The sequence below is a fragment of the Pyrus communis genome, chromosome 2, assembly GCF_963583255.1.
Source record: "Pyrus communis chromosome 2, drPyrComm1.1, whole genome shotgun sequence".
NCBI lineage: Eukaryota > Viridiplantae > Streptophyta > Magnoliopsida > Rosales > Rosaceae > Pyrus > Pyrus communis.
In genome coordinates, this window is record NC_084804.1 from 34,566,232 (window position 1) to 34,697,452 (window position 131,221).

The 131,221-nt window shown below is 36.9% G+C and overlaps 11 protein-coding genes, 1 long non-coding RNA gene, 2 other non-coding genes and 2 pseudogenes across 14 annotated transcripts; 13 read left to right on the plus strand and 3 right to left on the minus strand.

The window, feature by feature from the left end:
- Positions 1 to 317, plus strand: part of LOC137726167 (pentatricopeptide repeat-containing protein At3g09040, mitochondrial-like) — a 3,520-nt pseudogene extending 3,203 nt beyond the window's left edge.
- A 13,167-nt stretch (positions 318 to 13,484) lies between these two features.
- Positions 13,485 to 16,635, plus strand: LOC137725274 (serine carboxypeptidase-like 42). Its single transcript, XM_068463907.1, has 10 exons — positions 13,485 to 13,842; positions 14,285 to 14,392; positions 14,500 to 14,592; positions 14,730 to 14,822; positions 15,016 to 15,101; positions 15,199 to 15,477; positions 15,602 to 15,735; positions 15,843 to 15,935; positions 16,032 to 16,149; positions 16,248 to 16,635. Exons 1-10 carry the CDS (start codon positions 13,590 to 13,592, stop codon positions 16,413 to 16,415), a joined length of 1,425 nt encoding a protein of 474 aa, XP_068320008.1. The 5' UTR covers positions 13,485 to 13,589; the 3' UTR covers positions 16,416 to 16,635.
- Positions 16,636 to 17,318: 683 nt separating this feature from the next.
- LOC137727198 (small nucleolar RNA U3) lies at positions 17,319 to 17,424 on the plus strand. The gene has a single exon (XR_011067768.1). It is a non-coding gene; the product is annotated as a small nucleolar RNA U3 (small nucleolar RNA).
- Positions 17,425 to 24,971: 7,547 nt separating this feature from the next.
- Positions 24,972 to 28,553, plus strand: LOC137726168 (serine carboxypeptidase-like 42). Its single transcript, XM_068465048.1, has 10 exons — positions 24,972 to 25,527; positions 25,961 to 26,068; positions 26,176 to 26,268; positions 26,407 to 26,499; positions 26,688 to 26,773; positions 26,888 to 27,166; positions 27,265 to 27,398; positions 27,506 to 27,598; positions 27,715 to 27,832; positions 27,928 to 28,553. Exons 2-10 carry the CDS (start codon positions 26,053 to 26,055, stop codon positions 28,093 to 28,095), a joined length of 1,080 nt encoding a protein of 359 aa, XP_068321149.1. The 5' UTR covers positions 24,972 to 25,527; positions 25,961 to 26,052; the 3' UTR covers positions 28,096 to 28,553.
- Positions 28,554 to 28,992: 439 nt separating this feature from the next.
- Positions 28,993 to 29,204, plus strand: LOC137727197 (small nucleolar RNA U3). The gene has a single exon (XR_011067767.1). It is a non-coding gene; the product is annotated as a small nucleolar RNA U3 (small nucleolar RNA).
- Positions 29,205 to 34,940: 5,736 nt separating this feature from the next.
- On the plus strand, positions 34,941 to 38,041 carry LOC137726169 (serine carboxypeptidase-like 42). Its single transcript, XM_068465049.1, has 10 exons — positions 34,941 to 35,190; positions 35,597 to 35,704; positions 35,822 to 35,914; positions 36,043 to 36,135; positions 36,331 to 36,416; positions 36,512 to 36,790; positions 36,911 to 37,044; positions 37,152 to 37,244; positions 37,341 to 37,458; positions 37,553 to 38,041. The coding sequence occupies exons 1-10, from the start codon at positions 34,941 to 34,943 to the stop codon at positions 37,718 to 37,720; spliced, it is 1,422 nt and encodes a 473-aa protein (XP_068321150.1). The 3' UTR covers positions 37,721 to 38,041.
- Positions 38,042 to 41,031: 2,990 nt separating this feature from the next.
- On the plus strand, positions 41,032 to 45,284 carry LOC137725971 (protein trichome berefringence-like 7). Its single transcript, XM_068464816.1, has 3 exons — positions 41,032 to 42,374; positions 43,387 to 43,545; positions 44,228 to 45,284. The coding sequence occupies exons 1-3, from the start codon at positions 41,554 to 41,556 to the stop codon at positions 44,520 to 44,522; spliced, it is 1,275 nt and encodes a 424-aa protein (XP_068320917.1). The 5' UTR covers positions 41,032 to 41,553; the 3' UTR covers positions 44,523 to 45,284.
- An 8,958-nt stretch (positions 45,285 to 54,242) lies between these two features.
- On the plus strand, positions 54,243 to 55,196 carry LOC137725105 (protein TRACHEARY ELEMENT DIFFERENTIATION-RELATED 7-like). The gene has a single exon (XM_068463700.1). The coding sequence runs from the start codon at positions 54,243 to 54,245 to the stop codon at positions 55,194 to 55,196; it is 954 nt and encodes a 317-aa protein (XP_068319801.1).
- Positions 55,197 to 58,662: 3,466 nt separating this feature from the next.
- On the plus strand, positions 58,663 to 59,651 carry LOC137721462 (uncharacterized). The gene is made up of 2 exons (XR_011066643.1): positions 58,663 to 58,967; positions 59,062 to 59,651. It is a non-coding gene; the product is annotated as an uncharacterized lncRNA (long non-coding RNA).
- A 1,209-nt stretch (positions 59,652 to 60,860) lies between these two features.
- Positions 60,861 to 64,086, minus strand: LOC137726125 (alcohol dehydrogenase 3-like). The gene is made up of 10 exons (XM_068464999.1): positions 63,937 to 64,086; positions 62,972 to 63,108; positions 62,786 to 62,832; positions 62,340 to 62,665; positions 62,144 to 62,226; positions 61,977 to 62,052; positions 61,804 to 61,865; positions 61,545 to 61,640; positions 61,283 to 61,444; positions 60,861 to 61,096 (listed from the first exon to the last, which is right to left on the minus strand). The coding sequence occupies exons 1-10, from the start codon at positions 63,968 to 63,970 to the stop codon at positions 60,980 to 60,982; spliced, it is 1,140 nt and encodes a 379-aa protein (XP_068321100.1). The 5' UTR covers positions 63,971 to 64,086; the 3' UTR covers positions 60,861 to 60,979.
- Positions 64,087 to 68,363: 4,277 nt separating this feature from the next.
- LOC137727016 (uncharacterized) lies at positions 68,364 to 75,439 on the plus strand. The gene is made up of 10 exons (XM_068465968.1): positions 68,364 to 68,710; positions 69,042 to 69,193; positions 70,671 to 70,760; positions 72,441 to 72,522; positions 72,684 to 72,810; positions 73,783 to 73,896; positions 74,107 to 74,305; positions 74,419 to 74,464; positions 74,604 to 74,679; positions 74,848 to 75,439. The coding sequence occupies exons 4-10, from the start codon at positions 72,466 to 72,468 to the stop codon at positions 75,078 to 75,080; spliced, it is 852 nt and encodes a 283-aa protein (XP_068322069.1). The 5' UTR covers positions 68,364 to 68,710; positions 69,042 to 69,193; positions 70,671 to 70,760; positions 72,441 to 72,465; the 3' UTR covers positions 75,081 to 75,439.
- A 9,837-nt stretch (positions 75,440 to 85,276) lies between these two features.
- Positions 85,277 to 87,814, plus strand: LOC137726484 (alcohol dehydrogenase). Its single transcript, XM_068465421.1, has 9 exons — positions 85,277 to 85,523; positions 85,623 to 85,759; positions 86,014 to 86,060; positions 86,177 to 86,502; positions 86,602 to 86,684; positions 86,772 to 86,847; positions 86,980 to 87,137; positions 87,243 to 87,404; positions 87,502 to 87,814. The coding sequence occupies exons 1-9, from the start codon at positions 85,487 to 85,489 to the stop codon at positions 87,616 to 87,618; spliced, it is 1,143 nt and encodes a 380-aa protein (XP_068321522.1). The 5' UTR covers positions 85,277 to 85,486; the 3' UTR covers positions 87,619 to 87,814.
- A 1,034-nt stretch (positions 87,815 to 88,848) lies between these two features.
- Positions 88,849 to 98,488, minus strand: LOC137725390 (putative transcription elongation factor SPT5 homolog 1). Its single transcript, XM_068464054.1, has 22 exons — positions 98,030 to 98,488; positions 96,261 to 96,499; positions 96,033 to 96,176; positions 95,743 to 95,901; positions 95,591 to 95,674; positions 95,297 to 95,367; positions 94,848 to 95,205; positions 94,575 to 94,730; positions 94,369 to 94,466; positions 94,237 to 94,285; positions 93,975 to 94,127; positions 93,742 to 93,885; positions 93,550 to 93,643; positions 93,255 to 93,413; positions 93,130 to 93,178; positions 92,950 to 93,044; positions 92,709 to 92,787; positions 91,284 to 91,338; positions 91,077 to 91,194; positions 90,814 to 90,957; positions 89,631 to 89,728; positions 88,849 to 89,185 (listed from the first exon to the last, which is right to left on the minus strand). Exons 1-22 carry the CDS (start codon positions 98,376 to 98,378, stop codon positions 88,940 to 88,942), a joined length of 3,141 nt encoding a protein of 1,046 aa, XP_068320155.1. The 5' UTR covers positions 98,379 to 98,488; the 3' UTR covers positions 88,849 to 88,939.
- Positions 98,489 to 112,421: 13,933 nt separating this feature from the next.
- LOC137725106 (probable beta-1,4-xylosyltransferase IRX10) lies at positions 112,422 to 116,779 on the plus strand (annotated as a pseudogene).
- A 297-nt stretch (positions 116,780 to 117,076) lies between these two features.
- LOC137726103 (psbP domain-containing protein 4, chloroplastic-like) lies at positions 117,077 to 119,570 on the plus strand. Its single transcript, XM_068464974.1, has 5 exons — positions 117,077 to 117,863; positions 118,401 to 118,504; positions 118,689 to 118,800; positions 118,932 to 119,159; positions 119,267 to 119,570. The coding sequence occupies exons 1-5, from the start codon at positions 117,539 to 117,541 to the stop codon at positions 119,329 to 119,331; spliced, it is 834 nt and encodes a 277-aa protein (XP_068321075.1). The 5' UTR covers positions 117,077 to 117,538; the 3' UTR covers positions 119,332 to 119,570.
- Positions 119,571 to 119,797: 227 nt separating this feature from the next.
- On the minus strand, positions 119,798 to 121,668 carry LOC137726102 (pentatricopeptide repeat-containing protein At3g21470). Its single transcript, XM_068464973.1, has one exon. The coding sequence runs from the start codon at positions 121,630 to 121,632 to the stop codon at positions 119,854 to 119,856; it is 1,779 nt and encodes a 592-aa protein (XP_068321074.1). The 5' UTR covers positions 121,633 to 121,668; the 3' UTR covers positions 119,798 to 119,853.
- Positions 121,669 to 131,221: the final 9,553 nt, after the last annotated feature.

The window sequence follows — 131,221 nt, forward strand, 5'->3', positions numbered from 1 at the left end:
CACTATGCATGAACATCCCAAGGCCTCTCCCCCTGCAAGACTATGAAACCCGAATTAATATCTCAGTAGTATTCTTCAACTTCACGAGAGAGATGTTAACCAGGGTCAGACGTCATGCAGGGTATGTTGATGCCAATGTCAGTGCCTGGAGGAACTTTGGTTTACTATTTTGTTGAAGCCGAAACAGACACTGACAAGGAAGCCCCTTGCACTTTGTCTCGAACATATACTGAAAAGGAAGCCCCTCACTTTGTCTCTTTGGTCGTTGGTTCCTCTTGGTCCTCTGCAATGGAATCCAGTGAACATATCTTGTAATAGTGAGCCTCTTCATGTTTCTTAAAAAAAATTTGAGGTTTAAATTTATAGGTTCCTTATTTTTTTTGTTTAATATTTTATGAAGCTGCTGCTTTGTATTTGTTTTGGTGTTTCTTCTTTGTCTTCTTTGCCATATTGATGATTCACTTTATCATTTTTTACTTTTGATAATTTTGTTGCTCAATGCTTCAGGGATGTAGTGACCTTGTGGCTTTAAAATTTTGCCGTGAAATTTGAATAGTAATGTCTTTGGGCATGAAATATGTTCTTGCTAAGTGCCATGAATGTAGGGAAATAAATTCATCTATAGCATGTTAAAAGGGAAAACTGGTTTTAGATGAGCAAATTCTCATTCATAGTAGTGTCAGATTGTACAATTTAGACGTGCACCAAAGCTTGCTTGTCTTAATGATGACTTCTGCTCAGTATTGGCAATAGTTATATGCTGCCAACTTTTTTTCCAGTATTTTGTTGTCTTCTGTTGCAATCGGTTTCATGTAATCCTATATCATCATGCTAAACCAGTAAAACAATTTATATTAGAACTGTTTTAAGTGAAAGCAGGTCACTCTCAAAATGTCATCCACTTTGAATTTATAGTTTGTAGATAGGGTACTTTATATAAATGCTTTTACATCCAGAATGAAATTATCCTTGAGGCTGTTAGTTTTAAGAAATTGCAGCATTTGTATTATTCACAGAGAGGCTCATTAGCAGCAAATAGTATTTTATTGTTACTTTTGTGCTCAGGTCCAAATTGCTGCTGTATTTATGGAGATGACTTTTAAAGATATGAGATCAGCTGTCTTGTTTCTTTTTGTAAAGATGACAGCTTCCTTGGATTGAAATGGATTACTCATTTGATATGCATGAAGTGTGTACAAATAACTAGTGAAACTAAGTCACTGTGAAATGTGTCTTTGTAATGCTGTTTTGGTGTGTGTAAAGTCATTAAGAATAATGCTTGACCATTATGCTTTGATGGATGTTGGATAGTTATAAATCTAAGCAATGAGAATGATTATCACGTTTCACTCATATTTTATTATCGACAGTTTGGCCACAAAAGTTTCATGCTTGCGAGTGATCGTTGTTATGAAGATGAGTCTGTGTCAGATGATGCAGATCTCTATGTAAGTTATGTGCATGTAAGTTTAGGGTGCATGAATTTTTGGCGGCATGGTGTAATCATAGAGATGTACCCTAACAACCTTTTGCTTGTGTTGTAAGGCTGGATGTGGAGTTGGAGGATGTGGGATTTCTCTTGCCAAGGCATGGTGGGACAACAAAGGTTATAAAAACTGAAGAAATTATTCTGTCCTTTGATGACGAGTTGAAAAGGTAAGCATTTGAAACGTTGCCAAATTTCACCATTTAACTGCATATTGAGAAGTTATTTGATAGGTAAGCATCTAACCAAAACTAAATGTGAGTAAGAATGGTCACGGCTTGTTGATTTTCAATGTTTTCCATGTGTAAGACTGTGTCTCAAAAATTTTCAAAGAGCAATCAATGAGCTGATTGATGTACTTGCTGGTTCTGTCAAAGTTATGTTTCATGGGTTGAAGGTTTTATGGAAATGTTGTTACTGTTTAACAGACATCTATGGTTTGCATGCAAAGATGTCTACAGAGTTCTGCCTTCTCAATGGGGATGGTTTTCGTGTATATTGTAATAACTTTTCATGACTAATCTTCTATATGTAGCTATTAGATGATCTGAAAATTCTTAGAGGGGGTAGTTTCTGAAATTTTTAGAGGGGGCAGTACATCCAAAAAGGTTAAGCTATTAGGAGAAATGATGCATATGAAGCACAACTTAACTGCTCACACTAACACTTCCTCTCAGGTATGGAATCTCCACAGAAACTTAACAAAACTGAGCTGTACACGTGCAATTGATCTGAAAATTTTCAAGCTTGTTAACGTTGGTTTTATTTTGGTTTTGTAGCCTCAGTTTTGACAGTATGGTGATGCATTGTGTTTTCTGAGAGAAACTATGGTTAGAAAGGATGGCTCCACACTTGGTGAGATCAAAATACCTAAGGGTCCCATGCTTTTGTGAGAGTGCTCTAATCAGGCGCGTGGTTAGGTTGCATGAGTTTTCTCCTGTATTTCATGCTCCCCAGTGGTAGCCATACAAACTCCACAAACTGCTCATTGATACTGATCTTTACCTACTTGAGCTCTTATTTTCCAAATTTCATGATTAATGCAGGGTTGTTATTAATTTATTAGGAGAAAGTGATGTAGATTGGTTACATATAGTCCAATATTTATGTTATTTTTCTTTTAATTCTTTGTTTGAGATCCAGTTGGTCCTGCTTTCCAGTTTTATGCCCGTTTGTGTTTGAAATGGCAAATAGAGAGGAATGAGATATCTCAATGATTTGATCCTAAACCCCAATTAAACAAAGGCAGTTACTATTTCAAATTCAAGTAAAATGCTTTCCTTATTTTGGCAAAAAAGCACTCCCGAAGGCTCATGGAGGGATGGGTTTTAGAAGCTTTATGGATTTTAATGATGCCCTATTAGTAAACAATGTTGGCATTTGATTTAGGAACTAGAGTCCCTCTGGGCGAGGGTGTTGTAGGCTCGTTACTTCCCTCATTGTTCATTTTTGAATGCAAATGGGGGAGGTCGGGCTTATTGGGCATGATCGAGTTTGTTAAGGGGGTAGAGATATTCTGCTTAAAGCGTCCCACTAGCAGGTGATGTGTAAGGTCCTGTATTTTTAGTTGTATTTGTGGCTATAAATTTTCTTTTTTATATATTTAGAATGAAGCTTAGATAAGTTTTTACATAGCGCATCACGTGTGATGCATCTAGCTATGCATATTTACACCTCACCATTACCATGACTAGGTTTTGAGTTGGAAGGATTAAGGTAGAGGTGTCATTAGTTTGCATTAATAGGACAAGTGTCTTGTAATTCATGTTTTTATTAGTATGAGCTATCATTTAAAAATCATGCAAGCAGGAGGTGGAACCTTAATGTTAGAATGAAGGCAAAAGATGTTCTTTTCATTAGTCTAGCTAGATTGCTTACTGTTGGAAGCTATATTCAAACGTGGCACACCACAGTTTATGGCAATCTCCTTGTATATTTGCTTAGTGAGCACTCTACATAGTGACTATGTGAAGCTACTTAGTTGGACGTGTCTTATCTTCTATTTCCACTTGTTATTGGCCAACCACTTGTCTAAGTCTACTGCCTATTTAGATTACCATGCAGCAACTTGTAAGAGAAGGTCAATTGATTTATTATATCTCTAGCCACTAAGCCAACCAATAAGAAGTTAGCTTGACCTCCTCATTTCTAGTATAAATAGGAGGCCATGCTCCATTGTTTTCGCATATCAAGGAAACATGCAGAACATGCATCGAAGGTTCAACATAGAGAAAGGGACTGAGGGTAAAGAGAGAAAGAAATAGGATTTAGGGTTTGTTGTGTGGAGGTTCTTTGTGTACTTGTCTTGCCAAGGTTCTAGCTATCGATCAATGTGAGTGGTTTATGTAATGTGTTTCAAAGTATTCTTATTTTCTGATAAATGAAAACCACGAACTATTGTGGGTTTTTATCTATTTATAAATCTCTATCTATTTTAAGTCAAGCATGTTGGATTTGTTGAAATGCTTTTGGAATTATTAATATGGTGATAAGTGGATTATTTGGATATGTTCATGGAGCATGAGAACTTTAGTGTTGCATAAATCCGAGGGATAAATGTAAAATGCACACGGGGACATTAGGGCAAATGACCATTAGGGGTCATGTGGTGAGTTACAATTCATGAAGGATATAATGAACATGTGAATGGATGATGTGATATGACATTATGTGTATAATGATTTGATATTATTATCCTATTTTATAGTGTGATTAAAATGGCAAGCTTGACTGGCATATTATATATTCTACTCACTGAGCGACGATGGTTGTTGCTTACCCTTCACCTGTTATTTTACAGATGAGTTATTTGGCAAGATAGGTGTTATTTGGCAAGACAAGTATTGGAAGAGCTGAGGTTGTGATTGAGGAGAAGTTTAAGGATTTTTAATTTATTATTTTTGTACACCCTATAAGGATTTTGGAGTTATTTTAATAAGAGAAGTTTATTTTCCAATCTGTTCCAATTTCCTTTTAATTATGTAGCTTTTCACTCATGTTTCAAATTCGGGTTTGAGTTTTTATTACCGATCCCGGGTCTGGGTGTGACCTAATGAGTGGCCATCGAATTTGGATGGTTGCCCTCACTTCCGAATGGTCTCCTTATTCCTTCCGGGGAGGTGCAAGTTAGCCGTAATACCACAGTGGATTCCTTTATTAATCCAGCCATTGGGGATGGGAATATTGACTTTGTTCGACCGTTTATCTCATTTGAGAAGGTTGATGCTATTTTGGCAACTCCACTTGGTGATTCCATGATGAGGGACATATTGGTGTGGCCTTTTGTTCAGAATGAGGTTTATTCTGTCAAGTCCAAATATCATTGGCAGCGCTCTCAGGTCACTCATACGCTCCCCTGGAGCTCTTCTTCGGCTGTATCTATCCCAGCGTTATCATGGAAGTGGGTGTGGCAGCTTAATACTCCTCCCAAACTAAGGTGTTTTATGTGGAAGACTTTGCATCGTACCCTGCTCACAATGGAAGCTCTTTATAACCGGAAATCAGAGCCTTCATCGATTTTCCCTTTATGTCATGCTCATGAGGAGTTGATTGAATACTTGTTTCTCCTCTGCCCGTGGTTGGAAGCTATTTGGTTTGGGGGTGCTTTAACATATCGGGTTAACAGGCAGGATATTACATCGTGGGGAAATTGGCTTATGGTAGTAAGGCAAGCTAATGCTCCCTCGAAGGCTGATTTGAAGCGGGTTCTGTCTCTCATTGCCTTCTCCTGTTGGCATAGTTGGAAAGTAAGGTGTAGTTTTCTCTTCCAACATAAATCTATCAATCCAATCCAGGTATTATCTGTTATTTCCACACATGTTGCTGCTTTCATTAATGCCATGCATGCTTCCTCCATCCGCACGGTGCAGTCGCAATCCTGTAGTGCGGGTTAGGTTTGTTGGATGCCACCAAATATTCCCTTTGTCAAAATAAATGTTGATGCAAGTTGGGATGTTGCCATGGGTGGTGGTTATGCAGGAGTAGTGTTTTTGGGTCATTTTGGCAATTTCTTGGCTGCTCGCAGAAAGAGGATAGGTGCGACTTCTATTGCTAGTGCTGAAGCGTTGGCCTTGAAGTATGGTTGTGAGTTGGGTCTCTTGATGGGTCTGACCCATGTTGTTGTTGAATCTGATTCTCAAGCAATCATTTCATGTTTGCGGGGAACAATCTCTGATAGCAGATGGGAGGCTTTTCCTATTTTAGCAAAGTGTTTGAAGCTTGGGGAAGCCTTTCAGGACTGTCGTTGGTCTTGGATTTCAAGATCATCCAATTTGGCAGTTGACCATTTGGCGTCGCGTCGTTGTATGGAGATGTGTAATGTGTCTTGGGTTGATCGACCCCCATCCTCGCTAGTGCATGTACTAAATCATGATGGTTTACCTTGCCTGCCTAATTTTATGTTGGGGGTGCAAAGGGGGACACTTAGAGCTTGGCTTCGAGTGCCGGGTTTTCTACCCTCTTGTACTTCCTGTCTGTTTTTTGGTTGTTTGCTTGTTGTTTGGCTTTTGTTGTCCTCTTTGGCATCTCTTGCCCTGGTTAATACATTTCCAGTTTCCCAAAAAAAAAAAAAAAAAAACAAAAAAGAAAAATCCATTGCCTACTTTTCTTTTGATGTCCTTTTTCTTGGAAAGGGATCCTCTCCGGATCTCTTCCACCTAATCCACCAAGCCCAGTAATCTAAGCTGTTGAAATTTGATCAAACGACTTAAGTTATTATAACTTTGGGTAAAGTACAAAAAAACTACCTCAATTATTGGTGTCAGAACACTTTCATACCTCAGCTTTTAAAATTAACAATGTTATACCTCATCTTATGAATTTGTGCCAATGTCAGACCTCCGTCAGTTTTTCTGTTACTTTTTCTGTTAAATCTTGACGTGACCAGAAACGGAACCCATTTTTATTAAAAAAAAAAATTAAATATTTAAAAATTAAAAAAAAAAACAATAAACAATAAACCAAAAGAACCCATCAACCTGTGTCCGCTCTCCCTAAAAACCCAGATCCCTTTCTTTGAGTTCTCCCCCACCCAACCCTCTATCTCCTCTCTCTCTCTTTCTCTCTCTCTCTCTCTCTCTCTCTCTCTCTCTCTCTCTCGCCTCTCTCGCTTATATCTCCCTGCAACCTGTATCCCTAAAATCCTAAAACCCAGAAACCATTACCACTCGAGTCATCACCACCGGCAAGCTCTCAATCCTCTGAGCCGATGATCGCCGATTAACCCCAAACTTTTCCCTGCCACTACTGCTGGCTTTGAAGCTTTCTTTCTAGCACCACAGGTGTTTCTGGTTCCCCCACTTCAAATACCACAGCAAGTTGAAATTGTGCAGAGGCTTCACCCTCTCAGAACCCATCAACATGGACTTTACCTTCACTCTCTCCTCCTCATCTGACCCGCCTATATACACCATTTATCGGAAACTCAGACCAAATAAAGCCACTCTCAGATCACAACTCTCTCTCTGTTTCTCGCACCTCTTCTGATTTTCTCGGAAAATCTAGGAATTTTCTGGGAAAAACGGAGAGTTTTTCTATTGGGATTGTTGTTGTTGTTGTTGTTATTGTTTTGTTTTTCTCTTGCAAATTGACGGAGGGGCAGGCTCCGGGGGCGAGGAGGAGAAAGGAATGTTGTTATGGAGGTTGTGGCTAGAGTGTTTGGGGGTGATTGGGGGTCGTGGCTGTCATCGCTGGAGTCAATGACAGAGGTAGGGTTGTCGTCGGTGGGATTGGAGAGGAAGGTTGGGGGGGACGGATGGGAAGGATTTTTGGGTTTCGGGATTTTAGGGATGCATGTTGCAAGGGGAGAGGCAAGAGAGAAGCGAGAGAGAGAGGGTTGGGTAGGAAAAAACTCAGATAAGGGGATTTGGGTTTTTTGGGGAGGAGGGACATGGGTTGATGGGTTTTTTTTGGTTTTTTGTTTTTGTTTTTTTTTTTTTTTAAATTTTAAATTTTAATTAATTTTTTTTAATATTTAATTAATGTTTTAATAAAAAATGGGTCATGTCTCTGGCCACGTCAGCATTTAACAGAAAAAGTAACAGAAAAACTGACAAAGGTTTGACATTGGCACAAATTCGTAAGATAAGGTATGATATTGTTAATTTTAAAAGAGGAGGTATGAAAGTGTCGTGACACCAATAGTTGAGCTAGTTTTTTGTACTTTATCCTATAACTTTTAAAGGAACCCCCTGTTTGTAGCCGTTGGATTTAACGGCCCTGATTACTAGGTTTGGTGGATTAGGTGGAAGGGATCCGGAGAGGATCCCTTTCCCTTTTTCTTTTGGTTGACTTTCCTTTCCATTTGACTTTCTACAAGACATGTGGTAGCATTGAAGTATTCCTACAACTACAACGGAGAATGGAGTACAACTACTCCGGATATTTTAACGGTTAAAATTCATAAAAATCAAGATCTAACAATTATAACACTTAATATCACGTGTAATCTGGAGCACCCGAGAATTTTTGGTAATAGCAATTGCCATCTTGCATAGTAGAAAACACTCCGAGTTTCTGATAGGGTTCCTTTCCCTTTCAGTGGACCACTTCATTGTTGCAACTTTTCCTAGTACAGAGTCTTTCTTCCTGGCTCATGTGTTTATCATGTAGTGGCATTTTTGGAAGATGCTAGCGCCACTCTCCCTTTTTAACTTTTGTTCCCAATTTTCTCATGTAGGGTAGGGTTGGGGTTAGGTCTCTTCTCATTTGCTATGATGGTTGGTCAAATCCCCTATCCTTCATTTGAATGCGAACGTCTTTTTTCTCTCACGCTCACTAGGGATTAGATTTTATGTTCTTTATTTTGTCTTTTTCTTATTCTAACAAATGAGTTGTAATTTCATTTTTCAATTTAATAAAATTTCTTTTCGTACCATCGATGTTTCTTTAAAAAAATAATAAATAAATAAATAGATAGGAAAATACAACTCATTGCACTTCATTCCAAGTATATGTTTTAACTAGCTAGTAATGCCCGCACGTTGCTGCGTGATTACAAATTCCAAGAATAACAAATTTGTAAGTGGAAGTACCTCGTTGAAAGCCTTCTGAAAGCAGTACAACACCTTTTGGAACCTTTGCCTCATTCTAGTCTGGAGTGCATAATGCGCAAGCAATTTAAGCATTTCCCAGCACCACAGAGCATCATATTTCCTAGGATTAATCAACAATGCCTCTTCCAGCTTTGAAATAGTAGCTGGGCAAACAAACACAAATCCGCATTTACAAATTTTCACTTCACTCCCAAATAAATAATTAATAAAAATAACATGGAGAATTTCTACGTCTAAATAATTAATAAAAAAAGGGATATTTCGGGGAAATTCAAAGTTAACACCTTGAGTTAGCTTCTTTGATTCCAATACATTCCAAAACTGAGATAGATTGCTCTCCATTTCCTCTCATAATACAGACATGCAATTTCTAATTTTTGATCAACATAGTCGACATCTTTTACAGTCGGTTAGATTGCATCTCCTTACATGATTGAAAAAACAATTGAATCACAATTAACATTTGTTAACAAAATTTTTAAATCATATATTCAATCTCACAGAGAGATCACAATCAAACAGTTGTTATCTGGCGGTGAAACTTAAAAACCAAAAATGCACCTTAATGTCCTAGAGAGAACAGATTTGCAAGCAAAAGTAGGATATTGAAACAATATTGTGATAATCACCAAATAAGTTCATGGGTTTGCTAATATTCATTTATTAGGTAATTTAGGTTCCAACTTTGTCTCAATTTATCATTTTCTATTAAACTGAAAGGGTAAACATTTAGGCACTTACCAAGAAAAAAGCAATTAATTATTTGATGCTACTTACAAAACCAATTGGCATAAATAGGCTTTGATTAAAAGGTTAAGTATTTACCAAAAGATTCCAGCTGTAAAAATGCATGGAATGTCTACAAAGTGTTTGATAAATCCAAAATTTAATTCTTTCTCTTCCTTCATTTTCCTTGTACCCAAGAAAAGAAAAGCAATTAAGTGCCAAACTTTAAAAAGAATCTGTAAAATCTAGAGCAAACATTAAAGAAAGTTAACAGTGTAGGAAATAAATGTTTGCCCAAATAAGATAAGGAAAGATGTATCCTAGCTATATTTCAAAGTATTCTAAAAAATGGAAAGATGTTTCCTAGCTATATTTCAAGCAAGCTCATATACATAGAACATGTCAATCGTATCATACACATAAGTCAAACAAAAGCATTAGAGCTAATAATAAAATGGAAATGAAAACCTATTAACAAATTTTTTGTGTAGATCGCTAACTCGCTATTCTTAATTTATCAAATTGATTAAAATTACTAATTCTCTTATATCTGTCAATACCCCTCCCACCCTAGAACAATAAACAAAAAAAAATCTCAATTTCTTATATCTCACAAAGAAAAGCACATGCATGTCCATTTCAAATCTTACAACCAAAAGAACATATCAGGGTTTCTTAGTTTCTTACATGAATCCACCAATTTGAATCAAATCTCTATACCCCAGCTTGAAATCTGTGTAAAATCACTTGCACGAACACAAATCTTATACATGCAGAACAGTTTAGATGAAGTTGAGAGAATAGGTAGTAATGAAATTAACAAACAACCAAATTCCAAACGAATAATTAATTGTTAGATGTACAACGGCAACAAAAAAACTAAATTTTTAGATGTACAACCAGAAATTAACACTAATAAAAAATCGCACTTGAATAAAATGCATAAACAAAAGCTGTGCTAACATGAGAAAACATGCAAAACAAAACAATGTTAAATATCCTAGGTGTTCCATTTATAATTATTCTCCATTTCTATATATTTAAACTACCAATTATCTGCATAAATATTTCATTCCCTTACAACTACCACAACTGTATATTAAACATACTTAATAGAGCATGTAATTGCTTTAATTACATCATTCTTTAAAAAACCCTTGGGTGGGAGCTGAAAGGCTGCCATATTTCATTAGTGCATATAAGCCAATAATTTTATCCACTGTGATTATTTTTTATGATTTGCATTTATTTAGAATTCACAAAATCTTGTCTTCCAACTAGATCCTGCTATCTAATCCACACCTTGTCCTGTACATGAAAATACACTCCAAATGTAAATTTCAAAGTTGTTGTAATTTAAAACGATCATGCTAAGATAGGCAATCCAAGATAATGTCTGGATTTTAAGTCTTCAAATTCAGAAACATTTCTGGAACGTTTGTATAGTGAGAAATCAAAATGAATAGAAAAATGAAAAAGGCTGTGATTTTTGCATACCCTTAACTACTTTTCCCACATCCCTCTCTGTTTTTTAATACTTAATTGGTATCCTACTATTTAATCTTCCATATATACCCTTTCTACTTTTTGATGGTAATTAATGAAAGATTAAATAGGGAGTTGTATATATGGAAAATTAAATAGTAGGATATCAACTAAGTATTAAAAAATATGGAAGGATGTAGGAAAAGTAGTTAAAGGTGTGTGAAAATCACAACCCAAATGAAAAAGGTCCAATGAGTTCCTCCAATTACGGAATTTTTCACGTACATGCACCTAACTACATCTTTACTATAAAATGTTGTACTACTAAACAATACACTAGTAGTCAAAATTCACTTTAAACCGCATTATTTTAATATGACTAATATGATTAGTTTTGTTTGTTTTTGTTTTCTTTTCAAACCCCAATAAAACTATTCATTTAGAATTGAGAATGATAGTATTTCTAATGTTTTTTTTTTCAAGAATAAAGACACATTAATATGTGATTATAAAATAAATATGTCATATACGTAGATAAATACAATTAGAAGAGATAGGTTGATTACAAATATTAAAATAAAATCTATAAATGAACTGTTTAGAGGAGGAAGAAGAACAATAAATAACCAAAAAAAAAAAAAAAAGAAATAAGAAGAAATAATTAAGTATAAATTTAATTTTCATAGTAAATCTTATCATTAAAGAAATAATTATTAATTTGCAAATAATCGAGAATTAAGTAATGCAAATTTGGCCAAAAATATTCAATGAAAGGTTAAATAAGATGTCGATGTGTTTGACAGTGTTGGTGTGATGTGTATTACTGTTTAGTTATTATCTTATCAACATTCGAAATGCCAATGTGATTGTTAATATATACGTCAATAATTTCCACTTGCCTTCCCAACATCTCTCGCTCTCCCTAAAAACTCTTATAAGAGCAACTCCACCGTTGCAAAGCCCCCCTGGGCTATTTACTATTTAATCCACCGAGTGAATAGTAATTGCTCTTAATGAACAATAATTATCTTTTGTATCTCCACCCCTACACTAAATAACCCTGGCCTCCGTCACTGCCATTTCAGCACCTGCTCGGAGGCCTCCATCGTTGCCAATGAGCTCTTGACTGGACAGGGTCGAAAAGGCTATAAAGACGTAGGCCTCCGTCGCTGCCAATGAGCTCTTGACTAGACAGGGTCGAAAAGGCTATAAAGACGTCAGCCTTCGTCACGTGGCCTTCGGGCTCTCGGGCTGGCAACTCCTGCCGAGTCTCTCCCTCGAGCTCTATCGCCAGCACACACTGGGCTTCATCACTCGGGCTCTTTGGCCCTGAACCTGCGCCTGTCCCTCGGGCTGGAGCACATGGTGAAAGTGCTTTAAGCATGACTTTAACTCTTACAAAGCACAGTAAGAAACCCAACTCTGCTTTCTCTGCACCTTCCTTAACGTCTCTTTCTTTCCATTCGGTTCTTGAGAGGCTGCATTTATGCATTTATTCTTACCCGGCGAGCCATTCACGATACTCTATGATTTCCATTTAAGGTTGACGATTGGAACGATCTGGATGAATTTTGGTTTCGGGATTGTAGGGTTGATTTAGATGAACGCAGGTTTTTGGTTCAATTTCAGGGTCTAGGGACAAATGAAAAAGCTTTGTTCTGGAAACAAACGAAAAAGCCACGATGACCAACACGGGTACATCAAGGGCAAATTAGTCAAATCACTGTTAATGAACAATGTTGGGAAACTGAGTTTTAGTATATAAAATATAATTTCTTTGTGGGTCACCTTTTTTTTCTCCTTTTCTAAAAAAAAACTTGCTTTGAGTGAGTGAGGCTGTTTTAATGTATGTGTATGCAGGTGTCATCATACACATTATAATATATTAACCTTCACGCGCGTGTATAAGACATTTTTTGACTCACAGCATGTCATTCGCGACTTACACGTTATAAATGTATTTATATATGTAAATTGACAAAAAGAAAATTAAATATTTGAAGTAAATGAATAATTTTCGATCATGCTAGAACAAACCCCTTATAAACCAATTACAGTCGCTGAATTAACATAATAAAATCGGTTTGTATAAAATTTACATTAGGAATAGAGAAAATGATATTTGATAAACAATTGATTGAATTACATTATTGTTAGCCCATTGTGAGACTAAGCGCACTCCCTCCCCCTTAGACTAAGCGCACTCCCTCTCCCTTAGTATAGATAATATTATTTGTTAAAAAAAATTTATTTGACAATTAATTTAATCACATTACTATCCGCTTGCGAAAGACATTTTATAAAAAAAAAATGATCATTTGACAACTAATTGAATCATATTATTATACGCGTGCGGGAAACTTTTTTATAACTGGCACAATGCACGTCTTAATTAAAAATTGAGAAATAATATTTAATAAACAATCGCGTGCAAAATACATTTTTTGAATCACAGTGCGTTATCGGTGATTTATACATTTTAAATATTTTTGTCATTTGTTTATCCTTTTCTTTATTCCTTTTCATTTTTTTTTCTTTTCTCTCTTTCCAAATTTACCAAATTACCCTTGGATTATTTTATGCATTCATATTTCATGTTTGAAATTTTTTTGGCCGAGGGGTATTTTCGTTCAATTACTTTTTGTCCAAGCCTGTGACACGAAAGTTTTGGCCCGCATGTGCACTGTTTTGCACTGTGCACTTTTCCATTGGCATTCTCTGCATAAATATATATATATATAGATACACACACACACACATGCCATTACATGGTGTAAGAGTGAATTGCCTAGGAATTGAAAAAGGGGTGGAATTTCTTAGATATTTTGGGACTTCTGGAGATGGGTAGGTGTTGTTTTAGTGGGATTTTGACTGTGTTGTTGGGGTGTGTGTGGTTGGTGCTGCTGGGTGCAGTGGAGGGATACCCAGCAGAGGATCTGGTAGTGAGTCTGCCTGGTCAGCCAAGTGTTGGGTTCAAACAGTATGCTGGGTATGTTGATGTGGATGTGAAAGCTGGGAGGAGTTTGTTTTACTACTTTGTTGAAGCAGATAAGCAGCCTGACAGGAAGCCGCTCACTCTTTGGCTCAATGGAGGTAAACTCTCATCCTTTTCTGGGTTTCTTGAAAGCAAATTACAAATATTGGTTCAACTCTGTTGTGTAATTCATAGGTGTATTTAACTGACATTTTTCATGTTATTTATGATGAATTCTTCAAATTATGTATATTTATATATATATATATATATATATATTTATGTAGGGTGTGCATAAAAGCTTTCGATAATCCTTTATATTCAGCTGGATTTTTTTTTTTTTTTGAAATCTGCTGCAGTTTTTTATTTTTAGGATATTTTGCATTTGTTGTAACCAACTTGAATTTCGTTGCTTGTTAAAAGAACTTGTTATATATACCATATTACTATACCCTTTTCTGCAATGTTATCTCAATGTTTGTGGTTTTTACAATTGTTCTTGAAAGTGAGGATCTTAAACACCGAATAGTTGATAACATCGGCTGATTAACTTTGTGTCAGGTCCGGGGTGTTCTTCCATCGGCGGAGGTGCCTTTACGGAGTTGGGTCCATTTTATCCAACGGGTGATGGTAGAGGCCTCCGGAGAAATAAAATGTCATGGAACAGAGGTATTGCCGTATAGAACATGTGAATTTTCCTTTTTTCCGGAGTGTCTCTTTTCAGCTGTTAATCGGAATCATAACAAAATAGTGTACCATTTGTTAATTTCTTGTAGCATCAAATCTTCTTTTTGTTGAGTCTCCTGCTGGAGTAGGATGGTCATACTCGAATACTAGTTCAGATTATAACTCTGGGGATGCCTCAACTGGTATAGTGAACAGCTAATTCTGCTTTCCTTTCTTTACACTGATTCAAGGGTGTGCTTATTCTACATGTTTTCTTTTGGTTGATGAAACCTGTCAACCAAGCTTAACAACTTTTTTCTCCGTCATTTGATTTTGGCAGCAAGAGATATGCACACATTCTTGCTGAAATGGTATGAGAAGTTTCCAACATTCAGATCCCGAGAGTTGTTTCTTACCGGAGAAAGCTATGCAGGTCTGCAAAGTCTGATATACTTTCAATTCTATAATCTGTTACTAGTAAACGGAACTCTTACAATTAATTCAAACCTTTTCTAAATATAATCATTGCAGTTACGATTTTAGTTTTTACTCTTTCTTTCCCACATCTCCTGCCTACGAATTATCATTTGGAAACAGTTCTTACCATCTGAACTGTTTATGTACAGGGCACTACATACCACAATTGGCCATTGCCATATTAGACCATAATAAACAATCAACTGGTTTCAAGTTCAATCTTAAAGGGGTTGCTGTAAGAAGACTTCACATATTTTTGAATTCCTCGCTTTCATCTATCTCTATAGTTGTCAGTTCACTTTTTTGAACTTTTCTTATCCGTTACCTTGCAGATTGGGAATCCACTGCTGAGACCTGATCATGATGCTCGGGCAACATATGAATACTTTTGGTCTCATGGAATGATTTCTGATGAAATTGGCCTTACTATCATGAACGAATGCGATTTTGACGATTATGTCTCTGCAAATACTCACAATGTAAGTCTTGAATGCAACAAAGCAGTATCTCAAGCAAAACAAATAGTTGGTGATTACATAAACGATTACGATGTGATTCTTGATGTTTGCTATCCATCTATAGTGGAGCAAGAGTTACGACTGCGGAAAATGGTATTTTCTATTCTACTTTATTTTGTTCAATATCTGTTTTCTTTTTCATCTTTCATTCTCATTTCATGGAACTTTGTCGTTTCATTGTTTCAACGAGTTTTTCCTTTACTCCTGTTTTCTGCAGGCTACTAAGATAAGTGTTGGAGTTGATGTATGTATGACATATGAAAGACGGTTTTATTTGAACCTTCCTGAAGTTCAGGAAGCCCTTCATGCAAATCGTACAAACTTGCCTTATACTTGGAGTATGTGCAGTGGGTAAGTGAATATAAACTTTCTTATGCATTGGTAGAATTTAATGACTTATCTTCAGTCTACGCTCGCGTATCTCATATGACTGGTCTTCTCTTCTTTGTGTTATACAGCGTTCTTAATTACAGCGATACTGATTGGAACATCAACATCCTTCCCTTGCTCACAAGGATAGTTCAAAATCATATTCCCATTTGGGTTTTCAGGTAATTCGTTATGCTAATGTGTACAGGAGCTAAGTTGAACAGTACCTACTCTAATTTTTAGTGTTGCTACATTACATGATTTTCAACCGAATGCAGTGGGGATCAAGATTCTGTGGTACCATTATTGGGCTCCCGGACACTGATACGTGAACTAGCACATGACCTAAAGTTCCCGATAACAGTCCCATACGGAGCTTGGTTTCACAAGGGCCAGGTGCTTATGCTCTCTTCCTTTGGTAATTCTATTCAAATTCGGCAGTCTGTCTCTCTTCAACATTGCTTGTGAATATCTGTACATGTTTTAATGAATAGGTGGGCGGTTGGGCTACAGAGTACGGAAATCTGTTGACATTTGCCACAGTAAGGGGCGCTGCTCATATGGTCCCCTATGCTCAACCTTCAAGAGCATTGCGCCTCTTCAGTTCATTTGTTCATGGTCGAAGATTGCCCAACACAACGCTTCCTTCCATTTACGAGTAAACAAGTTATGGGAATTGGTACAATGTAGCGGTAGAAGCTACTAGGATCAGAAATTCATTTCTTTACCGCAAGGGCAATAAAGAAAGTTGATTTGTTTTTGGCAAGAGTACGGAAAAAAAAGAGGGATGGGCGATAAGTGTAGAAAAGAAGATTTCAACGGCATCTGCAAAAGCATTCATTTGAGGCCAATCAAGAACTCTGCAAAAACATTTCATCGATAGCTCGTGTTTTTCATACATTTTTTAATGGAAAGATCTGGAGTGAGTTGACAATCACTTAACTTTTGTGTTTGAATCATACAAAATGAAACTGGGAATCCCATTCAAGTAGCAGTCTTACGGTAGAAATTGATCGGCCGGATGAGTTTGTAACAATGGTCAGATGTATCAACCTAAGAAATGGACAAACATGAGGTTTCTAAAAGAAATAAATGTTCATGATTATAATCAAATGATCCCAGACAATTTTGAATACAATGACGCTTTGCAAGGATTATTCTTAGATGGAGATCTAAAAACTAGATGGTTTCGATCATTCAAATTCAACGCCAAGTGTGTAATAACTAGGTTGCAAGTTGTTGGAGCAATTTGACTCCAGGGGTCGTGAAACTCCATCAGAAACCACCAAGAAGGCTCAGTTTTCAGAGAAACTTGATACAAACATACAAGCAATCTACCAACACAATTAATCATGTTTTAACTTTAAACAATCATTCAAAGCAGTGACACAACTTTTCTGTTGTTTAAATATGCAGATACCAGTTTCATGCTTGGAAAGTAATTGATCAAAAAAGGGAGAAAGCGAGCTCTTTAGCTGTTAGGCGGAACACCGCACGTAAGTCCCACATCGACCGCGTCCAAAATAGTATAGCTGTTCATATACCCGAACAAAGGATAGAAGTTCACGACCTTGCTTGAACAGGATCTGTTCTATAGGATTGTTCTTCTGTCTCCTTGATTTCTAAGGAGACAGGAATCCCAACCTGGTCTGTGCGAGCGGGAGACAGGAATCCCCGAGACAGGAATCCCCAACCTACCTGGTCTGTGCGAGGAGACAGGAATCCTGGTCTGTGCGAGCTGGAGACAGGAATCCCCAACCTACCTGGAGACAGGAATCCCCGAGACAGGAATCCCCAACCTACCTGGTCTGTGCGAGGAGACAGGAATCCTGGTCTGTGCGAGCTGGAGACAGGAATCCTGGTCTGTGCGAGCTGGAGACAGGAATCCTGGTCTGTGCGAGCTGGAGACAGGAATCCCCAACCTACCTGGTCTGTGCGAGGAGACAGGAATCCTGGTCTGTGCGAAGAGACAGGAATCCCCGAGGAGACAGGAATCCCCAACCTGTGCGAGCGGGAGACAGGAATCCTGGTCTGTGCGAAGAGACAGGAATCCCCGAGGAGACAGGAATCCCCAACCTGTGCGAGCGGGAGATAGGAATCCTGGTCTATGCGAGCGGGAGACAGGAATCCCCAACCTACCTGAGACAGGAATCCCCAACCTACCTGGTCTGTGCGAGGAGACAGGAATCCTGGTTTGTGCGAGGTGGAGACAGGAATCCCCAACCTACCTGGTCTGTGCGAGGAGACAGGAATCCCCAACCTGTGCGAGCGGGAGAAGGGAATCCTGGTCTGTGCGAGCTGGAGACAGGAATCCCCAACCTACCTGGTCTGTGCGAGGAGACAGGAATCCCCAACCTGTGCGAGCGGGAGACAGGAATCCTGGTCTGTGCGAAGAGACAGGAATCCCCGAGGAGACAGGAGCTGGAGACAGGAATCCCCAACCTACCTGGTCTGTGCGAGGAGACAGGAATCCCCAACCTGTGCGAGCGGGAAACAGGAATCCTGGTCTGTGCGAAGAGACAGGAATCCCCGAGGAGACAGGAATCCCCAACCTGTGCGAGCGGGAGACAGGAATCCTGGTCTGTGCGAGCGGGAGACAGGAATCCCCAACCTACCTGAGACAGGAATCCCCAACCTACCTGGTCTGTGCGAGGAGACAGGAATTCTGGTTTGTGCGAGCTGGAGACAGGAATCCCCGAGACAGGAATCCCCAACCTACCTGATCTGTGCGAGGAGACAGGAATCCTGGTCTGTGCGAGCTGGAGACAGGAATCCCCAACCTACCTGGAGACAGGAATCCCCGAGACAGGAATCCCCAACCTACCTGGTCTGTGCGAGGAGCCAGCTGGAGACAGGAATCCCCAACCTACCTGGAGACAGGAATCCCCGAGACAGGAATCCCCAACCTACCTGGTCTGTGCGAGGAGACAGGAATCCCCAACCTGTGCGAGCGGGAGACAGGAATCCTGGTCTGTGCGAGGAGACAGGAATCCCCAACCTGTGCGAGGAGACAGGAATCCCCAACCTGTGCGAGCAGGAGACAAGAATCCTGGTCTCTGTGCGAGGAGACAGGAATCCCCAACCTGTGCGAGCGGGAGACAGGAATCCTGGTCTGTGCGAGCTGGAGACAGGAGACAGGAATCCCCAACCTGTGCGAGCGGGAGACAGGAATCCTGGTCTGTGCGAGCGGGAGACAGGAATCCCCAACCTACCTGGTCTGTGCGAGGAGACAGGAATCCCCAACCTGTGCGAGCGGGAGACAGGAATCCTGGTCTGTGCGAGCTGGAGACAGGAATCCCCAACCTACCTGGTCTGCAGGAATCCTGGTCTGTGCGAGCGGGAATCCCCGAGACAGACAGGAATCCCCAACCTGGTCTGTGCAAGCGGGAGACAGGAATCCCCAACCTGGTCTGTGCGAGGGAATCCCAAACTGGTATCTGTCTGGGGTGGTCGCACGGTAGTCTGACAGGTTCCCATATATGTTTTTTTGTCTCCTCAAAGACGTTCGTTTTTTGTTTACTTCACACCACCTCACCCACGGAAATAATTCTTTCGTTTTTAATATTGATTTTTCATTTCTGCTGACTAAATATAGATGGAATCCCCAACCTACCTGGTCTGTGCGAGGAGACAGCGGGAGACAGGAATCCTGGTCTGTGCGAGCGGGAGACAGGAATTCCCAACCTACCTGGTCTGTGCGAGGAGACAGGAATCCCCAACCTGTGCGAGCGGGAGACAGGAATCCCCGAGACAGACAGGAATCCCCAACCTGGTCTGTGCAAGCGGGAGACAGGAATCCCCAACCTGGTCTGTGCGAGGGAATCCCAAACTGGTATCTGTCTGGGGTGGTCGCACGGTAGTCTGACAGGTTCCCATATATGTTTTTTTGTCTCCTCAAAGACGTTCGTTTTTTGTTTACTTCACACCACCTCACCCACGGAAATAATTCTTTCGTTTTTAATATTGATTTTTCATTTCTGCTGACTAAATATAGATGGAATCCCCAACCTACCTGGTCTGTGCGAGGAGACAGCGGGAGACAGGAATCCTGGTCTGTGCGAGCGGGAGACAGGAATCCTGGTCTGTGCGAGCGGGAGACAGGAATTCCCAACCTACCTGGTCTGTGCGAGGAGACAGGAATCCCCAACCTGTGCGAGCGGGAGACAGGAATCCCCGAGACAGACAGGAATCCCCAACCTGGTCTGTGCAAGCGGGAGACAGGAATCCCCAACCTGGTCTGTGCGAGGGAATCCCAAACTGGTATCTGTCTGGGGTGGTCGCACGGTAGTCTGACAAGTTCCTATATATGTTTTTTTGTCTCCTCAAAGACGTTCGTTTTTGGTTTACTTCACACCACCTCACCCACGGAAATAATTCTTTCGTTTTTAATATTGATTTTTCATTTCTGCTGACTAAATATAGATGGAAAGAAAATCGCAGGATTGATAGATAAAAAAATGTAGGACTGTGTTCAGGAGCGGATTCACATAGGAACCGGTGGGCTTGGGACCCTTCGAATGCTGGGAGAAGCACCTATTGATCGACCACACAGAGGGCTTTAAGTGCCTGACCATTTCGTGTTTTTTTTTTTTTTTTTTTTACTACATCGATATTTTTACACTAAGGGTAGGAAAAGTTCGGCAAAATCGCATAATGAGGAGACTATTTCTTTTTTAATTTCATGTTTTCATTTTTTTTTCTTACTAGATCATGTTCCTTGAACACTGTAAATTTTAATTGTACTCATAATTTAACCTGGTTCCTCCTCTTTTTTTGTTATTTCATTTGAAGCTGCTGCATTGTAGTTGTTTTCTGGTACTTTTGCTCCCTTTCCTTTTCCTAGAAAATGAAAGACTCTGCCTGACTGCCTCATTCATTTTCATCTTTGAAGCAACAAAAAGGGGTTTGAAATAATGATTGGTTGCATTCGGAAAGAAAAAGGTACGCCTGAAATTTGGACTGCTGGAAACCTTAGGAATTGGTGTGCTTCGATTTGACCTCTATATGTGTTCCGACACTTCCACCACTGCTTGGCTTTATTCCTGGGGTTGAGGGGAGTCTATTGGTGGTGGTGATCAACAGTAATCATTGTCGTAGTCATCGGAAAATGAGAAAACTCGCCGGAAACCCTCGGCACTTTGTGGCTTCGACTTGGAAAAATGAGTGAGAAAATGGAAAATCTAACAACACCAAGATGTTGGTCTCGTCATGAGCTTTCCACGGACACTAAGATCACCTAAAACGGAAGTCGGATGAGGGAGATATGGCTAGGTCAAAAATGGTGGTTTGCGGATCCACAAACGGATCAAAATGACCCAACTCGGTCTCTCCTTTCCCCTTCTTGCTCTCCCTTCCCATTAGCTCTCCCCCTCCTTTCTTTTATCTCCCGCATCTCTCATTTTTCCCCTCTCGCTTGCTGCCACCTGGCAGCTTCTAATCATTTTATTTTTTTATTATTTTATTTCCTTTCAAACAACTAAAACGTCTCTAATTTCTTCGTTGCAACTTCGATTCGCGAACGATTTTAGCCTACGCGCTCGTATGATCGAACTCTATCCAATTGTACTTAGTGTGACCTTGCAAAGTCCACGAATTTTTAATGATTACTGACCAAAATTCAAACTTCGTAATTAGTTTAATTAAAATCTAAAGTTAATATAAATTCTCAAAAATAATATAAAATCCCTTAATACAAATACGTAGTTTGAAATAGTGAAATCCAGGAATGAGATTTCACATAGGTACCTGCCCATACCCGTCTAAGTTGCAACTCACTTTGACAAAAAATAGATAACTTTTATTTTGCATTTATTTTTTACAATAAATTATAAGAGACTTGTTACATACTTAAATGGATACAGACACTTATATACACAACATATAATAGATTTACTTAAATCATCATAGTCCGCCTAGGCATCCTCCTAGACATTAAGCTCCAGCCCGGCGCTCGACTAGTTCCTAACGTCTTTTAAAACCTTATTTGAAATACACTACTAATGACTTAGTTTTTCAATTTTTCAACAAAATAATCACATGAAGGGCACGAGTTTTGTGTTTTAATATCATTTCCAAAAATCCAATTTATCCTTACATATGCCACTTGTGAGCTAATTATGTCGAAAAACTAGATAATAATAAGTTCTTATTCTTGAATTGCAACAAAAGTTTAATTGTAACATCTCACATCAACCAACAGAGAGGGAGTGATGTGCTTTATATGTACATGCTCCCCTCCATATAGCACGAGGCATTTTGGGAGCTCACTGGCTTCGGAGTTCATCGGAACCCTAAAGTTAAGCAAGTTCGCGCGAGAGCAATCCTAGGATGGGTGATCCATTGGAAAATTCTCGTGTGAGTTCCTAGAAACAAAACTGTGAGGGCGTGGTTGAGACCCAAAGCAGATAATATCGTGCTACGACAGAGTCAAACTTGGAATGTGGTGGAGCCCTAATTGGGATGTGAAATTAACCGCAAATGCTAAAAACTTCACTAAGAATTTCACTAAAAATATATTGAGGGGGAAAGAAATCAAGCACAAACTCTCAAAGGAGCGAAAAATTGAAATGAGATAGTACTGGCACTAAAAAAATGTCATCTTGTGTTTCAAAATTCAAAAAGTATAATAACATAAAATGAATATGTACTTGAAGGAGTGCAAAATGATCAGCTTAGAGCTTTCATCCTACTTTTGAGGTTTTGATTCGAGCCCTCATTCTCTCGACAACGTCTGTATAGTGGGAAATAAAAAAGAATAGAAAGATGAAGAAGGTCTCAAAGAATTCCTCCAATTAGGGAACTTTTTTTTTCACGTACATGCACATAACTGCATGTTACTACTAAACAATATACTAGAGTAGTCAAACTTCACTTTAAAATGCGTTATCTTAATATTGACTAATATGATTGGTTTTGTTTGTTTTTGTTTTGTTTTTCAAACCCCAATAAAAGGTGTTAATTTAGAATTGAGAATGACAACCTTGGCTCTTTCAATTGAGCCCCACGAGTATGGACTATATAAAACGATAATAATTCTAATGGTTTTTTAGGAAGAGGATGTTCTTCGGATCCACTTTGTGAGGATCTTAAGAATTTCTATATCTTAACTGTTTATTGCATATCGTGCGGTTATTTTTCGTTAGATACTATTTGTATTTAATTTTAAATAAGACAAAAATCAAATAATTTCTGATCACATGATACACGATAAATGATTAAGATGTAAGGATACGTAGAATCCTACAAAATAGAACCGGATGGGATCAAGTCTGTTTTTCAATGAATAAAGATATTCGTGTGGCCTGCAGAGTGACCTTGAGGGAGAGTAAACTGTTTGACAATCGAGGGCGGCTATGTTGTCTTCTTCCCATGCTTATTTAAACAAAAAAAAAAAAAACACTCAACATGTTGTCTTCTTCCATCAAAATCATCGAATTAAATGATCTGAACCTTTAAAATTTTATCCAACGGTCAAATATTAATTTAGTTTTTAAGAGATGAAAACAGGTCGACCGTTGGATAAAATTTCAAAAGTCCAAATCACTTAATCTGGTGGTCTTGGTGGAAGAGATCCAAAGATAATCTCATTCCAGTTCCCTTTTTGTCCATTGAAATCTTGTTTTCTACTTCCTCCTCATGATTAACAAGATTACTAAGAGCATCTCCACCCGTTACTGGAAAGTAATTGTTGCTTTTGTTTTTACTTTCTTTTACCAACAGATGGAGATTATCTAAAGATGCTGTCTAAAAGAAAACTTTCATGGGCTGCCACCTTATTTTTTTGTCGCATTGTTTTATAATGTTACCTCTATGATAGGATGGGAAGTTAATACCTACTTTAACTGTCTCGGGTCAAGATATACCTTCATTCGAGAAAACCATAAATGGGGTTCATGACAGATTGGATACAATGTAATATTACAAATTTCATATAACCAGATACAACCAATCATTCGAAATCCATGGTATTTTTTCACATATAATTAAATTTTTGTACATTCATTGCACTCCCAATTTCATCCTTCTTAAGAAATTTGGAAATTTACTAATTGAGTTGTAATTAGTGAATTGTCCTAATGGTTAGAGATTTCTTCTCCAACCTTCTGCATTTTGGGTCTAGATCCTCATCCCTCTTCATTATATTAGTGTAAAGTATCGATTGTACCCAAAAAAATGATGCAAAAGTTTTTTCATAACTGCATATGAAAAATACTTGACTCTTATACATAATATGAATCATTCTTCTCTAAGATAAATTATAATTGCAAGAAGTGGATGCTCTCGTGTTTTGAGTATTCTTCTTCACTCTATTGTGTTTCAAGTTCAAACTCTCTCTCCTATTCCTTAGTGATTATTAGCTTAAATCCACTATTGTCACATCCCAGCCCGGAGCGGATCACTTCCCGGGCCCGCTCCACCACCGTAGCACGATATTGTGGCTTACCATTCCCTCAAGGTTTTGTTTTTGGGAACTCACGAGCAACTTCCCAGTGGGTCACCCATCATGGGATTGCTCTAGCCCCCTTCTCGCTTAACTTTAGAGTTCCTACGGAACCCAAAGCTAATGAGCTCCCAAAAGGCCTCGTGCTAGGTAAGGATGGGAATATACATTTAAGGATCACTCCCCTGGGCGATGTGGGATGTCACAACTATTACATTTTCTCCACTTTTATTTTTTTATACTCATTTTACATTTTTTTTTAATTCAGAGATAAATTAAAATCATGTAATTTCATGCATCTTCTAATTCCAATAAATCTACCTAATTTCTTTTAACAAAAATTAATATACCAAGATAAATTCATTTGCAAAACATACGACCTGAACTAAAAGATAGTAAAACATAATATACCAACAAACAAGACATATTAATCTGTGATACAAGTTGATTATAAAATTAATCTATCATATATAGTTGATTATAAAATTTAAAATAAAATCTATAAATGGTGTTTAGAACAAGAAGAAAAACACTAAATAACAAAAGAAAAAAAAGAAAAGAAAAAGAAATGCCAATGCGACTATTACTATGTATGCCAATAATTTCCACTTCCATCCCCAATGTCTCTCCCTCTCTCTCTCTCTGTAAAAAACTCTTGTAAGTATGACTGCAACTCCAGCAAAGCACAGTAAAAAACCCAACTCTGCTTTCTCTGCACCTTCCTTAACGTCTCCTTCTTTCCATTCGATTCTTGAGAGGCTGCATTTATGCATTTATTCTTACCTGTCATACCAAATCCTAGATCTGGCATTTACCATTAATTATATTTATCCACACAAACGCCTTTCACGTATTACATTTCTATTTGGGTCCCCTTTTTTGTCTCCTTTTCAGAAAAAAGAAAAAAAAGAGAAACATGCTTTGAGTGAGTGAGGCTGTATAAATGCATATGTGTATACAAGTGTCATCATACAGATTATAACACACACACACACACACACACACACACATTGTGTAAGAGTGAATTGCCTAGGAATTGAAAAAGGGGTGGAATTTCTGAGGTATTTTGGGATTTCGGGAGATGGGTAGGTGTTGGTTTAGTGGGGTTTTGACTGTGTTGTTGGGGTGTGAGTGGTTGTTGCTTCTGGGTGCAGTGGAGGGATACCCAGCATAGGATCTGGTAGTGAGTCTGCCTGGTCAGCCAAGTGTTGGGTTCAAACAGTATGCTGGGTATGTTGATGTGGATGTGAAAGCTGGGAGGAGTTTGTTTTACTACTTTGCTGAAGCAGATAAGCAGCCTGACAAGAAGCCCCTCACTCTTTGGCTCAATGGAGGTAAGCTCTCACCCTTTTCTGGGTTTCTTGAAAGCAAATTGCAAACATTGGTTAAACTCTGCTGTGTAATTCATAGGTGCATTTAACTGATATTTTCATGTTATTTATGATGAATTCTTCAAATCATGTATATGTATACATATTTGTATAGGGTGTGCATAAAAGCTTTCGGTAATCCTTTATATTCAGTTGGATTTTTTTATCAAATCTGCTGCAGTTTCTTATTTTTAGGATATTTTTGCATTTGTTGTAACCAACTTGAAATTGGTTGCTTGTTAAAAGAACTTGTTATGTATGCCATATTACTATACCATACCCTTGTCTGCAGAATGAAATGTTATCTCAATGTTTGTGGTCTTTACAATTGTCCTTGAAAGTGAGGATCTTAAACACCGAATAGTTTATAACATCGGATCAGTAACTTTGTGTTCAGGTCCGGGGTGTTCTTCCATCGGCGGAGGTGCCTTTACGGAGTTGGGTCCATTTTATCCAACAGGTGACGGTAGAGGCCTCAGGACAAATAAAATGTCATGGAACAGAGGTGTGTCCGTATAGAACATGTGAATTTTCCTTTTTTCCGGAGTGTCTCTGTTCAGCTGTTAATTGGAATCATAACTAAATAGTGTACCAGTTGTTTTTTTCTTGTAGCATCAAATCTCCTTTTTGTTGAGTCTCCTGCTGGAGTAGGATGGTCCTACTCGAATACAAGTTCAGATTATAACTCTGGGGATGCCTCAACTGGTATAGTGAATAGCTAATTCCGCTTTCGTTTCTTTACACTGATTCAAGGGTGTGCTTATTCTACATGTTTGCTTTTGGTTGATGAAACCTGTCAACCAAGCTTAACAACTTTTTTTCACTGTCATTTGATTTTGGCAGCAAGAGATATGCACACATTCTTGCTGAAATGGTATGAGAAGTTTCCAACTTTCAGATCCCAAGAATTGTTTCTTACCGGAGAAAGCTATGCAGGTCTGCAAAGTCTGATTCATTTCTATAAACTAGTAATAGTAAACGGAACTCTTAGAATATGTTCAAACCTTTTCCTAAATATAATCGTTGCAGTTACAATTTTAGTTTTTACTCTTTCTTTCCCACATTTCTTGTGTACGAATTATCATTTGGAAACAGTTCTTACCGTCTGAACTGTTTATGTACAGGGCACTACATACCGCAATTGGCCGTTGCTATATTAGACCATAATAAACAATCAACAGGTTTCAAGTTCAATCTTAAAGGGGTTGCTGTAAGAAGACTTCACATATTTTTGAATTCCTCGCTTTCATCTATCTCTATAGTTGTCAGTTCCCTTTTTTTTTTTCCTTTTTTTTCTTAACTTTTCTTATTTGTTATCTTGCAGATTGGGAATCCACTGCTGAGACTTGATCGTGATGCTCTGGCAACATATGAATACTTTTGGTCTCATGGAATGATTTCTGATGAAATTGGCCTTACTATCACGAAGGAATGCGATTTTGACGATTATGTCTCTGCAAATACTCACAATTTAAGCCTTGAATGCAACAAAGCAATATCTCAAGCAAATCAAATAGTTGGTGATTACATAAACAATTACGATGTGATTCTTGATGTTTGTTATCCATCTATAGTGGAGCAAGAGTTGAGACTGCGGAAAATGGTATTCTCTACACTTCTTTTTCATCTTTCATTCGCATTTCATGCAACTTGTCGTTTCATTGTTTCAACGAGTTTTTCCTCCACTCCTGTTTTCTGCAGGCTACTAAGATAAGTGTTGGAGTTGATGTATGTATGACATATGAAAGACGTTTTTATTTGAACCTTCCTGAAGTTCAGAAAGCCCTTCATGCAAATCGTACAAACTTGCCTTATACTTGGAGTATGTGTAGTGGGTAAGTGAATAAAACCTTTCTTATGCATCGGTAGAATTTGATAACTTATCTTTAGTCTATTCTCGCATATGTCATATGACTGATCTTCTCGTCTTTGTATTGTACAGCGTTCTTAATTACAGCAATACTGATGAAAACATCAACATCCTTCCCTTGCTCACAAGGATAGTTCAAAATCATATTCCTGTTTGGGTTTTCAGGTAATTTGTTATGCTAATGTGTACAGGAGCTAAGTTGAATAGTACATAGCTAAGTTGAATAGTACATACTCTAATTTTTAGTGATGCTACATAACATGATTATCAACCAAATGCAGTGGGGATCAAGATTCTGTTGTACCATTCCTTGGCTCCCGGACACTGATACGTGAACTAGCACATGACCTAAAGTTCCCGATAACAGTCCCATACGGAGCTTGGTTTCACAAAGGCCAGGTGCTTATGCACTTCCTTTTGTAATTCTATTCAAATTTGAATGTCCGTCTCTGTTCAACATTGCTTATGAAAATCTGTACATGTTTTATGAATAGGTGGGCGGTTGGGCTACAGAGTACGGAAATCTGTTGACCTTTGCCACAGTAAGGGGTGCTGCTCATATGGTCCCCTATGCTCAACCTTCAAGAGCATTGCACCTCTTCAGTTCATTTGTTCATGGTCGAAGACTGCCCAACACAACGCTTCCTTCCATTTATGAGTAAACAAGTTATGGGAATTGGTACAATGTAGTGGTAGAAGCTACCAGTTTCAGAAGTTCATTTCTTTACCGCAAGGGCAATAAAGAAAGTTGATTTGTTTTTGGAAAGAGCATGGAAAAAAAAGAGGGAGGGGCAATTAAGAATATTTCTACGGCATCTGCAAAAGCATTCATTTGAGGCCAATCAAGAACTCTGCAAAAACATTTCATCGATAGCTCGTGTTTTTCATACATTTTTTAAATGGAAAGATCTGGAGTGAGTTGACAATCACTTAACTTTTGTGTTTGAATCATACAAAATGAAACTGGGAATCCCATTCAAGTGGCAGTCTTACGGTAGAAATTGATCGGCCGGATGAGTTTGTAACACCGGTCAGATGTATCAACCCAAGAAATGGACAAACACGAGGTTTCTAAAACAAATAAATGTTCATGATTATAATCAAATGATCCCAAACAATTTTGAATACAATGACGCTTTGCAAGGATTATTCTTAGACGGAGATCTAAAAACTAGACGGTTTTGATCATTCAAATTCAACGCGAAGTGTGTAATAACTAGGTTGCAAGTTGTTGGAGCAATTTGACTTCAGGAATTGTGAAACCCCATCAGAAACCACCAAGAAGGCTCAGTTTTCAGAGAAACTTGATAAAACATACAAGCAATCTACCAACACAATTCATCATGTTTTAACTTTAAACAATCATCCAAAGCAATGACACAACTTTTCTGTTGTTTAAATATCCAGATAGCAGTTTATTCAAGCTTGAAAAGTAATTGAACAAAAAAGAGAGAAAGCGAGCTCTTCAGCTGTTAGGCGGAATACCGCACTTAAGTCCCACATCGACCGCGTCCAAAATAGTATAGCTGTTCATATACCCGAACAAAGGATAACAGTTCACGACCTTACTTGAACAGGATCTGTTCTATAGGATCGTACTTCTGTATCCTTGATCTCTAAAGAGACAGGAACCCCAACCTGGTCGATGATTAACGACCGTGCGGTCAGAGCGTGATTAACGGTTTCTGGTTCCTCGGTTCCATCAAGCAGTAGATGATCGTTCTCAGCCAGTTTCTCTGTCTGGGGTGGTCGCACGGTAGTCTGACAGGTTCCCATCATTTTTTTTCTTTCTCTTAACGTTCGCTTTTGGTTTACTTCACCAGCTCACCCACAGAAATCAATTAACTTCTCCTTTTTGGTTATTTCATTTGAAGCTGCTGTGTTTTCTGGTGCTTTTGCTTCCCTTTCCTTTTCCTATATAGTGAAATGAGAAATTTTTGATTGTGACTGGAACACGATGATACACCACGTGTTTCTGTATAAATGGTGAAAAAGGATTTTATTTTTTAAGTTATTAACATTTTAACACACATATCTCACTATTTATATAATTACACGTAATATATCATCTCATATACCAATCACACAAAAAAATCTCTCAAATGAATGACTCCGCGTGACCGCCTCATTCATTTTCATCTTTTGAAGCAACAAAAAGGGGTTTGATATAATGATTGGTTGCATTCAGAAAGAAAAAGGTCCACTCTTTCTTTTATCTACATCCTGATGGTGATGGGGAGCGACAACTTGTTAGTCAAAACGACATGAACCATTTTTTAACTAATTGATGAAAAAGAAATCTATTTATGATTGCAATTTTGGAAATATTATGCAGTATGTCCAACAATCTAATTGTCAAACCGATTATCACAATGATTTAGTGGCATTATTTTGGAGTTTAAGAGTAAAAAAATCTTATATTCAAATCTCGTAATTTGTTATTATTAATTCATTGTGTGACTTACACCAAATTTCTCATATTTTAGTATTAATATATTTATGTGCTTCCAATTGGTTCTTAAATAAGGGAAAAGGATTCTTTTCCACGGGATCCTAGGAATCCTGCAATCTTATCCGTTCATCGTACATCATCTGGTCAGTTTTCGTTAGTTACTATTTATATTTAAATTTTAAATTTTAAATTTTAAATAATTTATGATCGCACGATGTACGATGAACAAACATAAAGCATCCAGTGTTAGCAGCAATCATGATAGTACGAGCAGGCCACGGGTTGATAAATAAATAAATCGATAAAAAAAAAAAATCATTGCACTCCATTTCGATTATGTGATTAATTAGCTAGTGGTCCAATATTATTTCTCTTTATAGCCATAACTTAAATGTCTTTTAGATTTTGAATACGCTACTAATTACAAGTGCAACTCGGGCGGATTAGAAGATCAACCAAATTCTAACCCAACATTCACAATTCGGGTTTGGGTTTGGGTTGAGTTTCATCGGGTTCATTCGGGTCCGGATTTAATTAGGTTCAGGTTACTTGGGTTGGGTTCGGGTTACCCAACTTTTTTTAGTTTAATTATATAACAACTTATTTTGCAATAATTTTTTTTTAAAAAAAAAAAAAAAAAAGTCAAATAGCATCAAAGCTAGTTAACTTAAATATCACAAATCAATCAAACTTCAATTCAGCTCCAAAAATGGATATTCACTTAAAAGTTAAACCAAATACGCAAGTTTTAATCACGCTAAGTTTAGATTAAAAATACAAGAAAATACCATAGCTTGTAAATATAAACAAACACCAAACTCAAGTCTTGTTGTCCAAATTCAATTTGCAATATTCCTTTTAAATAAGAAAAATAGTTAGTTGTATATCATATATTCACAACAGTCATTATTATCTTTTAAAACAAAGTACATGAGGACCTATAATTTACCAAATAGAATCAAGTTTAGTGCTACATGAAACCCCAATGTCAAAAGCTTCAACACTATCAACTATACCTATAAATGAAATTGTACCAAATATTATAAAGGTTGTTGGCTGTTAGACTTGGGTGTAATATGTGCATTAGTTCATTTGGAAATTGGGTTGGACATGGACGAGTTCAGGTTGGCCCAATCCAAATTGCACCCCTACTACTAATGACTTTATTTTTTATTTTTTTTATTTTTTATTGGAACAAACGATATTATCTACAATAAGGAAGAGGGGATCGACTTAGCCTCACTATGTGCTAATAATAATATGGTTTAAATTCACCTTTGTCGAGAATCGAACCTAAGACCTCTCATTTACAAGTGAAGAGGAATTTTTTCAACAAAATAATCACATGAAAGGCACGAGTAGTGTTTTATTATGTTTTATGTTTTATTTTCTTTTTTTTTAAGAGAAACAATAGCGATTTTATTCATAAGATTAAGTATGCATACAATTGTCAGGAGAGCATCTAGGATAAATTCTGATGGCTTCTCGAACCAACAACTTGATGAATTAGACACTATGGCCTATTTGGCCATTCTATGTGCCGCAACATTAGCCGAACGGTGAAAATGACAGATTTTGGAGTCATCGAATTAAGGCTCGCAGGCGGGTCTTGATATCTTCAATAAATAAATCAGAGGCAGAAAAACCATTAGAGAGGTTGCCAATAGCTGAACAACCCTGAGCGCGTCTGATTCCAAGATTACAAGCTGCCAATTTTTTTGTACAACCAGTTCAAGTCCTTCCCGAACAGCAAGAATCTCCACCATATTGGGGCAAGTCAAGTGAGATATTTTATAGACAAAACTTCCAGCATAGCTATCGACTTCTTCGCGAAATACCACACCAAACACCCCCAAAATTTTTAGACGAACAAAAGGAGCCACCCACATCAATCTTTGATCCAATGCGCTGGGGGAGGGAGCCAATGTGAAGAGGCTGAACGGTGCGAGAGAGCGGCAGGCTGAGCACTAGGATAATCAGAGAGGTACAGCCCTGCAAGGTGGCTGACCACAGCAGGATCCGCAACCTTACCGTCCCAGAGAAAAGCATTTCATGCACACCATATGGAGTTGATAATAACCAATAAGAAATCAAACTATGTCCAGAGGGTAGGGTGATAGCACGATGGGAGAGCCAATCCATGAAGGAGGAAGAGGCGGAGCTACTAGGCCCTGGGTCGATGTTGGGTGCAAAAAGGGTGGCTTGAGCAAACGGACAACGATTAAACACATGTAGCAGCGACTTCGGAGAGGAACTATCTCCTAAAAGTCCAATTTATCCTCGCATATGCCACTTATGGGCTAATATGTTAAAAACCTAGATAATAATAATAAGTTATTATTCCTGAATTGCAACGAAAGTTTAATTGCGAATGCTGAAAACTTCACTCAAAATATATTGAGGGGGAAAATAAATCAAGCACAAAATCTGAAGGAGCGAAGAATTGAGGGGAGATGATACTGGTAATAAATATACCATTTTTTGTTTTGAAATTCTAAACGGTAGGATTATAAAAAGAACAGTACTTAGAGTAGTGCTGACGCAGCACAAGCAAAGAGGAATACCCACGTAAAAACCTTGAAGAACAAGTTTTTTAGAATCCACCAAAGTCTAAGAAAAACCCCAAAAGTTATTTTGAGTTACTTTGAATTGATGAATTACATTGGGAGCCAAACGGCTTAAAAAGATATAAACACACCCCTGGGGAAGCTAAGGGGCTTAGGAAATTAAACGACATGAATTCGGAAAGAAATTGAAAAGTCTGAAATTTGTTACATACTTTATTTTGTGGTTTTGGAAGCCTAAACAACCTTAGATTGCTAAAATCCATCACAACAAAGCTGTGAGTTTGAACAGGATGCCACGCTTTTTCGGCCCAAAATGGAGCTTGGACGTCAAATCTATAAATTCTCACTACATCATTTTGTCTTCCTTCGGTCTATTTCTTCTTCTATTCACCCGGTCATCTATTCTACATCAAGTGTAAAATCATCATTTTTGGGCATCTTAATAACTCTCAAAGTTGAAAAAAAAATTAACATTATTCAAGAACTTTCGTCTTACTTTCAAGGTTTTGCATTTGATCCCTCCTCTCGATAACGTTTGTATAGTGAGAAATCAAAATGCACATAAACATGAAAAAGGTCCAATGAGTTCCTCCAATTAGGAAATTTTTCGCGTACATGCACATAACTATATCTTTACTATAATGTTGTACTACTAAACAATACACCACTAGACAAAATTCACTTTAAACTGCATTATTTTAAGGGGTTTTTGAACATTAGTCCTTGCAAAAGATTAGAATTTAAACCAAAAAAAAAAAAAAAAAAAAAAAAAAAAAAAAAAACCTAGTACTAGAATATTACATATTCAATTTAATCTCTTAAAGTGTACTTTTATTAAACTTTATATTCTATTTTTTTTATTTAATGTGTATTTTTATTTAATGTCTCCATATTAAAATTTTAATTTTATTAATACGCACATATTAGTTTTTTTCAATTATAATTGAACATAAATGGGAAAATATTAAAAGAAATTAGTGACACATAAATATGTAAATACATAAATGTACTGTACCAAAATGTTTATACCGACATATATTATAAAGAATCTAAATGTATGTTCCGAAACATATTATATTGAATTAATATACCTAAATGTCAATACCAAAATGTATGTACCGAAATGTATTATATTGAATTAATGTACCTATATATTCAATGGATATAGCGAAATATATCAAATGAATTATTGTACCTAAATGAAGATTATACAAATTATATTCCTATATTATATAAAAAGTTAGTTTCCGTAAATGTTGACATCAAAATATAATATGATGAATGAAATGAAAATGAAAATAAAATGTAATTAATACATTAAAAATAGGAAAAAAGAAAGCAATAAAACATCAAAATATAATTAACAAATGAGATGATTAAATGTATAATATGATGAATGAAATGAAAATGAAAATAAAATGTAATTAATACATTAAAAATAGGAAAAAAGAAAGCAATAAAACATCAAAATATAATTAACAAATGAGATGATTAAATGTATCGGGGACTAAAATTAGATTTTAATTTTACACATGGTTATAGTCTAAAACTCATCTTTTTTAAAGATTAAAATGAAGTCTATATTTATTTTAATACGACTAATATGATTAGTTTTGTTTGTTTTTGTTTTCTTTTCAAACCCAATAAAAGTGTTAATTTAGAATTGAGAATATGATAATATTTCTCATGTTTTTTTTAAGGAATAAAAGCACATGTCATATAGATAGATAAAACAATTAACTTGTGTTATAGATTGATTATAAAAATGTAAAATAAAATCTATGATGATATTTAGAGCAGGAAGAAGAATAATAAATAACCAAAATAAATAAATAAATAAATAATTAACATTCGAAATGCCAGTGCGATTATTACTATGTACTTGCTTAGTTATTATCTTATCAACATTCGAAATGCCAATGCGATTATTACTATGTATGCCAGTATTCCAGTTATCAACATCTCTCTCCCTAAAAAAACTCTTATAAGCATGACTGCAAGTCCTGCAAAGCACACTAAACCCAACTCTGCTTTCTCTGCACCTTCCTTAACGTCTCTTTCTTTCCATTCGTTCTTGAGAGGCTGCATTTATATATTTATCCTTCCCCATTATACCAAATCCTACAAATTCAGGTATAGCATTTAACATTAATTATATTTACAGACACACACACGCCTTTCTGTTAAAGCAATCCAGATTTCACGTTTCCAGCCCTACTTCGAATTTGTTTCTTTAAAGATAAGATATTGCATACACCCTTTGTATTATCTTTCTTTTTGGGTCACCTTTTTTTTCTCCCTTCCTAAACAAGAAATATGCTTTGAGTGAGTGAGGCTGTATAAAATGTATATGTGTATGCAAGTGTCATCATACAGATTATAATACATACACACACACACACACACACACACACACATTGTGTAAGAGTGAATTGCCTAGGAACTGAAATAAGGGTAGAATTTCTGAGGTATTTTGGGATCTCAGGAGATGGGTAGGTGTTGGTTTAGTGGGGTTTTGATTGTGTTGGGGTGTGTGTGGTTGGTGCTGCTGGGTACCGTGGAGGGATACCCAGCAGAGGATCTGGTAGTGAGTCTGCCTGGTCAGCCAAGTGTTGGGTTCAAACAGTATGCTGGGTATGTTGATGTGGATGTGAAAGCTGGGAGGAGTTTGTTTTACTACTTTGTTGAAGCAGATAAGCAGCCTGACAAGAAGTCCCTCACTCTTTGGCTCAATGGAGGTAAACTCTCACCCTTTTCTGGGTTTCTTGAAACCAAATTGTAAATATTAGTCAGATTCTGTTGTGTAATTCATGGGTGTATTCAACTGATATTTTTCATGTTATTTGTAATGATGCATTCTTCAAATTATATATATACATATATATATATATATATATATATTTGTGTGCAATCGACAATCCCTCATATTTAGCTGGACTTTTATTCAATCTGCTGCCGTTTTTTATTTTTAGGATAGTTTGCATATGTTGTAACCAACTTGAATTTGGTTGCTTGTTATGTATACCATATTACCATGTAGTTTTTGGCAGAATGAAATGTTATCTCAATGTGTGATTGTTCTTGAAAGTAAGGATCTTAAACACCAAATAGTTGATAACATTGGATGGTTAACTTTGTGTTCAGGTCCGGGGTGTTCTTCCATTGGCGGAGGTGCCTTTACGGAGTTGGGTCCATTTTATCCAACAGGTGATGGTAGAGGCGTCCGGAGAAATAAAATGTCATGGAACAGAGGTATATCTGTATAGAACATGTACTGAACACGTCAATTTTCCTTCTTTTTGGAGTGTCACTGTTCAGCTTTAAATCGGAACCTAACTAAATAGTGTACCTTTTCTTTATTTCGTGTAGCATCAAATCTCCTTTTTGTTGAGTCTCCTGCCGGAGTAGGATGGTCATACTCGAATACAAGTTCGGATTATAACTCTGGGGATGCCTCAACTGGTACAGTGAATAGCTGATTCCGCTTTCTTTTCTTTACACTGATTCAAGGGTTTTCCTATTCTAGATGTTTGCTTTTGGTTCATAAAACTCGTCAACCAACTTTTTTCACTGTCATTTGTTTTTGGCAGCAAGGGATATGCACACATTCTTGCTCAAATGGTATGAGAAGTTTCCAACTTTCAGATCCCGAGAGCTGTTTCTTACCGGAGAAAGCTATGCAGGTCTGCAAAGTCTGATATAATTTCAATTCTTTAATGGAGTACTAGCAAATGGAACTCTTACAATATATTCAAACCTTCTCTAAATATAATCATTGCAGTTACGCATTTAGTTTTTAGTCTTTCTTCCCCACATCTCCCGTCTACATGACTTGTCATCTGGAATCGGTACTGACCATCTGCACTTTGTATGTACAGGGCACTACATACCGCAATTGGCTATTGCCATATTAGACCATAATAAACAATCAACTGGTTTCAAGTTCAATCTCAAAGGGGTTGCTGTAAGAAGACTTCACATATTTTTGAATTCCTCGCTTTCATCTATCTCTATAGTTGTCACTTCCCTTTTTTAACTTTCTTAGTTGTTATCTTGCAGATTGGGAATCCACTGCTGAGACTTGATCGTGATGCTGCAGCAACATATGAATACTTCTGGTCTCATGGAATGATTTCTGATGAAATTGGCCTTACTATCATGAACGAATGCGATTTTGACGATTATGTCTTTGCAAATCCGCACAATGTAAGCCTTGAATGCAACAAAGCAATATCTAAAGCAAATCAGATAGTTGGTGATTACATAAACAATTATGATGTGATCCTTGATGTTTGTTATCCATCTATAGTGGAGCAAGAGTTGAGACTGCGGAAAATGGTATTCTCTGTACTTCTGTTTGTTTAATATCTGTTTTCTTTTTCATCTTTCATTCACATTTCATGCAACTTGTCGTTTCATTGTTTCAACGAGTTTTTCCTCCACTCCCGTTTTCTGCAGGCTACTAAGATAAGCGTTGGAGTTGATGTATGTATGACATATGAAAGAAGTTTTTATTTGAACCTCCCTGAAGTTCAGAAAGCCCTTCATGCAAATCGTACAAACTTGCCTTATAATTGGAGTATGTGCAGTGGGTAAGTGAATAAAACCTTTCTTATGAATCGGTAGAATTTGATGACTTATCTTTAGTCTATCCTCGCGTATGTCATATGACTGATCTTCTTGTCTTCGTATTGTACAGCGTTCTTAATTACAGCGATACTGATGAAAACATCAACATCCTTCCCTTGCTCACAAGGATAGTTCAAAATCATATTCCCGTTTGGGTTTTCAGGTAATTTGTTATGCTAATGTGTACGGGAGCTAAGTTGAATAGTACATACTCTAATTTTAAGTGCTGTAACATAACATGATTATCAACCGAATGCAGTGGGGATCAAGATTCTGTTGTACCATTCCTTGGCTCCCGGACTCTGATACGTGAACTAGCACATGACCTAAAGTTCCCGATAACTGTCCCATACGGAGCTTGGTTTCACAAAGGCCAGGTGCTTATGCACTTCCTTAGTAATTCTATTCAAATTTGAATGTCCGTCTCTCTTCAACATTGCTTATGAATATCTGTACGTGTTTTATGAATAGGTGGGTGGTTGGGCTACAGAGTACGGAAATCTGTTGACGTTTGCCACAGTAAGGGGCGCTGCTCATATGATCCCCTATGCTCAACCTTCAAGAGCATTGCACCTCTTCAGTTCATTTGTTCTTGGTCAAAGACTGCCCAACACAACGCATCCTCCCATTGACGAGTAAACAAGTTATATGAATTGGTACAATGTAGTTTTAGAACTACTAATTTCAGAAGTTCATTTCTTTACCGCAAAAGCAATAAAGAAAGTTGATTTGTTTTTGGCAAGAGCACGAAGAAAAAGAGGGAGGGGCGATAAGTGTAGAAAAGATTATTTCAGCAGCATCTGCAAAAACTGTCATTTGAGGCCAATGAAGAACTCTGCATTCTTTGTTTCTTGTTCAATTAACATTTCATCGATAGCTCGTATGTTTTATATGTTTTCATTTGTACACGTTTTATACATTTTTGCGTTTGATTCATATAAAATGAAACTGGGAATCCCATTCAAGTGGCAGTCTTATGGAGAAATTGATCAGCTGGATGAGTTTGTAACACCGGTCAGATGTATCAACACAAGAAATGGACGAACACGATGTTTCTTAAAAAATAAATGTTCATCATTATAATTAAATGAAGCCAAACAATTCTGAATAAGATGATGCTTAGATGGAGATCTCAAAACTAGACGGTTTCGGTCATTGAAATTCAATGCGAAGTGTGTAATAGCTAGGTTGCAAGTGGTTGGAGTGGTTCGAATCCAAGGATCGTGAAACCCCATTAGCGACCACCAAGAAGGCTCAGTTTTCAGAGAAACTTGAAACAAAAGTACAAGCAATCTACCAACACAATTAATCATGTTTTAACCTGTTAAAATCTTCCAAAACAATGACACGGCTTTTCTGTATTGTTTAAATATACAGATGGCATTTTCAGGCTTGGAAAGTAATCGAACAAAAAAAGAGAAAGCGAGCTCTTTAGCTGTTAGGCGGAACACCGCACTTTAAATCCCACATCGACCGCGTCCAAAATAGTATAGCTCTTCAAAACAAAGTACAGCAGTTCACGGGCTTACTTGAACACCATCTGTTTTATAGGATCTTGTTTTTGTATCCTTGATTTCTAAGGAAACAGGAATCCCATATTGGTAGATGACTATTTCATTTTTAGTATTTTAGCCAAAATGATTTCTGAAAGACATAATTTTTTGTTTTGATTCCCCAAATTTAAAATTGATATAAGTAGTTTTTTAATTTGTCAACAATAAATTATTTTAGTCATTCTTTGAATAATCTCCTTTAAATAAGACCAAAATAATTTTAGGGACTAAAGTGATAAGTTATGATAATCTCAGGGACTTTTTTGGCTAAAAACCCTTTCTTTTTTAATTTTGAGTTTTCATTTTTCCGAACTTGATATAGACAGAAAGAAGATCGGATTGTAAATTGTGAGTTTATCATGTTCCTTGAACACACTGTGAATTTTAATTGGACTTATAATTTAACTTTTTTTTCTTTTTTTTGGTTAAGGGAAAGATTTTATTAAAACACCAAACACATTTACAAACAAACAAAGACCCAACTTACACATACAAACAAACAAAAAAAGGCCTAAAAATAAAGAAAAAATAGAAAGTGAGCCCAACAACAGTAAAGCCCAAAAACAACAGAACTTCTGAGAAACATCCACTACTTTCTCCACTGCAGATCCAAGAAGCATCCAACCATCCGATTCTTCGTCCACAATCGATCATCACCTCCTCATACACCACATGCGCATAGCCATAAGCAAGAGATAGTTGACAACCAAGAGAGAGAAGCTAACCACCAGGGAAATCCTCGAGCGACACTATCGAAAACGGCAGACAACAAGGAGAACGTGGTGGTGTTGGAACACCTGAGCTGGTGAATGCGCCAGAACTCTACACACAAACTCAATAGAAAACATGGTTGAAGATCAAAGCAAGGAAGAGCCAAGAAGAGGTATACCCGCAAGGGTTGAGGAATTGGATAGTCCGGATTGAAAATTTGGGAGAACCACCAATAGATGCAAGGAGAAAAGAAAGAAAAAAAGAAAAAGAAAAGAGGACACAACAACCGACTCCAACCGAAGCTATGACTAGTGCCACTAAAGATGCTTAGATCTGTAAGTCTCACAAAAACAGTGAGAATGACTCTCACTTCGAAGAAAACAGCTCTCACAATGGAGAGAAAGATCCTCCTTTTTGTTTTCTTATAATTTAACTTTGGTTCCTCCTTTTTGGTTATTTCACTTGAAGCTGTTGCATTGAAGTTATTCTTTTTTGTGTGCTTTTGCTTCCTTCTCCTTGTCCTAGAAAATGAAAGACAGAATTAATTTTTGCCTCATTATTTTTCCTTTTCCTATTCCTTTGCTTTTCCTTTTCCTTTTTCTTTTCGAAGCAACAAAAACGGGTTTGATGACAATAACAGGTTGTATACCAAAAGGTTCCTTCTTCTGTCCACATCTGAATCTGATGGTGATGGGAAGTGACAACATACCAGATGACCAATTTTTTAACAAATTCACGAAAATGAAATATATTATGATTGCAAATTTGGAACTATTCTGTAAAACAATCTAATGGTAACAAAAATTTACTGGCATTACTTTTGGACTCAAAAGTAAAAAGTATTATATTCGAATTTCGTAATTTATTATTATTGACTCATTGTAAGACTTAGACCAAATTCCCTATGTTTTCATGTAAATATATTATTGGCTAAATAATAAAAGACAAACTAATGGTAAGAATTTATTTCATACCTTAAAAAAAAATTAATTTATTTTAATATATATTTTCTCTGGTTTTGGAAGAGGTAGATAATCGTGACTTGCCACCAGTTGTCTTCCTTTTTTTTTAAAAAAAATTCTCATCTTTTGATTGGTTTGTACCTTTTTTAAAAATTAAAAAAAAAATTAACAAAAACATTCCATTATTAAAAAAAGGAAAAATATCAACATGCAAAATATAATTTCACGATTGCAAACCTAATAGAAAGACAATATAAAATTTTAATCAAAAGAAAAGATACATTAACGAGGATAAAACATTACATCACTTTTTCATAGACTTGCATATGACGAAGTTCATTCCACAAAGAAACACTGTTATATGTACATACAAGAAGATTAGACAATTTAAGAGCAATTCCAATTACTTTGTTTTAAGGAATATTCGAACTTGAAAGTAAATGATGTTGTATTTTTATATTCTTCTACTTGTTAAACGTGAAAACTGCGAATATATGTGCACTATATGTTTGAGTTTGATAAAAATGTGTATTATATGTTTGAGTTTGATAAAAACGTAAAATTTAATGAATCATTAAGACATAAAAAAACGAATACACAAATTTACTACATAAAAAAATAAAAAATAAAAAGACAATCTATCCGTCAACTACAGTCCAAAAGAACAGCTTGGGGATGAAGAAGCAACAGCCAACAACCAATCCACCCTTTGTTCCGAGTTGAACTTGTCTCCAATTCCAAGCAATAGAGTTATTCTACGCGTTGAAGGCCAACGAACGTTGTCCTTGGTCTTTGCTTAAAAACCCACCGACAAGAGTCACTTTGCAAATCCCAGTCCCTACATTTCAGTTGAGAGGTCTTTGTATTGTCAAGTCACCCAGAAGGACCACGTTCTAAGTTAACCAAAAATGTCATCGCACTTCACCTTCTGACTTTCATATCCCATTTTCCTCCACTCCACCAGCCAACTTCTCTTCATAGGTGCTTCTAGCAGAAGCTGCCAACACCACCACCAGAAAGTGCTTCTCTGCAAGACCCCAGTTGGTGAATCTGTAAGATTGCTGTTTACTTTGCTCATTTGCTTGATGGGTCTTCTCCAAGAGCCCAAATTTTGCTAATTCTTGGCTCAAGTTTCATACTTTGTTGATGGTTTTTTTAATTTCATAAATTGGATTTTCTTCTGGTTTGCTGCCGCATATTATATGATTGCAATTGGGGAACATTTTCATCTGGGTTCTTTTACCAAATGATGAAGCTGGTGAGGAATCTTAATTGGGATTGGTTTGTTCAATTCAGGCCTTTCTACAAAAGGGTTTTGAATTTTGGTAATGAGATGATGAAGGGTCATTGTAAAATCTTGGTTTTTCAAACTTTCAATGGATTAGTTGCAATTGGCTCATTGGTGTTCTTTGTTGTTGCAATGTCTTGTGCCTTTTTGTATTTGTTTCCCAGTGTTCCCCCAGTGGTTAATAGTTACCCGGTTTCGAATTCCAGTAGTAGTTCTATTGATGAATGTGATGTTTTCGAAGGAAGGTGGATTCAAGATGAAAGTTACCCTTTGTACAATGCCTCAGAATGCCCATTTGCAGAAATTGGATTTAATTGCTTTGCTAATGGGCGGAAAGACAGGGGTTATGCCAAGTGGAGGTGGAAGCCAAAGAATTGTGATATTCCTAGGTTTGATGTGCGGGCGGTTCTTGAAAAACTTCATGGAAAGAGGATTGTTTTTGTTGGTGATTCGTTGAGTAGAACACAGTGGGAGTCTTTGATATGTTTACTCATGACAGGGGTGGAGGATAAGAAGAGTGTTTACGAAGTGAATGGGAAAAAAATCACTAAGCAGATTAGATTCTTATCGGTACACTTTAGTTCATTTGACCTCAGAATTGATTTCTATCGGTCAGTTTTCCTAGCACAGCTTGCTTCAGTTCCAATCCGATCACCAAAGAGGGTTAAATCAACTCTCAGAGTTGACAAGTTGGATGACATTAGCCGAGAATGGATCGATTCTGATATTTTGATTTTCAATTCAGGTCACTGGTGGACACCAAGTAAACTTTTTGACATGTGAGTTTTCTTAATCTCTGAGCGTTGTCTAATTTCAGTTATTGTTGTAGAATGCTTTCTGACATCGAAAACATTTAAAAACTTGCTTCATGATTCTCTATTTACCGGATGCATTTGTCTATGTCTTTTCCCCTCCATTCAGTTACTTTACATTTATCTTCAATCCACGCACCCTCCAAGATTCAGTTCCAGAGTCTTCACCGTTAACAGCTTGTGCATCGTGCATTCATACTCCATGCTTGATCGTATAAATGTTGACTAATGCAAGCAGTGGATTAGAATGTATTCATCTTTATTGCATGCATGGTACTTATTATTTATAGAATGGTTTAAATGCCCCATGCATGTTAGTGCCCCTTCAGAAGTCTAATTTACTAGAGAGGTAGAAGATCCCTACTACGGGCGTGGCCAAGGTCTTGGTTGAAGTTTGCTGATACAAACTCCATGGAAGCCATGATTATTGTATAATTTGTAGACATTTATGCTTATGTTTTAGCTTAAAAAACTTTCACCAGTTGGGGAAAGGGGTATGGAATTGTAATAAAAAATACATGTTAGATCATAAATGATGGGTACAAAGCATAAATGACGGTTATGTTGACATTCGACTTCAAGCCCAATTTGCTTGATCAACTTCTTAGGTAGAATACTTACTAGTTACTACCACCAAAATACTGCTGCTTCAGTATACATTTCAGACCCCAAAAAGAAAAAGGATACAATTCCCAAAACATTGTGCAGCCTGTAGTAGTGTTATGCAGATGGATCCCTCGTTCTCTCACTCCACTTTGCCTTTTCACGTGATTATGATTGTTTGTGCAAGTGGATATGTGATTGCATGTTGGGCATTCTGATGTAAGATAAAAGTGTTCTGTTTTCCTTCCTTGTCAACCAGTATATCTTGTCTTGATGTATGCACCTGAATTCTTGAATGATTATGCTTGCTCAACATACAATCGACTTCTTAATCAGCTTTCCAAAAAAAAAAGCAAGTTTAACATTTTTTGTACAGGGGCTGCTATTTTCAAGTGGGTAAATCTCTGAAGCTTGGAATGCCAATCACCACGGGGTTCAGGATAGCTCTAAACACTTGGTCGTCTTGGGTTGAGACCATGGTCAACACAAATAGGACAAGTGTATTCTTCAGGACTTTTGAGTCATCGCATTGGAGGTGCATCATTTATTTTATTTGTTATGATACTTGCTGCCAATGATTTTAGTGTCTGTTGGGGTTTGATTGCATCTAGCTCTACCAAATCTATTCTTGTCGGCGATACAGTTGGCTATTAGTTAGCATCTCCTACTTGTGTTTCATGAAAAAATTTAATTTTATTCTTCTGGCTTCCCTTTAAAAATAGGGAGTATCTTGTTTTGTTCCATGTATCGATACTATATTATTAAAGCATTCTATAATTCCCCATGTTGCTTTGCTATTTACGTCTAGTGAAAATAATGTGCCATGATACATCCATGCTAGTCCCAAGTAGTTGTAATTTAATGGACACTTTTTGCTAAAAATCTTCATGGAAGATGGAACTTAACAAACTATTTACAGAAATAAAAGGTTGCTTGTATTTTTTATTTTTTCCCTACTTTTAATTTGATTTAATGTGTTTGGGTAGCAAGGAATTTCAAGTCTTTATTGGCCTCTAAATGCTTTAGTTAATTGTTAATCATGGAAATGCCGGTTCGATTGGCTGATCTGAAGCAATATATAAAGTTGTCCTATTTTCTTCTTTGTAGAAGCTAAATCTTTTAAATTCTGGTACATATTTAATTATTCATTTTGCTCCTGAGTTGAGATGCAAATAAGCTGATGTAATTGACTGCTGGTGATTCTGTATATGTACCAGTGGCCGAAAGCACAATTCGTGCAAAGTGACTCAACACCCTTGGTCAAGCTCATGGGGAAAGGACCGAAGCACAATTTCGGACATCATTATAAAGATTGTGAAAAAAATGAAGGTTCCTGTGACAATTCTACACGTTACACCTATGTTATCATTCCGTAGTGATGGGCATGTGGGTACCTGGAGCGAAAATCCATCAGTCCCTGATTGTAGCCATTGGTGCCTACCTGGCGTACCTGATATGTGGAATGAAATTCTCTTGAACCTGCTACCCAGGAATCAGGTTTCCCTTAAATGAAGTGTAGAGCCGCTAATCTGCTTCCTTCTTTTGCTGCTTGCATCAACAAGCTCCTAGTGTCACTCTTCAGCATCAGATCGAAAAAGTGAGAGAGATCCTGGCATCCTGCCCGTAAGTTGAACTTTGCCTCTCAGAAACTTCTTGTTTGTCGTTTTGTGTAGTATTGTTTCCCCACGGTCAGTTACTGAAGATTAAGAACCACAATCCAAATTAAATGGGGGAGTTGAGATGAAGTTGCGTTGCTGTAGTATGTGTTCATGAGATCTAGCTAGTAGTTACAAGTTATAACAAGTGCTTGTAAAGTCCATTTGTGAAAGCATCTTTTTCCAAAGTGAAACAGAAATAGAAGTTTCTACAATTGGCCAAAATCAATCCGAGTTTGGGGATGAACTGATGAAGGAAAGTGTACAAATTGGTCTGCCAGGCGTCCGCCATGTTTTACGGTAGATGAGCTTCTTCTTTCATTGAATTTTTAGTTGATGTGCCAGAGGTGGATTTGCAGTCGTGGCAGCTCCAAGGAGGGCATGCCTTGCTTAATCACTTGCTTTATTTACATCTTTTAACACAACTTATACATTTTATTTGATTGTTGCACACTTCAATAATTGTGAAGAAGGGCCAAATACTTCCCATAAGTATGTACTGGAAATCGTGGACCCAATGTTATGATGTTATCAAAGCCTCCTCAATTTTTATGTATTGGAAGAGTGAGCAGTGGAACGAAAATTTGTTGTTTATGATGGTATACCACATGACATATCAGAGTAGTGTTCCGAGTTCAATCTTATTATAATTTGATGTCGGATTGAGGAGAGATTCTCTCTTGCAACCATTACAGTCTTAGTGGCATTCTCGATCTAATTAATGATATGTGTTCAAATAGTGTATCAACTGTTTAGTATATATTTGCCTCTCTGGTTACACGAGTCTCTCCTCCGAATGAGACACAGATATGCATCACCAGGTCCATTCAATCATGATTCAAGTCAATGCATGTCCTTGTGAACTTTACTTCCCATCTTTTATCTTGAAAAACAAAATATTGAAGGCCAAGAAGTACTTGAGGAGCAGCTAGAAATCTGTCTGTATGCCTGAACATGGTGATTCAATTGCTTATCTGAACATGCACAGTGCCCAAAAGTTGAGCTTACAAAGAGGCCTTTGATGCATGCTCATAAGTTGAATGCAGTAGCATGTGGTTGAATGTTTTGGTGGGTAGGGTATTTGGTTTTTATCTATGCGTCACCGGTTCGAAACTTCCCTTCGGCCAAATTATTATAATAGTTTTGAACCCTACCCTTCCTCTTAAAAATAATAAAAATTTTCTATAATAAATAAATAAATTTAAGCTAGTTAAACAGTCCCACATAGGCAAAATGAAGTACAAAATTGCTCTTCATAATACCAGCAGAAGGATGAATAATCGCCAAGATTAGTAACGCAAGCTTGTAACCCAAGTGGTGGCATTGAAGTGTTGGAACATTGGTTCAACGTTAGTTGTTCGGGTCTGGAGTGGCTCTATTCAAGGCTCGCCCATTCCAAGCTAGGAGTTGAGTTGTGTGGCCTGAGCGAAGGCTCTGGGCTACACGATTTCGAGAGCAGAGGGAATCTAACACGCCCCAATCTTGATATCCCTTAATATCAGAGTAGGCACGTACTGGCCGACACTCAAGGGTGACGAAGTCATTAAAAGCATGCTTACCATTAAAAATACGTAACTAGAACGGATTAAACCAAAACAAAATCGTGTTCAGAGCATACAACTACTCAAGAATAATAGGAAAAGAATTATTATGAAAAGGTACAAACAAAGAAATGATACCTATACTGAGAAAACTCAAAGATAACTAAGCCGAAGTGCCCTGACACCGGGATCATGTGCCTCAATTCTATCTCTAGTTTTCCATTGCCCGAAAGTTGCTCGAATGATTGAAAATGTGATCATTCTCGCCAACGCGCCGTGACTAAGGCCAATTCGACTGGGAAAAGCCTCAATTTCTCTTGACCCCGCTGGACACCCTAGAAATGGGTGCCTTCGATTCAACTTCTCCAGTGCTCCGCCGCCTCCATGGTTGGTTGGGGTTTATTCTTGGGTTCAAGGAGAGTCTAATGGTGGTAGAGATCAATAGAAATAATTTCACAAATGGTGATTCAAGGACGAGAATCCGAACCCGAAGGTGGGTTTTCTTACCACATCGGGGCTAAAATTTGTCAGGTTTGGTTAGAATTGGGTGCTAGGGTTTTGTGTTGAGGTTTCATGGTGATGGAAGGTTGAAGAAAGCGAGAAAATTAGACTGAAAGCCATCAGGAAACCCCAAGGAAATCTAGTCATCACGCGAGTCAAAGAGAACACAGCTGGTTCCCTTCCTTCTCTCCTCCTTCATTTCCCTCTCCTTTCTTTCAATCTAGGCCACACACGTGGCTTCCTAGATTTTGCTCCGAAAATCTGGAGCCTTCTAGAAAATGATTAATTGACCATTTTGTCCTCGATTTTGTTCGTTAATAACTCATTCGTTATAACTCCAAATTGCGTTCCGTTTGCGCCCACACGTCCGTAGCGACGAATACTATGAGGATACACCAAGAAAACGAATATTACATGACACAACAAGGTGGTCAACATAAGTCAACGTATTTGCCTTGAAGGGTAATTTCGTAAATTCACATTTTTAAATTATAAAAATCATAATTTTTAGGGACAGGTCGTTACAGAATCGCTTAAGGCTGGTTTCACAGAACAACGACAACCCGCCGCTCTTGGTAGTGGAAGGATAATGGGTCGGTGCCATCTGGTTCCATCATGGATAGTTGGGCTGCCCTAATTGAACCAATGCTTGTTTTGTTCATTTGTTAGGTAATCAGTAATTTGATCACCAACGAGTGGAATTATTTGATTGAAATGTTGGAACTTTCATTGTTCTGAAACCCATTTCTCTTTTGTGGTAAACTTTAGTACTTGGAGTTTGAATTTTAATTTGTCAATTGGTGATCATAACACTTGAATAAAAGAAACACAAAAATGATAAATATCAAGGTTAATCTATGTATTAGTCGGGAGAATGCACCGACTAGCTTTCTAAACAAATACCTTCACCTTGGGAGGGATTATCACCTTCCATACAAATTTCCATAGTATCGCATAAGGATTACCTTTGGAATTAGAGGTAGAAGCACGAAGTGATGGGGATTGCACAAGCTTCCTACCAACATTATAACCATTTTTAACCGTGAAGAATCCCCGCTCATGAAAGTGCCATATTAAACAATCCGCTGGCATACAAATACTAATAGGCATAGTGCGTATAAGATTCACCTCTACCTCCAAAAATAATGCAGATAAAACTTCGAGGCTCAAAGACTTGCTTACCGGATCAAGTAGTTCCTGCACCCTCATATGTTTCTGCGAAACTGGTGCCACTGATAACACTTTGAATGTATTCGGCCTTGGAAGCCACCTAAAATGTCATACGCGTATCGTCGCTCCATTGCCTACAACAACATATTGAAGACCAAAGAAGTATTTGTCGAGCAACTAGAAATCTGTCTTTATGCTTGAACATGGTGATTCAATTGCATATTTAACTTGCACAATGCCCAACATGTTGAGCTTACAAATAGACCTTTGATGCATACTCATATATTGAAGCTAGTATTATGTAGTTCAATGTCTTAATGGACAGGGCATTGGGTTTTTTCCCATGCGTCATGAGTTCGAAACTCCCCCTCAGTTAAATTATTATAATAGTTTTGAATCATCCCTATCTTTCATAACAATAATTAAAATTTTCCAAAATACATAAATAAATTTAAGCTAGTTAAACAGTCCCACATCGGGCAAGTGAAGTGCAAAACTATTCTTTATAATACCAGCACAAGGATGAATAATCGTCGAGCTTAGTTACGCAAGCTTGTAACCCAAGTGGGGGCATTAAGGTGTTGGAACATTGGTTCAGCGTTAGCTATCCGGGTCTACAATGGCTATATTCCAGCCTGCCCATTCCAAGCTAGGAGTTGAGTTGTGCGGCTTGAGCGAAGGCTCTAGGCTACACGATTTCTAGAGTGGAGGGAACCGCGTAACGTTGGTTTCACAGAGCAACGATTACCCCCCGCTCTTGGCAGTGGAAGGATAACGGGTCGGTGCCATCCGGATCCATCATGGATAGCTGGGCTGCCCCGATTGAACCAATGCTTTTTTTTTTTTTTTTTTGCTTTATGTGATTACTTTGTATAAATTGTGTGATGGCATCAACTAGTAATTCGATTTCTAGAGTGGAGGGAACCGCGTAAGGCTAGTTTCACAGAGCAACGATTACCCCTGCTCTTGGCAGTGGAAGGATAACGGATCGGTGCCATCCGGATCCATCATGGATAGCTGGGCAACCCCAATTGAACCAATGCTTTATTTATTTTTTTGTTTTTTTGTTTTGTTTTGTTTTTTGTTTTTTTTTTTTTTAGGCCTTGTGTGATTACTTTGTATAAATTGTGTGATGGCATCAACTAGTAATTTGATCTTGTTTAATATATTGCATATTGTGAAATGTCTCTTTGTTCACCAAAGAGTGGAATTATTGATTGAAATGTTGGAACTTTCAATTTTCTTTTGTGCTAAACTTTAGTACTTGGAGTTTAAATTTTAATTTGTCAATGGGAGATCATAACACATGAGTAAAATAAACACAAAATGATAAATATTAAGGTTAATCACATCGAACTTTAACTGTAAGATCCCACATCGCCCATGGGAGTGGATCATGTAAGTCTTATATGTATATTCCCATCTCTACTTAGCACGAGGTCTTTTGGGAGCTTACTGGCTTCAGATTCTGTAGGAACTCCGAAGTTAAGCGAGTTCGCACGAGAGCAATCCCATGATGGGTGACCCACTGGGAAGTTCTCGTGTGAGCTCCCAGAAACAAGACCATGAGTGTGTGGTCGGGGCCCAAAACGGACAATATCATGCTACAGTGGAGTCGAGCTTGGGATGTGGTGGGGGACCGGGCCGGGATGTGACAATTTGGTATCAGAGCCAATCCTTGGCCGGTAGTGTGCCAACGAGGACGTCGGGCCCCTAAGAGGGGTAGATTGTAAGATCCCACGTCGCCCAAGGGAGCGGATCATGTAAGCCTTATATGTATATTCACATCTCTACCTAGAACGAGGTCTTTTGGGAGCTCACTGGCTTCGGGTTCCGTAGGAACTCTGAAGTTAAGCGAGTTCACGCGAGAACAATCCCATGATGGGTGACCTATTGGGAAGTTCACGTGTGAGTTCCCAAAAACAAAAACCATGAGGGCGTGATCAGGACCCAAAAAAGACAATATTGTGCTACGGTGAAGTCGAGTCTGGGATGTGGTGGGGGCTAGGGCCGGGATGTAACATTAATGATCTTTATTTATTTTTTTTAAATGCGAATTAGTTGTGGAGCCCACACTACATTGAATTTTAACGATCCGAACCATGTATTGTTCAAGTTGCACCTCATAGATCATTCTTGCAAAATATTAACAAAATCAGAAATATTTGAGGCATCTAATTAAGAGTTCAAAGAAATTGACACTTTGTTCTACAAGAAACAATGAAATTTTATTGTGATAATTAAATAGGCAAATGGCTTGAGATTGAATTGAAATTTTGCAAGAATGATCTATGAATCGAGACTTACAAAATAAACGGTTCAGATAATTGAAAATCGATATGAAGTAGGCTCTACATCATGGATAGCTGGGCTGCCCTAATTGAACCAATGCCTTTTTTTTTTTTTTTTTTTTTTTGGCTTTGTGTGATTACTTTGTATAAATTTGATTTTGTTTAATATATTGCATATTGTGAAATGTCTCTTTGTTCACCAAAGAGTGGAATTATTGATTGATGTTGGAACTTTCAATTTTCTGAAACCCCAATTTTCTTTTGTGCTAAACTTTAGTACTTGGAGTTTGAATTTTAATTTGTCAATTGGAGATCATAACACATGAGTAAAATAATGGGAGTTTTAACGAAAAACCCGCGGTACTGTTCACTTTAACGAAAAACCACGTTTTTACACTAAAAAGTCAAACCTGGTACTATTCACTTTACTCTTTATTTTGTCTTTATCGTTAAAACTTAAAGTTTTCAAGCCATTTTCATTAGTTTTCCTTAAAATAAACACAAAATAATAAATATTATGGTTAATCACATCGAACTTTAACGATCTCTATTTATTTTTTTAAAATGCAAATTAGTTGTGGAGCCCACACCACATTGAACTTTAATGATCTGAACCATGTATTTTTCAAGTTGCACCTCATAAATCATCCTTGCAAAATATTAACAAAATTAGAAATATTTGAGGCATCTAATTAAGAGTTCAAAGAAATTGACACTTTGTTCTACAAGAAACAATGAAATTTTGTTGTGACAATTAAATAGACAAATGGTTTGAGATTGAATTGAATTTTTGCAAGAATGATCTATGAATCGAGATTTTCAAAATAAACAGTTCAGATCATTGAAAATCGATGTGAAGTAGGCCCTATATCATGGATAGCTGGACTGCCCAATTGAACCAATGCTTTTTTTTTTTTTTTTTTTTTTTTTTTTTTTTTTGGTTTGTGTGATTACTTTGTATAAATTGTGTGATGGCATCAACTAGTAATTTGATCTTGTTTAATATATTGCATATTGTGAAATGTCTCTTTGTTCACCAAAGAGTGGAATTATTGATTGAAATGTTGGAACTTTCAATTTTCTGAAACCCCAATTTTCTTTTGTGCTAAACTTTAGTACTTGGAGTTTGAATTTTAATTTGTCAATTGGAGATCATAACACTTGAGTAAAATAAACACAAAATGATAAATATTAAGGTTAATCACATCGAACTTTAACGATCTCTATTTATTTATTTTTAAATGCGAATTAGTTGTGGAGCCCACACCACATCGAACTTTAACGATCCGAACCATGTATTTTTCAAGTTACACCTCATAGATCATCCTTGCAAAATATTAACAAAATCAAAAATATTTGAGGCATCTAATTAAGAGTTCAAAGAAATTGACACTTTATTCTATATGAAACAATGAAATTTTATTGTGATAATTAAATATGCAAATGGTTTGAGATTGAATTGAATTTTTGCAAGGATGATCTATGAATCGAGACTTGCAAAATAAACGGTTCAGATAATTAAAAATCGATATGAAATAGGCTCTACATCATGGATAGCTGGGCTATCCCAATTGAACCAATGCTTTTTTTTTTATTTTTTTTATTTTTTTATTGTTTGCTTTGTGTGATTACTTTGTATAAATTGTGTGATGCATCAACTTGTAATTTGATTTTGTTTAATATATTGCATATTGTGAAATATCTCTTTGTTCACCAAAGAGTGGAATTATTGATTGAAATGTTGGGACTTTCAATTTCTGAAACCCCAATTTTCTTTTGTGCTAAACTTTAGTACTTGGAGTTTGAATTTGAATTTGTCAATTGGAGATCATAACACTTGAGTAAAATAAACACAAAATGATAAATATTAAGGTTAATCACATCGAACTTTAACGATCTTTATTTATTTTTTTTTAAATGCGAATTAGTTGTGGAGCCCACACTACATCGAACTTTAACGATCCGAACTATGTATTTTTCAAATTGCACCTCATAGATCATCCTTACAAAATATTAACAAAATCAGAAATATTTGAGGCATCTAATTAAGAGTTCAAAGAAATTGACACTTTGTTCTACAAGAAACAATGAAATTTTATTGTGATAATTAAATAGGCAAATGGTTTGAGATTGAATTGAATTTTTGCAAGGATGATCTATGAATCAAGACTTGTAAAATAAACGGTTCAGATAATTGAAAATCGATATGAAGTAGGCTCTACATCATGGATAGCTGGGCTGTCCCAATTGAACCAATGCTTTATTTATTTATTTATTATTATTATTATTATTATTATTATTTTTGCTTTGTGTGATTACTTTGTATAAATTGTGTGATGGCATCAACTAGTAATTTGATCTTGTTTAATATATTGCATATTGTGAAATGTCTCTTTGTTCACCAAAGAGTGGAATTATTGATTGAAATGTTGGAACTTTCAATTTTCTGAAAACCCCAATTTTCTTTTGTGCTAAACCTTAATACTTGGAGTTTGAATTTTGATTTGTCAATTGGAGATCATAACACTTGATCGAGTAAAATAATGGGAGTTTTAACGAAATGCCCGCGGTACTGTTCACTTTAACAAAAAACCACATTTCTACACTAAAAAGTCAAACCTGGTACTATTCACTTTACTCTTTAATTTGTCCTTATCGTTAAAACTCAAAATTTTCAAGCAATTTTCATTAGTTTTCCTAAAAATAAACACAAAATGATAAATATTAAGGTTAATCACATCGAACTTCACCGATCTCTATTTTTTTTTTTAAATGCGAATTAGTTGTGGAGCCCACACTACATTGAACTTTAATGATCCGAACCATATATTTTTCAAGTTGCACCTCATAGATCATTTTGCAAAATATTAACAAAATCAAAAATATTTAAGGCATCTAATTAAGAGTTCAAAGAAATTGACACTTTGTTCTACAAGAAACAATGAAATTTTATTGTGATAATTACATATACAAATGGTTTGAGATTGAATTGAATTTTTGTAAGGATGACCTATGAATCGAGATTTGCAAAATAAACAGTTCAGATAATTGAAAATCGATATGAAGTAGGCCTTACATCATGGATAGCTGGGCTGCCCCAATTGAACCAATGCTTTTTTTTTTTTTCTTTTTTTGGTTTGTGTGATTACTTTGTATAAATTGTGTGATGGCATCAACTAGTAATTTGATCTTGTTTAATATATTGCATATTGTGAAATGTCTCTTTGTTCACCAAAGAGTGGAATTATTGATTGAAATGTTGGAACTTTCAATTTTCTGAAATCCCATTTTTCGTTTGTGCTAAACTTTAGTACTTGGAGTTTGAATTTTTAATTTATCAATTGGAGATCATAACACTTGAGTAAAATAAGCACAAAATGATAAATATTAAGGTTAATCACATCAAACTTTAACGATCCCTATTTATTTATTTTTACATGCGAATTAGTTGTGGAGCCCACACCACATCGAACTTTAACGATCCGAACCATGTATTTATCAAGTTACACCTCATAGATCATCCTTGCAAAATATTAACAAAATCAGAGATATTTGAGGCATCTAATTAAGAGTTCAAAGAAATTGACACTTTGTTCTACAAGAAACAATGAAATTTTATTGTGATAATTAAATATGCAAATGGTTTGAGACTGAATTGAATTTTTGCAAGGATGATCTATGAATCGAGACTTGCAAAATAAACGATTCAGATCATTGAAAATCGATGTGAAGTAGGCCCTACAACTAGTCCCATTTTTACCCATGGAAATCCATTTGGACAAAGGCCTTGTGTCACACACACACTCAGCAAACTAAAAAACTATATCACCTTGGTGGAGGAATTGCAATATAAGAGAAACAAGAAAACTTCGAGAAGTGTTTTGGAATGCAAACAAACCCCTTTTCCAGCTCCAAATCTTAGAATGAGAGTTAAGTCACTAACATTAAAAAATGAACTCTTACTTTTAATTTAGTATAAACTCTTTGCTACAAATAGGCTTTTCAAATGCACCACTTTCTCCACAACAATTCAATTCTCATCTACCACGTTACAGACTTTAAGTTACAAACAAGATGGCCAATCCAAATAGCTACTACTTCCCATTTTTCCCTCCACCACCTCCGTCCCCGGGGGCAAATCCTCCAAGGCACTCAACCCCACCACCTCCTCCATCAGCAAAACCACCAAGTCAATCAACCCCACCACCAACTCCGTCAGCAAAGCCACCACGTCCATCAATCCCACCACCACCTCCGTCAGCAAAGCCTCCAAGTCACTCAACCCCACCACCACCTCCATCAGCAAAACCACCAAGTCAATCAACCCCACCGCCGACTCCGTCAGCAAAGCCGCCACATCCATCAATCCCACCACCACCACCCCCGGGGGCAAAGCCTCCAAGCCCCTCAACCCCATCACCACCACATAAGCCATTTAGGCCACCGCCGCCACCTCACGTACGCCCTCCGCCACCACAATTGCCACCATCACCAACCCCGGACAATCATCCCACCGTCATAGTCATTGTGTTCATATCATTAGGTTCCGTTTTCTTCCTTGCATTCCTTGCAGTTGCCCTACTCTGTTACATCAAGAGGAGAAAGAAGAAGACAATCCAAGAAACCGACTTCATTCACATCGACAAACACCGGAAGATCAAGGAAGCCATTGTCGAAGGTCCCAACGGACCCCAAGCCGTGGTGTTGTCGGTTGAGGATGATGTCCATATCGACGAGGAGATAAGGAAGAATGAGACAATTAGTCACGAGGGTTTGCATGGAAAAGTAAAGAGTTCAGGTGTCCAATCAGATACCGAAATCGTTAACGTCAATGAACATCGGAAGGTGAAGGAAGACATCGTAGAAGGTCCGCATGGGTCGAAAGCTGTAGTGTTGACAATTGACGACGATGTTCATATCGACGAAATAATAAGGAAGAACGAGAGGGTTGGTAAAGGTTTGCATGGCAATGCAGAGGCAGTGAATATTGATGAGCCTTCAACGAGTTCACAGATTGGTCAGCAATAATAATCTTGTATGCACATTTGATGAAGTCGTGATTAACTCATGTAACTAATAAAAATTCATCACTGAAAACTGATATATATTTGACTGTTCTTTTTAAGATGGATCTGTAAAGATTTTACTTATGTCAAATAAGCTGTTTCATGTTTGAACCAGCCTCCCTCAGGCTAATGCAACTAAAGTCCTTTGATTTTTAATAGAACCAAGTCACTCAACGTAACCACCATCGCCCCCGGTGAAAAAGCCGGCACTTCCTCAACCCCACCGCCCCCACCACCCCGGGGTAGATTTTTTTTAATCTTAACTTTTTTACTATTTATTTAGTTTTTTGTTAACATCACTTTTTCCGCACAATTCGATCAAATTTTTTTGAATGAGGAGATGTGGAAGAAGGTTGAAGAAAGCCTAGAAAAAATTTGAATGAGGAAGTGTTTTGTGTGAGAATTAAAAGGAAAAAAAAAATTGGTAGATGGATGAACAAATGTCATGCCTATATGCGAAGGGGTCTGGTTTTTTTTTTTTTTTTTTTTCAAATGGTATTTATTCGATTATTTACAAACTTTGGATTAATGTATGCATGAATCTTGACCTTCCAAATATATAGGCCTCCAACTATCGCTTGTTTGGCGAGTAATAGGCATATTTGCGCGTGAACCTTTCTCTTCTTTTTCCTTTGAGGAGCCCACATTATGCATCTTTACCTGCATTTTCCGGTGAGTGGCAAAATTTGCAACTTATACAGCACCGAGACTGGAGCAACTTCCGGCTGCGGGAAATGTAAACGTTGCTTTACAATCCCATTTGGAAGATTGGAGATGCTCTTAGAAGCACGGTTGTGTTGTCTGCTTACATACTTTCACTGTATAAATAGGTTGGGAGCTAGCTACAAGCTTGGCCTACCCTTTTCACCTACACAAACAGAGGAACATGAGAGATGTCAAATGCAACCAAACAGAAGGACTCGGTAGGGACAGATACATGACAGTTTTAGTTGGAATGCCAACCAAAAGGACTCAAGTCAGTTGTTTATATACACGTAAGGATATTGCTTGGCGAATAAGAATTCATTCCTTGTTGAATAAGGTTGTGACATTTAACTTAGGTTTAAATATTTTATTTCTTATTTTTATGTCTACTTTGCCCCTTTGGCGAATAAGAAGAAACAATAAATTCCCTAACAGTGTGTTTGGATGTGGAAAAATAAGTCGGAAATTAGGTACAAGTCGGGATTTGAGGGATTGGAATTCGATTTTTTTGCGTTTGTCAACTTGACGCCCATAAATCAACAATTGACGCATGGAAAACCTCATGGAAATTGGGGCTCTAATTTTTGAGTTCAAATTCCGCAAAAGGAGTTCTCATTTTACAATTTCAATTGAGAGGGAAACTGTCTCTTCCAGCGACCCAAAAGTTCAGATAAAACTTCACCTAAAACAAAAAGAAGAACTACAAAAAAAGAAGAAACGAACTGCAATACACTCCACTCTGAGAATGAATTTATCAATTGTGTGATGGTTTGGGTTATCTGAATCTGCTAATGAATGGAATTTGGTGATGGGGCGGCTGTGCTTGAGATTAGATGGTTGGTTGTGTGGCTGGGTAGGTAGAGGCTATGGGGTGGGGGGTATGGATGGGTAGTATGGACTAGAGGAGCGTGTTTGAAATAGAGAAAACAGTGGCTTTTGCACAATTTTTTTCCCAAGAGTTTGACCTTGGTACCTTTGGATTTTGGTCTCTATGCAGGACTAGTTGAAGCGAAGCAAACAAAGGCAGGTATTCTTCTTGACTAGCCTTCATGCATGTGCTTACGTCCGTGTGCAAAAAACATTTTTTGAATTACTGCGTGCTACGCGTGATTTACACATTTATATATTTATATGCATGAATTGCTTTAATATCTTTTTTTACGACAGAAAGAAAGTCAAATATTTGGACTAAATGAATAATATTAGATCATGCTAAAAGAAACCTCTCATAAACCAATCAAAGCAGCTGAATTCACATAATAAAATAGGTCTTTTAATTTCCATCTACATTCTATTGAATTTACATTAAAAATAGAAAAAATAATATTTAATAAACAACTGATTGAATCACATTATTGCTAGCCCATTGTGAGGCTAAGTCCACTCCCCTCCCACTTAGTGCAGATAATATCGTTTGTTAAAAAAAATCATTTGACAATTAATTGAATCACATTATTATGCGCTTGTGAAAGATCTTTTTTATAACTGGCACTACGCACCACTTAAGATATTTTGAACGTGTTTAAAAATAGAGAAAACAATATTTAATAAACAACTGATTGAATCACACTATTGTTAGCCCATTATGAGGCTAAGCCCACCTCCTTCCCCCTTAGTGTAGATAATATCATTTGTTCAAAAAATAAAAAAAATTGACAACTAGTTGAATCACATTATTATTCACGTGTGAAAGACTTTTTTTCATAACTGGCACTACACTCATGTTAAGATGTTTTGAACGTGTTTAAAAATAGAGAAAATAATATTTAATGAACAATTGATTGAATCAAATTATTGCTAGCCCATTGTGAGGTACTAATTAAAAAAAAAATTAAAAAAAGAACACTGTAAAAAAAAAAAAAAAAAAAAAAAAAACTAAAAAACAATGTTTATATGACGAAAATGCATAACATCTAAACTAAGTGCTATAAATCAAAGGATGTTAGAATATGAGCATGAGTATGAATCTACGGATTAAGTTATTTGATTCAAGATTAGATAGGAAGTCTTATTGGGAATGGATTTGTAACCCCTGTTATGCTAAAACACTATGTGTAATGAATTGGCTATGATTATGTTGTATATAAAGTGGCCTCTGCTCTCACAATTTGTACGTGCTCTATTCTTTGGACTAAGACCTATTATTAGTTAAGAGCAGACTGATTACTGAAGAGAGGAGAAGGTGCACTTCCACTTTGCTGCAGAAAATGGACATGGCAGCTTCTTCAAATTCATCTACAGGTAAGGTTTTCTTTATGTTTTTAAAGGATTATGAACATGGATTTGTGTTTGAACTTTGAAGTACTGTGGTTCATATTGCATGTTTCTGGAAATATGTTTATGTTAACAAAGGAGGTATACATAATCACACAAAAAATAACTGTAAAACACTTACAAAGAGCCTCGGCCGCCTACAAATTTAGAGGTAAGCGAGCAGTGAGAAGAAGACTTCAGCCCATATCTGTAATATGACCGTGTTTACATTCTCCCAAACCATTTTGTGAGGCGTGTGAGGACACCCAAAAAAAAAAAAAAATGCGATTCACAATACCGTGATCAGCGCAAGTTCTTTAAAGTGTGAATTGTCAACTTCCTCACCCCAGCACTCTGAAATTGTTTGACATACAAAGAAATTGATTTTTAACATACATGACAAAAGTAGAAAAATGACCAAAGACCTCGAATTTGAGACGGAGGCTTTAATCACCAGATGACAGCTCCCCAACTGACCAGATGAATGACCACCAACCTTGCATGGCCCTTCGACATAGATACACACTAATTATGGATGTACCAATAGCTAGTGATAGGTTGCCTGTAGAAGTACTTATCGGTTTGAATGAATGGGCTGTTGGATACTTTGGGACTCCCGCTAGGTTTAGTTTGAGAGATAAGAAGCGTTTGGCGGTGACTCACCACAGCCTCTCAACAACCATCCTCCCGATCGACGACCGCCTACCCCAGCTGGTCCGATGACGTAGCCCCCGTCTTGCTGAAAAGGTCAGAGAAAACTAAGGGACCACTAAAGGTAAATTCTTTTTCTATGACTTTTGCTTTAGAATCACTCAAAGACATGAAATTTTTTCAATTGATCTCACATGCTTTATTTGTTAAATTCATAGGTATTAACAGCCAAGTCAGGAGAAGAAGATTGTCATGATACATAGACAACCAAACTAAAAGAAAAAGAAAAAGAATCAAAGTGTTTCCCATTCAGCAGGCTCAATTGAAGAGAGTTCCGTTTTGGCAAATTTTGTTAGTCTGTGGCCGTTATACAGTCCTGTTCCAGACCGGAAGTGTTTGTTCGCTCCTGTTTTGGAAGTGTTGAAGTTTGTCAGGTCCACAAGTCCAGTTTTCATCGGCTTGATCCAGTTCAATTTGGAAGCACTCCGGATAGTGTCTATGTTGGTGATCGAAGGCAATGGTGATATAAAAACTTTCACTATCTTTACACCTCTACTTTAAGAGACTCGCAAGTTTTTTGGTTAGAAATTTTCTTCTGTTGCATAATTCAGTGAGGCTCTTAATGTTAGACTTAAAAATCCTTGTGAGTTTTGTTTGGAATGCTCGAGCTTGAGGGTTTTCGCCCACTGTTTTGCTTGACCTACTCCATTGTATTGCATTGTAACACAAGTCGTTGTTCATTGTTTCGACACAGGCTACTTCGGGCTTGGATAAATCTCAACTTGGGGATGGGGAGGTTGTTGATTCAGTTGCATTGCCTTCCATTTGCCTCCCGTTATTGCTGATCTTGTGATTGTTATAATCGAATGCTACGGTTATCATAACATTGTTGAATGGTTGAATTGTTGTTTTTGTTTAACCAAACAATAGAATAGACTTCATCTCCTACGGACGTTGAATTTAAACCTCCCTCCCTCTGTCTTTATCGTTTTCTTTGTGTCTCCCAAGCTTGTTATTCTTTGATAAATTTTTGCTCCAGTTTATATGAGGAATAGGTTATTTGTTTGCTCCATTTGAAATTCAAGCGTTTGGATTACAAAGTTGACACCAAGATACCAAGAATTTAAGTTAGAGATTTCAAACAAAAAATATATCAACTATACTTTTTTTATGTCGTCCGTTCATTTTCAATCCAACAATTCTTATCTGGATGTGTAAATAGCATGTGTACCGTGTACATGAGAGAAAAATCTGTTATAGAGCATTGCCCCGTGCATTCATGCAAGCATTGTAGTTTTTAATTTTTTATTTATTACAAGTTTTACTCATGCTAGGTTGTACTAAGGAAAAAGGAGGGTGTGAATCGAAGAAATAGTATTGAAGATGAAGACGCTAACCATCCAAACCATCCACCACTTACACAAGCAAAAATTCTCTCCCACTTATCTTTCACAAGTGAGCGTTTAAAATTTGACCAAATAAAATTTAAGAGATTTAGTTAAATCTCAACCTTTATTTTGTGTTTTGATGGTCAAGATCAAGAGAACATCACTGCACATGCACCGATAGTTTTCCATGCATTGGTGTTGCGGTGAGTGGATGGAATTATTACCACTGTCTAATTAAAATAGAGGCTTGGCCTTAATTGTGGCACGGCCTATTAGTTAAAGGCTTGATCAGTTTCAAGGATATCTCTTGGGTTAGTGACTCGAGTGAATTTAGTCTGGGGGAATCAAGAAAAGATGGTTTCTCAGTAGTCCTTAAGGAAATTAGGATGGAATGATCTTAACTAGTTTGAGAGAGGGTGTACAAAAGATGTATCGTGTTAAATACGAGCCTCGGTTTTTATGTGTACGGTTGTACTTTCCCTAAGGATTAAGGCAAAAAAGAAACACAGCGATTTACTCTAAATCCTTCAATCAGGGAATAGATACATGATAGATTGGTAGGGAGAACGAAAAAACATGAAGCAAAATACGTTTATAAATTGAAAAATGGTAGGGAAAATCATAAACCATATCCTCTCCAAATTTGCAATACCCTCAAAAATCAATGTAACCATACTTATTTTAATGAACAGCAGATAGATGTATAAGTTCCCTCCATTAACAAGTAACAAGTCACTAGTTTTTTCTCTTAATTCTCCATGCGGATGACGCACCGGATGGACTGTCCAGAAAGCATCAAGTCGAATGCTTTGTTGATGTCGGCGAACGAGACCGAGTGAGTGATAAATTTGTCCAGTTCCAGTTCCTGCAAAGATCAACACAAGGTGAGTCTTACCGCATTATCGGGTGGTTTCACAAAATTGATTTCGGAAATAGAAGGGGAAATGCCACCTAAAAGCTTAGGCCTTCACATGAAAAGGCCACAGAAACTTAGATAAGCTAAATCATCGGGTGGTTCCACAAATTTGGTTGAAAAGGAAATATGAACTACCTTGTTCATGTACTTGTCCACAACACCTGGTAGATCGGTGCGGGGCTTGTAGTTACCGTAGAAGGTACCCTTAAGAGTCCTCTCGTTCAGGAAATTCATTGGATGGGTTTTGAATGCATCATCTTTGTTTGGCACACCAACTAGTACCGCAAGACCCCAACCCTAAATTTAGAAAGAATAGAAACAAAGAAAAGTAAATTTTAGATTTGAATGGTAATGTTATTCTAGCATTATATCCAATTAAACAACAAAAGAGGCTTACATCATGAACACATTCAAATGCAGAAATCATCGCCTGAATGCTTCCGGTGCACTCAACGCTCCTATCAACTCCACCATTGGTCATCTCAGCAATCACCTTTTAATCAAAGCCAAACGTTAGTCGCTGCTGATAGCCGATAATTATTAACACTAAGTGGAAGTACTAAAAAAGAAGAGAAGGACCAAAAGGGGAAAATGGGAATGCTTAGCTCTAAGTGATCAGACACAAACATAAAATTAAATTGATTTATGTAACTAACCTCTTGCACTGGTTTGTTATAATCTTTCGGATTCACAAATTCATTCACCCCAAACTTCTTGGCTGCCATAAAGTATAGAAACCATTAGAAATTATCTAGTGAATGACATCTCAACCAGACATGAAGAGCTAAGTCCTTATTCGTTGAATAGATGTATGATCGAATTGACTGACCTTCTTCAAAGCGATTGGAATTCAAATCAACACCGATGATCCTTGAACAGCCCGAAATCCTTGCACCTTCGGCGGCCTAAAAGAGTAACAAGATGAACAAAAAATCATTATGATACTCCAAACTATCTAAAAAGAGCCATAATAGAGGAGCAATAAGAATGACTTACAGCAAGACCAACAGCTCCCAATCCAAAAATGGCAATAGATGAACCCTTTTTCGGTTTTGCAACATTCACAGTGGCGCCAAGACCTTCAAATACACCAACGAAAACAATAATTGATTACTCTAGAAAGAAAAATTGAAAAACCATTAATTTCTGATTGTAAGTTTATAACTGTTAAAATGTGAGAAGTCTTTCAAACCTGTGCATATTCCGCAACTAAGAACGCAAACTTTGTCAAGGGGAGCAGCCGGGTTGACCTTAGCAAGGGAACCAACATGACAAACGGTGTACTCACTGAAGGTGGAGGTGCCAACAAAGTGATAAATTGGCTTTCCATCCTTCGAGAACCTGGACTGGCCATCATTCAACATAGTACCCCTATCAGTATTGATCCTCAGCAGATCACACATGTTGCTTTCCTCCGACTTACAGTGCGTGCACTCCTTGCACTCCCCAGTGAACACAGGGAGGACATGGTCACCCGGCTGGAGTTCAGTTACACCCTCGCCTACGCTTTCCACAACTCTAAACACAAAATGACAGGCAAACAAAATTTAGAAACGTAAACACACTGCGTAAAATGGAAGCAAATACGTAGTTAATTACAAATTATGTAGCTTTAATATTCAGAGATCATGTACATACCCTCCAGCTTCATGACCGAAAATGCGAGGAAACAGTGGTTGTTGTCCCTGTGACATAGCATATATGTTTCAGTTTCAACTTGACTAATCAATTGCAGGTTATGGACAAAGCATTATAATTTATAAACATGTGAAAAGTCATGCTTAATATTAAAGTAGACATGGCATTAAAAGTTGAAATTTTTACTTTGGCTTCCCAGAAGTAGACATCGGTGTGGCAAAGAGCGGTGAAGAGGATCTTCAAGCGAACTTCATGTTTCTGCGGTGGTGCCACCTCCACTTCCTCAATTGACAGCGGCTTCCCCGCTTCCCATGCCACCGCGGCTGCAACCGACAAGTCAATTTCTTTTCAATCAATTTTCGAAAATTTCAAAACTAAACTTCATTACTTTCTTATGAAATCCACGAAAACCAAATCAAAATAAATCCTCCTCACCCTCACCCTCATCCTCATCCTCAACATCATATAGAATTATAAACAATATTTAAAAGAAAATAGAAAATCCCAAGCATCTTTATATTAAAAAGAAAAAGAAAACAGCACTAGGATCATGCAAAAGGATAAAAGAAAGAGAATTGATCACTCCAAATGCAAATGTATAAGCAACTATTATTCATGACCATCACTTAAACTATAATATGAAGGAAATTCATTGTTTCAACCAAATATTAGAGAGAGAGAATCCAACAATGGCTGTGTCAAAAATTAAACAAACAAATAAAAATTGATTAAAAGGGGCAAATTCCCATTTTCAATTATAAAAAAATAAAAATAAAACTAATGAAAAGGGTTTGAAAGCTTTGAGTTTTAACGATAAGGACAAAATAAAAGATAAAATAAATAGTACCATGATTGATTTTTTAGTATAAAAATATGATTTTTTTTATTAAAATAAACAGTATCGTGAACTTTTCTTTAAAACTTCAAAAATAAAAAAAATGAGATGACATATTCCAAACTTCAAAGTCCCATCATCAGAAAAGAGAATCTAAGTCTAACAAAAGTGATCAACGAGAAACATGATCACGCATGCCCGGAGCTCGTGGTGAACATGACGATCGATCAAATCGGTAAATCAATCGATCAAATCATTGATACAGAACGCCTGGATAACTTGACTAAAGGAGAGAGGGAATGGTTGGTGCGCTCACCTTTGCACTTGATAACCTGACCAGCCGTTGACATTCTGGAATGAGCTTCTGTTTTCTTGTGATGATTACTGTATTTTTGTAATGAGCGATGTGATTGATGGCGTTCAAAAGACACTGCTTTTGGTTGTGGAAACCGTCGGAAGTGAATGGCAAGTATTTATAGTGCTGAAAAATAAGACAAAACCGCTCAAGAAAAGTGGAAAACCTGTACGAAAATACCATTTTCCACCAAAAGCTTATTACTTGCAGCCCAAACAAAATTCTCCGTGATTAATTCTGTGTGTGCGTCGATGAAAATACCAAAACCACTTTTGATTTTTTTTATTTTGCCGGAACCACTTTTGGAATGAAAAGCGGGAATTGCTTGTTTTTGCGCAACTGTAGTTTTGTAAAACCAAAACCGCCAATGGATTTGGGAAAACGACTGTTTCTGCCTTTGGTTCCAGCGGCGGCGCCTTTGTTTCCGTCGGATTTGCCACGTAATTTTTTTTGGTCAACACCAAAATATTGTAATTACAAGTGTCAAATTTTCTAATGTACTTAGTTTTGGCATGATTATCGACCAACCAAGATAATTTTTTTTTCAACACCAAAATATTGTAATTACTAGTGCCAATTGTATAATAAGTCCAATATTAAAGAAATGTTATAGGCATAATTTACTGAATAATTATAGAGGTTACAAAGAGAGGGGCCGTGGCAGAGAAAGAGAGATGTGTAATTTTGAGGTATGTATTATTTCATTCCATTGTGTTTATTTATAGTAGTAGGGAAAGTAAATCTCTTATTCCAATAGTATTACAACTCTAATAAGATAATATTTAATATAAGAGATATAGTAGAATCTCATAAAGATATTCCAGATATGATAGAATTTAAACAATCTGTAATACCCTGCAAATTTTAAATATATGAATATGTGGAGAAAATCAAAAATTTATCGATAGATGAAAAAGATGAAAATGCCCTAGTTGGTTTAACGAAATTATATGAGGATGTATTTTATTCTCATATATTTTTCATCTAGTTGGTTTAATGAAATTATATGAGGATGTATTTTATTCTCATATATTTTAGCATATTTATGGACATATTTGGATGGAGCTTGATCTCACGAACGCGTAGGTGCAAACTGTTTGTGAAACGGAGTTTTAACGAATGAGTTATTAACAATCAAAATTAAGGGCAAAAAGGTCATTGAACCACTTATCTGGAAGAATCCAGAAAATCTGAGATGCCACGTGTGTGGCTGTGATGAAGAGTGAGGGAGAGAAATGAGAGAGAGGGGGATCGGATGGACCAGTGAAAAAGGAAGGAAATGAGGGAAAGGAGGGGAGGAAAAAAGAAAAAAAAAAAAAAAAGGGGAGCTGGGTCTCTCTTGACCCGTGAGGCTTGACCAGCGGGTGCAGGGGTTATTTGCCAAAATCCACCATTTCTGAAACGTTCTCTTCCAATTACCACTACCATTAGACTCCCTTTGAGGCCTGGAACAAAGCTCATGCATTGGTTGGGGCATCCGATACGGTTTTGGAGTCGAATCAAGAACACCCAATTTGTTTGAGGGTTTCCAGCGGTTCGAGGGTGATTTGAGGTGGTTCTCAGCCAAATTGGATTTCGACCCAGGTATGAAAGTCGTTCCTCTCATTGAACTCTACTTACCTATAAAATTTTGTAATTTTTGGAAATAATTGGATTTTTCCGACAAGTTAGGGTGGTCGATTGCCACGTACGGCGGCGCGTGGCCCGAGACCCCACCTTTTCTTCCTAGGTTAAATTGGATATCCTGATTCCATATGTGACATTCGAGTTATGAAATCTCATCCCATGACTATAGTTTTGATAAAAACCACCACTTGGACATTAGGTATCGACGATCCGACCGTTGGATCATCACCAAACTTTAATACGTAATAGTGTGTAATATTTGAGGACAATAAGAACTTACGGACAATAAGAACTTATGGATCTTCCCGAATTGGATTTCTAAGTTTGTAAAATCAACGTTGACCGCCACTTGATTTTGCGATTGGTGAAGATCTAGCTGTTGGATCGTAATGGAATTTTAGTATGTTGTTTTAGAAGCATAATGTGGATGTTGAGAAGTTACGAATCATAAATTTGATAGCCGAATCCAAGACTTCTTGTGGAGAATAATTAGACAACATATGAAATTCTCCTGCAAATATTCATTAATTGATGCTTATCATTTTATCAATCTTGTAAAAAAAAATTCAATTAAATTTCAACCTTGCTATTTCTTCAGAACTAAATTCATAGTGAATCAACTGTAATAATTAAATATCAAACTTGTCATTTATGTAAGTTTTTTTTTTTTTTAGTACATTGATATTTTTATATTAGGAGGAGGGTGAGTTTGGCTAAGCCACACAATGGGTAACCTAATTTGATACTGAATTCGCCTCACGAGATTCAGACATAAAACTGCTCACCTCTAAGCGAAGAGAAATATCACCAGACCGTAATGACAAACCCTAGCTAGCTATGTTTAGATATAAAGCTTCGACAATAATACTAATTACCTTAGAATTAATTTCTATTTAAAAAACAAAGGGTTATAAAAATGAAGACGACTACAAAATTTTGAGAGCAACATTGACTTATGGAAATTCGCCTGCAAGTTTAGTCCAACCTATTTCTAAATTCTCGATATGTTCATGCAAGAGTGAGCCATGGTTGGTTCTTTTGATGATATTAAGAGCCTTTTTTTCTAGTTAATGGAGTTTTAAGGGTTTGAATTTAGAGCGAAGAAAACCATACTAATTCTGCATAGTACATGGAGGCCGTGGAGGAGATGGATATAGGTGGATACGCAAGGACCGGGTTTACACCATAGAGGGAAGCACTAGGGCCAAGTTAACTTGTAATGAGGAAAATCAATTATAATACTGAAACCTCGATTTCTCAGACATTCTGACCAAGCCTTTTTTGGTGGCGTGCAGACATACTATGCCAATTACACATACTTCATTATTCATTGCTTTAATTCATTAGAACGATTGATCGAACCAGTTTATATTTTTAATTTTACTTTTCAACAACGCAGGCAGGCAGGCACCTTTGTTGCTTGCTGTTTCAACATGGTTTTTTAAAGCATAATGCATCCTACATAGCCATGTGTTCTTATTTGTATAACATCGATCAACATTCTGATTTTGGTTTCTGATTACGAATTCAAACCATGAGGAATCGCAACCTTCAATAGTTTATTGCTCGTTTACAAAATTCAGAATTTTACACCTTTAGTCTGGAAATAAAAGAGTTCAACTGCAAACCACGTATTAAATGGTAGTGTAGGTGAAACCTATCATCAAAAACATGCAAATTAAGAAAATGCCAAATTTTTATTGCAAAATAAGTGTTTAGATTTTGCGAGGTTTCCTTTCCCAAAGAGAAAGACAATAAGAAGAATGAGGATTTGTTTGAGGGAGTTATGGAATAAGGTGATTCAAGGTGTGTGAGACTATGACTCAATACTTCTACAGCTCCTCCACTTCACCAAGGAGTTAGCAAAGAGATGTCATGATAGTCCAAGTACCAAAGGTGACTTTTGGTACATGGATACTCTTGATCAAATATCTACCTTGGCAATTGCAACAAGGAAGATTGACGTCCATCCGGATCAGTCAGAAGATTTTGGCAATGGCGGATGAAGGTGTTGCAATTTTCTAGACACAAATTGGAAGCTAAGGTGACTATAGAGGTAAATTGTAGATAACAATAGAATCCTGGAAGAGGCCTTTCTTTGGTTGAAAACATGAAGAAGAAGATCAGGAAGTCGAAAGCTTGAAGGAAGGTTTAGAAGTTTTTGAAAGAAAGATGAAAACAAAGGCAAAATCTGAGATATTTATAGGGGACCTCTCAAGCAGATGGAAATAGGGACCAAGTGGTCCTAGGACCAAGTGGTCCTAGGACCACCCGAGTTCAGAAAATATATATGTGAATGTCTTTCGAGGGTCTTCCGAATGTTTGGTACATGTCTTTTTTGTGCTTACTAAATATTTGATGTAATGCATGCTAGACATATGTAATGCATGCTAGACATATCACGACATGTTGCATTGACAACACTTGACAAATTCTCTTTATATTACTCATTAAAATATTCATTAGACAATTATCCATCCTCAAGCGAAACATCCTTTCAAATACATAATTCGGAGCAAAGGTGGAATCATGGATTTCTAGAGCCAGAATAGCATGATTGGAACACTTACTTCAAAAATTTAATTATAAACTAAACAGCTCTAATCAGATTAAACTGCTCAAACGGACAGGTGCGACCACATCTTGCTATGTGCCAGAAGATTTTGAACCCATTTTCTAGAAGGCACGCTTGTCGCTGGTAATAAGTAATTATAACCATAATGCTATCCCGCAGATTTCCTTTTCTGTTTTTTCTTTTTTTTTTTATTCCTTCTTTCCCCTACTTTCTCTACCCCCCTCTCGCTCGGTCTCTTCTGCTTCTGCCTTGTCTCTCTAAAAGTCCTCTCTCTCCTCCTTCGCTGAACGGCCCGAACCACGACGCCGTTTCTTCTCACCGTCGACCTCGCCCACCTCGCCATCACCCGGCGAACTTCCTCTTTCAACGCCTTCAAACACCCCGAACGACAAAACCACCTCTTGCTTCTTCACCAGTTCACGCAGACCACCGCCACCACTTCACCCAAATCCGACGAAGGGCGCCACAACACACGTGTGAATCTTCCTGCACCACCGGTCTCTGCAACGTTTTCCAAAACCCGCTTGACGGAAGGTAAGCGAATTTGGTATTCTGGATTATATTGGAATTGAAATAGGTTTGGTTTCAATAACTTTTTATGTTATTAAAGTTGTATGCTCTGATTATTTTGGATTTTGATTTTGATTCACAAATTTCTGATAAAACCCCAACAGAAATTTAGGAACGTGTTTTTTTTTGGGTCTTCTTGCTTCTGATTTTTTGGGTATCAACCAAAGACTGACTTAGGGAGGGTTCAAGTTTTTCGACGTAATTGTTTATTTTTGTAATTTGATTATTTTGAGCTCTTATTTTCATAATTCTGTTTTTGAAGGAATTAATTGTAAATTGTTATGTTGAATTTCAGGCACGAAGCCTGGAGAGAGTTTTCGTCTGCACCAATAAGTAAAAGATTCGTTATTTTCACTCTGGACTCTGGAGACTCTGGATGGCATTTGTGTAGCCATTAAAAGGTTCATAAACGAGCGGAACACTATCGAAAACGGGATTCCGTCTGAGGTAGTACTCGATATTTGCTAACATTGCTCTTCTTTACTGATTTCGGTTGACATTGTGAATGTAATTAACTTTTGAATGTTTTTTGGTACAAATTTAGTTTCGAATTTTGGGTTTGCCTGGATATGTTGAAAAATATATGCATTTGAGAGTGTTGGGGACTCACAAATGCTGTAGGTACTGAGTTTTGGGTACCTTCTATTAATTCAGATTCATATTGGGATATTGATTCTGTGAACAATTAAATAGTGGTAACTTAGTATATTAGCTATGAATATTGGCTTTAAGTATAATCATAGATTAAGGTTTTCTAGATTTAGGGATTTTGGTTCTTGACGTTTATTCCAAATCTTGTGTTCCAAATATTGTTTTTGTTTTCATTTTGGTAAAATTTAGGGAAGAACGAATTCAATGATTTTATTTTGTTTTTGATATTACTGATATGTGTGGGAAATCATCAAATTTGATTTTGAGCTTGTGCTGCTTGTCAACCATGTGTAATGCTGAATGATGAAACAATGATTAACAGCCGTCTGTAATGATTAACTCAGCTTGCACTGCAAAACACTTGCTACTGAATTGGAACTTAGTTCCTTTGTTTCTGGCTTGGCAGGAGATTGGAGCATGCGAGATCAAGCAAGCAGAGTTTTTGTTGTTTTGTTATTTAAAAGGTTACGTTTTTTATTTAGGAAATTTTGGATCCGAGATATGCCCAAGGTTAAGTATTTTGGGTGGATTTGAATTTAAAAATTGTTTACTTTGTTCTTTTTGCTTGTAATTTAAAAAGTTACGTTTTTTATTTAGGAAATTTTGGATCTGAGATAATGCCCAAGTTTAAGTATTTTGGGTGGACTTGAATTTAAAAATTGTTTACTTTGTTCTTTTTGCTTGTAATTTGAGTATTTGACAATAGGTGAAACTTCTCCCGAGTAAAAGTGCTGTTTGTTTGTGTTTTTAGTGCGAAGTAACAATGATTTGTAGAAATCTGAGCTTGTGCTGCTAAGTAACAATGATTGTGTAGAAGCTGACCATATGTAATGATTAACGACTATGTCATACCATATGGTTTTGGTTTTATTTTTTGTTTTGGATGAAGTGAATGCAGACGACATGTGTTTTGCATTTTGTTTTAGTTTTAGATATTAGAGAAGATGTATGGTGTGTGATGCTGCCTTAAAAGTCTCGGTAGCTGCTCTGCATAATATATGGTTTTTGTATGAAACATGAATCTCAGATATTGATTTGTACTCAGAGACAGGTTTAATGTGGGTATCTGTAATTGGGATTTTGTTTTTTTTTTTTTTGGGAACTAAGTAATTGGTTTATTATTAGAATGAAATGCGGGATCTGTAGGCTGTTGCCAACCCTTATAAACTTTTAAAAACTTTGTGGAATTATAAACTTATTCATTTCAATGCGGGCATCTGTAATTGGTATGGTATTATATTTCATGGACATGACATCCGGTTAAATGTTTCAGTTCTGGGAAGTGTTTAATTGTTCATTGGCGACAAGGTCACAAGGAAGAGTGCCGTCCACCTAGCAGAGTTCACCAGAATATTGGTTTGAGGTACAATGATCTTCCTACCTTTTCTATCTGATTATCAAAATCTTTAATTTTGTGTACTTTTATGTTTCTAAATTCTAATTTCTCATAAATATTAAGATGGTCAAGTAATTGCAGAATCACATCCTTAGCACTTGTTTGTGTGCCTTAGTCATCTCTTCTTCAGTTCATTATTTCAAGATAGTATTTCTCCTTTTTTATTTGCGTTCACATTTGAAATAATTTCCCATGATTTGGGTTTCTCTGATTGATAAAAAAAAATGTGGACTGCTATGTGTTTTATACAGATTTCTACATAATGTCTCAAAGCACCTCTAGGAATGTAGCATCTTCTATGGCTACATCACCATGTCCTCCACAATCACCACAAGCCTTACAATCACAATCATCATTGCCTTCTCCAAATCCCTCCTCATCAAGAAAAGCACTTATAGAATTAGAAGGTCCGTGGACCTGTGGACGAAAGAAATAACAATTTTTTTACAAAAAAGGGCCTGTGGACCCGTAGGAGCTGGATGAATTACCTTAATGGCTCATTTATTACTGAACAATAGGAATTGAATTGAATAGGAGTTGGAATGGGGATAAGTCAAAATCGGAGTTGGAATGATGTAAATTTTTTACTATTTCACCTGAATCGGAATGAAAATATTAAGATTACTAAAACTCCCTTAATCTAAACAGTAAGAAAATCAAGACTTTATAAAACAACTTCATACTAAGATATATATATATATATATATATATATATATATATATATTTAAGTTTTACTTGACTATTGCTACTGAGTATTACATCATGATGGTATTCATCTTTACTCATTGTGTGACTTAGCCGACTTCCCTCTTTTTAGAATAAAATATATTTTTGTCTTTATTAAAAAAAAAAAATGAAGTTTTACTTGACTATTCCCATATGTTTGATTTTAATAAAACTTGAATTCTTTTATTTTTTAAAGGATAAAAAAACTCATTCACACAAATAGAAACACTAAAATAAAAAATAAAATAAATAGAAAAAGCTTCTGGCACCTTCACGGATCACCAGAAACCTCTATACTCTCTCCCTCTGCATCCTCAACCTGTTTTCAGAAGAATACATTCGATTAACTTCTTTTCCTTCAAGGAACTTTCTCCCAAATGCTTTCATCGTCTCCCTGCTGTCTGGAGTTTGTTGGTTAGAATTGTTGGGGTGGTTTGTGGTGGGTCTTGGCAGTCTGGGAGGTGGTGTGGTGGTCTGCGTTGGTTAGGGGGTGGGTATGGGGATGGGTGTGCTTTGGGTGGTTGAATGGTGGATGGCAGATGGAAGGGGCTGAAAAAAGGGTAATTCCGGTCTGAATCCGGATGTTGGCATTCTTCCGGAATTCAAATCTCACCTCCAAGTCAGTATCTGGATTCCGGGAATATCAGGAATCCAATTACTGATTTTGGGTGGAGCCCACTAATATTTTCAAAAGTTTAGTAAACGCCAAAATCGCTTGGGGAAGAACTCAATTCCCTTTCTTTTACCTCTATTCCGGGTTTTGTAAACACGCCATAATTGTTCTGGGTTTTTCACGGCTTTAATTTCCACATTAAAATATTTTCCACTATCCAACAGAAAATCCTCCATTTTGGGTTTTTGGTACTAAGATTTGTGTTCTTTTTTACCCCAATTTTAACGCTTTTTGGTCTGCTTCGTAGGAACAAAGAGTTTTGATCGAAAGCAATGGATCTCATGCCGTTCAAGCGGGACGTTGACGAGCTGATAGATGAATTTACTAAGGTAAAGCTTCCTTTTTTTTTTTTTTTTTTTTCTTTCATCTTATGTTTTCTGTTGTTGATTTATTTGTGGGTTATCTGCAAATTGTTGCATGGAGTTTTTTTTGGGGTTTTGTTCATTGATTTTTTTGTTGTTGGTGAATGTGGGTTTTGGGTAATTGGCAGGCTGAATCAACGAGTTTGGCTGATATGAAGAGGATATGGCTTTCCAAAAAGTTTTCTTACATTTACGAGGCTCGGCCTTCTACCAACTTAGCCTTCTTCATGCAGTCATTGTATGCACATTCGATTGGTAGGCTCTTGCCCCTTCTAATCGGGTTTACTAGTTGATTAAACTCATAGATAACTTTATTTTGTTGCTGCAACGTTGTAAGTGCACTTTATTTTGTTGCTGCAATGTTGTAAGTGCAAGCTTATTATTCCGGTGGAAAGTTGTTTTGGTGACTAGCATTGCTGCTAGTCACGGCAAATGTTGTGTTTGCGGCTGAAGAGAATCTGGAGATAGAACCCGAAGTTGAGGAAATACTGAAGGTAGGAAGCCCAGGGTGAACCAGTGAGGTGTTTAAGTTTTGAAAGCTAACCTGTCAGCAGTGGGTTCTTCATTTTGGTCTTCTGAGTGTCAAAGTATTTATTTGCTGCAAATCGTGCATTGAATCAATTAACCATCTCGTCCATTAATCGGTTTTTTAGTTTTTGGAAAATGTCTTAACTAGTACCTAATTATCTAATTCTTTCCCATAGACTTAAAAACTTTAATATATAAAGGGAAGACTTCAGTTAGTGGACATGTTTTAGCATGTGGTTCCAGCTTGTTGAATGTCTAGTTGAATTTTTAGTGCACAGTTTGGCAATGATGAGTTTTATGTTCCAGCCTTGCTAATCTTTTTCCCCTTTTTCATATAATTTTTCTGTGGGATGCTTCATGTTATCAAACAAATGCAAGTTAAATCCCACTATTTTAGTCAAATAACAATTTCCTTACGATGTGATACTCGTATTTGCCAGTTCCAAGTGCAACTTTTAGTTCACAATTTCTGAGTTTCATAAGTATGAACTCTATGTTTCAGTCTTGAGAATCCTTTCTTCCCTTTTTACTACGTGAGCTATCATTGAGTTTCATATGTCATATTTCATATCATCTCACATGAGACACCCCAGATCTTGTTTGAATACTGGTGAATTCGAACTTCCAATATGGGGTTTTGCATTATCTGTTATTCTATTGCTCAGTGTTCGAGACTAACTTTTATATGCTTTTGTGCAGGATACATAGTCGACACAGCTTCTTTATCACACAGAGTGGGTGGACTCTATTGCCTTTTCTGTCTCTATGAGACTCAACCATGCAAACCTCCTTTCAAGATTTATATATCTCTTGGTATGTATGTAGATTTTACTTTGAACAACACACCACCAGATTAAATGGCGCTACTCTCTATAATTTAATATTCGAAACATAGGCAAGAATGCATTATTTTGAGTGAGCATATGTTTCTATGTGCCTTGTATGTCCCATATAAATTTGAGAAGGTTGGTTATCAGTTCATTATCAGTTACAAACTGAAGGTATTTCTATTACCATTTTCAGAAGAGCTGAAGAAACTTCGAAAGCTTGTTATAGACGCAAAGGAAAACAATATAAAAGTGGTATCTTCCTTGGTAAGAAAAATGCTAGAAAAGAATGCTTTCCTGTTTGGGTTCGTGGATACAAATGAAGAGTCTTTTGCAGAGACAGTAAACCAACTGACACAATTACAGAATGCTCGAGTTCAAGTTGCCTACAAGGAGTAAGTACAAACATATGTTTTCCTCTACCCCTACATTAACAGATATATGTTGTGACATTTATAAACCACTTGATATTTACTTACTGGTTATTTTCTTTCATTTCGACTAATAGGTTATTTGCTAACACTAAGATTGAGGACTTTCTCCACATGGACTTGGTAAGTTAAAACAATCCTCAACTTTTTTCCTGTCGATTGGGTGATAACATATTTTACAAAACGCAAATTGCAATTCATTTGCAGTTCCTTTGCAACGGCTTCAGGTGTCTAAAGTCCAATTTTTTCTCACGTATACCAGGGAATGGAAGTTGACCTGAATACACTTAAGAAAATGTCAACAGAGTATGCAGAGGCCAAGAAAATAGCAATTACGGGTATCTTTTCTCCCCCGAACCTCCCCACCGCATTTATTTCACCACTCCTGCCTGTAATATAAATCCATCTGCACCAATGCTAGTTTCTCGCTTGCTTTTTGCCATTGTAGTTGTTACCAATTAATCGTTTCTTTATTTTCTCTCTTTCAAATTGAATTCTTGTTAAAGAGGCCAGCAAGGTTGTGGACGTTGGAGATATAAAGCACATTGCAGAAGGTAAGGAACTGGTTGGAGATGTAGCGGAGAAGATGGTTGGGCAATGGGATTCTCAAAGAGAAGTCTTTTATCGACAAACAGGGGTAAACCAGCGACAGCTGCAACTGATGAGTGACGATGACAATGATGACTTTGATAAGGAACTGGAACAGCTGCTATCTGGAGCAGATTATACAAGCAGTTGAAATTGCATTGTTTTCTGCAGATGATAGTAGTGAGCCGCAGCTGGGCGGGGATGATGGTTTTTGCTCTGGCTGATGTTATCGTGATTTTATTTTTGATACTGAGGCCTCCACTTGGGATTTTGCTGAAGAAAATGGTGAAGTCCAGCGGCTGGGTTGTTTCGGTACTTAGTGGGTTTGGACCCAAAATATGAAGTATGAATAATGGCAGCGGTGATCTCAGTCGATGGATGAAATTTTTTTGAATAGTGTATGAATAGAGGAAGGTAAAAGAAGTATCGCTACAATAACTTTCATTACTTTCGATTAGGTCAGGGCCATTCCACTAAGTTAATAAGTCACCCATTTCACCTGTTAATGCTCGTTAATTGAGCCGGCGTGTGTACGGTGTGCGTGTGAGAGAGTTTGAGGACACCAAAAAGTTTATTTGGTAATGACACATTAATGTGTTTTCATTAAGTTCTATGTAATATATTAAAGAGAGTTGTTATTAGCATTTCAAAAATCTTATTTGGCATTCTATACACTTGTGAAGAGTGCCAAATGAGATTTTTGGAGTGCTAATAACAATTTTTTATATTAAAAAGTGTACTTTGAGGTAATCTAAGTTGCAGGCAGATGTAGTACGTAATGAAATGCTAATGTTTATATTAATTATGTATGAACTTTTGCCATTTTTTATTCCTTTTTATTCTTTTCTTTCTCCATTTGTTATTTATCCAAAAAATATGTATTATTCTTAATGGGTGAAATAGGTCGGGTCGGGAAGGCTAATGCATTAATTGAACGGGTTGGGTTTGAGTTTGAGTTCTTAAAGCATTAAGATAATGAGTTTGACACGACACGATCCGTTAAGATAACATGTATGACATGAAAATGACACAAAGATGGCAAACACTACCCGTGTGCAAGATCTATCTTTAGTCGACCTGACTCATTTTTTTTAAGTAGTTCATTACGGATTTTACATGAAAATTTGTACTTTTTGTATTTCTTACGTGCAAGTAAATACATATACAAGTTAAAGAGTGAAATGATTTTCTTATTCATATTTTAGTAAACGTAGTGAATTCAAGAATTAAAACAAGGGAAGTACACAAAAATAACCTATTTTCTTAATCTTGGGACAAAAGTAGGACAAATCGGCCATGCACACTAGGCCTAGCAAACGGGTCGTGTCTGTCGTGTTCGTGTAACATCTATTATCTTACCGGGTCATGTCGTGTCACACTTATTATTTTAACAGGTCCTTAACTGGTCGGGTCACTTTACCCAACAAGTAAAGTGACCCGACCCGTTATGACCCTTTAAGAAAAATATTTTTTTCTTCTTAAATTTGTACATACCACACACTGCCACATAAATATTACTTCAAAACATTAAAACACATTTATCGTTTAAGTACTAGATCTACACTCGAAAATAAGAGTCTAATAAACAAACATCCATACACTAATAGTCTATTCAAAAATATTAAATGTGCAAGGATATGCACAATGAAAGAGTTTTTGTTTTCAAGGTTGTGAAGTCTTTCTCAAAAGTTTCAACCTTACCAATAGAACTCAAAGCTTGCATGCTATTCCTTTTACAAAATCCTCAATTTTCATCGATCATCATGACATAAGATTTTGTGGGATCCACTAGTGTAAATATTTTAAATTGAAGATCGAATTCATTCATTGTATTCATATAGGGTCAAGGAATGTAGCTGTAAAAAATCATCAAAATCGGAGTTAAAATAACTGTTAAATCGTGATTTTTCGTTGATAACCGTTGAAAAGTTTTGTCCCGTTACTCGATCTCTAAATGTTCTTTTTTTTTTTTTTTTTTTTTTTTTTTTTTTTTTTGCAATTTTTGGTGTATGTGATCTTGAAGCATATACAAAAAGGTTTGACGGTTGGATCGTTGAAATTAGTTTCGTAGAATGCATATCCCATCAAAACGATAGATTCACTAACACTTAGAGTTTATTTATACTTTCATTAAGTATAACATAAGATTTTGCGGTATCCACTAGTGTAAATATTTTAAATTGAAGATCGAATTCATTCATTGTATTCATATAGGGTCAAGGAGTGTAGCTGTAAAAAATCATCGAACTCGAAGTTAAAACAACCGTTAAATCGTGATTTTTCGTTGATAACCGTCAAAAAGTTTTGTCCCGTTACTTGATCTCTGAATGTTTGTTTTTCACGATTTTTTGCTGATGCGATCTCGAAGCATATACAAACAAGTTTGACGGTTGGATCATTGAAATTAGTTTCATAGAATTCGTATCCCATCAAGTTCAATGGTGTGTGTATATATATTTATTAAGTAGATTTAAATTTATTTATTTTGTACGTATAACATTTAAGAAATTGAATGGTATGTATATTTAAGCCGATCCAATGGTCACCAATTTTTAATATTTAATTTAATATATATATATATATATAATTATTATAGTTTTACTTTTTAGGGATATAAAATTGTTAAATTAATATATATTTATTATAGTATTTTTTTAGGGTTATAAAATTATAAAATTAATATTTTTCTTATCGTATATCGTGTTACCCATGACACACCCCGACCAAGATCGGAGCGTGCTGGCCGTCACACCAAGGTGACGTAGCCATGTGCACGTGCGGAAGCTAATAAAGTAGTAATGTAAAGTACGAATAAAATAAAACTAGCATACAAAGTACTAAAACAAGTGCTAGTAAGTGAGATACAATTTCAGAGCAGGTCTATAGCAGCCCAAACGAAAACGACAACAATAGTACACCCGAAGGTGACCCTACAATGGTGGGTGTCTGTCAGAAACATCGGAAAGCCCTCTGGGGAAACCACCGCAACAGCTAAGCAACTAGAACCTGGAGGGGCGCAAAACAAAAGCGTGAGTGGGCAAAAACAAATCTTTCGAAAACCATTTAGAAATACTTTATATCCCCTCGCCGTAAAACCTGTATACTTCCCAGAAAAATAAACATATATACGTATGTATAGGTATGTCAAACATGCTCACAGGTATGTCAATCATGCTCGATAATATGCCATGCCGAAATCTCATAACGATATGCAAGTGCCCAGGTATAAACATATCAATATCATATAATCTGGCAGCCGGAGTCACCTAACGTGACCTGTACGGCTGCATCTAGAGCTCGAATCTCACAATCAATAACTGAACCTGCCCACGAGTCGGAACCACCTAAAGTGGTCTGTACGACAGGCCTGGGTGTAAAACATATGTACGCTCTAGTGCTACGATCACGTGAAGACTGTGCGAATAATCGCGGGTCACCTACGAGTCGGAACCACCTATAGTGGTCTGTACGACAGGACTGTGCACCTAACTTGGATCCAAGCTGAGCGTGTGGTGCGGGAGGTGAACATCACGTGAATGACTGTGCCCTACTCTGGGCGGGAGCACTAACACCGGGGGTGCAGGTTATGAGCTCTCTAATCATCTCAAACTACTGCTGAATGTAAATATGAATACCACTTACCTGGCACTTACCTGTGCGTCCACAGCACCCAATATGCATATGTATAAATATATGCAACTACTAATATAACCATCAATGCACGAATAATGATGAAATAATGCATGACATAAACTAATAGACATTTATTCAATTTCTGGGAAAATATAGTATATAGGTATATACGGAAAACAAAAGCCCACTCACTGATACGTGGAAGGGTCGTAGCCCCCCTGCCTCGCGTGACCACGCTCGTCCTCGGGGTACGTGTCACCTATATGCGAAATAACTATAAAAACGTTAACTTTAAAGCACATAACCAACTTCTCGTAACAACTTCTCATACATTGCTCAAAATGGACAATTGAATATACCAACGTGCTCTACACAACCTCAGAATCACAACCATACTTTTAAAATAATTTTCCTCCGCCGCACGCGCCCCCACGCGCCGGCCAAGGCACGGCCACGTGCAGGCACGTGTGGCGCACACTGACGGCGTCAACTGACGCTGTTAGGAATATTCCGTCAGTTTTGACAGATTCCGTTAACGGCGTCAGGAATATTCCGTCAGGCTTGACGGAATATTCCGTCATCTTCTCCAGCGAACCACCGGCGCCGTCGCCGGCGCCGGAAAACTGGAAAAACTTCCAACCGTGTTTTCTCACTCGTTTTTCAACCATTTTTCGTGATTTTTGCACCAAAATGAAGCTTAGGACTAGTAGAACACATCTAGACAAGTTTTAAGGGCTAAAAATCACGCAATCATACCTGTCCACACAACCCAAGAATCGGCCAACTTCGAACCAAGCTATCCCGACCTCCAAACTCGTCCAACAAAGTACTTCTAAGCTCCTTGGGGCCTCACTAAGACAACTATGAGCTTCAAAATCCCAAAAACAAGCTAGATTAAATTCGCATGAACAGTACTCAAAACGGACATCGTCGAATCGACGTGAAAACGATGTGTTTCTCACCTGAAAATGATATGGTTGTGTTCCCCTCGACCTCACGAGCTCAAATGTGTCCTTGGTTTCCTCGATCTGTGAACATTCGAGTGGGTGTGTGTGTTGGTCCGTACGTTTTAGGAAGAAGAAGAAGGATAGAGGACTCGGGGGAGAGAGAGAAGACAAAAGGAGAGAGAGAAGGACAGTGTCTGTGTGTGTGTGGGAGTGTGTGAGGTTCCAAACACATGCCACAACACACCAAACAACCAAAACGTGACGAAAGCACACTAGGGGTAAAATTGTAATTTCATACGTACATTTCGATATTTCCGGGACGGGATGTCACACCCATGTGTCTACCTGAACCAACCCGTTATCTTAACAGGTGCTTATCGGGTTACCCGATTCATTATTGTGTCAACCCGAACACCTATTAATTTCATGTCGTGTTGTGTTATCGGGTTGTTTCAGGAATTGCCAGGCCTAATGCACACCATGTACAAGACCCAAAATTATTAAAATACCCACATATAAATACTAAAAACCTCATCTCATTGCATCACTTTTCTCATTTGGAAGATAGGGATGTTGAGAGAGCCCTGTGAGCTCTGGGTTTAGCTCAAATCTCTTAGCTTGGATTTCGAAGAGAGAGAAGTCCAAAGAGAGGTGAGAAGAGTGAGCTAGGTTTTGGGTTGACCTCATACCTCTTATTTCGAACACAGGGATATCGAGAAAGAAGTGAGAAAAGTGAGGTCGGGGTTTTCAGGTTTTAGCTCAGATCTATGAGCTATGTGTGTTATTCTTCCATAACCAAACACAACAAATTGTTCCATCCTTAAAGTTAGGACGTTTGTACCATGTTTTTTGTTCTAGCCGGAAAGTTCCATTTTTTCCGATGACTAAAACTTCGACATGCATAGTAAGGTAAGGTGTTTAGTTTCAAGTTCCTTCATCAATGATTTATGTAATAAATGGGGGTTGTTTGTAAGATGAATTAATACAAAGAAATTAAATTAGGGTTTGTATTTCATGTTGGGGCTTACGGGTTGTTGAATAAATTTTAAGTTTTGACGTGCTACAAAACTGGGATAGAACAATTTCTAGTTCAAGTGTCCAATTACATAAATTTGTGAAATTTTTTTCGTAATGTGCATGTGGTGTGTATGACTACATCTTAATATTAGAAGCGAGAATGTTCACTAGTTATGATGTACGTATGTTGTGCCCCAGAATTTAGTGAGTATGACCACAACCTAGTTGGCCTTCGCGGAAAAAAAAAAAATTAAGAAAAAGCGTAGACGATGTTAGGTGTCATGTGTGTCCATAAAAAAACGACAACGAGTATCATATTTTCCACGTGCACGGTTAAGCGTGGTTGATATATCTAACAACACTTTTCAAATTGCCACTGTAACCTTATATACGTAACAATTATGTTTTAATTGTATCCACTATACCAATAGGTTGCCATTAAAGTTTCTTATTATGTGAAAAACAGCTCGTTGCTTGATCTCCAGTTTTGTGCATATCATGTGCATGTTGTGTGCGTATAGTGTATATGGTGGTGACTTCATAGGGGATGAAGTCATTTTTCTTATTTCAAAGAGAAAGCTGTGAGATCTGAGTTTTTAGGTTGGCTCAAATCTATGAGCATATCATGTGCATGTCCTATGCATGTTGTGTGCATGTCACTGGAAAGAAATGATTTTTAATGGGATTTTCAGAATCTAAGTTTAGATCAAAGATTTGTAAACTACAGATCTTTAAGGAATTTCCAGAATCAAAGCCTCCACATATCCCCAATGCTGATGCACGTCCACAACAAAACCGACGTCGTTGCATGTATTGGTATAGATAACAAATTCATGAACCATAAGAAAACTCATTTTCTTTTTTTTTACTTTATTAAGTTGTCAAATACTTTAAACCTTTGAATCTAAACTAATATAATCTTGTGGCTGATATGTATTTGATTCTCACAAATTCTCAAAATGAGGAGGTTAAGAGAGTATGAATCGTAAGGTAAAACCCTAGGATTGTTGAGGATCATTATCCACATCTCGTATGGGCGCGTGGAATGTGCCTCAAAGAAAAGGCATTGGGATCATTGGATCAATCAAAGGTACGCAACCAATACCACTTGAAGCACTAAGGATATTCTGTAAACACTAATTTGAGCTTCGGAGTGTAGTTGCAGGTACAGTTCCTTCTCAACAATTGGTGGAGCGTTACTAAGAGTTTCTTTTCCATCCTTACAAGCGACGTGTGGGATATATTCGATTGGTGGAGCGTTACTGAGATTCCGTTCCATCCTTGTAAAGCAACATGAGGAACCTTGTCAAGATTCTGTGAAGGTATTTATTCTTGTGAGAAATTCTGCTCCAACAGCTGGCACCATATGTGGGAAATTCACAAAACAAAACAAAAATGACAGGATCCTCAGAGAGCTCAAAATCCATCCAATCCCCCATCCGTAAAGGCCATATGTATATCATCATATACAGCATACTGACAAACAATGGTGATTTTGATATTTCAGAGTCTCCATTCACGCGTCACTACAAAACTGATGTCAATTGTAACCATCAGTTTACCCAACATTTATATTGTTCAAGCCCCAGTTAGTGTGTTGTTTTACTTTCCAGAGAGATCGACGGCATCCAATGTATTGTATCATTATCACATTCACACATATTTGATTCTTTTGGCGAAATTAAGATTTATGAATTTTATGATCCTGGGTTATATATGTTTGGATGAGAGATTCCAAGTTTTATGGTCCTAAGTTATATATGTCGAGATATGCATAGCATGCATTACATCAAATATTTAGTAGGTACAAAAGGGACTTGAACTAAATATTCGGAGGGTTCTCGAAAGACCTTCACATATATTTTCCGAACTCGAGTGGTATTGAGACCATCTTGGTCCCTATACTTCCATCCGCCCCTGGCCATATGGTCTAGTAGGAAATACTGTATCATGTGCATGTATGGTACATATGATGTGCATGTTGTATGCATACAATGTATATGGTGGTGACCTCATAGGGGATGACGTTATTTTTCTGATTTTGAAGAGAGAGCTATGAGCTTTGGGTTTGGGTTAGCTCAAATTTGTGAGCATATCATGTGCATGTCTTATGCATGTTGTGTGCATGTCACTGGAAATAGATGATTTTTAATGGGATTTCCAGAATCTAAGTTCAAGATTTGTAAACTATAGATCTTTAATAAATTTCCAGAATCTAAGCCCCCACATATTCCCAACACCGTTAATTGCACGATGCACGTCCACAATAAAATCGACCCGTTGCACGTATTGATATATATAACAAATTCATGAACCATAAGAAAACTCATTTTCTTGTTTTGCTTTATTAAGTTGTCAAGTACTTTAAATATTTGAATCTAAACTAATATAATCTTGTGGTTGATATGTATTTGATGATCACAAATTCTCAAAATGAGGAGTTTAAGTGAGTAGGACTCGTAAGATAAAAGCATAGGATTGTTGAGGATCATTATCCACATCTCGTCTGGACGCGTGGAATGTGCCTCAAAGAAAAGGCATTGGGGTGGTTCACGTGGAAACCACATAGGAGGAAGCCTCCACCACGCATGAAGTGCGGTATCAGCAATCAGTGGGTAAAATGTGAGGAAGGGGGAGCTTGGCTCCCAAGTTAAACCATTATATAAGCCGAGATTGGAATCATGGATTAATCAAATGTACGCAACCAATACCACTTGAAGCACTAAAGATATTCTGTAAACACTAATTTGAGCTTCGGAGTGTAGTTTGCAGGTACAGTTCCTTCTCAATAATTGGTGGAGCGTTACTAAGAGTTTCTATTCCATCCTTATAAGCGACGTGTGGAATATATTCGATTGGTGGAGCGTTACCAAGAGTTTCTTTTCCATCCTATAAAGCCACATGAGGAACCTTGTCAAGATTCTGTGAAGGTATCTATTCTTGTAAAAAATTCTGCTCCAACAGCTGGTACCATATGTGGGAAATGCACAAAACAAAACAAAAATGACAGGATCCTCAGAGAGCTCAAAATCTATCCAATCCCCCATCCTTAAAGGCCATATGTATATCATCATATACAGCATACTGACAAACAATGGTGATTTTGATATTTCAGAGTCTCCATTCACGCGTCACTGCAAGACTGATGTCAATTGTAACCATCAGTTTACCCAACATTTATATTGTTCAAGCCTCAGTTAGTGTGTAGTTTTACTTTCCAGAGAGATCGACAGCATCCAAATGTATTGTATCACTATCACATGCTTGCATATTTGATTCTTTTGGCGAAATTAAGATTTATGAATTTTATGATCCTAGGTTATATATGTTTGGATGAGAGATTCCAAGTTTAATGATCCTAGGTTATATATGTCGAGATATGCATAACATGCATTACATCAAATATTTAGTAGGTACAAAAGGGACTTGTACCAAACATTCGAAGGGTTCTCGAAACATCTTTACATATATATTTTCCAAACTCGAGTGGTATTGAGACCACCTCGGTCCCTGTACTTCCATACGCCCCTGGCCATATGGTCTAGTAGGGAATACTCTATCAAGTCTAAAGCTAACACCACGTGCAAGTAAAAAGCAAAAAGATATTGAGCCACCATCACACTTTGCGCTACAAAACACGTTGTTATTAATTCAGAAGTTATAAGTGATGTGCATGTTAATACTCACATTTTATAGACATATTGTAAAATCATAGTTAGTAAAATGTGAGATGGGTGAAATATTTTGAAAATTTTGGCCATTATTTAAAAGAGACCCTCTTCTCGAGAATGTAGGTTAAGGACACCCAATTCATATTTGTCATTTTAAATATTGTTCCCGGTTGTTGTATTATTTTAATGGATATCTTGTAATTCTGTAAGACTGATACCCATTATGTATGCACAAGGTTAAGAAACCAAGGTGCAGAGTCAGTCTCAAACTATTAACTAGGCTAGGCTAAACAAGTGTTTAAGAAACTAACTAGTTTGACATATTATACCGTATCGAAGCAGCCGGCTAATTTTTTTTTTTTAAAAAAAAAAAATACTTTATGAGGACTTCCTATCAATGTGAGTATTGGAGATTAGCCAGCAACATATTTAATTAAGCCTTCTTTTATTGGTTATTTAATTTTTTATGATATTTCCATGTCAAATCCGGGATTGTGTTCCAATACCACTGATCCTCCTGTTTAATAGTCGTTGAGTATTTTTCAAAGTTATTTTATTAATAAAGAAAGATGACAAATGCCACCAGTTCTTTTCTAAAGAAGCAAGATAAGATCATAAAAGATGACAAAGTCGACCGTCAGTATTAAATAAGAGTGTGTAAGAGACAAAAGATAATGTATGTTTATTATTTATGTATGCAATCTTGTATGCAAAGAATATTTCTCAAAACTCTTTTTCTTGTTAAATTCGTTTTTAAGAAAAATCACAGATCAAACTGTTATTACAAACTCTATATTAACATTGCTAGTTCGCAAGCCTTTTTTTTTAATTTCTATACTTCAACTTTTGAAGTATTTTCTTCTTGACATTTTTAGTTGTCGTGAAGCTACAGTAATTTTATATTTAACAACAAAAAAATGAATCTAATTAGGGAGTATAGTGTTATACTTTTTTTCCCTCGAAAGAGAGTACTAGTCTTACTCGTCAACAGTACCTGGTATCAATACGCAGCATGTAAAACCTGGGACTACATTCCTAGCAAATGAAATCAAGGAATGGTTTTGGTTTTGCCTGTAGTATATCACATATAATATATAGTTGACAATCAACAAATTATCTATTAATTAATCCAGGTTCCACTTTCCCCAGCATATGGCAATGGCAGGCATGTATAAATATCCACACAAGGTCGCTTTTATCTCCAACCACAAACAAATTTGAAACTATTTTTACAAAAAGCTTTAAGAGTTTCAATTTCATCAAGTTTATAGCTGCATTTCTAAGCAAGAATGTCTAATACTGCTGGTCAGGTCATACGCTGCAGAGGTAAATTTTTTTTTTTGTTTCTGAGAGTATTTATTAAGTAAAGGGTTTCTTAATTAATTTTTGGTTTATTTATTCTGTTATTATTTCTGGTTTGTGTAGCTGCTGTAGCTTGGGAAGCAGGGAAGCCACTGGTGATTGAAGAAGTCGAGGTGGCACCACCACAAGCAAATGAAGTCCGTTTGAAGATCCTTTTCACCTCTTTGTGCCACACTGATGTCTACTTTTGGGAAGCCAAGGTATGACATTGTTTTGAGAAATTCTGTCAGAACGATCATTTGTTGAGTTTCAATTATTGAACTGATCAAAATCAAACATTGACGATATAGCGCTATCGAATATCAACGACGTAACGAAAACTGACCATTTTAGTAATTTAGATTTGAAAAATGATCCATTGATTTTCTTTTTACTCGGTAGCATTATTCATTTTATTGATTCAAGATTCTCATGTTTACAGCACCAAATTTAAAATGGGTCTTCTATATTGCAGGGACAAAACCCTTTATTTCCTAGAATTTATGGTCATGAGGCAGGAGGGTATGTACATTTCTATCATCTTGTTACTAAATTAGTAAAACATAGACAAGTATATATGTACAATTATCATGAATTATATTAATGTGGTTGATCAATAAATGTTGTGAACATTTCAGGATTGTGGAGAGTGTTGGTGAGGGAGTGACGGATCTGAAAGCCGGCGATCATGTCCTGCCGGTGTTCACAGGAGAATGCAAGGACTGCGCTCACTGCAAATCAGAAGAGAGCAACATGTGTGACCTCCTCAGGATAAACACTGACAGGGGAGTGATGCTCAGTGATGGCAAATCAAGATTTTCAATCAAAGGCAAGCCTATCTACCACTTTGTTGGGACTTCCACCTTCAGTGAGTACACTGTTGTTCATGTTGGCTGCCTTGCCAAGATCAACCCCTCGGCACCTCTAGACAAAGTCTGTGTCCTCAGCTGTGGAATCTCCACAGGTAAATTGTTTAATACTATAGAGCCAAATTGTTGAACAGATACCAGTTGTGTAATTGACATTATTTTCTCATTCAATTTTTTTAATGTGTGTTGCTTAGGTCTCGGAGCTACTATAAATGTTGCAAAACCGAAAAAGGGATCAACCGTGGCTGTTTTCGGATTAGGAGCTGTAGGCCTTGCAGTGAGTCTCTCAGTCACTTTCACTTGCTTGCTCACTTGTTTTTGTATGATGAAAAATGTGTGTCTAAGTTGATCCTTCTGTTTTTAGGCTGCCGAAGGAGCAAGGATGTCTGGCGCTTCAAGAATTATCGGTGTTGATTTGAATTCGAGCAGATTTGAAGAAGGTAACATACACAACTTCTTTAATCTCTCAAAAAAGACAACAATGCGTTGGAGATGTGTATTCTGCTCATTTTTCATATTTCGTGTTGACAAATATCTTGAGACCGCTCTGAATTTAACTCGGCTGTTTGCAGCGAAAAAGTTTGGCGTGACGGAATTTGTGAACCCAAAAGAACACAAAAAACCAGTTCAAGAGGTGATAGCTGAGCTGACGAATGGAGGAGTGGACAGAAGCATTGAATGTACAGGAAATGTTGAAGCCATGATATCTGCATTTGAATGTGTCCATGATGTAATACTTTAGCCTCTTCTTTTTCTCCATTTTCTAAATTCTCTCTTTCAAATTTCAATGTGTGATCTAATTACTAACAAGTAAACACATAAACTGCTATTTCAGGGTTGGGGTGTTGCAGTTCTTGTGGGAGTACCACACAAAGAAGCCGTCTTCAAGACGCATCCGGTGAACTTTCTGAACGAGAGGACTCTCAAGGGCACCTTCTTCGGAAATTACAAGCCTCGAACGGACATTCCCTTTGTCGTGGAGAAGTACATGAATAAGGTAAAAGCTACTTTTGACGATTCATGTTCTATTTCGATATTTTTTTTCCAAATTTTAATTGAACAGGGAGACGGAATAATTAAATTAATGGTTGCAGGAATTGGAGCTCGAAAAATTCATCACCCACAAAGTCCCATTCTCAGAAATAAACAAGGCGTTTGAGTACATGCTTAAAGGGGAGGGTCTTCGTTGCATAATCAACATGGAGGAATGAAACTAAAACGTCATCTTTTAATGTTTTGTGTTGTTAAATTCTAAATTTTCGACTTCGTCTTTCGGGTTTCTTTGTTTTCTCAAGTTTGCTCTGCTTGTAATGTACATGTGAATACTTTGTTTTCATACTGTATGCATAATGTCTAGCTTTTGTTGGATACTTGTATGAACATACGTATCAATAATAAAGAATACAAGTCGACTTGTTTTATATATATTGTTTTCAATATAGTTTGCAATATTGAGTCATCGTCACACTTTATATTTAGATATTCACGACCAAGAGTATTAGATTATCTTTCAAATAGGCCCTGAAAGGACAAGGAAGGTTGGAATGCCAACAGATGTCTATTATTGAATTCAATTCACCCGCTAGTACCCGTTTTTCGAACGTCCAATACCAAAGTCATTGAATGGGTAAGTCGCCAATCCTTAAAACAGACTATGTAATATACTTTATCTGCTGGATCATGGATAGATACTTTACCAGAGGTTTCTAAAGTCCAAAAAGATACTTCCCAAGTGCAAGTGAAAAAGTGAAAAGATATCAAGTCACCGTCACGCTTTGCATCTTGAAAACACCTTGTTACTAATTTATATGTTATAATGGAGGTGTGTGTTAATACTAATATTTTATGAACCTAGCATACAATCATAGTTTTCTTAAGCATAATACAATCGTAGTACGCAAAATGTTTGGCAACTTTGCTAAACCGGGATTCTTACTTGGACCTGGTTTGGTACTGAGGTGATTCTGAAAAAAGCTGGTATCAAAAAAAGCTGGGAGCTGTTTTTGTGTTTGGTAAACATTCAGCTTCAGCTTTTTTTCACAGTTTTGGGTAAAAAAAAGCCAAAAACAAGAAGCTGCAAAACCCAGCTTTGAAAAATCGGCTTTTTTTCACATCTGTTTTACATAAAAGTTTACCAAACACTATAATACTGGTTTTTTTTTTTCAAAAGCACTTTTACAAAAAAGTTTACCAAACACTCTGCTGCTTTATTTCACAGCCACTTATTCTCACAGCACAGCAGAATCAGCTTTTTTTCAAAACACAGCAATACCAAACCAGCCCTTGATCCAACAATCTCAATTAAACAAGCCGTGCAAAATTGGGTCCATAATTTCCTAAAGAGATCTTCAATTTAGACACTAGTCTTATCTGAGTTTACTATCTACACCCACCACAAACAGAATCAACCATCATAAACATAACAGATGCTAAGAGAGAGAGAGCACTCAAGAACTTTTGCTTCCCAAAACGAAAAATATTACAAAACTCAATGATAATTTACATGTTGAAATTTTATTCGTTCGCTCCAAATTACGATTGAGCAAGTTTCGACAAAATAGCCAAGTCTAATATCTTAACATCAAGAGTGTCATCTACCTTCACAATTCCGTCTGTGCCATCAACACCAATCAGCTTACCGGTCGATCCTCGTAGTGACCCGCCCATGATCTTGATCTTATCACTTTTCTTTGGTACCACTGCCTCCATTTCATTAGGAAGTGCCACTATAGTTTCCCCATTGCCACCCGACCCAATAGCTACCCTACATGAGCCATCCTGAACCACAAAACATTGTACTCAGTATCTCCAATAATTACACAGGTACTTGAACAGAGTTTCTATTAGTATCTATTCCGATGATAAACATCGGAACAAGATCATCCTAGCATCAGAAACATCAACTACAATATGATAGATATAGAAGCACATTGCCCCAGCACCATCATTCATAATTCTCAACGTTCCTTTACCCTCCAACAAAACCCAGGCAGTTAATAGATAACAAATGAAGGGACATCCGAAACAACAAACCAAAACAGTTTCATAGACTACTCTTTGTATCTCAGCAAGATTTAAAAGTGAACGTAAAACCACTTCTAGATATTAGTTTGTAGAAATCACCAAAACCCATAATGTACATTTCCTTTGCACGTCCAAATATCATTATCCTCGGTAAACATCGTAAAAATTCAAACATTTGGAGCATAGTTTAATGACATACCGGAAGCACTTCTCTCACAACTCCAGTAGTTTCCTCTCCAGAATTGCGTACATTGACCAATATGTCTGGGAGGAACCACGGTCCTTCACTGTCCCCACCTGCTAGAAGATGTAAGATTAGAACTCAAATGAGGGGGTATAGAACTCTAGCTAAGCCAAGAACTTACATATAAACATGTGTTTGATAAATATATTCACAAACATGGGAATCTTTCATTCCCGTACCCCAAGATTGGTCATACGAATTACATTTCCAAACAACCCAGGCAATCAAAATAAATAGGCCAAGAACTTACATATAAACGTGTGTTTGATAAATATATTCACAAACATGGGAATCTTTCATTCCCGTACCCCAAGATTGGTCATACGAATTACATTTCCAAACAACCCAGGCAATCAAAATAAATAGGCCACTTCCTCATTCTGACTGACACTTTTAGGCACTAAAAAAATCACAGGCAATCAAAATTTAGGGAACGTTTGATAACATTTTGTTTTTAGCTTTTCTTTCCCTAAAGATTTTATTTCTATTTTACTTTTGCTCCTCCATTGTACTACATCACCATGATAATAATATTCCTTCTACAGATTTGGGTGGTTTCGTTTAAGCACATAAGTTTTCTTCTTTCGATCCTTAAATCCAACTTTACACCTTAATAATAACTTATCCACCCCTCCTCTCATCGTCACCCAAGCCACCAACAATCTTGTCCAACGAAGCAAGCGCTAGGCATTGGCCTCTGTAACAAACACTTTCACAGCACCATGGCTGAATGGCCAAGCCCAGTCATTTGTCCTCGGTGACATTTTTTATCTTCTTTTATTTTGATTGTGAACTAAGACAAAAGACAGTTGACCAAAGAGTCATTTGAGCAAACAAATGAGGGCCAAGCAACTATTTTTTAGTTTAAAACTCTAAATAGAATCTTCCAAAAGATTATTCAATGAAAATTTCCAACTCCTGGGTCAGCCCCCCTAAAGAGCTCTAGGATGCCAAACACTCCAGCACCAACAACAATTCCTGATGTCGTTATTTGTTTTAAGGATACCACTACCACCTAGGCTTAGACCTAAGCCAGGCCCTTAAAAGTGGGTGGATTAGCAACCAGTTCTCAAGGGGGGAAATAAGAGTTTAATTCAGCACTGTGATCTAATTAAAATAGAAAAACTGAGACGTGAACCTATAACAGGAGACAACATATCCAGACCACCAGTGCCTGGTGTCATTGGCTGCCCTCCAGGAGTTCCAGGAAGATAGGATGCCGAATTTGGTGTCATAGGCTGGCCACCCGGAGTCGATGGCAAGTAAGGGCTAGGAGCATTTGCTGCAAGAGGGGCATAAAATAAACTATTAAAGAATAAAAATAAGAGAAACTAAAGGGATATAAAAATGAAAAACTTGTCTTAACAAAATTTGTTTCAAAGAAACAAGAACTAAACGTACCATAACCAGAACTACTGTCCCTCGGTGTGCCAGCTTCACTGTAATTTCCGCCAGGAGTGTTAGCCCAACCTGAACCGGGAGTTGGTGCTTCATACGCTCGCGAAGGAGGACTTCCTGGCTGAAATACAACAAATTCCAGCTACTTAAGCAGAAAAGGAATAAACCCCTCCCTATCCAAACTGAGAACACATATGCGTTCATACTGACCTGATACTGTGGGCTAGCACCCCAAGAAGCAGGGTTTCCTTCCTCCCAGTTATCCCTGATTTTCTCACCATCAAATATCAAAGAAACATCAGCAGCAATGAAAGCACACTTGGCCACAAGGCACTTGTTTGACTAAATCAAAAAAAAAAATCTTGAGTATTTGACGATATAACGATTATTCAATGAGAAGTGGTTGGTTAGAAACATATCCATCTTAGAGCCTTAGTCCAAAACTGATTCTTATGAGCACTAGATAATAGAGTTTAATTAATGAAATCCAGTGGGTGAGTAATCAACATGATTAAGGTTTCTCTGTTTCTCCTTTGAGGGTTAAATTTGAGTGCATGCCGTTTCTTTATTCTCCTCTGTTTTCCTACTTACTAGTGTTGTCTATTTGCAACTCCAAATGAGGTCCTTTTCTGACCCTTTTTTTTTTTTTGAGGCATCTCTTCCTGTTTAAACCACTATAAACCCCCATTTACTTTCAGAAAACATTAGCTCTCAAGTTTATCCAGGACAGCCATAAAATCCGGAATATTGCTACTGGTTCCAAAACTCAAGCAAACCTGTTTTAGCCCAAAATCCTACTCCCCACTTTCATACAGAAGTATATTTTTTTCCAGTCAAGACCCATTATGATACCAATATATAAGATAACTGAAACAATGTATGCATGCTAAAATCCTTATCCTGATACAAAAATGTGCATTATATTGCATAATGATAAATTATCTGTAACACAGATACGACATTTGAAAATGTGCATTATGTTTGCATCAAGATAATGTACATGTGTAACAGATTACCATGACATGAAAAGGTTAAAATAGAACCGATGAATTCGTTTGGTTAAAGTCCCTGCAATTTCATCAGTTTTAGCTGCACTCTAGTTTGTCTTTATATTGAAGTCTATACGGAACTTAGATGATTAATAAAAATGTTACTGAAAATTTTCGAATGAAAATATCAGACTGAAACGAAATCCTATAGACTAGGGCTTGGTTTGGATTCTCAAATGTCACTTAATTATCCCACACCAGCATTCTCCTCTAAGAGCGCAATCTAGAACTTCTTCCACTTTTTATAGGTCCAACTTTTCCTATCTACATTTTTCAAACCTTTGCTACAGATCTAATTTGTTTTTCCTTTTCATGAGATACCTAAGTTCTTCTCTTGCATTCATAATACAATCATGAAACATGTCACTACAAATATTGGTGATGATACAATGACTATCTGAAATGATCATACTCACGTATACAACAAAATAAAATAAAAAACAGTACATTCTCAATACAAGTGAGGATTTCCATTTCACTGATATTAACGCTATCTTTAACCCACTATAATGAACTATATTTGGCAGAATTTATTTCTTCAACTAAATTTCAAAATAAATAAAGAAAAAGTTATTCGGGCACAAACCTAGCTGGACTCATAGGTGCATACGGATTCCATGCTCGGTCACGCATAGGAGTCCTCATGCCATCATGTATAGGTGTTGCTGCAAGGAGTACAAAAGATAAATAAATAAATATATCAGTCCAATAATGTCACTGCCAAATAAGATATGGTCCCAAAAATGAAGTAAATACAAGACCTCCAACAAGAGATTCCATTTTAATTATAAAAAAGAATGTCAACCACAAGAATTAAGATAACAAACCTCCAGCATCCCTCATAGGAGTCATATATGGGTGGAGAGGAGTTCGAGAAGGATGCATAGGAGTCTCACTTCCCATACCGTAGCGAGATGTATCACTGGAACACAGCTATATTAGAGTTGGAAAAAGAAAAACATAAGCTAAACACAGAGAAACAGAACTAAAGTGAAATGTATAATTACCGATATGGTGTGGTAACAGTCACATTATCAGAAATACAATTTCGATCAACTGCAAGCATAACAAAAGTGTTATGGCCCAGAAAGAACATAAATAACCAAGGAGACCAGAATTCCTACAGACTTGCCTGTAACAACCTTCATTTGGGACTCCAACTCAACCCGTACATTTGGTCCCTTAACCTCAACAACACGTCCACGATAGCCCTTATAGGCACCCTGGCGAATCTTTACTGTAGTCCCAACCAAGCCATCATGCCCTCGTCCACCTCTATTCCTTCCTCCATCTGGACAATGGAAGTACAAATTTTTTCAATAAAATATAGCTCGATATATATAGACAATGTCATAAGAAGGAGAAAGCGTGTTTGGGCATTATATGAAAAGTTAGAGAGCAGCGAGCACTAAACATCTGGAACATACAGTTAGATGGAGGGCCTCCTCTAGAAAACCTATTCGGGGACTGAGGAACACGAGGAGGAGTTCTGAGGTGGTCATATCTTGAATTTGAGTTACCCTGTAGGTTAGACATAGGAGTGGAAAGTATCAAGAATCAGAACTAACTAAAAAGAATAAAGAGTTCACGTCTACAAAAAAATAGAACACAGGGTTTACATTTCTATCGCCATTAGCACGTGAACCTCCCACAAGAGCACAATTATGAGACTTAACACAGATAAAGCCTGCATGCTCCAGGTGATGGCGATCAAAAATGAACAAGACTCCCCTGTATATGTGTTGCACAGGACCCTGTTTCCCCTATCATGCCAAAAGCAGTGATTATATAGACTGAGATTAACAAAATATAAAAATGAGGTAAACCAAACAAGCAATAGAGACCATCTCACCTCGCAAGGGCCATCAATGACCCTCACAACATCCTTCACAGATACTTTGTGTTTATACTTAACTTCCACAGGAAAACTTTTCTCAATCTTGCATTTGACCTCTCTTAACTTGACAAGGGCAACCTCGGGTCTATCAGGAACTCCCTTAAGAACCTGGAAACAGGTAATAATAATGAAACACACAAAGAGAGAGCATGAGATAAATTATATATTGAGATTAAATACCTGAAATGTTTGTCAAAAATAAACAAAGAGTGCATACCTGAAATGCTTCACTTTCTACGCGTATGATTACACCAAAGCTATTGTTACTGCATCACAACAAAGGCAATTAAAGTTAAAAATTAAGCATGATAAAGTACAGATGACTGGTCACCATGGAATAGCAACTCACTCTAGTAGCACGAGATCATGAAGCTCATATGCCCCAATTCTGGTAATACCAGATGTCACCTCAGAGCTCTCCACAACATCATCAGCAAACACACGGATCTTCAAACAAGAAAAATCATTTAAATTCCACATTACTATTTTACAAGAAAACTATTCCTGAAGTCCATGACTTTGCTCCTAGAAAAACCAGAGGAAAACAATACTCACATGTTCTTTCGTTACATCAGATAAGATAATGAGAACATGCTGCTCAACCTTAACAACCATACCAGTTGCACCTTCCTGAGTGCCAGATACAACTTTCACATGATTCCCAGGCTCAAAGTATTTGCAAAGCTCTTTTTCATTTATGGCAAGTGTTTTCTGGAAAATCAAATCCCCAGTAAGAACAATTCGCCACAACACTAAATCAATAGATAAGTAGGAATATTGAAAATTAATGTAAATATCACATCAAAAAACACCACAAAAAGTACTTACTGGGAGTTCTTTCATTTCGGGTCTGATATGAACAGTCTCCTCCTCAACTTTCTCAACCCATCCTTTCAAATTTTTTAGATCTCCCTTGACAACAATAACTGCATCACCCTTCAGAAAGTGTCCCTTCTTTCTGTTTGAAAATAAAGTTGACAGACTGGCAATATCTCCATCACCATTCTCGCTGGGCTTCCGAAATTTTTCAAGTTCGTCAAAAGTTGGATGTATGTTCTGAGTACTAATTGATTTGATTGATACTGCTTTATACAGGAAACCATCTTTAAACATCATGCCATTAATTGTCTGATAATAATCACCAGTCATCCTATCTTGTTTACGCTCTCCAAGAATATGCAGTTCCCTGAAAAGAGTTTAAAAGGGACAGTGTAAGAAGTTAATCAAACAATACATTGACTGGAGATGAACATTGTCAGAAAATTTTACAGTATTACCTGGCTTCCTCAATATTTAGTAAACGTGGAGGAGGAACAAATGCTTTCGTTCTCACAACTTCTCTGCCATCCTGTGTCATAAACAAGTCATCTCAAATTACCCTGATCAATAAGATTGGATAATACATGCTTATGGAGAGGTGGAAATATTACAAACGAAGTAAATTCCAAGAATCAATTTGATGGGAAAGTGTACCTCAATAAATAGATAAAACAGGAATGAAAATAAAAAAAATTGCACATGTACACACAAAAGACTTGGACAGACTCAACAAAATAGGCGATAAACTTTACCATTTTATTTGCAAGAGCTTGTAAATCAATCCTTGGAATTAATTTAACTGTAACTCTCTGCCGCACATTGTCCACATCCGCAACCTATAGAAAATAAACTTAGCGGTTAGACAAAGAATCGCAGGAACTGTAAGAAAAAATACCATCCCTACCTGAGCAAGGTCTCCTTTATATGTCCCAGTCTTCATTCTGACCCATGTATCCCTAGAGAGATCAATAGCCTTGCTTTCAACAGAAAGAACGTCAGTCATTTCTCTAATTGGAACAAGCATTATTTTCTGGCCAAATATATTGCGCAGACCTTTGCAAGCCTGAAACCAAAACAAATACAATAATCAAACAATAAGAACTTCTATATGGTACAAATGTCTAATTTAGCCTTCCGTGGAATTGTGGGTACATAAACCATCACAAATTTATGCATATAACAACAAAAGCATACCTCCCTCACATGAGCTTCTTTATCCGCTTCAACATATACATAGTTTTTAAGGTGGTCGAGAGCAATAACAGACCTGATCTGCAGTTCAGGTTTATCAATATACTTTTGCATTAAGCAAACAGCTACCTCCCGCTCACGGCCAATCTGATGAGCATAAGCACATATATAATCAGTGTTCCCTAAAAAATAGGAATCATGACCTTATCATGCTACTAGAAATAATCATACCGCACATTTCACCATCCACAACTTTGGGTCCCTAACAGAAGGTAAAAGTGCTTGCTGATCCACATCAGTGGTGTCTTCATCATACTCTGTATGACTTGACTTCGCATACCGCGCTTGAATACTTTTTGCAATCTCTTCAAAATCTTCTTGCTCATCTTCTTGTGGCATCAACGGACGATGACGCATCCTTCTACCATCCTCATCTTCAGGTAGATCAGGTGCATTATCAGCAATAAAGTCTGCACAAAGACACTTCAACGATCATCACCCATACACAGGAATGGAATAAAAATCACCATGATTTCTTATTTACTTAACATCCCTATCAAACTAAAGTGGAAAATAATCATCAAGCACACCTGAAGAGATAATTACAACTGCTCTATAAACCTTTGAAAAAAAAAAAAAAAAACTACACAAAATCAATTGAAATCAATTTAATAAAATAAATTGGAGCAGATATCTACTTAACCTGTTTGGAAGACATGGATTCCATTGAAAATTACTTCAAACTGAAGAGAATAAGGGGGGAAAAAGTTGAATTCAACAGCACTTTTTTATTTTATATTTGACTCTAACAGGAACATACATAGCATTATTAATTGTGACATATGAGACACTTGTCCCTCCATTACTCAAGTGAAAGTCATCACCCCATAACACCTATTTACCAACTTCCTAGCAAAAGGACAAGTTTGCTTTCTGATCGTTTCATGCCAAAAAAACCCCCAAAACAGAAAACTAAATAAATGCCAAAGTTTTTCATCAAAAATAAATAAACAGCCAAAGTTCATTTGTAGACATACTTAAATGTCTAGACATTTTTGAAATGTAGCCCTATAACCTAATCTATCAAGAACATGAGTTTCTAAACAAATTTCAGGGCTACTGGTGTATAGTTCAGCTCCCGGTGTAGAGGAAGGGAAATTGGACAAAGAATTCACATGCCTCCTAAGAATTGAGTCCTTCCCATAGACCTCTTGCATTACAGTTCCTAATCTTTTATAATTTTGATAGTGACATTACAAGGCAGTCATCTAGAGGATCAAATTTCATGGCATCCCAAACAATATGGAAACTAATTATAAAAAGAAACATGATACAAGACATAACTCATAAAAACTAGCAGATATTATTCAGTGAAAATCACTCTGCAATTACAGGGACCACAGAAAAATAACTCTGGCAAAGTAAGTATGAATAATGCCAAACTCATTTCTCCTTATAATGATACCATTTTGCACCTTTACTTTGATATCCAACGAACAAGGAGAATCATATGATTATTTATAAGGGCCATAGACTTCAAATACACCCATATAACGTCAAAAGCTTAACCAAAGGAAAACGAAGAAAACTAGAACTACGGATGAAAACACATCCCAGCAAACCAATCTATCAAATGACGTGATTAACACAAAAATTCACTTTCGTATGGAACAACAGTTGTTCAACTTAAATGAGAATATTAAAAGAACAAAAAGAAGACATTGTTCAGTCTTGAAACTTGGAAGAACCCAAAATTAAAGGATTCCCACAATACTAATACACTACAATTCCCAAATCAATTACAATTCATTACCAGCATTCACCTCCTAAAAATTCTACTACATTCATTAATCCCCAAATAGCTTAGAACCTAACTTCCAACCCGGTCCAAATTCAGAACCCTAAATCTCAATAAAAAGCAACAAAATTTCTGTAAAATCCCAACAAAAAATGTAATAACTAAACAAAATAAGAGTAGAAAAAGGAACAGTAAAGCGTACCGTCCTCGCCCTCCTCGTCTTCTTCCTCTTCATCGGTATCGACCTCGGCCTCGATGTCGAGAAACTGCGAGCCAGAGGGCCTCTTATTCCTCCGCTTACGACTCGCACCACCACCACCATAAGGCTCGTCATCCTCATAGCCCTCCTCTTCCTCCTCGTCATCGTCCTCCTCTGCTACATCGTCTATGAAATCCGATCTCCTCCGCTTCTGACTGGACCGCTGTCGTCCTCCTCCTCGTTCCTCCTCCTCTTCCTCCTCGTCATCCTCGTCTATAGCTTGGTCGGGCTCGTATTCTTCCTCTTCATCGGGGTCCATCTCGTCGTCATATTCGTCTCTGTGACGAGCCATGGCTGTGATTGATTGGGATCAAATTTGGGGGTCTAGGGTTTTGGTAAGAAAGTGAGTGTAGGTTCTAATAGCGCAAATGCCAGAATTGTGTATTGGTTTGGGTCCGAGCCGCTGGGAAGAGATCAGATTTTGGGTTCGTTTTTTAAATTAGTGGGCTGTTGCGGATCGTGTCGGCGAAGGCCAGGTTGTTCAAGTACATTCCAATATATTTCTTATGGGGATGAGAAATTTTTCATTCGGAACGGGACACGAGTGGTTTTATATAAGTGGTGGGAAATTTTATTTTTTAAGTTATTAATTTTTTAATACATATATTTCATTATCTGTATAATGACGCATGATGTACTACTTCGTGTACCGGTCACATTGAAAATTTTCTCTATGGGAATGGCTTTGTCTCACTTGGCTCATAACACTGTCATTTTTGTTTCATTTTACTCTATTTTCGTCTATTTTGTCAAAGAAATGTTAAAATAAAGGGTGATATAGACATTTAATTTTGACACTCTTTGCCTCCAACTTGCTTGTTAAAACAATCCCAATTCTATTTTAGATTACTCTAATTCAAAGTTCAAACGCACGTATATCTCTCTTACTGATTGATGCAGAGTTACAGTTGCAGCAGTTGGATTCAATGAGTGACTTGAATTAGATTTTGAAACACAACAATTATTTGCTTTTGCCAATGACTGCAGGTACAACACATTAATACGATTGTCTTTGAATTATAGTTATTGAACATAGAATTGGGATTGTTTTAGCAATAAAATTAGAGATAAGTAGTTGAATCCATTTACCCATATAATTGATTCACTCATGTTATAATACTCAATCTATTTAATAGCATACTCTTGGTTTATGATATAACAACTTTGTCATACTCATATTATAAGATGTGTATTAGTTACATTAAGTGGTGGTGTAGCCATCACACTCTAATTTTCTCATTCTAATGAAGTAATTAAATCAAATCAAATCAAATTCACAAAATCCAAAACCACATCCAAAATCAAATAAGAAACTAATTAAAGGGTTTTTACCACAAATGGTCCATCAAATTGAACATCCCCATCAAGCTAGTTCCTAAAATTGAAAATGAATCAATGTAGTTCCCGAAAATTGATGCTGCAAATCAATGTGGTCCTTATGTTACAATTCTGTTAAAATTTTGTCTTATGTGCTTATGTGTCACATAAGTGGGTCCCACAAGTCTAACTAAATATTACTATGAAATTAAAAATAAATAAATAATAAAAAAAAATTATGTCAAAATAAAAAAAAAAAAATTTAAAAAAAAATTCTCCCGTCGTCTTTGTCAAGCAGGCTTGGCTACCATGGTAGCCCTGCCCACCATGGCTCCATTTTTGGCACTCGATCCATTCAAACATAATACACCACGATAGAAACCTAGTTAAACCAAACCATCTTCTTCGTTTTCGACTCCAACGTCGCTGACACCCACCTTCTCCCCACCATATACTCTGATCTACTGACGCACCTGAGGCCTAGGTTGACGACCTCACACCAATCTTGCTAATGAGTAGCAAAAGATTTGGGCAGCCAAGCCTGCACGAGGAAGACAGCGGAAGGAAAAAAAATAGTTTTTTATTTTTTATTTATATTTTGACATAAAAAAAATATTATTTATTATTATTTTAATATTTTTAATATAAATGCTAATATTTAATTAGATTTGTGGGACCCACTTATGTAACACATAAGCACATAACATAAATTTTATCGAAATTGTAATGGAATGACCACATTGATTTGCAATATCCATTTTCAAGGACTACATTGATTGATTTTCAATTTCGGGGACCATCTTGATGAAGTGGTTCAATTTCAAGGATCATTTGTGATAAAAACCCCTAATGAAATGAAATTTGAGTAATTTGGTTTTAAGTAGTTTCCAAAAAAAAAGAAAAACTTTCCAATTTGTTTAACTTTTCCTTCTATTGGTAGTCAAAAGTAAATCCAAGTTCAACTAAAAAACTAATTAAAAACAACTTACCCATTTTGTTTCTTGTTTATTTCTCTATAAACCTAGCTTAAGACTAATCATAGAACAGAAGCATAGTTTGATACATGCTCCTCTCACTCTTATTGTTTTTGTTCGAAAGTCATCAGACTCCTAATCCACATTTTGTCAACATTTCATCAAATATATGAAAGGAATATGTCATGTAAGTAGTTTGTTTGTTTGTTTGTTTTTTTTCACTTTAAAACATGTTTCAATGATTTGTTTTACTCAAATTTTGAAATTGGGGTCTTGATTGATCAATTATTTCATCATTCGTTTTAAAAATATAGCAGCATTTTTTTATTTGTTTTTATGACAGAGATGTATTATTCATTTGTATGATAAAGATGTATTATTCGTACTCTATTTCCTTTATTATGTTTTTAAAGCATTTTTTATTTGTTCAGAAAATTATGTCGATTGGTTTTAGTGTAGAACCACAATTTTAGTCATGGTATCATAGCATGTTAGTTCATGTGTGAAGCCTAACGGACACACATGCTTCATACATGAAAGACATTGTGAGAGTGTGAATGGTTGCGAACTTAGCAATAATGTGACATTGATGTTAACTTCATTTCTATAGTGGATTTTTTTATGCTTAAATGTCAAAATAGTTCCTATGTTTATCCTATAGGGTCAATTGGGTTCCCGTGTTCTCAATTTGGCCAGACTAATCTCATGTTTACTTTTGTTAACCAATTCTAGACAATACGTTAAAATTGAGATATGTCTTGAACGTGAGATGGTAGAAATGTAACTTCATTGTAAACTCATTAAAACTCACGCAAGACATGTCAATTTTAAGGTTTTTTTAACGAATTGGCTAACAGAAGTAAATACGGAGACCAATTTGGCCAAATAAAAAGCACGAGGCCAAATTGACCAATAATGTAAAACACAAGACCATTTTGATGTTTAAGCTTTTTTTCACCTAAGTCTATGTAGTTGACTATTATTAGTCATTAGGTCCAAATTTGGAAACTATTATTAGTCATTAGGTCATTGATGATCTCCGATGTTCTAGAACTGGGATAGATGTTTTTCGTGAAGGTGGCAATGTCGTTGATGCATCAGTAGCTGCTGTTCTTTGCTTAGGGGTTGTGAGTCTAGCATCAAGTGGGCTTAGAGGCGGAACCTTCATGCTTATTAGGCTAGCCAATGGGGAAGCACATGCCTTTGATATAAGAGAAACTACACCTTTACTTGCTTCTGAGGTTCGTATTCTACATGCTTTATTGAATTCCTTTCCTCAATTGATTTTCACTTGAGTGCAAATAATCACCATCGCGTGAAACATTCTGATAAGGAACATCACACTTTTAGCTGTTTTGATAATTACATTTTATTGATGAAAAGAAAAACCATCCGCATTTTTGTTTACCTTAGAAAATGTGAAACTTCACTTTTGAATGTAAAAATTCATTTTATGGTCATCAAAGATTAGAATGATCGGTTAATTGGCTAGAAGATTTTCTTTCCACTAGGATTCTTGGCAAGCAATGGAAGTCGAAAAACAACTTTGCGGAATTGATACTAATGATATGTTCTTTGATTCAACAATTCGTTATTGTATGAGCAAGTTCTTCTTTTAGATTTTGAATGAGCTTTAGAGCATATGCAGAATTCAACAGTCCACTCCTCTCAAATAATAGGACTAGGAATAACAACATTGTGGAGCCAAAAATAATCACAAGGCGACACGTGAATTTTTGGGTTAAAAAGACAAAATTACCCTCGAGGCACACCGGGATTTCTACACGTAAGCAGTGGGCAATCATCCCTCAACCAAGTCAAAAGTGCCCAAAATAGGTAATAATTCAAAACCTATTTCATCCATCCTCATCAATCCTCTCCACAAGGTAACTCCCAAATCATTCCTCTTTTATTATATTAAGAGTTATTATACAAAATGGTCCATAAGATTTGCATGATCAATAAAAATGGTCCATGAGATTGAAAATCAATAGAAATAGTGCCTAAGATTGTCCACCATCCATGATTTTGGCTATTCCGTTAAAAACGATTTTAGGCAATTTTCAAAGCTTTATAACTCAATCGTTTGTTCACCATCTATGATTTTGGTCATTCCGTTAAAAACGATTTTAGGCAATTTTCAAAGCTTTGTAACACAATCGTTTCTTAACCAAATTCGACCCATAATATATCAAAATGAAGATAGAAAAGTGTAGAATAAGATTATGCCTATTTGGAAGCCCAATGGTTGTCGGAGATGGCCGGAAAATAGCCTGAAAGGTGAATGGTCCGGGGGGAAAACTGGAAAACTCACCGGAAACTGGGTAAACTTTAAGCGTTCGTAACTTTTTCGATACTCAACCAAATTGAATGATTCAAAAATGAAAATAATACTTCTTGACGAGACGAAGAGAATGATACCTTTTTCAAAGGCTAACTTGTTATGGTTTGGTTGAACAACGACTCGAAAGTGGTTAACCATTTTTGAGTTAGCCACTTTTGAGCAGTTTTCAAGCCAAACCACGGTGAGTTAGCAGTAAATATGATTTTCATTTTTGAATCACTCGATTTCATTGAGTATTGAAGAAGTTATGAACGTTTAAATTTTACCCAATTTCTGGCAAGTTTTCTAGTTTTCCTGCAGACCAATCACCTTTCAGGCTATTTTCCGGCCATCTCCGGCAATCATTGGGCTTCCAAATAGGTATAATCTTGTTCTACACTTTCTTATCTACATTTTGATCTATTATGGGTCAAATTTGGTTAAGAATAGATTGAGTTACAAAACTTTGAAAATTGCCCAAAGAGTTTTTAACGGAATGACCAAAATCATGGATGGTGAACAATCTCAGGGACCATTTCTATTGATTTTCAATCTCAGAGACCATTTCTATTGATCATACAAATATCAGGGACCATTTTGTATAATAACCCTTATATTAATTAGCTAATCAATTAGGAAATTATTCTATTAATTAGCTAATTAATTGATTTATTATTCAATTATTCCTAATTAGCTACAAATCATGAACCTCACCCAAAATACCAACCAAGTGGCCAATCCTCCTCCTCCTAAAGGGGCCAGCCACAACCCTATAAATACTACATCATTCTCTCCAAAACTGAAGGCCAATTTTCTTGCTAAATTCTGTAAATTCTCCAAAAAAGTACAATGACAAGGATTCGGAAACCTCGATGAACGAAACTTCCTATGTTCAAAGATCAGGATCGAATGATGGAGGACGAGACATAACCCCACCACGACGATCCACAAGGCTCAACACGATGGCAAGAAGATTAACTTTACCACCAAGGAGTACCACCACCATGGCAGCCACGGGGACTACCGTGGCAATGGGGAGTGAGCCAGCTCCATAGCAGTGAGCCCACGGTGACCAGGGGCAGTGGGGCAGCCACTAGCTCTGGCCCACGTCACTTTGCAGCAACAAGCCAAGCTGCTGCCCTAACAATGCAAGCCTAGCCTCACACCCACGTGTGCCACATGTTGAGTAGCCCACTCCCGTGGCCCAGTCTGCTTCTGCGGCCTAGCCTGCTCCCGTGGTTCAATCTACTCCCGTGGAGCCTGCTCCCACGGCCCATCTTGCTTTCGTGGCCTACTCTACTCCCGTGACCTTCCAAGTAGCCCAAATCAGTTCAAGATTAGTTCAACCGTCTCAGCTTTAAACTTCTGGGCCTACGATTGAACTAGGGGCATTTTCACCATATTTCTCCACGGATTTGACATTTCCCAACTCAAATCTCACACCCGGAGTCTACCACACTTTCATTGCTCAAGGAGACGCATTACTTCCAAGCTCTTCCAACCCAAATGGAGAATAACATTTGTCTCGACAAGTTATAGAGTTGACTAGCGCCCTTGCGCAACAGATGACCTTGGTGAATCAGCTCTTGCAGCACACCGATATACAACGTGCCCTTGACGAGAAGTCCCGAAGTAAAACAAGGGTAGACGAATAACCTTTTTAGCAACGTCCCGGCAAGCAGCCAACCATAAATTGAGCGTTCCAGCAATGTACACTCTCGACCTAGCCCCCGAGATAGCGTATACTCTCGTCTTAATGCGCAGAGGAACGTGCACTCTCGGTTAGGCCCACAGACTAGCATACACTCACGGTTAGGGTCAAACTATGATAATTAACATGAGCAATCTTCCAGGCGACATGTTCATTCGCGGCAATGCCAGCAAGGAGCATCATCAACTTTACATTGGAGTAGGCAGCACATCGGATGGAGAGAAGCAGTCACTCAATCTGGCTCAAGTTCAACCAGTAGCCTGCGAGCTACCCGCTCGCCTGCTAGACGAGCTGAACACATAGAAGAGCAGCCTAGACCACCAGGTCACGACCGGGGGCAGCCGAAAGCTCCACTACCCAACAAAGACAAATTCAGGAAGAAGTTAAGAAGCTCTTGACCGAACGATTACGCGATTTCCAACGTAACGAAGCTATTAACAAGACGCTCCGATAAGACATGACCAACATAATCGAGTCATCTTTCAATGACAAGATTGAGTAGACGAAACTATCTTATATAGATTTACAAATACAAAGATTATTTATGTTCTGACAAAGGTAGTAGCTCAACCTGGCAAGCGAGTACCAGAATGACACACAAGCCCAACTACCAAAAACTGGGGGCAGGCTTTATTCTCAACACTTTAGACGATTCAATACTGAAGCAGCACATCACCAGTAGCCAAGCATCACGGACCTAGTGGTCAAATTCCTCCTATTGTGCACAACCTGGCCCACGCCAGCCCCAGCTCTGCTTTCACAACCGTGCCTACCTGTTCCACGACTCCCGACAGCCATTGATCTATCACCATGGTTCATAATTGTGCCAATTTTGCACTACGGCTCCTAACCGTGCCAATTTTGCCATGTTGCTCGTGTCAACCAAGCCTCAAAAGGGCACATGATGAAACACCTAATGATGGTGCAATAATTCTGGAGCAGCTCACTACGCTTACATCCTTACATGGGTTCCACAAGCAATTCAAAGTCTCAAGTAGTTTACCAAACAAGACCTCGCAAGCTAAAGATTATTTCAGTTGTCCAGCAGTCCAGCTTTCCTTAACTGCATTCACGACAACGACTTTCAAGCTCTCCAGTGTGAGAAGGTAAACTAATTGCTCTCTAGTGCGAGAGGGTAAACTAATAGCTCTCTAGTGCGAGAGGGTAAACTAAGGGTAAACTAATTGCTCTCCAATGCGATATGGTAAACTAATTGCTCTCCAGTGTGAAAGGATAAACTAATAGCTCTCCAGTGCAAGAGGGTAAATTAATTGATTTCCAGTGCGAGAGGGTAAACTAATTGCTCTCCAGTGCAAAAAGGTAAACTAATTGCTCTCAAGTGCAAAAGGGTAAACTAATTGCTCTCTAATGCGAGAGGGTTAACTAATTGCTCTCCAGTGTGAGAAGGTAAACTAATTGCTCTCTAGTGCGAGAGGGTAAACCAATTCCCCAACACCCATCTGGGTAAGTTCTCCAGTGTGAGAAAGCCACATAACTCAAAAGATCGAATGCTTGAAGACCAATTAGGCAGCAAATGGTCATGGGGCAGTAACCACTTTGCGCTCAACAATTTACTTATTTGACTGCTCCATCTACAGCAGCTGAGAAATCAAACTCAAGTAGTTTCCTTATTTTTGGCAAGCAGCCCAAACCGTGGCTCATTCGACTGCTTCATCCTGGCCCCTGCCAGCCGACGTGCCGCACCGCCCCAATAGCTGCCCCACGACAGCACCATCCAAGAAGAAGACAATGAGAATTAAGTTTTCTTACATCGATGCGACCCGGAGAAGACAAAGAAATCAATGGAAGACGATTCTTTGCACGGGCAAGCAAAGAAGAATGTTAGGGGAGAGGGAACAAATATCCTCAAGTTTTCTCTCTTTCTTGTAGGGATAAATAATTGCCCTCCGAAGTTGATTTAATCCCCTACTTGAGGTAGGCTTAAATAGGCTTTGGAGGTGATTTATTTCCCTTTCCTAGAAGAATCTAATTCCAAGTCCACCTGAGAATCTGCATCAAAGCTGGAGATTTCTACACCTGCTAATCTTTCATGCGAGGGGAATGGATCCACTCTCTTCTGTCATGGCTCCAAGGGTCTATCATCAGGTTCCCCTACAACTTTTCTCTATCTTTTTTCTTGCATTGAGCTGTCTTTTGTTTGACTAAAAGAGAGGTTTCCTCCTTTAAATAGTCATAATTTTAATTTAGTTATCAATTAAACCTACTGATAAGAAGAATTTCGGTATAAGCAGCTATTACCTGATGTGGTTCATTATGAGAACTGGACGTCCGTGACTGGCAATCACTTTAAAGTTCCTGCTCAAACTAGGAGTCTTACAAAAGAAGGGCCAAGTCTTAGAGCCTCTCCTTCTGGGGCTATTTGTGAGTTTATAGTTCAAGATATAAAGGCTTTGAAGGATAATGGATGCATTCTGGAGATTGTGGCAGTGAGCGATCCAAGAAAAGGTGGGGTTCCTGCTGGTCTCTAAAAGTGTGGACTGTTGTTATGGAAGTGAAGCTAGTTATTGTTTGCTGATATTGCATATTAGCTTGAACCATTGCATATTAGCAATTTTCAAACTAATATGAAATATCAACAAACAACAACTCAACTTTTGCAAATTCTCACTCAAGGACATCAAATTCTCCAACAATGAGAGCAAGAAAATGCCCAAGCAATCGCAATTTTGGAGAAGCAAGTTGGTCAAATTGCTGCAATATTTAGTAAAAGAGACTAAGAAAAATTTCCAAGTGAATCCAAATCTAATCCGATTGAGCGAGATGTCTTCCATGAAGAAGATAGTGCCTACACCACATTGAGAAGTGAGGAGGATTTTGACAACGAATTGAGTGAACTAGCTTTAGTTGAAGAAAAGAAAGAGTATTCAATGTTGGAAGACCATTTGCATGATCTAACTAGTCAAATCACTACCAACGAGAAGTCACTTTCTGAAGAACTTTGATTAGTTAAATCATGCAGATGGTCTTCCAACATTGAATACTCTTTCTTTTCTTCAACTACAGCTAGTTCACTCAATTCGTTGTTGAAGTCCTCCTCACTTCTCAATGTGTGTAGGCACTATCTTCTTCATGGAATACATCTCGCTGAATCGGATTAGATTTGGATTCACTTGGAAATTTTTCTTAGTCTCTTTTACTCAATATCGCAGCAATTTGACCAACTTGCTTCTCCAAAATTGCGATTGCTCATTTTCTTGCTCTCCATGTTGGAGAATTTGATGTCCTTGAGTGAGAATTTGCAAAAGTTGAGTTGTTGGTTGCTGATATTGCATATTAGTTTGAACCATCAATGCAAAAGCTTCTTCCCATGAAGGTTTTTTGGGTTGCATGGGTGTGGCTTCATGCATAAACTTTGAGAATTGAGCACTAGAAGGCCAATGTTCCATTGAAAATTGCTGCCAAGCTATCTCTTCCCTACAACGGGAAACAATGAAACGAAATTAAAAAGTAACAATGAAAAAGGAAAATAATAAACAGAAATTAAAAATTTTCGTAAAAGAAATGTAAGGGAAAGAACTTAAAAGAAGGCAGTGCCAATAAGCCTAATAACTAATGGACAAAGAATTCCAGCACAAAGAGAATCATACAGTGGGTACCGCAACCTTTTTGGTTTTTGTTTTCTTTTTCTTTTAAAAAAATAAAATAAATTTTAAAAAAAAAAACTATGAAAACTAAACTAGAAAAATTAAGTAAAGCGCAATTAGCAAGCTGAATTGGAATTAAGGGGCAATTCCCGGCAACGACGCCAAAAACTTGATGTATATTTAAACTAATCTAAATAATAGATTAATTTAAACCAAATTAAACTCGCAAGCGCACAAATCAATTGTAGCAATATATGCAAATACAAGGTCGACCCCACATGGATTGCTTTTAATACCAATTTAACCAATTAAGCATGCTAGACTTAATTAAACAAACAAAGGATAGATTGAATCGAATAATTGAGTAATTGATTAACACTAAAATTAATAAGAAAAAGAAAAGACAACTAATTAAAATAAGCAAATGACAAGAAAACCTAAGGTTATGAATTCACCAATAACAATCCTATTTACTTTTCTTAGCCAACTACTATCCAATTACCATGTCAATGTTAAAGGTTGTTCTTTCTAAGGTATGAATTAATCCGTGGTCAGACATCAACTCTTATATCTCTACATGATAATTATATCCTATTGGTTAGACATACAATTGAACACATAAAAACCCATTAAGCATAAAAGAATCATGTCAACCAAGTAGGACTAGCTTGATATTGGTCATCCTCACTAGTTTGTCTACTCTTCTTAATCTTAATTCCAATAAACCTAATTGATTGGTCATCCTCATAGATTTATCTAACTATCTAGATGCAAAATTCCTGAAGGTGATCAATCATTAGAAATTCGAACCTAGAATAAAATACACACAAAGGTTAAGAATATAACATGGCATATAATCGGATAATAATTGACAAAGTACTTCACAAATATTCATGTCATGGCTTCATCATAAACCTTACTTGGGAAACATGTCATCTGTATTGTACACCAGTTTTGGGGTCGATTTATCTTCTGGAAAATTATGTAAAAATATGGAAAACGTAGCTATATATCTTATCTTTCCATGCATTTATCGCACGTCATTGGAAAAAATCGAGAAAGCCTTCAAATCTTCATTCTTTCACAGTTGTGCAATTTTGATGGGAAAACAACTTCTGCGGGATTGATTTGTAAAACTAGAATGAGCTATCTTCCACTGCAAAGTGCTTTTGGCATTCTTCTGAAGATTCGTTTTGTACTCATGGACAGCCTTCCCCGATAACTCCATGGACCGGAGTTGGTGTAGTGACTCCAATTTCTCAAAACTACGCCAACTCCAGTCCATGGAAAAATCAAGAAAGGCTATCGGGGGGGCCAAAACGAATCTCCAGAAGAATGCTAAAAGCTATTTGCACACTCCGAAGGATCTCACACCTAGGATTTGATATTCAAAACCTTCAATAGGGGTGGATGGATAGAAAGCGAAGAGAAACAAGATCAAGATCGAGTTCAAAAAGTTCAAAAAAATTGTGGAGGTGGAGTTTAAGGACGACAATAGGAGCAACAAATGACGATGAGGACGAGTAGGAATTCAGTTTTCCCTTTTTGTGATTCAATTATGTATTCAATTCATGTTTTACTAATGCGAACAAACATTGGCATCATGTTTTCCTCATGTATTCAATTCATGCTTTCCTTATGTAAACTTAAATTCGAACTGACCATTTGACTATGGGCATTGGCTTTGAGGTGTGAGTCGCTAGACTTGCATTATGCTAATTACCTCGTCCCCCGTCAGTTTATTATTTATTTTTTTGGTTGGTGCAATTTCTGTTTGTTTATGGATTCAAGTGGCTTATCAGCATGCCCTTACCGTTGGCATTTTGTCTCATTGGACATGATTACCTTCTATGGATGATTACTAATTACTTTAAATCTTCTACTCTGTTATTAAGGAGAGATATTCATAGCGATTTCCCACTAAATTTGTATAAAAAGCTGTCAAATTTTCCCTTGAATTTTAATTTCAATTGATTACTCATTAAATTGTAAATTTAGCCAATTGACCCCCTGAAGTTAGATTTGAGCAAATTTCATCCAATTTTCCATTCAACTCAGTTAAATGCGCGACACATGCCAATTGTCTAAGGGAAAAAAAAAAATTTATCCCTAATGTGGACATTCTACATTTTTCCCATCTTTTTCTCTTATGCTAATTCGCTCCGTACACTTTTTGCTTGAATTAACCATGAAAGTCTAATTAACAATTGCAAAATATTTGGCTTTGTGCCCAATTTACCAAAACGAAATCAACAATTTTTACAAGAATTAGTTTTGCACTTCGAGTGCTTTAATAAAGTTAACAAATTACACAAAAAAATATGCACCAGTCTTGCACCTTGTGCCAAAATCAAAGAAACCTATTAAATTTGTAGTTCTGCAGTATAATCCTATTAAAAGAACAATTTAATCTCAACAGCAAAGCTCTTCATTAATAGCAACAAAGCCATCCAACACATCATAGTTAAACTCTCCATGGTCTTGTGTCATGCCCTAGACCCTGGGTCAGTGGAAAACTTAACCCCCTACCCAATACACGTGGAAAAAATAAAACAAAAAACCGAACTTCTCTTAGAAGGAACACATGACTTATGAGTCATGAGATGCAAAGCCAAGTGGCAACTCATGATAGGTGAGTGCCACATCATCACATGAAGTGTCATATGAGTATGTAGATACTTGACAAGTAAGATATATAGATGGCTTGCTAAGGCTAATGTGTTGTCAACAAAATTAATGCTTTGATACCATTATGTCACGCCTCAAATTCAGGGTCAGTGGAAAAATTAATTTCGTGCTCGTTGCGTGAGTAAAAAGTAAAATAAAACAAAAGGATGAACTTCTCTTATAATAAGAACTCCAAAAACCAGTACAAGATGTACAAAAATAAATGAAACCCTTAAATCTTTCTTGTCTAACACAACCTCAGCTCATCTAACACATGTCCTGTGTCAACCCTACAATGTCTAAAATGGATAGGGTGAGTGAAACCACCGTTAGTAGGGACATAGGTCTTATCTATAATAATTGTCAAGGCTAAACCAAGTGTAATGCAACACGTAATTAATTATAACATGTGATCATTTTTTCTTTCTTTAAAAATGGAGACAACTAGTGGCAAGTCACGGTAGTAACCATTTAACTAATAAACCATGTATGCAGCTTAACTTTAATTACCCATCCGTTAATCTATATAATAAAACACGCGGACCTGCACGTCTCATACCATTCATTTTACTACTGCAGTGGTGGTTCGAATGCTCTATTCTACAAACTAACACTCGTAACTCAATCAACCCTCAATGATTGTTAGGGATGACGCTGGAACTTTTGTGGCTGCTGCGAGCAAGAACTTCCCTGATATCTACTCCGCTTTACACGCTGAGGCATAATTAGTGGCTAGAGAATGTTTGTTTTGGGCAGTGGTAAGGGGTTTTACAAATTTACAAATTGAAGGTGATCCTCTTCACATTGTTGGGGAGCTCTCGGACTCCTCCTCGAATTGGTAAACTCTCGGTCAAGTTGTGGAGGATACCAAAGCTTTCTTCCCTGCAGTCATTGAAGATTTATTTGCCCACATCCGCCGCCAGGCCAACATAGTTGCAGCTTGCTCGTTATGCTCTTTCAATTAGAAGTCCTTGTGAGTGGTTGGAGACCCTCCTACCTTCATTTTGGATCTCCTCATTGAGGATTGCTTGTAATCTCTCTCTGTAATCCTTGATGTACTACCTGGGTTAAACCTTGTTGGGTTTCAACCATAATTAATACATAATCGCATCTTTTCAAAATAAAAATAAAAAATTCGCTTTTGCCCCTTGCTGGTACCAACGAGAGTCGAACTCAACCACACAAAAACTAGTTTCCATTTCCATAACCCAACCTCTGAATATTTCAATAAAATTCATCTACTCCAATATGCAATGACACATGCATGTAATCAACCTTATAAAGATATCCACATTATCGAAAATAACAATAACATGTCAAGGTTCCAATATAAATAATTATATCAGTTATAAACATACTAAGTAGAACACATATTTCACAAAGTTTAAAAAAACAAATACCCCAATAGTGACTAATATATGCCCACGAACAAAGTTTGTATTTTTTACTCTAGTGGTTAAAATTGAAGGAGAGAGGAAGAGAGTGAAAGAGAACATGGGAGTGAGGAGAGAGGGAGATAGCTTGTTTTTTAATTTTTTTTTTTAAATTAGAGATGATAAAATTACTAAGTAGGTGAGGTTTGAAAAAAAATTACAAAATTTTGTTTGTGAAATTACATTACTATCCTTAACTTTTTCGTTATGATAAAAAACAAAGATGCATTTTCATCATCTTTTGGTTGACAAAGAAGATTTCATTAATGGAATTTTAGATAAGTTTTTCAAGAAACTCCCTATCTCAAATTCAAAGCTAAAACAAAAATTCAAGTCACAATTCACTACCGCAGTTGTAATCTTAAACGAAGATCCACGTCACAACTCACTACCACTACCATAGTTGTAATTTATCTTCTATCTTAAATCTTGATGCATTGCTTGACTCGGATGAAACATAAAATGTGAAAAGTGAACGATGAATGTTGATTATAGGACTGGGACAGGGAGGGGACATCTAATGTTGGGACAGAAAACCTTAACTCATTCCCTTCTTCCTCAGAAGCAGAGCTGCAGAAGAACCCCACTGCCATCCAGCACTGACGATACTCTGAAAATGGGAAGCGTAAATAACAAAGCCCGACCATTCATCACGCAGCACCACCAACATCCTATGTGCACCCGCACGCACCAGATCGGAGCCCTCCTTTTTGTCGCCACCTCCTTCTTCTTGACTAGCCTCTTAGACTGCTCCTTCATCCCATTACATAATAAATCGATGGACAAGAACGGCAAAGGCTAGAAGTATGAAAGATTACCATGGAGTGGGTGCTCATGACAATCCTAAAGAGTCTATGGGAAAGGGTTATAGCCATTTGTGTTGCAATTTTTGTGAAATTGCTTCCTTAACTGCAGAACATGACAAGTTAACTGAGTATGCACCTCATCGTTCAATTGAGATGCTTAAAGGCTTGGGAGAAATAAAGAAAAGCCTTTGTGAAAAAGATTGCACAAGTGGTGTTCAAAATTTTAAAGGCAAGGTTGATTCAACTGGTATAAAGAACATGTTGAGAAAATGGATGAGCCTAATAGTTGAGAAACAACAATTGTTTGTGGAGTTAAAAGACAAGCTACAGTCAGACGTCTATGCGGTTGACTGAAGGACCCGCTTGAACAAAAAAAGTCTAAGTCGACATCAAGAGTTAAAAAACTCCCACAAGACGACAAATAGCTATGGAGGTACTTAAATTGTATTATGTGCATGTGCAAAGTGATTAATGTGTTATCTTGCAAATGTAATTTTATTTTTTTGGTCAAATTTTTTTGTAGGAATTTACTTGCACAGGTGAAAGTTCACAAACACTCCATAACGTAGGACATGAGGCTCATTTATTTGACAGCTTGCCTCAAGTAAAGACTTTTAACTCTTTTAATTTTAATAAAGTTATACCAAAATTTAATTTCTAGACATAAGAGTTGAGCTTGAGAATTCAAACTTACTCTTTAAACATAAATGTAGGTTAAAATACACAGGCTACTGCTAAATTCGAGGTTTCGGACGAGGAAGAAAGAGGAAGCAGACCTATTTTTTGTGCCTACGTATACTAAATGCGTTCGGATGATGGGGGGTCTTAATGATAAGGAGATTAACCAGACATATATGTGAAGGTAAATTCTTTTTCATTTCCTTGAGGAACTTTAAGCCTATGTGTTTAACCTCTTCTTATCGTTGCTTGAGCTCGGTGACGTTCTCTGTATTTGATGGGGATACATTTAAGCTCTTGTTATGTTATGCTCATTTGGTCGAATTTTTCCTTGCAGGTGTTAAGTCAAATGCCATATTTCAGGCGATCTGGTGGCCGTGACCACATATTTGTTTTTTCAAGGTACGGTTGTTTCATGATGGTCATCAATGCTTTTCTTGTTTCGGCCTGATTAATGACTTGTTCCGACCTAAACTGTTTCATATGGTGGATGAGTAGTTGTTTTTCTGTTGTATATCTCTATCAGAAAAAAATTTGGGACATAATGTTGATTGTTGAGCACGCATGTTGTAAGAAGGGTAAAACAAAATAACTAATTTGGATTTTTAGCTCTGTCTGTAAATTGAATTAACTGAGCAGTTTCTTGTCTTTACCTATTTGTGTGTGATTTTGAATGTAAAGCGCATATATCCGGCAGATCCTTCTATCTGACATAGGTAGAAGGAAGAAATCGGATTTTAAACATTATATTTTTGTTGTCATTTTTATGGAAATGATGATTTCAGGCTTTCAGTTGCATCAAGATGCCATGGAAAGTGTGATAATTTATTATATTTTCTTATATTTAATGCTGAGAAAATTGTGTAAACTCCATCATATCAATGTGATGGGCTTGCCAAAAGTTACTACGTATGAAAATTTTGTTCGGCTGAAAAAAATTATTTCAAACTCTGTCAAGTTGTTCTGTCAATGATGCTTACTTCTTGCTTTTTCTCAACTGCAGTGGTGCTGGAGCTCACTTATTTAGATCCTGGGCAACATATATAAATCGTTCCATTATTCTCACCCCTGAGGTATTTCCCTATTCCAGCTTAGCTTTTATGCTTAAGCTATTCTACAAATTTTGTAGTGTTAAAATGTGTATGGAAATAGCGACATAGATTTTGACATTCCATACACAAATTTAGTGCTAGATGTGTATGGAATGTCAAAATCTATGTCGCTATTTCCAATTAAAGTCCAGAGGGATTTAATAAGTTGAGAGATTTAATAGGTGGTGTTATTTCATATATATATATATATATATATATATATATATATATATTTATACACACACACACACATACTATTTTATATATGTTAGAAGAGTGCACCTGCAATAAGTTATCATTAAGAAAAGAAAGTTCGGCTTGTCTCGTTGTCACTCTTTCTTTCGTTTCCACATTTCAAGCTGTTTGGTAATGGCATTGCTACACTGGTCCTAATTTGTTCGATTGCATTAAAGATAGTTAATATATGTATGTTAGTGCAGGGTGATCGGACTGATAAGAAAGATACAAGTGCCTTTAATACGTGGAAAGATATCATAATTCCTGGGAATGTTGAGGACGGTATGACCACAAATGGGGCCACCTTGGTCCACCCTTTGCCTATACCAAAGCGGAAGTATCTAGCAAACTATTTAGGCCGTGCACAAGGAAAGGTTGGCCGTCTTAAGTTGATAGAGCTTTCAAGGAAATTTCCAGATAAGGTGTGTTTTCTTGTATGACATGAATTGTGGAATTTTATGCATGTCATGTTCGTCCAACTTTGATGTGGTGTTGATTTCACATATGAAGTTTGATTTTTTCTAGAATTCTATTTACCCTCCGGATTCTGTTAAATGGGAATCCACTTGTAAAGTTTGTGAAACTAAGCAAATGAAAGCACATAAGTAGTTGGAACTTGTGAACCCTAAAGACAAATAGTTTCTATATAATCTTTGAAATGTTTTTATGGTGGATAGAAAATTGCACAGGCACAAAAAAGGTACCAGCTTCATGTTTCACCAACCTTCAGTTCTGTTAGTTCTTGGATTTTAATATTCGAACTCAACATTTGACTATGGACATTGGCTTTGAGCTGTAATTGAGTCTCAAAGACTTTAGTTATGTTGAAGACCTAGACCTTCTCCTTTAGTTTATGCATTTATTTTGTTTGTTTTGGTGGAATTCGTGTTTGTTTTTGGATTCAAATGACTGGTTAGCATGGCCATATCATTTGTCATCTTGTCTCATTTACATGATATTCCTTAATTGATGTTAGTAATTACTTTATTTCTTCTGCTCATTTATTAAGGAGAGAGATTCAAAATATGCCCGTTCATATTATAAACAGTTGGAATGTCCAGAGTTGAAGTTCAATGGTCCCGAAAAATTTGGAAGAATAGATTATTTTGAACACCTGCTCGACGCCAAGTTCTGCCTTGCTCCACGTGGGGAGTCATCCTGGACTCTTCGATTTTATGAGGCTTTCTTTGTGGTCTGTCTGTCTTTCTTGCTTGCTCTCTCTCTCTCTCTCTCTCTCTCTGCTTCCACTTCCCTTTATCTTTCTAGACCTAAACATATAAGATAATAGTCTTGTAGAAATAATGCTTTTCTTGCTGCAACAGGAGTGTGTACCTGTGATATTATCAGATCAAGTAGAACTGCCTTTCCAAAATGTTGTTGACTACACCCAGATATCAATTAATGGCCATCCACTCGAATAGGTCCCGAGCTTTTGCAGTACCTAGAGTCAATACCAGGTCAAATGCAGCACTCAGTGCACTTGTTGCTCTGGTTAATGTTTGTTTCAGCATACCATAGCCAAAACTTGTCCTTTTTTTTTTTTTTTTTAAATGTTGTGGTTCATTGTTGTTTCTCTTGTGCAGATGAATATATAGAAGGGATGATAAGCCGGGGCAGACAAGTAAGATGTTTATGGACCTATGCTTCAGAATCAGCTTCATGTTCGGCAATGCATGCGATTCTTTGGGAGCTTCAGAGGAAAGTTAGGCTGTTTCACCAGTCTTCGGAAACATTCTGGTTGCACAATGGATCTGTTGTAAATAGAAACTTGGTCGAATTTTCGGAGTGGAGACTGCCAATGCCTTTGCCTTGATTATGGCATGGAATCATCTATATAGCTTCTTTGTATAGTTTCTGTGTCTTTCTGAAGTTCATATGTTCATTATTTTTTCATATCTAAAATTTTAGTTGTAAATTGTTTATTGACAATTTTTTTCAGCTTAGTGAGAAAAATCTTACCTCTCTAGGACCTTGTGTACTCCATAGAATTGTAAGTTAATATGAAGGTGGATCCATTGGCCTTAATTTACTAACATTTTGAATTTGATAATGCATTTTTGCTTGCCATACACAGTTAATTACCTAATTTGTCTGGGGAATTTTTTTTTTTAATCAAATGATTGTCTATACTAAATTCATTTAAACTATAAGTTGAGGATTCAAACTTTATGTTTGCAATTTGCCAATGAGTTGATTCTGCTTCGTAGGTATTTGTTTTTTGTTTGCTCGCATCCACAGCTTCTTAGTTAAGAATGTTTATTTTTGCACTCGAGATTCTATTTTTGAATTCCGCTTCTCTAAAAATATAACGGACTCGTAAATAGGACGCTTAGAACTAAAAGGTAAGCCAGCGCCAAAGAGATTTGATTCATTGATCACAAGTGATAAAATGCCACGTGTCAGTCCGAAAACGATTAGGGAAAAATCCAGGATTTGTGCACCACAAAATACTCAAAATCCCAGAAGGACCGAGAACCTCAGCTTGTACAGCACTCGCTTGCCAAATGCACAAAGTTTGTTAATCAAAACACTTTGTATTGGTCTTTCCAGAAAACTTTAAAGGGAGTCTGAAATTCTCACTCGTCTTGTGCTTCAAAAGTGGTGGAGGAAATGAGAACAGCCTCACTTACCGGTTGGAGCTTCTCCTGGACTCATCAGCGGCAAGCAATTCCTTCCCACAATTTGGTTGTTCAGTCTTCATTGGAGGATGGAAATTCCAGGACAAAAGTTAGCTCAAGTGCGACAGAGAGTGGCTTGGTTGATGGAGAAGCTGAGAATTTCTCCGGAATTTTGAAGAGACGATCCGTGTTGCTTTCTGCAGGAGCTTCTTTGTTTTCTTCTCAAGTGTTGGGTTTTCCGGGAGAGGGATTGGCAGTGGTGAAACAAGGTCTTCTAGCCGGCCGGATTCCCGGTCTGTCCGAACCGGATGAACAAGGTTGGTATCCTTCATCTTACACTGCTCGTAGCAAGTTAGCAACAAACAATAGTTAAGAGAAATAAGGAAAAACTACATACAATGTAGAAAACCGATTTCCGCACGCCCCTGTTTATTTCTGGCCTTCGGATTGAATGAACTAAAAGAGAATCAAGGACAAAAATATATAGGGTGTGCAGAAGGAGAAAAGGAGTACGGAAATCATTTACCTATAGGAAATATTCTCTTTCAAAATCTACACATTTTAGTTGTACTATGAGATATTGTGTTATCCTCTGCTGCTTTTGATTAAAAAAAAAAAAAAAATGATCTCGTGTTATCCAGACGGTATTTGGACCATATTTCATGTTTCACAAATACTATGAATATTTGCATAAAATGGAGCATAATCCATTATCCATATGCATAGACTGTCCCTTTTGAAAATTAAAAGTTCACAAGGCCGAAGGAATTGGTATTTCAAGATAAAAATTGCTTTTCTCTGCCTTTGATTATATGTAAATGGTCTCATTCACTGGTATGTATATGCTTAGACAGGTTGGAGGACATACCGAAGACCAGATGAGAAGTCCGGAGGGCATGGCGTTGGTTGGAGCCCTATCATCCCTTATCGCTTTTCAGTTCCTCAAGATTGGGAAGAGGTAATAATCAAATCTGTTAAAGCCAAGAGCTTGTGTTGTACATGATATTGGTGTTGCTAAAGAACGTGAAAGATTTAAACTTGAGTTATCCTTTCTTGCATCTTCTCCTCCAATAAATCATGTTTTACCTTCTGTCTGAGAACTGCCTCAATTTTGCATATTTGTCTTCTTTTCCATGCAACAGGTTCCAGTATCAATAGCGGATCTAGGCGGTACAGAGATCGATTTGAGATTTGGTAGCCCAAAGGAGGGACGCATTTCTGTCATTGTCGCTCCCGTTCTGAGATTTGCAGATAGTGAGTCTTGATATAAATCAAGATTTTTCCTCTTATTTCTGCAACACGACGAAAAAACTCAGATGCCAATGCAGTTATATTAGCTGGGTCAATCTTTAACATGAAATTTAAACTCTTGTTGTGATTCACAGATTTAGATGGAGATGCCACAATTGAGAAAATTGGACGTCCAGAGACGGTAATCAATGCGTTTGGACCCGAAGTTATTGGCGAAAATGTTGAAGGAAAGGTTATGAGCATAAATGTTGTACAAGACTCTGGAAGAACATATTACCAGTATGAGTTGGAGCCACCTCATGCTCTGATAACAGCAACTGCAGCTGGGAACCGCCTGTACTTGTTTAGCGTAACTGGAAGTGGTACGGATACTTTTTCTACTTTGACATGCTTCTTATTATGGAAAAAAAATGATTCAATAGCCATACCTGAAGACATAATAAATGCATACTTGCTTTGGATTTTGTAGGTCTTCAATGGAAGAGGCATTACAAGGACTTGAAGAAAATAGCCGACTCCTTCCGTGTCGTCTAAGTCATCTTTTGTAATCTGAGGTAGCATAAAGATAAAATCCTTCATTTTGATTTTCATAAGGGGAAAAAGAAGGAAGGTCTGTGCAGTACAGATGAGTTCTTTGTTACGACAATTGGCAAAATTGTGTTGAACGTGCAGAATACATTGTTGCTAAAATCTCTTTGAAGATCCATTGCTCTGATTTCATGTTCAGAAGTAGATACAAGCTGCCACTCCAGTTTTATTCAATGCCTCAACCAACCATTTCCGTTATCCATTGCTGTGATTCATGTTCAGACGTAAATAATCCTCTGATTTTACGGATAAGCCCGAGATTCTGCTCCCAATCAATTCTTTGCTCATTATAAGGTTGTTTGAAAAAAGGTGTTTGAATTTGTTGAAAGAAATCTTCTGCAGGATCGCCAGAACTAAGCTGCCTTCCAAACACTATGTTGACATGCAGTAACTAAGGCGGGAGCTACCACGTCCTAAGCTGCTGCTCTTCCACGGAGCAATGGTTTACCTAGAAGTACTATATACACGTTATGAGCCACTGGGCACAAATGAACTGCGAGCCGGTGTCTTTTCAAAGCCTTCGCTTATCATGTCAATCCTCGTCCGTTCAGCTTTCTCCCATCTATCACAGGCAGCATATATATTTGACAGAAGCACATAATGTGAATTATCACCTGACCCAACGTTTGAATCGAGGGTGCTAATATCCTTCACTACCTGTTCCGTCATCTCCATATCCATATAAACCCGGCATGCTCCAAGCATAGCCCCCCAGACCATGTCGTTTGGTTTGATTGGCATTCTCTTGATTAAAGCATAAGCCTCTGTTAATCTTCCTGCCCGTCCCAAAAGGTCAACCACGCATCCAAAATGTTTAATCTCTGCTACCAAACCATATTCCTCCATCTTGGAGAAAATTTGTATGCCTTCATCCACAAAACCCCCATGTGCACAAGCCGACAGAACAGAAATAAAGGTTATATCATCAGGCCTTTCATTTGAATCTTCCATTCTTCCAAATAATTCAAGAGCCTCTTTGCACTGTCCATGAATGGCCAGTCCCGAAATCATAGCATTCCAACACACTGTGTTCCTTTCAGTCATCCCCTCAAAGATCAACCTAGCATTCATCAAATCGCCACATTTTGCATACATGTCTACAAGTGCATTCAGAACAATCTGACTAAGCTTTATCCTTCTATGGCCTAACATGTTATGTATATCCTTGCCAATGTCCAACAGCCCAGACTGAGCACAGGCAGATAAAACGCTCACAAAAGTAAATTCATCTGGCTCAAAGCCTTCGGCTTGCATTTTGTGAAATGAGTTCAAAGCTTCTTCGCAAAATCCATTTTGTGCATAGCCAGATATCATCGAATTCCAGTTCACCAAGTTCCGGACTGGGATTTTGTCAAAGATGAACTTGGCTTCCTTAACATCACCTTTCTTGCAATACCCAGAAATCATCGATGACCACACAAAGAAATTACGCTGCGGCATTGCCTCAAAAACTTCCCTTGCCGCCTCCATCTGCCCATTGCTAGAATACCCATCAGCCATTACAGTCCACACAACCACATTCTTCAACTCCTGCGGAACCTGATCAAAGAATCGCCTAGCACTAACAGTGTCTCCACTCCTCGCAAACCCGTCGATCATCTCAACCCAAGTCACAGATGTCCGCATAGACATCTTCTCAAACAAAAACAATGCAGATGTTTTATCCCCACTTCTCAAGTACCCACCTATCATCGCATTCCATGTGACCACATTTCTCTCAGGCATATAATCAAACACTTTCCGGGACTCAAAAACTTGCCCGCATTTCGCGTACATGTCAACCAATGACGTGCCAACCAAGACATCAGAATTCATACCAAACTTGATAGACTCGGCGTGCAATGCCTTCCCACGATTTAAGCACGAAAGAGAAGCACAGGCCTTGAGAATCAAAGGAAGAACGCCTAAAATGTAGATTCCTTGACGCCGAATTCGGGTGTACAGGAGAAGCGCTTGTGCGGGTGATCCTTGAGAGAGGTGATTCCTTATAATGTAAGACCAATTTGCAGGATTTGGTTTTTCCGTTGTTGTGCAGAAATCATGGATTTGTTTGAGGTACTTTGGATTTGAGGGGATTTGGTTTTGGTTGTTTTGAGGAGGGCAGTGGGGATTTCCATGTGGGATTTGTGACATAGTTTGTGATTCGAAGTGTTTTTTTTTTTTTTTTTTGTTTTTTTTTGTAGTTTCCACTTTCCCACTGGAATTTAAACGATACGCAATTTGGAGGGAGATTGGATTTCTCGTCATCCGCCGAAGAGGGATTTTTTAGGTAATCTCTCACTTGTTATTTAAACTTTACAAATAATTTAATTGTTCACTACGAATTTTCTATATTAAAAGAAAACCCCTTAAAACTTAAAAATCTCACTCAATCATAACTTAATGCAAATATGAATTGCATTTCCAATCACCCTTATCAATTTTTTTTTCTTCTTAAAACTAAAAAACTTGCAACCACTTAGTACTATGTTCTAGTGGTATTGTTCTTTACTTGTAAGTGAGAAGTATTAGGTTCAATTCTCGTCAAAAACGAAATTGAACCACATTATTATGGCAAACTTGTTATAAGGCTTAGTCAACTTCTTCAGTAGATACTACCATTTGTTATAATAAAAAATTTATAAAAAATAAAAAACCAAAAAACTTGCTGGAGCTTCAGGAAGGAGGCAGGACTTTGTGGGCTGGAATATGTTATTGAGCCCTTGGGCCACAAGGCCTGTGGTGGATTAATGTTGGACCGAACATTATTCTCCTTAGAGAGAGGGAGAGATGAACATACGCTGGACTAATAGTATGACGTGGTATAAATTGTTGTTTCAGTGGTGATCATCAAGTTTAACCAAATTCACTTACGTAATCTGTTCGTCTTCTAAATTTTCAAAATAGTGGACTGTCGTGGTCAAAACTCTAGCTGATTATTTTTTACAGAAAAAGTTACGTAATCTGTTGTTAGAAATGCGAAGGGAAAAATATACTTAAATGTCAACTGCTGTTATCCGTGAAATTCTGTCGTATATCTTATATATATCTATGTTCATACAAATTAAAGAACAAGGTTTGTGAATTGTGTTTGCACTATACCTCCTATATCTCTCTCAATCTTTATTCCCTTCCCTTTTGTTTTTCCTAGTCAAAATTTCTCGAAATTGTTCGTTGTCAATTTACATAACGTTCGTGTTTATAATCAGAACCGTTCATATTATAAATCACCCTATAAAGATCACATCTGCAAAAAAAAAAAAATCAATTAAAACTAAGGTCGTTCAGTCATCAAACTGTTTTAAAACAAATGAACGGTATTGGTAAAAGCATTACGAACCGTCTATTTGCTACAATATATTGACTAGACAACCTTAGTTTTAATTTATTTTTTGTAGAGATGATCTTTACAATGTGATTCATAATATGAACAGTTCTGATCATAAACATAAAATTCTATGATTAAAACACTAAAAATTCTGAATAGGAGTTCATACTCATCTTTGAGTAGCCAAGTATTGTTGCTTTTGTTATACTTCTACTTGGTAATAGTCAAATAAATATAGGAACCTCTAAAATCTTGAACAATGAAAAATACTTATTTTGGTGATATAAATGCCCAACACAACTTTCGTTGATATATAATGTAAGGTCATCTCTAACTAATCCGGCCAGAGAGCTATAGAGTTGAAAATAGTCCAAAATGACACAAAAACTTTCTCCAACAGAGGGCTAAGCCAAAGGGCTTGTGGGCCCCACCGAGCCAAAACCAGCCAATCAAGCCAGCGAGATGGCCATCTCCAGCCAACCAACTAGCCCTCTTCTTTTTTTTTTTTTTGCCCAGCCCACTTTTTTTTTTTTTCCCCAACGTGGCTCACTTTTTTTTTTTTTTTAATTCTAATTTTTTTTCCTACACCATTTCTCGTATACTTTTCATCATTTCATATTATCTTATCTCATTTTATTTCAATTCTTCACATTTCATACTATGACCCTTTGGCCCCCTCGGTTAGAGATGGTTTTTTTTTGTCACAGGGCTGTGTTTGGCCTATGGCCATTTGGCCCCTAGGCTGGAGATGATATGAAATATGGCATGACACTGTTCATTAAAATATTAGTTTCTTGGAAGACCGTAGGACTAAAGCGAACCCTTTGGTCCTCCTTCGATTGGAGATGACCTAAGTATTTAGAGACCAAGCAAAAACCCGAAAGTTTTGACTTGATCTGAGAAGATTGGTGATAGACTATACGTACGTAACTTACATGGCTAAGGTTGTATTCTTTAACACAAAATTACCCACGTACTATAATACATTATCAAGAAAAATCAATAATTCGATTAATCTCAATACAAATAACCAGAGTTCGTCTTGGCAAAATATGAATAACCATGTCTACACGTGTGTGTATACACGAAGGGCAAAAAGTTTGTGATAATTTGGTCAGCCTTGCAAATAGCTTTCGTACGATTTAATTAAGTTGACATTCAGAGTACAAGTAATAGACAATTGAATAAACTATGAAACTAAGAATATAATTTTACAATCAGGAAAATAAATGAACAAGATTGTTGAGATGATTACAAATTGAGAACTACATGCATTTTGACTTAGTTCGCATACTAAATTACAAGTTATATTTATAGAGATATAAACCTAAAAGACCCTAATATGTAAAATATATACCACATACCCTAACAATATAATAAACCTAAAATACTAATATTTTCTAACAAATTGGTCCCAGTATGTATATATAGTTGCTTTGTTTGAATTCGCCTTCATTACAACAGGGCCAATGTTACACAAAAACTTGCACAATTTTTAATACATACATGTAGGTCTAACATATAAACAGTAGAACTCATCTCTATAAGAAAATGCTTCACTAAAGTGTCAGCTTTACTTACTACATACATACATAGTGTGGATTTGGTGAATTATGATAAACATGTTATGCATGCTCTCGGCACGATATATAGCAACTAAACGATACCAATCAAAAGCATATATGTGATGAAGGAAACTGAAATAACCCTTGTAATACAAAAATAAAAACACACACACACACATGTTGAAAGGTTCCTCTACACACATATATGTTGAAAGGTTCCGAGTTCTGAGTATTTCTCAACCCGGTTATACATAAGGGGGGATGTACAAGAGCATGAGGTTCACATTATCTTATCCTTTATTACCTGCCATTTGAACAGAAAGCAAACCTACGTAACCATGACAAACTAACTGCGCCATTTGGTGGTGCTAGTTGAAGAAACAGCATATTGTATGACATAAGTTTGCCAAAAAATAGAAAAAATGTATTTGACGTCCTTGATTGAAACTTTCATGCAGTACTTACCTATCTCGTAGGGCACTGCGTACAGAACGGCTATATATTCAAATGAATGATCAACTAAAGATTCACCTTATTAATAACAACTAGTTGCGTCCATAACTTCGATTGCCGACACAATGTTTATACAAATAAAAAATTGGGATTGTATTGACCATGAAGCTTGTTTCATTCATTAATCCTCTATCCTATATATACAGGTTGGATGTCGACGATGCACTGAGCTACACCTTAAAATCAGTGATGCAAGAGTCCTTCCCCTTTAGGGCAATGTAGCCTTCAACATATTTAATACCATAGACGCAACTATACTCTATGATTTGAACCTTGTCTGAGTCTCATCAATACTGAAATATATATGGTCCTGCATGATAATTAAGGGTTCCCTTTTTTTCTTTCAAGAGAATTAGCATTCTTTGTATCTTTATATCAATATTTTCCTCCTAGATTATTGTTCTGAACTGTATGTAATCATTTGTAGCAAATAACAGGCAAAAGTTCTTGACCAGTGTACTGTTGAGGCGATTCTACTAGTGTTCAAAATGCAACATCTAATGAAAATTTTCGTGGAAGTTCACTTTTGCTCCAATTTGAACTTAAAAAAATAAAAAATAAAAAGTCATGTAAAAAAAAAAATATAAAATGTCTTTGAAACGTAACAACTAAACATAATATTCAACTTTCAACTTGATGGAGTAATTAGCTTTTTTGTTGGGTGTTAACAGAGCCCTAGCTCAAATCTTTGAATTATATATGTACATATATCCACCTGAAACCAATTGACAGTAACCTTACAATAATGATATTTCCAAACTGAATATAATCATATCACTTGGATTGGATTTTCAACTAAAAACGAAAGGATATATATCAGCTCAGGTTATATGTTGTTTAATTCGAAGATTACAACTTTAATTAAGGGGCAACCCTCTCTATATACACATGTATTTATGAGATTTGAAATTCTTTTTGTTGTCAAACATCAAATTCATTGATAGAAGAAGATGTTACATGAGATAAACATAAAAACAAGTTGCAATTAGGCCAAACGGGCAAAGAAGCCCAAACAAAGTACATGATGACTCAATGAGACTTAGTCCTTTAACACAAGTCGTCACCACCACAGCCACCGTGTTGCCCGTCATTCCATCACTCGGGTCAGTGGATTCACTGTCAGCCCCAACGAAAACCAAAGGCCCCAAAACAAAAACAAAAATACAAAGCAGCCCCAATGAAAACTTGAAATCTCTTGTAATAAAGTAAAGATGAATATCAGTAAGTAAAATAATAATTAGGCCCCCAGTATTTGATTGCTCAAGGTCCCTATGTAGGCGTATAATTTGTGTTAAATTGGGTGGTTGTGAGAATTTTTGATATGTTTCTTCTCCTTAGAGCATACAAATAAGTACTGCACAAATGCCTTATAGAGCAAGAACGGTAATAACTCCTAAACCTAATTAGAAATATATACAGCATAAAGCCTTGTAGAGTAAGAAAAGTAATAACTCCTAAACCTAGTTACAGGACGAAAACTATGGATATGGACGCTGTGTCATCTCGGTCATCCGGATTAATTGAGGTCATCTTATGGGTTTGGGTCATCTTTTGGGGTAGTCATCATCTGGGTCGAGGTCTGATATTTTTCAAACCATAATGGCTGGGATGATAGGATTTTTCAGAGTTAGCTAGGGTTTCAAGCATAGCGAAAATCTTAGGATCTCTGTTCCAATACCATTTTAAAATAAGTGTTTGTAGAAATTCTCTGATATGTTCCTTCTACTTGAAAGAGGAAAATACGACTTAAAAGCCTTGTAAAGTACGAAAGACAATAACTCATAAAATCCTTCGTACTAGAGTACTAGAGTCTGTAGAGACTAGAGAGCCACATTCAATGTCGCAAGTCCAGGTACAAATATTCTATAATCCATTGGCAAAAGAAATAGAACTTATCTTTAGATGGAGTACTGATGAACCGACCCTAGTTGGAGGTTTACATTGTTCGAAATTTTGAGTAGAAATTTCATTGTCTCACATTGACCATTATCAAAAGGTTTCCTCACTTGATAAGGTTTTGTCCCTTATAGATAGTGCTTGGAGTGATGGATGAAGAATGAAATTGAGCTCAACCTTGGGGTTGGGCTTTAATTGATAATTAATATATATAATTATCATTATCAAAAGATGGGCGTTGGGGTTGGATTTCTAACACTACATAATCCAAGTTGACAAGTGGCTATGTTTTTACCTTAAGAGGTGCAGCAATATTTTGGAAATCCTCTAAATAGAAATATATAGCTCGTTCCACCATGGAGTCAGAGTTTATAGCTTTAGACTTGACTAGAGAAGAAGTTGAGTGGCTAAAACATTTTCTAGAGGATATTCGAGTGTGGCCAAAGCCTGTAACTGCTATATGTATACATTGTGACAGTATGGCCGCATAATCAAGGGCCAAAAGTCATGCATACAATGTAAAGTCACGACACATCAAGCGTCGACATAATACTCTTAAGAAGTTGCTCTCCAATGGAATAATATCTATGGATGCAAATTTCTTCCTCCTTGTTCTTGGACAAAATTGCACCTACAAAACAAACAACACCTTAGGTCAAGACCAATAGCCTCATGCGCCCACAATGAATTTTTTTTTTGGGGGGAGGGAGGGGGGGCGCGCTTTGGCCAAAGAACCTCTGATGCCAAAGTTAGAAATTTGAGGGAAAAGTGTTTGGAGAATTTAGCAAGAGTGTAGAACTTAGGTTTTGGAGAAAATAAGGGTGTTTATATAGGGTGTGGCCGGCCACTTGGATGGTTTTTTGGGTGTGATTCATAATTTGTTAGCTAATTAATAAATTAATTGAGTAATAAATCAATTAATTAGGTAATTAATATAATTTGAAATGAATGATTTGGTGGTTACCTTGTGGAGAAGATTTGATGAGAATGAATGAAATAGGTTTTGAATAATTACCTATTTTGAGCACTTTTGACCTTGATTGAGTCATGATTGTCCATTGCTCGCATGTAGGAGTTCCGGTATTCCTCGAGGGTAATTTTGTCCTTTTCACCCAAAAATCCACGTGTCGCCTCCATATTTTATTTGATTATTTTTGGTTGCACAATATCCATTGATTATGTATAGTCAAAGGAAAATATAGCCGATCTTTTGACAAAAGGCCTACCAAGTGGGCAAATATTATTTACATCAAGGGGAATGGGTCGCAAGCCAATTCAATGAATCGGACTGGGCGAAAACCTAACCTAACTGAATGGAGATCCCATGGTCTAGATTCAATAGGCAAACTAGTTGAGTTTGATTCAAAGGTTGAACACACAACTTACCCATTCTTATGATAAAATGTGTGTTGTCTGTTAAGTTCAAGGGGTTATGTATTATACATTTAATGACATTAATTTCTTGTTATCAAGAGGGAATATGGCAGACTATTCTTAATTAATGTCACCTATATAGGAGTAAATGGGGCTGCATTGATGAGAATTGAAATGGCTAAATTTTCTAAAGCTCTTACAAAATACAGGATTTGTTCAGGGCCAAAATGAACACAACTGTATGAATTGACGTGTGGCAGACATGATATGTGTGTAGCATATTGTCTCGGTTTACTACTGCGGTGAACAATTCAAGATCTTCCACATCCACTGTGTCACCAAGTAAACCAAATACGCTTTCACTAGAGTGAGTTCAAGTCCAAAAGACACTTCACCTGATGCATATCATGTATATTCTCTCTCAATTTTAGGCAACCTAGTCATACATTTGCATTTCCATTTGCAATCAAATGTGGGGTATTGTTGGAAATTTTGAGTAGAAATTTCATTGTCTCACATTGGCCATTACCAAAAGGCTTCCTCACTTTATAAGGCTTTGTCCCTTATAGATAGTGATTGGAGTGATGGACCATGGAGAATAAAATTAGGCTCAACCTTGGGGTTGGGCTTTGGGATGTACTAATTAATTGATAATTAATATAAAAACCTATTATATATACATTTATCTGCATAACATTTAGAATATAAAAAATATCAAATTCTTCTTCTACAATCCTAAACCTTCTTACTGAGAGAACCACATAGAAATTCGCCATAAGTCAGTTTTCTGGTGTTGTAATTCTAACTTAGATCGTTGAATCCTAGTGAAGCAGATGTCCGTAGAACTACAAGCATTGAGTAGGGGCGAAATATCTATTTCAAGGACATTGCAGTACGCAAGCCTCGATCATCAGTTTATCTGTTTAATATTATTTCGTTGTTCATAATCTGTTAGGTTAGTTATTTGCATTTATTATTTATTTGCATCTATAAATTTATCATTAATTGTTGATATTTATCCAACAATAATATATTGCACTGGTCAACAAAAGTGAGATGCAATATGGTTAATTTTAACGTGGGCACTAAAGAATTTTCTTAGGAGTATAGACATGTATGGCTATGCGCTGGCTGAAATGTGCTCTTTTATTTGTGACAGATAATGTTGACCGCTATTTATCACCCAAGGCATTTTGATTATTAAGCTAATCTTTAACAATCGATTTAGCTTTTTTTTTTCAAGAAATTGTTTGGGTGAGGGACTTTCAAATTTCAAAGGATTTAGGCGAATTGAGGAAAAATTACATTCGAAAACATTACATAGGAGATATTAGTGATATAATAACCAAATAGTGATATTATTTTCCCCACTGCATGCCAATACAAGACAGATCATGCCAAAAAGGCAACTATTAGGGATTTTTCACATGTTCTTGGTAAATGATAACATTATAGTTTAGAAGAAAAAAAACTTCGAACGAAAAATTTTAGGAGAGAAAAAAAAATTGACTTTGCATTGAGAGAATGTCACCAAAAGAATTTTATAACTAAGAATCAGTTAGAGTATAACAACATTGATAAGTAGAGAAATGTAATTTTTTTTCCCCTCCAATTGAATTGTTTTCTTATCGTATTTTTATATAAAAATTATACTTATTGGATATGTTTTTTAATGGAATATATCTTAGTCATGTAGTATTATGATACGAGTTTAATATTAATTTATTATCTCACCACTTAATGTAAATTATATTATTGCATAAAAAAAATATACTATTAAGAGGTAAGTATGTTTCACACCATCGAAATCTGGCATCAATTTCAAATGGGTCACAAATTTTTAATTTTATCACGTTGCACCCAGGAGCTTGAGCATTTGACCAATTTACTCCTTTTGTTAGGCTTCCCATCTAGTCAACGATTAACTGTTGAGTTGATGGTGCTTGAACCTGTCCCGAAACCTACTAATCATCCCACAAAGAACATACAAAGGCAATTTCAGGGGTGGTCTCTCGTTGTTATCTCATCAATTAACGGTTAATTAAACAGACAACCTAACACAAAGTAAATTGGTGAATTGTCAAAACATTTGAGGTTTGCGAAAAAATTAGAACCACAAAACCTTTTTATTAGATAAAACAAAATTTATACCTAACCTCGACTGTGTGAAATGTGGTTTGTAAAGAAAGTTAAGGTTCTACCATAAAATCAATCAGCAATTTGGGTAGTAACCCAACGTATTTATAAGCCTATGCAAGGTACTTTATCCCATAAATATGAGAATCATTCTCAACTCGCCCCCTCACTTGTAGCGAAATTTTAAGCCTAACACATGAACAACACAAACAGGGTAGCGTGGAGCACGTGTGATTGTTGGACTTCACATATCACACGTGACAATCTTCTCTAATACCATGAATAAAGTTGTGGTTCCACTCTAAAACGAATTAATTAGCAATATGAGTAACCCAACTTACTTATAAATCTATGCAAGGTTACTTCTCCCATCAACGTGAAATTCATTCTCAACAATTTGCTCTAATAAAGGATAATACTTGGGAACTCATTAGTGTGTATGCACCTTTTGATTTTGTCCCATGATATTTTAGCACATGTTTTATTGTTTTATAAAATAATGGACATCTTATTAATTTTTAGGGAGTTTTAATGAAACGTTTCCGGTACTGTTCATTTTTAACGAAAAACCACATTTTTTACCTTTCCCTATTACCATTCACTACACCTTTATTTGTCATTTTTATTAAAATTAAAGTTTTTTTTAGAGTTTTCGTAAGTTTTCCTTAATTTTTATTGGTTTTAAAAACAATGACCATGTGACATTATTTTGTTAGGCCAAATAAAAAAAATGGGAATATAGAATACGTATGTAAGTATGAATAATACTTGGCTGTTTAAGGATGAGTAGGAATACCTAGTAAAAAAATTTCATGTTCGAATCATAGAATTTTGTGCTTATAATGATAGCCGTTCCTATTATGAATTAGTCTATAAAGATCATCTTTGTAAAAAAATGAACTAAAACTAAGGTCGTTTAGTCAATCTATTGTAGCATATACACAGATGGTTCGTAATGTTTTTACCAATTTTGTTCAAATGTTTTTATACAGTTTGATGACTAAATTACCTTAGTTTTAATTAAGTTTTTGTAGAAGCGATCTTT

Coding starts and splice junctions, on each gene's coding strand:
- LOC137725274 (XM_068463907.1), top strand. CDS start 13,590: ATGGGTAGGTGTTGTTTTAGTGGGATTTTGACTGTGTTGTTGGGGTGT. Junction 14,593..14,729: donor CTCTGGGGATGCCTCAACTG/GTATAGTGAACA, acceptor TGATTTTGGCAG/CAAGAGATATGCACACATTC. Junction 14,823..15,015: donor TACCGGAGAAAGCTATGCAG/GTCTGCAAAGTC, acceptor GTTTATGTACAG/GGCACTACATACCACAATTG.
- LOC137726168 (XM_068465048.1), top strand. Junction 27,399..27,505: donor ACTTGGAGTATGTGTAGTGG/GTAAGTGAATAA, acceptor TGTATTGTACAG/CGTTCTTAATTACAGCAATA. Junction 27,833..27,927: donor CTTGGTTTCACAAAGGCCAG/GTGCTTATGCAC, acceptor TTTTATGAATAG/GTGGGCGGTTGGGCTACAGA.
- LOC137726169 (XM_068465049.1), top strand. CDS start 34,941: ATGGGTAGGTGTTGGTTTAGTGGGGTTTTGATTGTGTTGGGGTGTGTG. Junction 35,705..35,821: donor TAAAATGTCATGGAACAGAG/GTATATCTGTAT, acceptor TATTTCGTGTAG/CATCAAATCTCCTTTTTGTT. Junction 37,045..37,151: donor AATTGGAGTATGTGCAGTGG/GTAAGTGAATAA, acceptor CGTATTGTACAG/CGTTCTTAATTACAGCGATA.
- LOC137725971 (XM_068464816.1), top strand. CDS start 41,554: ATGATGAAGCTGGTGAGGAATCTTAATTGGGATTGGTTTGTTCAATTC. Junction 42,375..43,386: donor CCAAGTAAACTTTTTGACAT/GTGAGTTTTCTT, acceptor TTTTTTGTACAG/GGGCTGCTATTTTCAAGTGG. Junction 43,546..44,227: donor TTTGAGTCATCGCATTGGAG/GTGCATCATTTA, acceptor TATATGTACCAG/TGGCCGAAAGCACAATTCGT.
- LOC137725105 (XM_068463700.1), top strand. CDS start 54,243: ATGGCCAATCCAAATAGCTACTACTTCCCATTTTTCCCTCCACCACCT.
- LOC137726125 (XM_068464999.1), bottom strand. CDS start 63,970: ATGTCAACGGCTGGTCAGGTTATCAAGTGCAAAG. Junction 62,666..62,785: donor TTCGGTCATGAAGCTGGAGG/GTATGTACATGA, acceptor TTTTGTGTTTAG/AGTTGTGGAAAGCGTAGGCG. Junction 61,641..61,803: donor ATAACAAACCAGTGCAAGAG/GTTAGTTACATA, acceptor TTTGATTAAAAG/GTGATTGCTGAGATGACCAA.
- LOC137727016 (XM_068465968.1), top strand. CDS start 72,466: ATGGATCTCATGCCGTTCAAGCGGGACGTTGACGAGCTGATAGATGAA. Junction 72,523..72,683: donor TGATAGATGAATTTACTAAG/GTAAAGCTTCCT, acceptor GGTAATTGGCAG/GCTGAATCAACGAGTTTGGC. Junction 74,306..74,418: donor GTTCAAGTTGCCTACAAGGA/GTAAGTACAAAC, acceptor TTCGACTAATAG/GTTATTTGCTAACACTAAGA.
- LOC137726484 (XM_068465421.1), top strand. CDS start 85,487: ATGTCTAATACTGCTGGTCAGGTCATACGCTGCAGAG. Junction 85,760..86,013: donor TCTACTTTTGGGAAGCCAAG/GTATGACATTGT, acceptor TCTATATTGCAG/GGACAAAACCCTTTATTTCC. Junction 86,685..86,771: donor TAGGAGCTGTAGGCCTTGCA/GTGAGTCTCTCA, acceptor TTCTGTTTTTAG/GCTGCCGAAGGAGCAAGGAT.
- LOC137725390 (XM_068464054.1), bottom strand. CDS start 98,378: ATGGCTCGTCACAGAGACGAATATGACGACGAGATGGACCCCGATGAA. Junction 92,788..92,949: donor TCCTATGAGGGATGCTGGAG/GTTTGTTATCTT, acceptor TACTCCTTGCAG/CAACACCTATACATGATGGC. Junction 89,729..90,813: donor TATGTTGTCTCCTGTTATAG/GTTCACGTCTCA, acceptor ATCTTCTAGCAG/GTGGGGACAGTGAAGGACCG.
- LOC137726103 (XM_068464974.1), top strand. CDS start 117,539: ATGAGAACAGCCTCACTTACCGGTTGGAGCTTCTCCTGGACTCATCAG. Junction 118,801..118,931: donor CGTTCTGAGATTTGCAGATA/GTGAGTCTTGAT, acceptor TGTGATTCACAG/ATTTAGATGGAGATGCCACA. Junction 119,160..119,266: donor GTTTAGCGTAACTGGAAGTG/GTACGGATACTT, acceptor TGGATTTTGTAG/GTCTTCAATGGAAGAGGCAT.
- LOC137726102 (XM_068464973.1), bottom strand. CDS start 121,632: ATGACGAGAAATCCAATCTCCCTCCAAATTGCGTATCGTTTAAATTCC.